The sequence below is a fragment of the Corvus cornix genome, chromosome 4, assembly GCF_000738735.6.
Source record: "Corvus cornix cornix isolate S_Up_H32 chromosome 4, ASM73873v5, whole genome shotgun sequence".
Classification (NCBI taxonomy): Eukaryota; Metazoa; Chordata; class Aves; order Passeriformes; family Corvidae; genus Corvus; species Corvus cornix.
This window is the reverse complement of record NC_046334.1, coordinates 70870135-70992030: the sequence shown is the minus strand read 5'-3', so window position 1 is coordinate 70992030 and position 121896 is coordinate 70870135. Positions and strand designations below refer to the sequence as shown.

General features: G+C 48.3%; 2 protein-coding genes across 6 annotated transcripts; both read left to right on the top strand.

Moving 5' to 3' along the window:
- The first annotated feature begins 809 nt into the window (after positions 1-809).
- Positions 810-94719, top strand: SLC4A11 (solute carrier family 4 member 11). 5 transcript variants are annotated; one of them, XM_019287298.3, is made up of 22 exons: positions 5461-6881; positions 7486-7654; positions 18324-18374; positions 29267-29410; positions 38336-38382; positions 43493-43724; positions 44358-44420; positions 44964-45045; positions 53577-53700; positions 56938-57144; positions 61824-61908; positions 69034-69159; positions 69907-70020; positions 71075-71207; positions 71502-71575; positions 76277-76511; positions 77231-77337; positions 78448-78616; positions 81658-81831; positions 86321-86516; positions 88021-88190; positions 91214-94719. In XM_019287298.3, exons 3-22 carry the CDS (start codon positions 18341-18343, stop codon positions 91275-91277), a joined length of 2580 nt encoding a protein of 859 aa, XP_019142843.1. In that variant the 5' UTR covers positions 5461-6881; positions 7486-7654; positions 18324-18340; the 3' UTR covers positions 91278-94719. The 5 variants fall into 5 exon arrangements, with proteins under 5 accessions (XP_039406948.1, XP_019142842.1, XP_010400425.1 ...); XM_039551014.1 differs by lacking the exons at positions 5461-6881; positions 7486-7654 and adding an exon at positions 810-979; XM_019287297.3 differs by lacking the exons at positions 5461-6881; positions 7486-7654 and adding an exon at positions 4980-5423.
- Positions 94720-104654: 9935 nt separating this feature from the next.
- On the top strand, positions 104655-115918 carry LOC104690837 (5-hydroxytryptamine receptor 7-like). The gene is given in 7 exon segments (XM_010402122.3): positions 104655-105857; positions 106784-106897; positions 106899-106944; positions 106947-107018; positions 107021-107133; positions 107136-107332; positions 114157-115918. Coding segments are annotated over 6 exon segments (1275 nt in total). The 5' UTR covers positions 104655-105857; positions 106784-106822; the 3' UTR covers positions 114929-115918.
- The last annotated feature ends 5978 nt before the right edge of the window (positions 115919-121896 follow it).

Below are 121896 nucleotides of genomic sequence, written 5' to 3'. Positions count from 1 at the left end.
TTGGACTCAAAAGTGCCTGTGCCAGCTTATTTCAGAGGAATTTTGAAGTGGCAGAGAAAAAAAATCCCAGTCTGGTGATGGGACCCCATGGTGTCCATGAGCACACTTGATGGAAGAAGCAAGATTTGTCAGTGCTGTGGTTTTCCCCTGCTTTGAAGTTATGAACATCACCTCACCTCCTAGTGCTTCCAGCAGCCTGGGTCCCTGAAAAAGTGAAAACAGGTTTAATTTTTCATTGAAGGGAAGAGCCTCAATCCAGGGCCTTTTGTGCTGGAACAAGGGGGGATGGTTTTAACCTTAAGGATACATGTCCATATAGATAGAAATTAGTATTAGGAAGAGTTTCTTATGATAAAAAAGAGGGTGCTGAGGCCCTGGCACAGATTCCCAGAGCAGCTGTGGCTGCCCCTGGATCCCTGGAAGTGTACAAGGCCAGGCTGGATGGGGCTTGGAGCAACGGGGGATAATGGAAGGTGTCCCTGCCATGGCAGGGGCTGGAATGAGATGATCTTTCAGGTCCCTTCCAACACAATATATTATATAAAAAATTCTGTAGACTCCCCCAGGAGGGGTCTGGGGGGGAAGAAATGACTTTAATGTGTCGCTGTCCCCGCCGGGGCCGCGGGCGGGCTTTAGGACCCGACCGGGTGTGACACCGCCTGTCCCTTCCCCTTCCAGCCGCGCTCCTCGCTCGGGACTTTCTCCAGCTTTTTTTATTATTATTTATTTAATTTTTTTCTTTAATTGGCGCGTGTGCGGGGGCGAGGAGGGGGGCGAAACCCGAGTAGTCTCTTTTTTTTTTTTTTTTTCCCCCTCCAGTTTTTATTTATTTATTTTCGGCGGGGGTAAATAAATAAAGAAATCCCCCCCTCCCCCGTCGGTGGCAGGCGCGGGGAAGGCGAAGGCGCGGCGATGGTGCGGACGGGATGAGCGGCGCGGCCATGGCAGCCCGGCGGCCTCTTCCACCTCCAGCCCTGCGGTGAGGGACAGGGCTCGGGGGGCTCGGGGGGACCGGGGTGTCCCCGTGTCACCCCGCCATGCACCCCAGCTGTTGTCTGTTGCATCAGCGCAGGGGTCGCGGCGGGATGCGGTGGGGAAGGTGGGCTGGAGGGGATGTGTCCTGATTTCCCCTCTTGGGATCGGGGGGAAGAAGAATCTTGGCTTTGCATCGCTGCTGAAGGTTTTGTTTTTTTTTTCCCTGTTGGTATCTGCGGGGAGGTGGTGACACCCCCAAAGCGGGGCTGCTTGGGCAGAGGGGGGTGTTCCAGCCCCGGGGATGCGGTGGGACAGGAGGACCGGGGGGAAAAGGAGCGATGGAAACTTCGGGTCTGGCTGTTCTGGGGGTGTTTTATCCCCCACTTTTACTTGTTTGCACCACCCAGCGTGGGGCGGAGGGCACGGTGCAGTGCTCAGCTCCGCTCTGCTGCTTGCGGATGAGGTTGCCTGTCTCCGCGTCGGTGTAAAAACCGCAATAAAAAGGCGAAAAAAAAGCAGAAAAAGTGAAACTCTAATGCGAAGAGTTTGGGCAGTTGTGCGTGCTGGGAAAGACCCCCAGCAAGGAGTTTATTTGAAATGCGGGGGGGAGGGGTTTAGATGCACTTGGGAATTCTCTTTCTGATTCACAGTGAACTTTGAAAGTTATTTTGTGCGCTGTGTCCCCCCTGCCTTGCAGAGGAAGCGCTTCCTTCAGCGGCATGGCCGCGGCAGCGCTGGGTGACACTCGCTGAAGGGACGGGGACCGCGCTTGGTGCAGGGGAGGTTTTGTGTTGGAGCAGAAGTGACTGTAGGTGGCACAGCAGCTTTGTCACCCGTGCTGTCCCCGAAGCTCTCGTGAGGATCGGTGCTGGGGGAGGATTTGTGTCTCTGGAGCTTTTCCCGCTCCAGTTTAATGGAAAGGTTTTCATTTAGAGCTGATGTTCTGCCTTAGAGCTTTGCTCTGCTGCTTTTTCGTGTCCGTGTTGTCATTCTTGAGACCTGGCTGTGCCACGGGCTGTCCTGCAGGAATAGAAAATCATGGAAGGACCTTCAAGACCATCTTATCCCACTCCTTTCCGTGGGCAGGGACACTTTCCACCATCCCAGGCTGCTCCAAGCCCCATCCAACCTGGCCTTGGACACTTCCAGGGATCCAGGGGCAGCCACAGCTTCTCTGGGCAGATATGCACGTGGAGAATCCACAGGGAATTTTCCTCTTTCCCCCCCAGGTTGTCTCAGTGTTTGCAGGATTTCTCCTGGGGATTGTCTCTAGGTGTGAGCTCAGCCTTGACCCTCCTCTGCCAAGTTCCTGCCCCTTGAGTGGGATAAACCGCTTGACCCAGGGTTGAGTAAATCCAGCTGTGTCTCACCTGGGTTGCTGTTGTTGGGTTTGTGGCTGCTTTTTGGGGTTTTTTGTGAGGCTGGAACAGCGAGGCAACACTTGAGTCCTGTCTGCACAGCAACCTCAGTCATTGCTACCCCCCCTGTGAGCCGTGCGTCGCTGCTTCCCGGCTATAATCGGGATTTGTTGTCTAATCCATCTCAGCCAGAGCCCTCCAGTTTTGAAATATCTGTGGCTTTTGTACACTTGGTGCTCCGTAAGAATGATGGACCGCAGAGGAAGTTCCCCTCCGGCTCTCCTGTTGTTCCTTGGCAATTTGAATGCTTCAGCTTGTTTAAATAAATGCAGATAAAAAGAGTGGTTGGGGTTTTAACTGGAGCCCTCGCTTGACCCACCCGGTGGCAAAAGATAGCTGTGTGTAAGCTCCGAGTGGCTTGACTTCTAGTAAAGCTGTAGTAAATCATTTGAGGCTGTAAACATTTATTAAAACAAGCTTTAATTTTGTGTTGAGTCAGTGTGAAAACAAAGATGTCTTGGGTTTCAAAGGGAAAGGATCTGCAATGGAAGCTTTCTGCGTTGGCTTAAAGGAAAGTGTCAGTGAGAAATTGGATATTTCAGCAGAAGGGAGCTGAGGTAAGAGTTAGGGTCCGATTTTAGCTGCAAAAGTTCGAATTTAATCCAGAATTATCAGACTTAGCCTGGTGCTGTTCAATTTGCCTGTTTGTTGTTTGGTTTGATCCTCCTTGCAGGAGGCAGCTGAGGTAAGAGTTAGGCTCAAGGTCAGGTTTTAGTTGCAAAGTTGGATTTCAGTCCAGAGTTACCCAGCTTAACCTGGTGCTGTTTTATTTGCCTGTGTAAGACCAAAACCTCCAATTCTGTCCTCACAGAACTGCACTGATGCTCTGTGTAGGTACTTTATGCCTAAGGACAAGTGGTAAATCGCATTATCTGGGGAAAGCTGCTTGTTTGGGGTTTTTTTAAGTAATTCTCATACTGTGCTATGATTCAGGCGTCTCTGGGAAGCCACAGGGTTCCCAGAACCTTTCTGTTGTGGTAGGTTGGGTGACACTTGAGTTATCTCCTCCTTATCTGAACCCACTTCTGGAGAAGTCCTGGTTCCTTGTGTAGGATTTCCCTGGGAGTAAACAAAGCTCAGGACGCTTTAATGACTCCTGATCATCATGAAGCTGTTATCTGCCCTCTAAATATGCAAATCCCTGCCAAGACTTCCAGCACAGGTTAAGTCCCAGCTACCCTTGCTGTTACCATCCAAGCTGGGTGGGGAGTCTGCTGGGAAGGATTCGGTGTGGTTAAAAACTGGGAATGCCCAGGCAATTCCTCAAAGTTCATCCTTACTTGAGTCTGAGCAGTGTTTTGGGATCGGGAAGTTTGCAGAGCAGCTCCTTCAGGAGTTTGTGCTGGGACCTGGCGATGCTGAAAGTCTTTTAGATTTTTTTCCTCTTTTTTACTGGAAATACAACTTTCTGACTCTGATCTGGGCTGAGTTCCCCACAAAGGCTCTCTGCAGAGCACGGTGACATGCTGGCCCAGAGCAGAGCACTGCGGGCTCCTGCATCTGTCAGTGCTGGCTTTGGTATCAAAGGGCTTTGCTGTCACTCATAACTCCATGGGTTTTTCTACTCCCTCTTTCTAAATTCATCCCTGGCTCTGTCTCGCAATTAAAACCAGCAGGACTGAGGGCTTCACTCTACCTCTGCTGCTGAAGGAGGTTCTGCGAACTCTGATGAGCCAGTGGGGCTGTGATTTGGGTAGGGAACAGAGGCAAGAGCAGTTTCAATCCTCAGAGATTTGCTGAGAGAATGTGGGGAGAAAAGCAGGAAAACCCAGCCACAGGAGTGGGTAACACTTTATGCTGGTGTTGGGTGAGGACTTTTCTTCCCCACACGTGCTTTTGGGTTCTTCAGGTTTGAAGGACCTGATGGAAGTGGCAGGAGAAACACTGGTGGGGCTGTGGCTGCCCTGCAGCTGTGCCATGGTGGGATGGATGCCAGCAGTGCTGATGGGGGCTGTGGTGAGATTTGAAGCTGGTGGAGAGAAGATCTCAGCTGGTCCACGCTCAGAACTGGGCAACCTTTGTCTCAAGGTGTTCAGGTGGGCGAAGAGCGCAGGTGGAGTGAGTTGTTGCTGGGTGCTGCCTACTGAGGGGAACTCAGGAGTGGAAATTAGGAGGACAGGGCAACTTGGGAGGAGGATGAGATGACCTTCGTCTCCTCCTGGTGTTGGCACAGGTGCTGGCACCCTGCGGCAGCCACCTGGGCTCACCCCCTGGGACAAGCCACCCCACGGGATGCGGTGTGAGGCACCAGGTTTATTCTCCTTTTCCTCTTGCCCGCTGCCATCTCCTTTTCCAGGAGTTAAATGCCTCTTCCCCCTGCTCGGAGCCTAATTGCGTCCCTAGGGTTTAACACGCGTGTGTTTGTTTTATTCAACGTGTTGGCTGTTCCCACCGGAACAGGCTGATTTTTTTGATTTTTTTTTTTTTTTTTTTAGGGATTGGGCTTTTTTTTTTTTTTTTTTTGCTTATTGTGCACAACAAGCTCCTGCACAAGATATTCGTTGCGGGAGGACGTGGGGGGGAGGAACTGTAGTAATGCCAATACTTCTTGAATATTATAAACCTGGCTTATCAGCCCGACGCAGAGCTGGAATTTGTCTCTTCCTGTGCTGCATCTCTGCTTTCTGAGAGGGGCGTTTAAATACAGGCTGGAGACGCTGCCTTGCCAGTGTGCTCTGCTGGGCTCTGACAGCAGCAGCAGGGCTGCTCTGGCGCCCTTGGGGTTTCTTTTATTACTCTTTTTTTTTTTGCACTCAATCCTTTGGGGGAAAAGGAACTTCTTTGGGAGAAGGCTCTGAGACTGCATGTCCCAACAGTACGCGCTGCAGGAGGCGAAGGGAGACGCGGTTTGCTTCGTACCTGGCTCTCCTCTCTTCTCCGTCCTGATGGAGCCGGCATCCTTCTGCTACCCCCAGCTCACCTTCCTCCGCTCGCCCTATGGCCAGTTTGGGGCCAGTGCCGGCTCTTCCCAGGATTTGGCCCCGTGGCCGCAGCGTTTGGTGCCGCAGAGGTGGAGCAGGCCAGTGGACGGTGCGTGACCAGGGCTGGAAGGGTTGGGACAGGGCAGCAGAGAATCCCAGTGGGGTTTGAGGAGGTTTTGGAGATGGTGGTAAAGAGGGAGGTGGCGCAGGTGGGACTTGGAGGTGGTTGTGGTGATGCTGTTGGACCTCTCCTGGTCCCACAGCTTGGCCACTGGCATCTCCACCAAGGAGCAGCTCTGGTCCCTGCTGCACCCAGGGAGAGCTGATAAACAGCCTCAGCGTGGAAAAAAATTAAAAATAGAAACTGATCTGAGCCAGTCTTTTGTTTGCTAAGCTTGTTCACTTGCTGAAATGAATCCGGCACTGTGTGAAACCTGAAATACCTGCTGGAGGCTCAGCGGGCTCGGGTCAGCTTTAGGGTTGTGATGCTGTCAGGTGTCCTCTAAACTGTTAGTGAAGGTATCAGGTGTGGGGATAGAGAAAGGTTTGAAGATGTTCTAATACAGGTTTGTCTCACTACAAGGAATTACCTTGAAAATCCAGCTTGGTTCAAATCTTGCTTTAATGTAATGTGGGGAGCTTGGGGAATCCCGCTGGTTTAGGAGCCGAGCTCTCTAAGCGCTGATCCTAAGGATGGGAGTCTCAACTTCCTATAAAACTTTTTTTGGGGAAGATGAGGTGCTGTCTTGATTTCTCTTTAAAGGTGGTCCTGCCTGGAGCAAGGAGTGGGGCTGGAGACCTCCAGGGGTCTCTTCCACCCTCAAACACTTTCTGAACCATGCTCTACTTCCTTGGCATCTTATTGCCAGTCTGTGATGTGCCTTACCTGGAAAAGCTCGTCAGGTGGCATGGGAGAAAAAAAAAAAAACAACAAAACATGGAGGAGACTGGCTGAGCAGTCTCGGCAGAGAAAACGCGTGGGAGGTGTTTAATAACACGCATCGCCTGTGGGTCTGTGCAGCGGAAACGCGTCCGTGGCAGGGACTGGGGATGGGGGCACGAGGCTCCCTCTGCTAAAGGGATGCCCCTTCCCCAGCCGTGTGCTGCCTCCCTTTGCCTTGCTCTGGGAAGCGTTTGCTGCCTCCTGGTAAATATCATCACTGGGAGTTTTTTTAACTGAAGTCACAGCAATTGTCAGAGTTACTGTAGGGGAGTGACCCAGCCTTGCCAGCATTTGGATAATTCGCTGTTTATTGCTGTCTTATTCTTTTAGGGTTCTGCCTTTTCTAAGGCTGAGTTGATGTTGCTGTGGGGAGTTTGTTTTTTTCTTTTTCTTGTTTCCCTTCGTTTTCTTTTTTTTTTGGCCAGTGTAGACCATTCCTCTGGGCTTTAAATATCCAGCTGGGGGAGACTTGGCTTATTGTGATGAAAATCTTGAATTGTAAGGAAAGTGAAGCAGTAGAATAGGATGGAGCAGAGAATGTGGCATCTTCCCTCCAAAGCTTCTTAGGCACCGCATGGTCCAGCTCTGGGCTCACGGGCTCGGATTTAAGTCCCCTCGGATGAGGTGAGGTCTTTCAGCTCTAAATTCTGCAACTTGCTGCTGGAGCACAGACTTGCTGCCCTGTTTCTCATTCCACTGCATGCATGCATTAACCCTTGCACTGCTGCTGCTGTGCAGCTGAGCTGGATGAAACACCAGAGCCCGGCAGGCACGGCAGCTGTGTCTTTAAGGAATTTGCTCTATCTCCCTCTCAGCAGCAGGTTTTTTTCCCTCCCTTCTTTTTTTCATCCTCTGGCTTTCCCTGTACTTCTCTCTGTAAGGTACAGCATCTTCTCACTTCAGTTGAGCCTGGCTGCCACAGAGCTTTTTTTCTTTTTTAAGGAGGCACAGGAGCTTTCTCCATCTGGCATCCAGCAAAACTCTCCGGCTCCGGAGCGCTGGGTCGCTTTAACTACTCTGTTTTTGCTCTTAGAGGCAAACAGCTCGAGAGGTGGTGGGATCTGGGTGGCTGGAGGAGGAGGCAGCCCAAATCCTTGGCTGGGGCAGTGGTGTCATGTGCAGAGGTGCTGCCCAGGTGTGGGGTTGGCAGAGCTGGGCTGGAGGTGTCCATCTGGGAGCTAATGGGTCGCACTCTCACTCCACCCATCCGCCGCTCGCCAATTGGAAGTGAGGGACAAAGATGCTCTGGATGGATTAATATTGGAGCCAGTGAAAAAGCAGGAGCCGGCGCTGCCTTGGCCACCTGAGCGAGTGGCCTTTGGGGACAAGTGCTGGTGGCTCGGGGGAAGCAGCCCTGAGGGGAGCAGTGGCATCTCTCTCTTGAAGAAGTAGTGCAGGTAAGTTGTGGTCTTAAACCCCCCCCCCCCCAAACTGAAGCAGTGCTGTTGCTGGGTGATGCATTTGGTCAGGAAATCTAAAAAAGCAGCTCTGCCAGCTCTTGAATTATTTAATTCACTAAAGTAAGGCAGGGCTTGATGTATTTTCTATGGGCTTTGCTCTGCTTAGTGATGATATCTATTGCCTGTGCTGGATGTCTCTGTGTTTAAGGATGGAGAATGCCTTTTGAATTCCATTTAAATTAACCAGAGTGCTGCTGGCTGCCGGGGCTTGAATTTAGTTTCAAGGTATGCATGGGGAGATGAGCACAGAAGAGCTTCCCTGTTCTGGTTTTTCTCTTAATTAATGGCAAAACATCCTCCCAGCCTGTCAGTGAGCTTTACATAGAGCTGTTTCACTTGGGGGAAGTGCAGTGCTGAGTGAAGACAAAATCATGGATGTAGTGTGTCTGAAATGCTCCCAAACATCATCCCTGGTGCTGTAGCCATGGAAGCCTTGTAGATGAACCATAAACATCATCCTAATGAATAACATTATCTCATGGAGTGTCAGTCTGCAATTATTTCATCACTGGACTGGGGCATTTTAATTTTGGATTGATGATGGACAGCAAAATGGGATCTGGTGCTGCTGCCTCTCCCCCCACCTGTGTTGTTGTTGTTGTTGTCACTGGTGTTGTTTTATGGCTCCTAAACATGGGAAACTGCATGGGGTGATTTGTGTTATCCTGCTGAGCCTGGTGGGAATTGCGGACCCTGTTTGTAGGGGGATGGATGAGGCTGCAGAGTGCAGCTCTGTGGCCATTTGGGTACCCTTTGGGCTGCTCTTGCTTTTCGTGGCAGAGGGAGGTTTTTCTTTCTGAGTCTTGATTAGAAGCACAACTGAAAACGTGTTTGGTGATCAGGTGGCTGGGTTCACTGCTCTGCTTCTGTTTCCAGTATAGACCTTGGGTTTGGCCTGACTTCTGCTTTTCTGTGGGTTAGATCTGTTCCATCCAGTGCTTTTTTTTTGGGGGGGGGGGGGGGGGGGTGGTGGGAAGGGGTGCAGAACAACTTTGCTGTAAAAGCTTGGCTCAGCCACTGCTGCCTTCTCAGCAGCTGTTTTCATTTCTGGTGGTGATAAGATAGAGGGGGAAAAAACTTTCTAGAAATTCACTTTGTTCCAAAACATGACCCTGGTACCCTGGAGGAGGGAGGGATGTTCCAGTGTGAGACTGGTGGTGCTGCAGCATCTCTTCTAAACCCCCAAGAAGGGCTTATACCCACCCTGCTGCTTAATTTTTACAGTATTTGCACATTTAAACCCCTGCAGGGAGCAGCTCCCACCCTCTGAGCAGCCCCAAGTCAGTGAAGTGTTGTCAGACTGTCTCTTAACCATTTTTGAACGGTTTACACAGTGCCACTGCAGATGAGTGGCAGGTGATGGCCCCTGGAAGACCTGCCTCTACAAGGAAGGCATTTCAGCAGAGAAAAATCTCTCAGGCATCTTTTAAAATCCATCTTCAACCCTGACCAAGGTTTGGGGCTGTTGCAGTATCTCTTTTTCTTTTGGATTAAGAGTGATGAGGCTTCTGATAGGGCCCTGCAAGGGAAAGAGCTGCCTGAGAAGCTGTCAGTAAGAGTTAATGCTTTCTAAATTATTTAAATGTTTCAGGAAGAGTCTACTGAAGAGCCTCAACTGGCCTGATCTTGGGCCTTTGCCAGCTTGTGGGATCTCTGGAGGTATTTGCTGTCTCTCCTCCCCATGTAGCACTTACGCAAGAAACCCTTGCAAGTCTTAAATCACTTTTTTAGAGGGTCCAACAAAACAAAACCTCTCCCTTCAACCTGTAAAAAAAAAGGGAAAATAGCCCAAATAGTCCAACAGCCAAATCCCAAAGTGTTGTTTTTCCCTTGCTGCTGAAATTGTCCTGCTCACCTGCGAAATGCTGGCCAAGAAATCCAGTGGATGAGGAGTGGAGATCCCGTTGGGAAAGCATCTGCCTGACTCTGGGTGTGCAGGGTCGCTTCCTCTTGCAGCTCACCTCTGGGAGGCAGCCTCGGATATTAATTGCTTGGGTGGGCTCAATTGTGATGAGTCAACCTGGGTAATGTGGTGCTCCTGCTAAATCCAGACACCTTTCTTTTTTGGGGTGGGGGGGAAGTCTCTGGGAGCTGTCACTGCTCAGTGACTCTTTATTAGCTGGTTTTATTGCAGTGGGTGTTCAGGAGGAAGCTGAGGAGGGGAATTGTTCAAGGCAGTGAGGAAAAGGCTTTGAAAACAGCCACGTCTGATCCCTGAGCCTGTGTGTGGGTGTGTGTTTGCCTGGGAGGGAGCAGGCAGGAGGATGCTTCCTGCTTTATCCCTTCAATATGATGCTTTATTTTCCCAGCCAGCCACCGGGAAAATTAGTTCTGGGGTTTCATTTACCACAGTGACCCGTGGCATAACTTGAGACCTCCCCACACCATTTCCATCCTCAGAAGAATATCCAGCTCCTTGCATACAGTCCATGATTTGAGCCTTGAGCGCCTGATGAGCCTCAAAGACATAAAGTTGTGTTTTCCTGCCTGGACCAGAACTGGGATGTCATCCCACAGTGATGGAGGACACTGTTTAGAAAGACCCATGGAGTGAAGCTTACATCCAAGTGAGTTGGGATAGCTCTAGAAATGACAGAGAGCTGGTTTGTGTTCTCCAAAAATCACAGGAATGGGACACTTCCAAGGGGTGTGATGTTTAGTTTGGATAATCCAGACCTCTGAGTCCTAAAAATGGGGATTTGGGGGAGTGAAACCCTTGTGGGAAGCAAAGGGTGAAAATCCTTTGGGGATACTTCTGGTAGGGGCATAGGGGAATAAGCAACACATCAATGCAGTTCTGTGGCAAGAGGGGCGTGTTAAACATAAAGGCAGTTTTAATGAATTACTTCACAGAAACATTCTCTCCCGTAAGGTTTGCTAGAGGAGGTGTTTATACATAGGGCAAAGCCTGTGTCCCTGCAGGTCTGAGTCTCTGGACTAGAGCAATAATTTGCCATCAAATTGGGTTGCTTAAAAGCACCTTCCTCCTCGATGTCTGCTCTGAGCAACACTTCATCTTCTAAAAGTTTCCTGAGGTGAAGAGCTTCAGAGTAGATGTAAATCTTTCTGGGGCATGGCTATCTCCTAAACTGTTTTCAAGACCTCCTAAGTTGATTTCTTGTAGATATTTGCATGCAGACGATGTTTTAATCAACCCATTTAGGTAAAAGCCTGCAGTAAATATCCCTGGTTTATTGCCCAGTGATGATGCCAGCCCCTGCTGGTGCACCCTTGTGCTGCCTGTGTTAACTCTCCAGGTGTGCTGTGCTTTTTTCCTTCAGGGGCTGTGTTTTTCAGGCTCATCAGGAGGAGGATGAGGTGAGGAAGGTGAGGGGCAGCAGGTGCAGGCAGAGGGGAGCTGCCCTCGCTGTGGGTACCAGCTGCAGCATGCCCTGAGCTGGCACTGTGGGGCACTGCCCACTCTCTCCTGGTGTAGGGAACAGTATTGGGAAGATATTTTGACATCTGTGGTGGCTGGAACCAGGGGGAGCAGGACCTCAGCTGGTGCCTGTCTGTCCTTCCAGAGCCCTTCCCTGCAGCCTTGGCACTGAGCTGGAGAAGGGATGAGCTGGGGAGGGATAGGGCTCTGCTGTGCCTTGGGAAGGGAGGGATGATCCCCCTCAGGCTCTCCTGGGGATGGATGTGTCTGCGCTGACAAAGGGAAAGGCTGTAAAGCTGTGCCCAAGAAGAGTCCTTTCGTTGATCTTGACTCAGCCCTTCAAGAAAAAACTCCCTGGGACTTCCAGTGATGATATTCTTCATTTAATGACTTACAAAATGTCTTTTGCCCCTCTTGAATTTTGTCTTTGATGTTTTCCTTTGCCTTTATGGATGCTTTTTTGGGAGAGGTCTGTGTTTGGGCTTGGCAGCATCAGACACCATTTACCAGGCACTTTCCTGCCCAGGTATTAACAAGTATCCCTTACTCATCTTACACCTCCTCGAATTACAGTGATCAGTTTGGAAACCCTGACTTCTGTGGTTATTTTCTTTCTTTTTTTTTTTTTTTTGTCACATCTCTCTAGGCATGGAGAAAAACAAGTCAAATCTCCAGCTCTTGTCCTGTCTGTCAATTGTGATTGCCCAGAACAGCAGCACGGGGGCATATTCCAATCTCTGTGCCAGCAGGAGCTGGGCTTTCACCAGGCTTTTCCAGCTGAATTAGGTGAAGCTGCGGGAAGGAATCAGCTGCTGGAAGTGTAGATAGAAATGAGAAGTGGCAACTTGATGCAGAATAGCTTTTTGCTTGCTGCTGTCTGTTAATTCTTGCTGACTTGGGTGGTTTTAAACGATTTGCAGGGAATGTCTCCACCAACAGCCTGCACTGCTTGGTTCTTCTTGAAAACTCCCAGAATCTCTTGTTTTAAGGGCACAGGAGAGGCTCTGTGGGAGAAAAACTGTAATACTGGCATATTTGGAGCTGATTGTCTCGTCTGTGATCAGATTTGCTGCCTGTCAAGCTCCTGTCCTATTCTGCTGTGATGCTGTTGTATTATCAAAGGAGTTGGAGGCTTCCTTGTCCTCCTACAGTTGAGCTCTTGCTGCACACTGAGATTTTTAAACCCAATTTCAATCAATGCTCCATATAATTAAAAAATTCCTCCTCTCCTACAGGTTTCCCCTGAGGTATTGTTTCTTGTGTATGGGATTTTCTCTTAAGTCTCTGTTTCTGCTGACTTTGGGTGGAGAAGGGGAGCAGCACCATTTAGCTGTGGGGTATTTAAAGCACATAAATTGTGACTCTGCCATTGCCCCAAACTGCAGGAACCTGAGTGCAGCTTCCAGATCCCTTGTGCAGGAATCCCTTTGTCCTGGGATGTTAATTCATGCTGGGGTGGAGAGAGCAGAGAATAAGAAGAGATCTGGGTTTTGTATTTAACACCAGGTCTGGTGCAGCCTTGGATAGGGGAAGCTGCATCATCTTCCCCCAGTTTGAAGCCTTGAATGAGGCCATAAATTTGTCCAAGCTGGAACTGTCCCTGGATCTGTTTGAGGGGATGCAACTTGAGTGTAACATTCCCCATTTTACATTTAATGGTGGTGGTGGTGGACATTGACTGGCAAACTCCTGGAGCCAGCTGGAAGTGGCCAAGTCCTTGCTGCAAAGCTAAAGCCCTGCATGTCTTCTGGGAGGTGGATTTTTTTCCAGTTACCCATCCCATTTCTGCCCAGTTGTCTGACTGGGCAGTTCAGTCTGTTGCAGTAATTACTAATTCTTCCTGGAAGGAAATGGGGAAAGTCTAAAGGCTTTCTCAGCACAAACAAGTGATTTTTGTGGTAACTTCCTGCTTGGAGTCTGACGTGTTTTGTTTTATCAGCTTCGAGGCAAGACATTGCATGTGCTGATGAGTCTGAGAAATGTCCTCAGAGCTCCAGCAAAAAATGGTGGAAATTGAGGTTGTTGAAGAAGCTGTGGCTGTCCCATCCCTGGAGGTTGGATGGGGCTTGGAGCAACCTGGGATAGTGGAAGGTGTTGGTATAATATGGGGTTGGAACTAGATGGGGTTGGAACAAGATGGTCTAAGTCCCTGCTGACCCAAAGTGTTCTATGAAATTGGGATATTGAAGCACACCGTGAGTAAAAGATAATGAAAATGCTGATGTTTTTCTCACCAGAACTTCTGGGGCAACTGAATTCTCCAGATGTATGAGCTGCTCATGTTCAGAGACAACCCAGGAACTGCCAATATGAAAGGGCCTGTAAATAAAAAAGTGCTTCCCCAGTACCTCTTTCAAACTGGTGTTGTCTCAAAGTAAACTCCAATTAAATATCAAGGCACCAGATCTGTTAAGAGATTTACCAGAGAGGAATCATAGAAGCTGAAGGCTGTGGTAGTACTTGTAGAAAGCTTTTGCAGAGCTGTGTTTCACTTCAATATAAGGCTTGTGCTGCAAAGGGCTGTTTACTTGGAAGATGCCAGCACAGAACATTTGTAATTGAGTTACCAAAGTATCCCGAGAATGTGTTTTTATTCATAATCCTCCAGTATTGCAAGGCTCAAGAGAACTTATTGCTAACTTTAAAGCAAGGGAGTCAAAATGGGTTATTAGATCGGAGACATGGTGCCCACAGGAATTTAATAATGGAGGATGGCATGGCAGGGCTTTGTTGTTCAATGTAAATGTAAAAATGATAAGAATGTAAGAAATCAGGAAATATACCCACTTCTTATCTGGTGCTTCCCGTGGCGGATCAGCTGTTTTCATCCCAGTCCTAAAACCAAGCACTTTAGACAAGAACAGCAAACTTGACTCTGCTACCACTTAAAAAATAAATGTCATATCTAGGTCTGGTGGAAGGTGTCCCTGGCCATGGCAGAGCGTTGAACTGGATGGTCTTTGAGCTCCCAGCTCAAACCATTCTGTGATTCTCTGATATTCCTCTGCCTTTGTGGCTCTTGGGGTCACTGCATTTGCCTCAGCTCGGCTTAGCCATGAAATCTTCAGTTGTATCCTTGAGTCTAGAAAAAGCAGCTTTGTTTTCTCTCTTGCAGCACTTCAGCTCTTCACCTCTGAATTCAGCTCTCAGAAAGCTCAGACATTTTCCTTTTGAGAAAGGAAGGAAGTGGTAACACCATGTGCCTCTCCAATTTAGTCTCATCGAACAGACATCCCTGCAGGGAATAAGGTGGGGTGGCAGTAGGAGGTTACTTTCTGGAGTCAATTAACTTTTAGAAAAGAAGAGTGCTGCTTAAGAGCTGTACCATGTGCTTTTGGGCACGTAGTGGAAAGTGTCACCTTGTTCTGCCTTTGGATAGGGAGAGCAATTGGAGAGTCTGGTTGTCCTTGTAGATGATGGGTGAGAAAGTGTCTGGAGAGTGAGGGTAGGACCTCTCTGAGAGATACCAGAGGCACAGGAATGAGTTGTTGCACTGTGCATCTTTGCTCCTTGGGGTAGTGCTTTCCAGCTTTGTCTCTAGAAGACTTTGTCTTGCTAAAATTTCTTTGCTTGGATTTTTTCTTTAATTGTTGAAGTCTTTGTAAGAAAACCTGGGTGAAAGAACGGGCAGCATGGGTTTGGTGGATCCGAGGCTGTGGAGAGGGGGAACCCCTGAGCCCCTGCACTTTGCAGGCTGGAGGAAGATTTATCCTTCATGGAAACACTTCTGCAACTTCAGGCAAACCCTGGAGCATTATCATGTTGATACCTAATGAATTTGGAGACTTGTACTCCTGCCCAGGCTTCCCTAAGCCCAACAATTGCATTGATCACTGCGGTGTTTCATAACTGGCCCTTGGTTGAACTCTTTTTAATTTCAGGAGTGGAGGTGAGGTGGGGAGAGGAAATGCAAGGTTGGTGTGTGCGTCAGGCAGTGGCTGCTGGAGCAGACAGGGCTCAGCCTTGCTGTCAGTTCTGCACAACCCGAACCCATCGCTCCCGTCCGCAGCAAAACCCGGCCGAGGAGCCGAGACCTTGCATGTGAAATCCCGTAAGCGCTGGGAGAGGGGAGCAGGTGGAGCCTGCTGATGTGTTTGTGTTGCTGGCTGCTCCTGAGCCTGCACTTCCACACGAGCCAGCTGGCCTTGTCCTTAGGTAGCATCCCTCAGCGTAAGGAATGCTTGCTCCTGACTGGGGGAATGCAGGGAGAAAGGGACTGGGGTGTAAGGAGGGAAGAGATTAATTGGACTGCCCCTGAGATCTGTCTGGTTTGTTCTGCACAGTTAAAAACTTGGGGTTGTTCAGCCTGGAGAAGAGGAGGTTCTAGGGTGACCTCCCTGTGACATTTTATGCTTAAAGGTGGCCTTTAAGAAAGATGAGGACCGACTTTTTAGAAGGGCTTGTTGGGATAAGACAAGGGGTGATGGTTTTAAATGAAAAGAGGTTTAAATTAGACACAAGGAAGAAATTCTTTGCAATGATGGTGGTGAAATACTGGACCAAGTTACCCAGAGATTTGGTGGACACCCCATGGCAGGAAATACTCAAGATCAGGCTGGATGGGGTGCTGAGCAGCCTGATCTAGTTACAGATATCCCTGCCCATGGCAGGGAATGTGGAGAAGACCTTCAGAAATCCCTTTCAACCCAAATTATTGTATGAAAAATCAGGTGAATATTGTATTCTTTAGTGCCTCAGAGGTGCAGATGCCGTAGCTCCCAACTTACCCTTCCTACCTCCACTTGTGCTGCTGATCCCTGACCTTTCAGCTTCTCCCATGGCTCCCTGCCTGTGTCTGGGCCTGTGTAAACACCCATCACCTTTTACCTCCTGGGCACGCCACACACAGGTTCCTGACGTCAATGTGCCCCTTCCGTGGGGGATGTAACAGCTTTTCCAAAGGCGCCAACAAGGCTGTTTGGAAGTCTGAATTGGGTTGGTGCTGTGGGACAGCATTATGTTGGGAGAAGACAAATTACCAGGGCTGGATTTTCGCCAGGACATAGTAGGGTGAACGCCTGACTTTTTTTTCCCCCCCAAACGTGCCATTGCATCTTTAATTACAAGGTTAAGACCTCTGGTTTATGACTCATCTGAAAAAAACAGCACCTTCACCATAATTACCCGAGCATGTTGCCGGGGGGATTGTGGCTCATTAGTGACTCAGAGGAACCACTAGCACCTAATGAAATGGCACTGCCTGCTGTAACACCCCAGCCTTGCCCTTTTCATGCCTGGTCCAAGCAGGGACCAAACCAGTCTCCCATAAAGAGGTGATGCCAACCCAGGCAATGGTGCAGTTGGAAGAAACCAACCAATTCCCCATCATTAGACAGCATCAACCCACAGAAGTAGCTGTGTTCAGTTGAAGGAAAAGCAAAGTGTCTCATTTAGCCCAGTGAAGGATGAACATGTTGCTGCAGGCTCCCTCAGAAAGCCATAAGAGGAGTGAGAAATGGATAAACCATCCTGGTGGGAATGTGGGTTCCTTGGGTAATCCGCCTGCTGAGGCGTATTTTGTTTGTTTCCCTGAAATACGTAAATGCAATCATTGCACAATAAGAGCCTCTTTAAAAACTTTCCTTTGATCATTAACATGCTAATCAGTCGGGATGGATCTTCTCCTTCCCTTCCAGGTGGAGGGAAACAATTGACTCGTGTAATGGGTGCCCCTTGGCCACAGTTCGGTGCCGTTTGTTCCTCCGGCCCATTGTTCTGGGATGAACTTTGGAACATTGTGTTTCTCCCTTGGACCAGACACTTGGATTGCCCTCTGGTTTATGTGCTGGCTCCTTTTTTTTTAATGGCCATCAGGGTATCCCTTCAGGAACCTGTCTGCACTGGAAGGTCTGGGTGGTGACAAGTGACAGGGCTGGGAGGTGCTGCTGTCAGTGGCGTGACTTTGCATCCGTCATGTGCACAAAAGGCTCCCGGGGGAGCAGGAGGAATTGCGAGGCCTGCAAACATGGCACACTGTACAAGGGAATAAAGAGCCTGCAACCTGGAAGCCGAAAGTTAGGGGGCAGAGAAAGGGTCTTTGGGAAACAGTGTCATACCTCAAAGGAAAAGCAGGAAGCCTAATCTGTAGAACAATAAGGCAGGCAAAACCTCTTTCCTTGTTGGCCCAAATTCATCCCAGGCTTGCGTAGGTAATGTTTGATTAGCCTAATGAAGTGGGGAAAGACAGAGCAAACCTATTCCTCTTTCTGATTGCATTTTGGCTGGGAAGAAGTGTGTAAAGAGGCAGCAGCATTGAGCACCAGGTTTCCAAAGGGCTGCTTGGGTGACTCCTGCTCAGGGCTTGAAGTCAAGAGCTCTGTTACTCACTGTAAAATGGGCCATGCACCTGCACAGGGGAGCTGCTGCCTGTGTCCATGCAGGCTGAGCTGTCACCTTTTGTCAGTGTTCAGAACAGCCAGGCTGGGTTTGGGCACCAGGCCTTGATCGCACCTGAGAGCAGGTGCTGCTGTGCTCTGTTATCCCACAAAGAAATGTTCCAATACCCGCTTTGCCAGCAGTGAATTGCAGAACTGACTCGCTACCAAACCCCTTGTTCCCTGATAAATGATGGGGATACATCCCTGCTGCTGTTGTGTTGGTGGATTCGCTCTTGCTCAGCATCATTTCCCATTTGTGGCTTCCTCACCAGCCCCTGTTGGTGCAGATGGTGCTGGCTGCAGGACCCCAGCTCAGGAAGTGGGCCAAGGAAGGCTGGAGTGTTCTGGGGCTTATCTTCAAGTGCCAAGCACTGTTTGCGGGTTATCCTAATGATTAGGAGGAGCAGGATGAGCAGTGAATCCCCATTTTCATTGAAATTGAGTTGTTTTTTCTACATCAAACTGGTTCTTTTTATCTGAGCACAAGGTACAATTGGGCTTCATTATGGCTTGTATTTTTACAAAAAACCTTTCAGATGCTCAGCATGTATTATTGCTGACATACTTGTTCAAGTTTGGTAAATCCCTGAAATGATCAGACTCATCCTGATCTTTAGTCTTGTTCTTTTGTGGTCCCAGCCCAGGATGTCTGAGGCTTTTATTCAAGTACTGCCTGTGGCTGTAAAGGAAAGTTCTGGTAAATATTATGACATCAATAAGCAAAAGGTTACATTTACCACATTCAGGAGAATCTGATGCCTGCAGTATTTTGGGCCTGGTTTTCTGCTGGAAAGTGAAGACATTCAGCATCTTGATGATTCTCATGTTTCGTTTTTTCTGTCTTCTCCAGAGTCTCCACCAGCAGCGATGTCAAGAAATGGATACTTCTTTGAAGAGAGTGGCAAGTATCGTTTGACTTTTTTGTGCACACACCTTATTGGAGGGAGAGCTGCACTGCAGGGGTGGCTGAAAACCTGACATGGGTGATACAAAATCCATGTAGCTGAAGTGTGATGTAAAAACAATCTGGTGTGGTGGTTGTGTAATCTTGTCCTGGGAGCAGGCTCCGTGTTTTTAAATCCTGTAGATGTTTGAGATAGTCAGGCAGTAAATAATCAACTCCACATTGTCATCAGTGACTGTTCTGGGTGGCTCCTTGTTTTTCAAGTTCTTTCATGATGTTTTCCTGTCATACAGCCTGGCAGGTATATTTGCTTGTCTTTTTCTGGAGTGGGGATCGTGCGTGGGTGTTGGATCCCTTTGGAGACATCCAGCCAAGGAGCATCAGGCAAATGTTGGATGGCTCTGGCAGACACATCTTTTAGTGCAAAGATTGGGTTTTTTTTCCTTTGAAGCAAGATTAAATGGTGGCATTTGGAAGCTTGGATCATCTGCCTCAACTTGGATCATCTGCCTCAAAGGTGACCGAGATCTTGGAGATACTGCACTGACAAAGGGACAGTTGAAGGGCAGTGAAGTCCCAGCTTCTCTGCTGATTTGGGAGAAATAGAAAAATGGAATAATTTTAGTTGGAAAATACTTTAAAGATAATCTAGTTCCAACTCCCTGCCCTGTGTTTTCCCCTAAAATAGCATGTGTGTAGGGTATTAGGGAGGGACCTTCTGGAGAGTTCCAGCCTCTTCAGGAAGTAGTCCCTGAGGGCTTGGGGCTTCCTGCCCTTGGGAGTGCTGGGAGTATTCAGGACTTCCAAAAGGTGTGAGGAAAAGACTAAAATTCTCTGCTTATTTAGGCCCTTAGATGCTTGCAGCTGCCACAAGGCTCATCTTTCTTGTTCCAGGGGGTCAAGCCTTAGGTTGACATCTGGAAGGGGAAGCTGAATGTCTGCCAGGTGTCAGCTGATCCAGCACCGCTGGTGGCAGCACTTCCTTTGGCACTGGCTCTCCTCTTCTCGTACAAAGAACCAATTTTGGGGAGTCAAAGGATGAAACTGGGAGCCAGTCCTCTCATCTCTAGTCAGAGGTGTTTTCTGGAGGCTGGGTCGAGTTGCAGAGGGGCAAAAAGTAATGCCTGACCTCAGGGAGGTTTTCTGAGGGTATGTGGGGCACGAGGTCTGGGTAGCCCTGCTCCTTCCTTCCTTCCCACCTCACTTGTGGGCTCTTGGGATGTGGTCGGTGCTTTTCTGAGGACTGGGAATGTGAGAAGATGACCCAGATTGGGACCTGGAGAGGTGACTGAGCCTCCAGCTTCTGGTTGAGAGCAGTGTAAGGGCTTGGGGAGAAACACTGCTGGTTTTGGAGGCAGGACAGAGCCCTACTTCATCCCAAACATTTCTGCCACAGGGAACACAAGCCCAGCTGTCTGTCCTAACATCTTAGGCGGCTCTACATGTCCCCTTCCAGGACTCACCGTCTTGCCTTCCTCAAACTATCCCCACAAACAACAAAAAAACCCCCAAAGCAGATCTCTGAATTTTTTTTTTTTTTGTAGTTGTGGCATCCTCTGTGCAAATCTCTGAGAGAGGCTTCTTTTTTTGTCGACTTGGTGCCATGGCAATGGGCATTTCTGCCCTATATTTGTGTTATTACTCATCTTCCTCCTTTGTCTTAAGGAGACAGCACCTTGGAGCTGCCTCTGAGGGCTTCAAGAAGCTGTTTGGTGCTTTCCTGTTGTGCTTCTGTGTGGTTTGGGGAAGGAGAGGATGTTGCTTGTGAGTTCCTCCTCAGCCCGCACGCAGCGCTGAGCGTTGTGTTATTCACGATTGGAAATACAGTGGATTTCTTGGTTATGTCACGCTTAAATCTGCTGTCACTCTTACTCCTCATTACAAACTGACCTTTTGGAAGAGTTCAGCTGCTGTGGAGTCATGAGTCACCTTCTGCTGCTTGATTGAGCCGAGGCCTTGGAGCGTATGGACAGCACATCTTGGAGGCTGCTGGTGTGAATGTTCCCACCCTGCTGCGAGGCGCTGCTTTGGTGATCTCTCTGCAGGAGTTTCGTGCTCTCAGATTCTCAAATCCTTCACCCCAAAACATCATCGGGGCTGGAGGAAACCACAGACAAAGACGTTACCTTTTCACAGGGTTTCAAAACAGCTTGTTTTGAAACGGAGCTACAAAATCACCGAGCTGCTTTGTGGCACCACTTGTGGGGATCTGCCAGGCAAGAGATGCCCTTGCCCCACCTCTGAAATAATAAAAATCCCCAATCTCCTAATGCTGTGTTGGGAGAGAGCAAAGAAAAAAATAAACCTCTTTAATTCTGGTTTTTTTGGACACTTCCCTCCCCTCCTCCTTTCTCAGCAGAGGAACATCTTTTGATACTCCTGCTCTGCGTAGAGTAGCGCTTTTCCCTTATCTCCTCCTGGGATCTTGCATATACATATGGTTTTCTGTATTCTTAGTAATTAGGATGTTTTTGTTTCTGAGCATATCTGAGGCTCTGTTCAGAGCCTGGGTCTGTCTTTTGCCAGCTAACTTTTCTTTACCCTCCTTGTGTTCTCAACAGCAGCTGCAGCGATGTTAAAATTTAAAAGCTGAAACCTCATTTTTAGTTGAAAGGGTTGTGGTGAGGGTGATCTTGGCTGCGGCACTGAAGCAGAGCTTTGGAAGAACCTCCTGGATGTTTACATCCATAAAAACTTCAAGTGTTTAATAATTTGTAGCTCTGTTAATTACTGAGGAGCTGGGGAAAGCCCTGGAAGGATTTTCTAGTGAATTAATATGTGGCTGTTTGGGAAGTTCAGTGGGTTGTTGTAGTCCAAACTATCTCCCAGCCTAACTAGCTAAACATCTGGAAAGTTTATCAAGGAGACCATGTCTTCAGCTTTAAGTTCAAATTTCTCCCTTTTTCTGGAAGAACTTGAAAGCCACTTTTGTGGCTTTTAGTGCCTTGCATGAGGTAAAGACTTAAAATGTAGCTGGGAAAAAAATGTGGTGAGTAGTTTGTTCTGTACAGGCAATATTAAGAGGAAAAAGAAGGAATTATGTTTGTGCCTGCCCAGTTGGAGATTTCTGATTTGAGTGTGGTGGCAGCAGATTTGATGGCAGCTGTTGGCCATGCTGTTTCCAACCCATGTTTATTGTCATTTTTTATAGTCCTCTGCCACCTTGCTGATGAAAATCCATGGTTTTACTCATTTTTTGAGCCTGTGGAAGAAGCCTCTTGCACAAACAAACCTGGCAGGGCCTGATGATAATTGGTGTCCCCCTCCCTGTGTCTTAAAGTCACTTAAATCTTCTGTTAAGGTTGTTTTGACAAATGAGTTTTCTTTCTGGTGAATTTAAGTGAGCAGTGAGATGATTGTGTAGCCCCAGTCCAAACCCGGGGATAATTGGAGTCCTGATGAAATGCAGCTCGGCAATCAGGGCTCAGAATTGACTCATCAAGCCCCCCATTGTCTCTTGTGAGCATCCTGCACTCTCCTTGTGGAGGTGGATGAGCTCTAAAGGCCCCGGAATTACCTGCAAGTGATTAAATTCTGCCTAAATTATGATGAGGTTTTTATCTGAGCCAAGGATTTTCCCTGATAAGACACAAACCCAGAAGTTTTCGGGTTCCTCTTGCAACATCCAAGGGAAGGAATCCCAGTGCAGTGCTGGGGATATCTGAATTGTTGCATTGTTTTAAAGCTGGCTCAACATCCTGCAGCTTAAATTTATTTTTTTTTTCTAGTCTTCCAGAGCAAATCCCTCACTGCTTGGTCTCCTCTGACTTATTAATTGGTTTTGCTGGCACAATAAATCACAGTTGTGTTGAAGGGCCCCAAGGCCCCTGTCTGGCTTGGGATGTTTGGATATATTTTATCTGCTTGTTTTTGTTTTTCAGTTTGCAGTTCAGCTTGGTATGTGTGGTGGGGGGGGAGTGGATTTTCTTTCTTTTCTCTTTTTTTTTTTTCTTTTTTTATATTTGACTTTGTTTATCTTGGAATTGTTTGCTTAACTAGGAGATTAATTTAAATGTTTTTGTGAAACAAATCCTTTCACAGTGGCTTTTTCCTCCGTGTGATGCCCAGTTTGCCAGCAGGAGGTGAACTGCTGCTACCTGTGGGAGAGCACCAGGGGGTGGCTCACAGGTCTCTTGCAGATTTTTGTTTCTGGAATTATCAGGAGGTCTCTAATAAAATGATAGAAGGAACACCCCTGCTTTCTGAGGGTTCTGCTGCAAAACTGAAACTCCACGTGCTCCCGTGTTCTGTAAAAACAAAACAAAAAACCCAAACAACACTCCACTGAATTACTTGGATTATTCACAACATTTCCTAGAAATCTGGCTGCAAAATACAATACTGGAATTAATTCAAAAGTGCCTGGGTGTTGTTTGGTTTTGTTTTTTTTTTTTTTTTGGTTTTGTTTTGGAGTTGGTTTTGGGTTTTTTTTTTTTTTTTGCAGCAGATCAGCTCTTGCAGTTCTGTTATGAATTATCACTGAAGTGGCAGGGGAAGCTTGATGTTTTCATCTGGCTCTTCATGACAAAAGACTCAAGTAGGGTTGGGAAGATGCAGCTGAGGTTATGGTCGGCCAGCAGTGCAGGGATCTGGGAGAGGTTGCAGCTCTGCTCTTGGTGACTCACCTGCTCTGCACTTTCTACCTCTGGTTTGGTTTTTTTTTTCCTTTCCAAGAGGAGGTTGTGGTTTTATCTGTGCTCTTGAGCTTAGGTAGTGGATTGACATCATCGTAGCAGGTGGTCATTGCTCTAGAAAATCTCTATCTGATGGGCTCCCAGGGACTGCTGGAGAGCCAGGAAGCATCACCCAACACTTCTGGCTCTTAAGGTACCCGTGGAAGGTCTGGCATTAGGGGACACTTCTTTAAATCCCGTTTACATGATCTGAAGATCTGCCTGTGCCAACCCAAATTATTTGGCTTAATCATAAAGTGATTTATTTGAACTGGGACCCTAAAGACCATCTGTTCCACCCCTTGCCATGGAAAAGGACACCTTCCACTTGACCAGGTTGCTCCAAGCCCTGTCCAGCCTGGCCTTAGAGACTTCCAGGGAGGAGGCAACCACAGCTTCCCCGGGAATCAATAAAGGAGTTTTTCTAACCAAGGCATGCAAGATAATTTCTGTGTCCTCTTGTCAGCAGCAGACCCTCAGCAGTCCAACCATGAGGTCTGGTCTGGGGACACTCCCAGCCCCCCAGCTGTCTCTTGGGCTGGCACAGTGTCCCTGTGGCTGCCAGGGCTAAATCTCCTCGGGACAAAACCAGTGAGCCTTGCCAGGGATTCTTTCAGCTGTGAACCAAAGGAAAACCTTAAAATCCTAGCAAGCATCCAGCTTTATTTAATCATTGTGGCTTACAGTTTTCATTGGGTGGGAGACAGCTTTGGGTGCTGCTGGCTGGCTGCAGCCCTGCAGTTGTTCTTGTCTCTGAAATGCAGTAATTTGTTAGGAGGGAAGGGATTTTTCGTGATTCTTATCATTCAGAACCAGAAGTGAGCCCCAAACTCTGCAGTTTAACCTCAGTAGAGATGTGTAAAATTTAGGCGCACGTTTACCTAAAAAGTGTTGTTACATCAATGTAATTGCTCTCATTTGATCTGGGGGAAAAAAAAAAAAGAGAATTATTTTGGTGAGTAGGTGATTATGCTGGAATCAGCCTATGAGATGTGCCCACAAACTTGCTTTGGTTCATGTGTGAGTAGGGTGCTGATTAAACCCTGTTTTTCTAGAATGATCTGGAGACTGGAGAACTGATAACACTTGTATAAAGTTCTTCCAGGTCTCTCCTGAATCCTCCAATTGCTCTCTCCCTGCCAGAGTTAACTGGCTGGAAGGTTACCTAACCTACGGAGGCACCAGGAATCTGTGCTTTCTGTGCAGAGTGTAAAGGTCAGGATGGAGGTGGAGGCTCCATTATTAATTGAGTTTCCTTTCTCACCCAAAGTTGGGGATTTGGGTGTTTTCCGAGTGGCGCAGTGAATCGGAGCCTGCAGGGAGAGAAGCAAACCCTCTGAGAGCTGAGAGCTCAGGTTAATTAAAACTTCACGCCTTTCTTGAAAATTAGTGTCTGTTCTTGGCTAGAGCAAGTTAAAAATCCACGAGGAGAAAGCTTAGGTGAAGGTGACTTTTTTTAACCTAATGCCAGTATTATTGCCAGTTTTTAGGCAGATATAGGGCTTAAATCTCTCTTGAGTTCCCTAATACTCCATTACAGCTGAGCATTTGGGATGCTCAAAAGAACCAGGCTGGATTTTAGGGTAATGCCCATGTCCCAGTTGATGCTCCTTTACCTTTAAAAGCTATTGAATATATATTATTATCATTGATTCCGTTGACCTTCTGTACTTGACCTGTAATTCGTCTGAGAAAATGGATGCAGAAATGGGTTTTGGGCTCTTTCAAAACAATTTGCTGCCTTTTGGGCCTAAACACTCACCTGAGAAATCCAAAAGGGCTTTTAACATGACAAGCTGGTAGTGTGGGATTGCCAATCATAGCTCAAAAAGCCTCTTTTAATGTAGTTTGAGGTTCCTGGCTTTCTGAGGAGATTTTTTTGGAGGGGTTAACTACCACTCATGAAGAGGAGGCGATGCAATTCCATGATCCTGGAAGCTGGGGCTTGGATTTGAAGGAGGGAATAGGCACTGCTATAAATGAGAACAGTTTTCCAGGCTTGGAGAGGAGATTGCCTTGGTAATTGAGGGTAAAAACCAGTTGCTTCCAGAAAACTGCTCTGAGTCAGTGAGTGGCTCGTGCCCGCAGATGTTGGTTAAAGCTCCACAATTGGCTTTGTCACCTGAGACACCCCGAGAGGTCGTGCAGGGGCTGTGGCTGGAATAATTCCCATCCCCTGGGGTGTGAGAGGATGTTTTTAGTAATAAAACTGCTTTTCTCCCAGGAAATTGAGCTTGATTAAGATTTTTGGCTTTCCTGGAGAAGCCTGCAGCCCTTGGGCTGGGAGTGCCGCTCCCACTTCAGCTTTTCCAGGGAATATATCTGAAGTGGCTGAGCACTTCTGTGCTCAGATATATTCAGTGAGCTTCCTGCTCACTGCAACTCTGCTGATTTTATTGCCCACACTGCCAGGTGCCACCAGAGCAGCGGTGGGACACATAATGCCACCTCTGATGGCAGCAGGTGCAGTCACTGCTGCTCCCTACAGAGCCCTGGGTGCTAAAACTCAGCTCCAAAGCAAAACAGCTGCAGGGCAGGCACCTTGTCAGAGCTGTGAGGAGGATGAGAGCAGCAGGAGCCAGGAGATGGAGCTGCAAATGTGAGGAGAGTGAAGAGAGAAGGCTGGGGATGGAATCCTAGAATCCTGGAATGGTTTGAGTTGGAAGGAACCTTAAAGATCATCCAGTTCTACCCTCTTGCCATGGGCAGAACAGCATCCATTAGACCAGGTTGCTCCAAGCCTCATCCAGCCTGCTCTTGGGTGGATATAGGGATATTAGAGCACAGTGGGTCTGGGCCAGGGATGAGTTACAGAAGAAAGGGTGATTCTTTCCTCTGTAATTCATGCTTTGGAGGGGAATCACCAGAGAAATCGTAAGTATTCCTTTTTTTTTTTTCTTCCCAGCACCTGCATAAAATGGGTGGCTGGTTTATTTTCATGTGGCATAGGATGGGCTGAGGAAAGCCCTTAAGGCAGAAGAGGATTTAAGGTGAAAGCATCTGCTGCTTCTGGCTGCAGAGGGTGAGGAGGGGGTTTTGTTCCTGCAGCACTGAAGGATGCTGCTTGCTCTCCTTGGCCTCATGCACTTCCCATATTCTCCATTTCTTTGTCATAAAATGAATCCTGCAGGGTGGGCTGAGAGGGATTATCCCGACCACAATGTGTTCTTCATGGTGCAGGAGGGCTGCACTGATCTCTGCCAGCTTTAACTGTATTCCCAGCTCCTCCTCAGCCAAACCTCTTTCCTCCAGTGCCTTCAGACCATATTTCAGGCTGAAGTGGCACTCCTGTGCTCAGAGCTCTGACTGGCCGTCTTGTGGCTCGTGGCACTTCAGCAAATGCTGCCTTCATCTGAAGGTGCCAACTTGCGGTGATAAAAATGGGGGGAACACCAATTTGGAGATCTTAAACTCTCCCCCAGGAAATCTGATGCCAATGGAAAGGTATTTAACTCTGCCCTCTGCCTCCGAAGCAGCTGCGCCTGACAAAGCCTGTGAAGAGTTACTGGGACTTCCATATGGAAACGTGATTGGTATCTGCACAAATTCTGCAACAGCCACATGAGATCCTGCTCTGAACTTCTGCAAAACACTCATCAAACTTCCAGAGGAGCTGAACAGCTTCTGCTGTCGCTTGTGGCATCTGCTGCCCTTCAAGCAGCGGGGGTGGCACTCGGTGAGCATCAGGGAATGGGGAAGGAAACAGCTGCCAGGGCTGGAGGCAGGGCTGGAGCTCAGAGGGAAGGTGCATCTGCCACGCACACAGCCCGTGTCACCTCGAGGTCACCCTGCCTTTGACAGCCGTAAACTGCTCGTGGTTTCAAACTCCGGGCAGACTAAATAGGCTGAGGGATTCCAAACAGGAGCGGTCTGAAGCCTGGAGGTGGTTCAGTGACAAAGCAGACACCTGTCTGGGAGTGCAGTTCCTCTCCAGCCCAGGTTGGGGATTATTTGCAACCCGAGTGTTTTGTCCGTCCCTTGCCCAAGGGACTCGAGGCTCAGCTGCCTTTTGTTCTGCTCTTTCCTCCCCTAAAGAGGGAGGAACAGAGGATGCTTTCCTTGCCAGAGTCCTCGCTGACCTCTGCCCAACCCTCTGATCCTACTCCACCCTTGCCCTTCTTCCAGCTCCTGGGCTGCTTCTGTCCTGTCTCCAGGCCTCTGTTTTCAGGGGCCACCACTGCCACCCTCTTATCAAACAAGTTTCAGTGGGTGGGGAGGGGAATAAATACTTTTCCCTGCTTGGCTTTTCCTTGTTTATCCATCTAATTCCATTAGGACAGGAAGGAAAAGCTCACCCATGTTCTCAGAGCTGGGTGCTCAAACCATCTTATGTGTGTCCCATCTGACCCAGTGAGTGGGAAGGTTGGAGAAGAAGCTCAAAACTTCCCTGAGGCTGCAATTCTGGAGGTGGTTGAGGTGGAAAAAGATGTCCCCAGGCTGATTCTTTTCCTTTGCAGGGTTGCCCAGACTCTCCTGGCACGGGGGGGAATGTCAGCACTGTGGGTGCTCAGCTTTGAGGAGAGATTACGGTGTCCGTCATGCATTTTGGAGGAGCCAAACCCCAACTTTGGGACTTAGTTTGGGATCGAGATGCTTGTGTGGGACTTTGTAGTACTTCTGATGGCAGCAGGCACCTTGTCTGGCTGCTGTCCATCCCTCCAGGACACAGGCTACCCCTCAACCTGCCACACCTGCCAGCAGAGGTTTCGTATCTGATGGTGCCCACAGTGTTCAGGTGTTTCCTGTACTTTCCTCACCTCACTTTTTTCTGTCTGGACAAGTTTCCATCGTGCAGGGATGCAAACACCCTAAACTGTGCCAGCAGCAGAGGGTGATACCCTCGGTGTGCTTTGCTGGATGGGGACAGCAGCACCTTGGATGCTTTTTGAAGTCTTCAGAGCAGTTTTGAAAGGGCTCATTCACATTTATTCCTGTCAAGCTGTAAGGTGAAGGAGGCAAAGATCAGGAGGGGGTTTAATCTGAGGGGCTTTATCAGGTTTTCCACACCTTTCATAAGCAATTAGAAGTCTCATCTGGAGGCTTGAAGCTCCTGCAGCCCCACTGCACCCTCTGAGCCCTCTGGGGAGATGCTGAGCTCCATCAGCTCGTGGCAGGAAATGCTGCAGCCCCTGTCCTGTGTCACTGAGTTCCTGTTTGTGGCCTCACTCCTCTGGGTTTGTGTTTTGTGGTGGAGAACTGTCGGCTCGATCTCTCAGAGGCAGCATGTGCTGCTTTCAGCTGCTGCCTCCACATTTGCTTATATGAGGCTTTAAAAAAAGGCATCAATATTTTAGTTTCCATTCGAGCCTCTGCCTTGAAGCTCCCCCTTTTCATTTCACTGTAGTGCCTAGAGCCAGCTAATGAAATATCTCCCTCCTGCTTCAAATTAGGCATAAAAGACTTGTCAGAAGATGAGAAGAAGCTGCTGAATAATCCTGGTAATGTAAAAATCGACATTCTGTAATGTCCCTAATTCTCCCAATTAAACATGATACATGAGTGTGCTACAAGAGTCCTCCAGCTGCTCCATAACGAGATGTTGCAGGGGCCAGTTTGCTGTTGGAGGAGGCTGGGTTAAACTCTAATTAAAGCCTTGCAAAAGGCTAAGGAGTTGTTTGGTGTAATTAAGAAACTTGTCTCACATTCTCTGTGGTGCCACCCGCAGTGACCTTCTACTCTGCCCCGTGGGGAGCTGTGGGTCTCTCTGTCCATATCAGGTGTCTTCTTGGAAACTTCTTTTTTTTTTAAAATTTTTTTTTTTTCAATTTTTCCACCTGTAGTTTCAAGTTGCTGCGTTGCAAGACAGCAGCGTGGCCTTGGGCCGGTGGAGGTGTTTGATTCAGGGTGGGCTGGGGCACAGCTCTTGCTTTTGGTGGTGTTTTTATGGTTCCCGGTCAACATTTTCATCCTTATGGTGTTTTTTACCTGAGGGGCACGAGGTGTTGGGGCTGGGCCTTGCTGCCCACACCGTTGGTGTGAGGCCAGAGGGACGAGCCCCTGAGGCCACCCCAAAACATACTGGGGTCATTTCTTGAACCCTCCGGCCCTCACGGGCCCTCAGAGCGGCCTCTCCCCAGGCCCCAGCGGCGGCAGAGGCCTTGCCAGCCATGGACTTGGACTCGGAGTCGGACTCGGACTCTTCGTCCCCCCCGGTGTCCAAGGATGGGCCCAAGGACAGCCTGCGGCCCTCTCATGGCACCCCCATCTCGTTGTCAGGGTACCTCAAGTGCGACACGGATGATGCGAAGGAGGAAGGGGCGGGCGAGGAGCTCTTTGACGGCGTCAACTCCACCATTGTGTCCGGGGACAGCATCCGCTTCTTCGTCAACGTCAACCTCGAGGGCACTCCCAGCGCCACCGGTGAGTGACCCCCAAAAACGGGGATGGGAGGGAGGTTGTTCCTGGTCGTGGGATTTCATGGGATCAGGGCAGTTTGCGTTGGAAGGGACCTTAAAACTTATCTCTTTAAGGGTAGGGACACCTTCCACTAGGCCAGGTTGCTCCAGGCCCCATCCAACCCATCCTTGAACTTTGCTTGTGGCTCAGTGTTTTCATATCTTCAGTATTGCCTGTGGTAAATGGTGAGGGAGGAAGACAGCCAAGCCCTTCACCAAAAACTCCTGTCATTTTGTTTCAGTTCATATGCAACTCTGAACTTCTTTTTCTGCAGAAAATCAAACAAAATCCTGCTCACTTAATTTCCCGTAAAAGCCAGTGCTGATATTTAGTGAATCCTTTGAAAAGTGAAGCTGGAAGAGATAGGGAATCCAGATCTGAACTGACATCCCATAAGGTGCCAGGCCAAGTCTGAGAAACAGAGGGGTTTTTTTAGGAGAGAACAGAAATCAAGTCATACAGCTGAAGTGTTTTCTTCTGGGGCTGGTGGCTGTGACAATCTTGCTTAGAGGTAGCAACCATTTTGTTTTTCTAGAAAATGTTTTCAATTATAAGATAAATAGTTCTGAAATTAGACATAACTTAGCCTTCTTTATTCCCTGGAAGTGTTCAAGGCCAGGTAGGATGAGGCTTGGAGCAACCTGGTCTGGTGGAAGGTGTCCCTGCCCATGGAAAGGGGGTGGAACTGGATGATCTTTAAGGTCCTTTCCCACCCATTTTGTGGAAGCTGGATTTTGTGGGATGTGCCTGGGAAAACGCAGCTCTTGGACACAGCAGCAGCCTGGGTTTGTCCCAGCAGCTGGCACCTGCCTGTGTGGGCACTGGCTATTTTAGAGGTTAAATGCACGTGCTCTGGATTATTGTCGGTGTCACAGTGTCAGACAGTCCTTGAAGTTTGTTAGAAGTTATTTTTAGATTACATGCAAATCCCAATTGATCTGCAGCGGGCAGTTATTGGGAATGGTGATGCAGATTAGGCACGGCCTGGAGCCCTGTTTGACCATCTCGGAGTCTGCTTTTTGGCTATGAGTGATGACTTGAACTTAGGAATAATATCCAGCAATTTCCAAGCCTGCAATTTTACAAATGTCATCTTAATTGAAAGATTTAAGGGAGCTGTGCTCTGCTATGACAAGTGTGGACTTAATGCCGTGGGGTGCATTGTTTGGGGATGAGGAATGTGAATGCTGTGGATTCTTCTGCATCTGAAGAAGTTCACTTTCCTTGTGTGTCCTCCTGGGCTTTTTGTGTTTTCCCTTCCATTCAAAACAGGACAAAAAAGGCTTCCTTATTTCCCTGAAGCACTGCTGTTTGTGCTGGTGCTATTAGTCGTATCCTTTTTTTTTTTCAGCTGAGATGTTTAGGATTTTTAAGGAAAAATGGGCTTCTGGTATGCTGGGGTCCTGTTTGAAATGGAAGGATGATGATTTTTAAAATGAGCTTCAGGCAGAGCAAAAGTCCAGACTTTCAATATGGACATGTGTGAAAAGAGGTATTTTTTTCTTTTCTTTTTTCCTTCATTACAACATCAAAGTGATCCAGGTAGCCAAAATCCAGCTTTTTCACTGTTAGGCATAGAATTCATCAGAGTCCAGGCATTGGAGTCATCTGGGCTATCAGTTCCTTTTTCAGAGGTGGTTTTACTGAAGTTTCTTCCAGGGTGGATTTTATACAAATAAATCAGTCTGTGGCTGCTGAGGGTGCAGCTGATCCTCCTGGAGGGGTGACTTTTTGGGTGGCTGAAGGTGGCTGAGATGAGCCCCTTAAGCTCTTCTAAGAAAAATAACCCTGAACTTCTGAGAAAAACCACCCAATTCCCAAACTGAGGTTTAATTATGCCCGAGCTGAGGTGTGTCTGGGTGTGAATTGTTCCCTGTTCAGAAATTCCCTTCCATTGCTGCCATTCTTGGGAAGCTTTGGGAGGTTTTTTGTAATACTCAGGCTTTGATTTCCTGGAACAAAACTGTGGAGATGATCCTTTGCATGGATTGTCCAGAGCAAGACAAGCTGGGAAGGAGGGAGGAAGTAAAAGTAGGGTTTCTCCAGGCAATGCCAGATGCCCCAAACACTTCATTTCCTACCCCAAGGGAGCTGCTGCACCAGGATCCTACAAAATCCTCTGCTGCTCTGTAAACACAGAGGAAAACCAAGTGTGGGAATGACATCTTTGCATCCTCATCTCATTTTCCTGCATTCTGGGTGAAATGTTTGAGCCAAAATGTGGTCTCTTGGCTGAATGTGCTCCCCAGACTCTCTCTTGCTGGAGACTTTTTTTTGGGTCAGCTGCTGTGAGGTTGCTGCCCACCTTAATACGGGGCTAAAAGATCCAAAATTCCCATTTGGAGAGGGGCTGAGTTGGAACCCTGGGGTCCAGGTGCTGGCAGGCAATGAAGGTGGAATTACAGATGCAGTGACAGCTCTGCATCATCCTGTCGAGCTGTTGGTCTCTGTGATGTGTGTGCAGCTCTCCATGAGCATAACTGGATGCTCTCCACTATAATTCTGGTTTTAAAAGATCACCGTGTTGGACTCAGCTTTGAACCAACACAGCACGAGCCATAAAACTCCAACAATTGACCATTGGCCTAAAATGCTGGGTTTTGTGCGCAGGTGTGTGAAAAACAGGATGGCTTGAAGAAATCTGGGGTTTAAGGTATGGCCTGTCTTATTTTTAATGAATACTGGCTGCCTTTGCAGGGAATAATGAGCCCAAAGCAGTGCAGATGCCTGAGCACTAAAAGGCTGCTCAGCAGTGACATTTGGGTCATTTCTCCTGGGTGTTTCAGTGCTTCCTTGCGTTAACTGATGAAAGGTTTTTTAATTCTCTTCTGCTTTTCATGCTTGTAACTCAGATTTTGGTGGTAACATTTGTTTCCAGCAAATGTTAGGAGCTCTAACAGGAAGGTGGGTATGTATCTGAAGCTGGAGGCTTTTGGACGTGGGATCTGCATTTTTGGGGGAAGATCGGGGTGGTTTTTAGGCTGCGGCTTTTTCTGAAGTCATAACAAATGTTGGCAAGTAAAATCACAGAATTGTTTGGGTGGGAAGTGACCTTTAAAGGTCATCAAGCCCAACCCCCCTGCAGTGAGCAGGAATGTTTTCCACTAAACCAGGGTGCTCCAAGCCCTGTCCAGCCTGGCCTTGGACACTTCCAGGGATCCAGGGGCAGCCACAGCTTCTCTGAGCAACCTGGGTCAGGGCCACACCACTCTCATTGTAAAAAAACTTCTTTTTCAGGTAATCTAAATGTCCCCCTTGTCCTGGCACTCCAGGCCCTTGTCCAGGAAAGCTTTACCTGCAGCACGCCTGGAATTAAATCCCTGCAAATAAATACAGCAGCTTGGTTTAGGCTGGGCCTTAAATTTAATGGACAGGTGATGCAAGTGAGTCTTTGGAATACGTGGGGACACATCTTTGCCATCAGTCACAGCGTTCTGATCTCCTTGGCAGCTCCCTTAAATTAGCCAGGCACATACTTTCATCATTTGGACCTTGGCTTTTTCTCAGTGTTAGGTTTTAAAACAATGATTTGGATCTTGTTCTTGTAGTTTGGGGTTTTAAAACAGCTCTTCGGATGTCGTTTTTGTAGTTTGAGGTTCTGAAATAATTCACCTTCTCCTTACCCACATTACAAGGGGGGTTTGCACAGGGTTTGCTTCAATTTAGGCACAATTTATCAAGGGCTTGTGGAGCTGTAGCTGCTTAACTTTTCCCAGTTGCAGCTGATGCTCAGACCGGTGATTTTAGAGGTGCTTGCAGCAGTTTTGGGGAGAACAAAGCAAACTCCTGACGGCAGCAAAAAGCCAATTGGAGAGCAGGATGTGGCTCTGCCGGGGTGGGGGGGGAAGGAGCGGAACATGAATTACGCTTCAGGAGAAATTAAAGGCTGTTCCACCCTGCGGACAATTGATCATTCCTAGATACAGAGAATCAACAGTTTCCTGTATCCCGCTCCAGAGGCACACACGTGCACGCCCGCCGCCGCTGCTCCTGGCAAAACACTGGATCCAAGTCCTGGCCCAGGCCCTGCCCAGATGACTTTTTTCTTCAAGGGGACGAGGAGAAAAGCTGGATGCTGGCGCCAAGGATATTCCAGGGAGAGTAGCGTCCAGAGACAAGTGGTCTGGGCTTGAATGGGTATCACTCTGCACACAATAGTCACATTTCCTCACATTAATACCAAGGTCCTTTTTATGTCTCGAGGCACAATGCTGACCCACGCGTTCCATCTGATAACTCCTGTTTTAGCAGTTTGATGTCAGAGTGGGATGTTGGGCTCCCGAGGCTTCCTACCCTCTAATGGAAAGTGGATATACCAATTGTGTGCCGGGGGGGGGACGGCCTCCCTCCGAATTTCCTGATGAGGGTGTTTTCAAAGCGCTGCTTAGGAAGCCGAGGGAGGTGTGGGGGGAGCGCGGGTGGTTCTGCACGGAGGCAGCGGCCTCCCTTCTCCCTGCTTCACCTTGGTCCTTTGGAGCAGCTTCCCGTGGGATTTAGAGTGCATGAAAAAAATGCACATGTTCCCCCTGCCCCAAATTGATCAACAAAACCTACTACAGGTGGGGTTTTTAATGAAATATTTGGCTTTTATAGCATGTGGGTGTGACAAGTGACACCACACTTGATACGCTTACCTTGTCCCTGCTCAGTCTCTGTGCTGTCCCCTCTCTTCCCCATTCCCCACCCAGGAGTATGAGGGATGGGCCTTCACATGCCCAGCTGGTTTTGCTGTTCCAGAATCCTTATTCTCACCTGCTTTTAACCTGGGAATTTGTGGGATGAACACTGACTTTAGGATGTCTCCTGAGCTCAGCCCATCACCTGTTGTGGGAATATGGGATAATAAAGGCACAGTTATTTATCTAACAGTATTTAACCAAAATTACTCAAATCTGATGGTGATTAGCCCAGGCTGAGCACAGCGAAGCAAAGAATCCCTCTGAGATCCTGCTTGTGCAATCCCTCACTGCCAGTGGTGTGTTAGAGGTGTCACCACTGCTCCTCACAAACTCCTGTCATGCCATGCGGTGATGTGGTTGTATTTATGTATTTTTAAGGCAGATTTGAAAAGCAGAACAAATGCTTGCAGTGTGGTTCAGCACAAATGGCTGAGTCTTAGATTTGGGCAGACCCCTGATAAAAAACAAAGATAAAATAGGGTTTTTTTTCAAATTATAAGCCCTCCAAACCTTAAATACTTCCACTCACACCAGATCCTTGATATTTTTCAGAGAAAAAGGTGGAAGTGCTAATGTAGTATTCTGCTCTGATTTATTTTACTGTGCATATATATTTACCATGAAGATGCACCAGGGAGTGTTTGTAGATCTAAAGAAATGTGCACAGCCAAAAAGCTCTTTTACTCTAATTTCCACTCCTTTTATCTCAAAATAAAATACAGTCTTAAGATGCTGCAGGCATCCAGTGGTGGCTCTGCTCCAAAGGCTTTTGGATCTTCTCAGGTGTTAAGGGCAGCACTGGACACCTGGATAAGGGAAGGGGATCTTGGGTGAAAGGAGATCTCTCAAGACAAAAGGTGAAAAGCCTTAAACTTTGGTATTTGACTTTCAGGGGTTTGTTTTCAGGCTTGCATGGCAGATGTTGTTACCTAAGGAGGGGGTGGAGGGGAAGCAAGGAGGGGATTTTGTTTCTCTGGCTTGTTCTCAGGGATATTATTAGGGCAGCTGGGATGAAACTGAGCAAATAAACTTCCAAGTATTAAATCTCCTCGTTTGTGTTGAAGTTGGATGGGGCCTGTTTGCAGAATGGTGGGAAATAAAAAGGAGAGGCAGGGCCCTGAGTGTGCCACGAGTTCTGATGTTGACAATTCCTCGGCGTTGTCAGAACTGAACTCCCCGGGAGTCACTTGTGGCATTCCCAGTCAGGCTCCGTGCCTGCATGCACGCATCCCAGAAATTCGGGATGCGCGTGGCGCCTTGATGTGGCTGCCAGGGGATGTCGGAGATGCGTTGCTGACTTTTTGGCTTTCCCCTGGGCAGGACCTGGCACAGAGCCCAACAGATAAGCTCAGCCACCCCTGGCAGCTCTCCCTCAGCTGTGAGGACACACAATAATGCCCCTCGCTCGCTCTCTTGCCTAAAATAGGCTTTTGCTGCCTGCTCTGTCCGGCAAGGAGGGCTGCAAAAATCGACATGAAAATTTCATGTGGTCCTGACCTCCTCGTGGTGTTTCATTGTGCTTAATTGTGGCGTTCAGGTGTGAAATCTCAAATATTGAGATTTTCAAGTTACTGCTCTTGACAGTGAGACATTGCCGAGGAGATTGATGGGGAGTTTCTTGTAAGATGGATCCAGGGTTTTCTGTATCCATGTCATTCCCGTGAAGGGCTCCTCTGTGGAGGTGCAAGGGCCAAGGGTGTTGGATCTTTTTACCCCCTCCTTGGCTGGAGGGATGGTGCTGTGGAAGAGGAGGAAATGGGTGGTAGGCTGGTGGTGGTTGGACTTGAGCTTTGGATGTGTCATGGGCAACCTCCTGCAGGGTTTGATCCCGCATTGCCCAGCAGGAAATAAATGGATATTTAATGTGAGCAAGGCAGGAGAGCACTTGAGAAGTCTCTGTGTATTTTTCCCTCCCCTTTGTCATGTTCCAGTGGATTTGCTGCTGTCCCTGAGTGATGTTGTAGCACTCCAGTGAGCATTTAAGATACCAGCCCAGAACTGGGATCACCGTATCCATCCGTCTTCCTGCCTGGATTAAATCCGAGCGGTGTTGTTGGGATGAATGATGAATGAGGCTCTGGGCTTTCCAAAGTGCCACCTCCATACCCAGAACAGCTTTTTTGAGAGGTTTGAAAGATCCTGCTCCAACAGATGTAATTAGATGTTTTTGCTTGTGTTGATAAAGCAGCACTTGGTGCTCCTCCAGCTGGGTACGTGAGAGAGCTGTCAGCAAAGATTGATACGCCTCAAAAATGATAAGAAGAACCAAGAGCTGCTGCCTGATAAAAGCACAACCTGAATTTCTGTTGCATTTCCATGTATCCATGAGGACAGGCTGCAGCTCTCTCTTCAGCATGTGCCTGCTATTGTTCGGGCTTGTGGGGTTTTTTTGTCTTTCCCGAACTATGCCTTGCAAAAGCAGATAAACCAAAACATGTTTTCTCCTCAATGAATATTTATGGACTTCCAAATCTCCCCACATACTTCTGCATGTGTAATTAGGCTGGAAGTTGGGTAAGTGAGCGTTGGAGAACTACAAATGTGAGAGCCTGGGGAAAATGCTTGATGTTTCTGGTTTATTTGGGTGCTTGCTTTTTAATAATAAATAGCACTTTTTTAGATGAAACAGCTTATGTTTTCCAAAAGGCGTGTCAAAAGCAGGGATAATTGGGGCTGTTGTAGCAGCAGACTTGTCTGGTTAAGTGATGCTTTTAGTCACATGTGCAGCATCCAAGTGAAATTTGGGAGAAGCTGGGTGATGTAACCAAAGCCTCTGAACCACCTCATTTTGTTTAGGGGAAGATGAAGTCAGTCCTTTCCCTCTTCTCCACTGCTCTGCTCCCATTTTGAGCTGGAGCCTTTGAACCCCATCGAGGGCAAGACTCAAATCTCTGTTTGATCAGCGATGATTTTGATTAAAGCAGCTTTCTGCTTGCAAAAAACAATTGCTTTTTTTCTGGAGTTTCAACGTGAGTTGCACCCTCAGCTTAGTTTTTGGAGAGTAGCAGGGCTTGGCTTGAAGGTGTGTGGCCAAGTCATGGGATTGCAGCAGCTCTTACAGGGTAGGAAGTAGAGATCTACAAAAGAAGCAAAGCACTCATCTGAGTAGCTGTAACTCCGTGTTACATCTCTGTAGTTTTCCACAGCTTGGCCTCTGGAAAGGTTTTGGTCTTCAGTGGGTTTTTTCCATGCTGCTGCTGCGCTTGTTCAAATTAAAGCTGTTCATGTGTTTCATTTTGGTAGCAGCTCAGGCTTGGGGGTATTTTGGAGAACTTAAGGAGAAGGATGCCAGGCTGGAAGTGTTCAAGGCCAGGTTGGATGGGGCTTGGAGCAACCTGGTCAAGTGGAAGATGACCTCGATGGTCTTTAAGGTCCCTTCCAACCCAACCCAAACCATTCCATGATTCTCTGCACAAAAAGTGCCTGTGGGACAAATAATGCCACAGAGAGGCTGCCTTGGATGCAAGGAGTGGGCTTTTGGCAAGTACATCTTGGTTTGGTTTTGTTTTGTAGCTGATACCCAAAAAGGGCTTCGTAGATACTCTTAAGAAAATGTTATTGTTGGCGCTTGGAAGTTTGAAGTGGGAATTTCCCGGGTTCCCCCATCCTGTGTATTAAATGACATTTACTAGTCTCTAAACAGCAGTTTTCTTTCCCAAGAGCTGTGTTGCTTTCTCCTCAGATTTATGGAGGCAGCATGGTGAGTTGACAGGACATTAATGTGCTCATCTTGGAGTCACTGCCTGCAATCCCTTGGAAGTGCCTGGCTGTTATTGTTGACTCTTTTAACGAGGACAAGGAGGGTTTCCAAACGAGGGTGACTCATGAAATCATAGCCTCAATCTATCAAACAATGATGCATTGGATTAAATGATTACTTAAAGGATTAGGAGTTAGATTTTTGGGGAGTGGAGCAGGGGGGAGAGAAAGAAAGAGTAAAAATACATCAGAGTTATAAAAATCCAGCCAAAAAAATCTGCAAGACACAATCCCCAAGTGACCAGATAATGCCAATCCTGTGCTTGGTTCACGCTTCCAAAATGGGAGATGTTGTAAAAGTTGAATCTCTGCTTTTCTCTAGAGATCATCCCCTGCCAAGAGAGTGATGCTTCACCTCCTCCTGAGCCTCCTGCTTGGCTCCTGCTGCCTGTCAGGTACCTCTGATAGTAACACTCTTCTGATGTGGTTTTTTTTTTTCCCATCTTTGCAGCTGAAAGTGAAGGTGCTGGCTGCGTGTTACTGCACACATCGAGGAAGGTAAGTAGAGGTGCTGTGTGACCAATTTGGTTTTTTCATTGCCCAGAAGTACAGAAAAGGATCACACTGAGGGGCTGTTTGTCACTGGCTTAAGCAAAAGGCATTTAAAATGCTTCTTCTCTTGAATTCCTCTCCCTTTCTTTAAACCTAAAAAGCCACATGCTGCTCATTCTCCAAACAATCTCTCTGTAATTCTGATTGTTCCACTGCTTTTTGTCCCAGACAATTCCTTGACATGTTAATTCATCGTTCTCTCTTCTGCAGCTGCCTCCACAGGGATCCAAGTGTGCGCTGTGGAGCTGGGAGCAGAGACACCCAGTAGACATGGCTGGGATTTGGTTCCTTGTTTATTCCAGCTAATCAGTCGTCCTTCACGAGGTTCAGCAGGAGTGAAATGCCTGGAAACAAGCAGGCTAGGAGGAGGATTAGGAGCCCACTCTTAGTTTACACTTGCTTCTGAGACTGTAACTCACTAATGATAAGGTGAAAGTGCAAAAAAACTTTGTATAGGCTGTGTTATTCCAAGCCTTTGGCTGTGGAAATGCACAGAAAATACTCAGGGAGGAATAGAGTTGGTATTTTGATAAGTTCCCTGTGAGGGTGGTGAGGCCCTGGCACAGGGTGCCCAGAGAAGCTGTGGCTGTCCCTGGATCCCTGGAAGTGTCCAAGGCCAGGCTGGACGGGGCTTGGAGCAGTGTGGGATAGTGGAATGTGTCCCTGCCCACAGCAGGGGGTGGGACTGGGTGATCTTTAAGGTCCCTTCCAACCCAACCCATTCTTTAATTCTCTGATTCTGTATTTAATACCATGTGAAGTTTTCTCTTTCGGGTTGTGAGGCTCAGGGTGCTTTAAGTTGTCTTGACTTCTTGCCTGATGGTTGGAGGGAGGGGTTGTTGTCATGGGAGCTTGGAGCATCACTGATCCTGGTAAATCACAGAATCATTTAGATTGGAAAAACCCTCTAAGATCACCAAATCCACCCATTCCCCCAGCACTGCCCAGGCCACCACTGACCCATGTCCCCAAGTGCCACATCCACACAGCTTTTAAATCCCTCCAGGGATGGGGACTCCACCACTGCCCTGGGCAGCTGGGCCAGTGCCTGAGGTCTTGTATTTCAGCCTTCATTGCAGGTTGTAACTTGAGGTTTTAGTCTGTGTAGCCTTGTAAGCTTTGGGGGCTTTTTAGGGAATCCCAGAGAGCTCTTTAATTCTGCTTTGCTTTAGGCCTCTAAGACAGCCCAAATCCTGAAAAGATATTCCAGAAGGCTGAATTAGTAGTGGGAGAAAAATGTGTGATAGCTTTAGAAACCTTTTCCCCAAGTTAACAAAAAAACCCCAAAGCAAATAAATACCAAAGAAAACACTACCCAAAACAAAGCCACCAGCACCAGAGAAATATTAAAACATTGTTTGGTATAGAATAATGGAAGTTAAAAGAAGCTATTCCATGCTCAGGAATGAAAATGTCTTCCTCCCTAATTTGTCTTGTCTAATCCCAGTGCCAAGGTTCTCAGTCACACACACTTGACTGAAAGTAACCCGAGAACTTAATCGCTTAAAAGTGCAAATTCTAAGCCCAAATGCAGGATCTGCCTCTGATAAGAAATAGTTGGAAACTGCTAACTCGTAAGTGTCTCTTCTATTTTGTTTTTCCTTTTCAGAGCTGTAGGATTCCTGCTTTTTCTGGCCTACAGTTCATGCTTGAGTGTTTTAGTGTGCTGTGGAGCCACAAATACCAGAGCGCTTTAGCAGGGCTTGAGAAAAAGATTCTTTTGCCAGTTTTTCCCTTCAGGGAGGATCAGTGGAAATTTTGTGCTTCAAATGCAAAGGAAATTGGGACCTGACTCATGGAGATGATGGCTCCAAGTGTCTGGGAAGGGGGAATCACCAGCAGAGAAGTGAGAAGCTTTGTCTGGAGAAGTTTCCCTGTAGGTTGTCTCTGTCTCTGGTGGTAGCCTGTGGTTCTGGAAGGGCAGTTTGTGTCTCAGGAAAGTTGCTATCTAACAGGGCACTCGGTGGGCAGAAATAAGGGCTTCTTCACACAGATTGAACTATTTAATCACCATCACAGAGTGGTTCTGAGGGAATTGGCCCAAGGCACAGCTCTGCTCAGGAGAATGGGATTTTTTGGACACCATAAAAAAATTGCCAGTGGCTCTAAGTGAAGGTGTCTCCAGAGCAGCCAACCAGGAGAGATCTTGCATTTTGAGCCTAGTTGATGAGTTAAAATGTGTGATTTTGGCCTGCCTGGAGTCAGGAGAGGCTGTTTCAGTATTTCCCCCGTTTTTGGCACAACAGCCTCTGTTCCTGTCACGGTGCAACGTGGAGCTTTGCAATCAAGGATACCCAGAGCTGTTCAAATGACTGTTGGGCAGCTGGCTTGGGTTTCTTCCTGAGCAGTTTCCAGCATCGAGTTTCCAGCATCAAATTTCCTGGTGTGACTTGACTATCCAGCTAAAAATATTAGTGAGGGAGCATTCATTAATCTCCCCTGAACCCAGCAGGGGTCCTGGCTGCAACAGTTGTGCCTGAGCTGTTGCTGAGGCTTTGCTGTGCCAGTGCTTCCAGTAATTTGATTTTAGTGTGTCTCAGGGAGTGATGGATTTTTCTCCTTTCATGGTGGCTGGTTGCCTTGTGATGTTTAATGTGCATAAAGCCTCTTTAAGCTCAGAGAGTAGATTCAGGTTGGGTGTTACAAAGAGATGCTTCCCTGTGAGGCTGGGGAGGCCCTGGCACAGGGTGCCCAGAGAAGCTGTGGCTGCCCCTGGATCCCTGGAAGTGTCCAAGGCCAGGCTGGATGGGGCTTGGAGCACCTGGGATAGTGAAAGGTGTCCCTGCCCGTGAAAGGGATGGAACTGGATGAGCTTTGAGGTTCCTTCCAACCCAGCCCATTCCATGACTCTATAATATCTTCCCTAATGTCAGGGGAGTGATAAATGGGTGATAAACGTGGATCTTTCCCCTGTTTCCTCTAAAGGACCAGCAGCAGGGAAATCAAACAGCACTGAGGCATGGAAAGTAATTTTCCCAAGGCATTGCTTGAAGCTTGTGGCTCAGCTGGAGCTGAATCCTTCTGCCTTGCAGTGAGCTGCTGCTGGTGCTGTCATGCACAACCCACTGCAGGATCAGTGTTGATTGAGATGGATTGGGGCCTTCCAGTACCTGAAGGGAGCTCCAAGAAGGATGGGGAGAGATTATTTACAATAGTCTGGAGTGACAGGACAAGGGGAAATGGCTTCAGACTGAAAAAGAGTAGGTTTAGGTTGGATATTAGGAAAAAAATCTTTATTGTGAAGATGGTGAGGCAGGCCTTGGCCCAGAGAAGCTGTGGCTGCCCCTGCATCCCTGGAAGTGTCCAAGGCTAGGCTGAACAGGACTTGGAGCCAGCTGGGATAGTAGAAGGTGTCCCTGCCCATGGCAGGGGGTTGGAATTGGATGATCTTTAAGGTCCCTTCAACCCAAACCGTTCCATCATTCTGTGATCTGGGCTAATAACCCACATGAACGCTTTTGATTAAATTTTTGCTGTCCCTTAACTTTCTCCTTCTGTTGTTCTGCTTCTGGTTGCTTCTCTCAGGCGGGGGAGAAGTTGGTGACACAAAGCCACCTCTGCTATTTTGAAAACTCCTGTTACAGGTGTGTGATAATCTGCCCTCAATGTGAGGCAGACTCACTGCTTGCACTTCTGAGGTGGAGCTGTAGCTCTGTCACCGTCTCCTCTCCTACGAGCAGATGGTTCCAAAGCCTTCTGGGTGGGAGCTGAAATGCTTCAGAGAATCCTCCCTCTCAAGGATGCTGTGGAAAAAGTGATTGATGCAAAGTAAAACAGTGCTAATTGCAATGGATGTGTACTGACAACTTGATAGTTGCTGTGATAATTACAGTAATTAGGGAGATGTTAGCATTTTTTCGCCTGTGTCTATAAATGGAAAAGGTAAGAGAGAGTGTGCATGGAAGGAGGGCACCCATGAGTCAGGCTCTGGGATGGCCCTGTACCCTGGGGGGAACGTGGCATGGTCCTGGCTGTGGAGACAGCTGGGGATCAGATTTGTGAAAGCAATTCAGAGCTTGGTTCTTATTGAGCTTGAGGGGAACTGAGGGTTTAAATACCTCCTGACAATCTGGTTCTCAGCACCATGAATTCCAGCCTGGCAGCCTTCCCACCGGAAGGAAGATCCACATAACAGCACAGTTCCATTTCCTCACTCAGTCTTAGGCTGTTGGAGGAGAGGGACAGGACTGCCAGCCCTCCTTGTCCAGTGCTCTGTGTGTGGATTTCCAAGGACTGTGCAATGGGAACGAGGCGCTTGTAGTTTGATCACTCGATTAATCACCTTCACAGATGACAGGTACAGAAAGGAGTTGAGGTTCTGGAATACACCGGGGCCAGTAGGTGTGGGACAGCAGAAGGAACCAGCAGAGAGCTGGGATAGTTTCAGCCTCTGCTGTCTTTTTTTCATTATAGCTTGAAAGCTAAATCCACAAAGGAAGAAAACTTCCATGGAAGTGGAAAGAAGTAAAATTCAGCAAGTGTCAGAAAAGGTGATGGGCTGGATGGCATTCCCCACCTTCCACTTTAGAATCCCTAACTGGGAGCACTGGGGACAGCTGGTTTCCAGTTTGAGGACAGCTGAGTTGACTTGGCACTGAGATTCATACTGGTAATTTTTCATGCTGCTGAGCTCAGGGTCCCTTTCTCCCAAATAACTTTCCCACATTTTTTCAAACTTCTTGAATTACTTGAACCTAAAGAGGATTTTAAATGCTACCTTAAACATTTTTGCTTTTAGGCTAACTTATTCTACTTTATTCTAGGCTAAAAAAAAAATCCTTTTTTTTTTTTTTTTTTTTTTTTTAAATTCTGCTTTCTTTGTAAGTGTATAAAAGGTACCTGGGAATTCACCTATGGGCACACTACTAGGATAAGCCTTGAAAATGCAAACCTTCAATGCATTAATGCATAAAATTCCTTTTCTCCTGTGATCTGGATGGCCAATAGAATCTTTGGTTAGGTGGTAACCTCAGCAAAACTCCTTGTGAAGGACCCAGATTCTACTTTGCTGTTACCGTGTACAGCTGTCTCATGCTCTGACCTTTTCTCAACACAGTACCTGAAATTAAAGAACTTTGAGGAGGAGGTCAGAGCCCAACGAGACTTGGATGGGTTCTTGGCCAGAGCCAGCATCATCCTGGATGAAACAGCCACGTCCTTGGACGATGTTCTTCGGGAGATGCTGAAACACTTCGCGGAGGATCCTGAGAACATGGAGCCGAGCTGCAACTTTGAAAAAATCATGAACACTTTATTCACAGATTCAGGGACGCCACGGGAAGGGAACGGTAATCAGCTCTTGGTTTGCTTTGGCTGGTGGGCTGCTGTTCATTTGCCATCCCTGCCATGGTGGGGTGCTGGACACGCACTGTGTGGTCCCCAGGCTTGCACGTTGCATGTGACACCTTGGGTTGATTTTTTCCATGTCATTCAGACTGAAGGATCTCATTTCTCCACGGTTTTTGTGTTTTGGTGGAGTCTTGCCCCTGTTTCGTTAAGATCACCCATTGTGGTGCTCTCTGGGGTGAGGAGTCCACAGCACTGGGGTGTCTTGTCTGCGTGGACCCTTTTGGTTTGCTTGTCCTCCGACAACACTGTTCAGCCAAGAGACTCTTGCTGGTGTCTTGTCAGCAATGGCTCCTTTGCCTTGTGATTCTCCACCTGAATTCACACAGGCTGGGGAATTTTGCCTGCTTTGGATAAGTAATTGGGGAGGGTTGAGCCTTTGTGTCACTCCCAGCCCACTGGAGGAGATGGGAGTCACTTGATTTTCCTCCAGAAGCTCAACCAGGGCAGCCCTAGCCAAGGTTGTTGGCTCTGATGTCACCTTAAGCTATCAACAAATGTCGTAGTGTAGTCTAAAAACGCCGCCTTTTAGCCCAAGATGCAAAGAAGCTTAACTGAGCATTGTTTCTCTGTAGGCACCCCTGATGTTTCAGAGTCAACAGGAATGAATAGACAAACATGTCCATCGCACCTCAAATGTAACTGTCACAGCCTGAGTGAATTTGTTTAACAGATATGTCAAGTCCTGAGCATGTAGTAAGCATGTTCATGCTTTGGTTACTTCTTGCTACCTGTCTTAGAGCTTCGCATTTATAACCCCTTTAATTTAGGCTTTCTGCCAATAAGGAACGAAAAGTAAGTAGTGCCATAAAATAGTGTGAGAGCAGTAGCTGGGAAGAGGGGGAGAGAGGGCAGGGGATTGGGAAGGTGACACCCCTCCCAGTCCTGTCTGTGTGTGTGTGGTGGATAATGCTAATCTAATAACCCAGTAGTGCAGTAGGATGATGTTGGGAGGAGAAAGCAGCTGCCTTTCTAAGCTGTGAATAGTTTAAGGACACAAGTCAAAAGCAGCAGGACAAATGTTTCCATCTCTCCCTGTCAGCCCCCACCCCTGCATCAGTCCACTGGGCAGATGGGAATGCTTGGGATTAGTAGTCAGCTTCCATTTAGAAGGAAACGCTATTTACAGCTGCAGAATAAACGAGGACAGCCTGTGATGTTTCCCTCTCTTCTTTTCCCAGTTCACCTCTTATCAGACACAATTCAAGGGGTCACAGCCACAGTCACGGGGGTGCAGTATCAGCAGTCCTGGCTCTGTATCATGTAAGTACCTGGGCTGGATGAGCAAAATCCACTGCCTTCCAAAGCTTTTCCTGCTGCTGGGAAGAGCAGAGGTTCAGAATGTGTCCTTTTGGGTTGAGATCATGGTGCCTGTTCCATCCATCCTCAGTCTCTCTCTGGGCTTCTCCTCTTTGCAAACACATGCAGTAGGTGACCACAGTCCCTGCAGGGCATTCAGCTCTTGGATGTTATAGAAATCTGCTGTTAATGAGCTAAGAATGCTGAAAAAAATGAGCCAGAAAATGCTAATTACTGAGAAATGCTAATAAACGAACTTCTCAAAGGGACAAGCAAACTGGTTCATGGACTGCTTTGCCTGCCAAAGTCTGGGAGCCTGTACCAAAAGATTTCTTAGGTCCTTTGATGGAAACATCCAAACTTTGTAGCTGAAAATTGAAGTCAGACATTCCACACTATTTAGACACTGATTACTTGGACAGTTAATTTGGATGCTGATTAATTGTCAACACTGTTAAACATTGGAGCAGGCCCTTAAGACAGTAAGGACTCTGTCACCTGGGATTTATGAGACGTGGTGGCTTCACCCCAGCCTGCACTTGACCAGAACTGGGGTTTGAAGTTATTGTCTCCAAGTCAGGCCTGTGGGGTGAGCCAGGCTGTCCCTTCACAGGGGACAGGCCAGAGCCTGAGTTCCTGAGCCAACCAAAGCAGTGCCTTTTTGACTCTGTTGCTTTATTCCTGTGCAGTCTTGAAGTCAAGTTGTCAAGAAATATGTTAATTCCCAGAGAGATTACTGGGATATGTGGGATAGGTGCCTAAAGGCATGCACATATTTTAGCCTTCACAGCCAGTTTGCTGGGACAACTGTCACAATAGCTTTCCTTCTGCTGGCACTTCTTCTCCTGCCCTCTGCTTATGGCTGGGGAAAATGGAGAGAAATAGAGGATTTTTAAAAAAATTCAAAAAGGAGACAACACCATCAACAAACAAGGAAAAATCTCCCGCTTGTTTTTGGTCTCTTACGAAAGAGAAGGATGTGATCTCAGTGTGAAAAAGAAGCGATTGCATATCAGGGCTGTGTCCTGAGAAAGAAGTGAGCTGGATGATACTTTGTGCTTCGTGTGCTGCTTGTTTTTACACCTGGCACGTACAAAGCAGGAACACGAAGAAGAAAATGAGTTTATGAAGTAAAATGGTCTCAACCAAGAGGACTTTTGGGCAGTTTTTTTTCCACTTTGGATGCCATAGGAAGTGTAACAGCAGTAAGGATATGTAGGTCCTGCTGATGCAGAGGATGGAAGTTTCTCCTGTGGGATGAGACATCTCTGTGGAGGGGTTTTGGGGAGTGTTGCCTTAACGCCAAAGCATTTGAAAGGTTATGATACAAATGCTGTGATTACATACATGAGACTGAAAAGGGTGGGTTCAGCCTCTTAGGAAAGTGAGCCAGAGCTTTAAGTGCATCCATGTGAGTAATCCTGGCTTCTATGACAAGAGATGATTTGAAAAATAAGCTCACAGCCTGAAGGTGTCTTGTGCAAAACTTTCCTTGTTTCTTCCTTTTGTTGCTCTGAAGAAGGAGAAGAAAGTGGTGGGAAAGCAATGATGAGTTATTAACTATAATTATCTAATTATTGCACTGTATTTCTGCTGGAGTTATTGTGCAACAGATTGTGAGCCATATTTTTAGATCTTACATTTTTCTTGAAGTCAGATTGCAAAACAGCTTCCAAACCTCTGAAGTAAAAGGAATTTGTTGATGAAAAAATTTTCCATATGAGTGGGAAGAACCTTTAAGATATCTGCTATTCTTTATCCTTGTATTTGGTCTATACTCTTTGCTAAATTTTAAATTAGTGCTGCTGGGTTGGTGCATCTTAACCAACTTTTAATTCCTGGTGGATGAGATAGAATTGAGCATCATGATAAGATTATATTAATGAGGAAGAGGAGCTCAGAGATAAGGTTTTGGTGGTGTTGCTTCTGCATATGAGGAGAAATATTAACAGCTGAAGTTAGTTTGGGGTGAGAAAGGAAGGGTTTTTGTAGGATTTTCACTGAGTTGTGCAGAGCCTGGCTGCAGAAGAACATTCCTAATAGAGACAAAAATGTGTTTCCCTCTCTTTTGGGCTCTTGTTTCGTATCTGACTTATGCTCAGTGGGAAGAGCAGTGGAGAGGACCTGGGGTTGAAACAGCTCTTCTGCTTCTGTTGGATTTGGTGCTTTCCTGATGGTTTCAGGTCTAGGGAAGCTCCAGCAAAGTCAGACATTCCATATGGATCTGGGCTTCAGCCACAGGGCAGAAGAAGCCCTTGAGGAACTGAAGATCTCAAGGTCTGAATGTTCCAGTGAAGTCCAGGAAAACAGCTGAATTCTGATTCACAACAGGCTTTAGGGCTGGGTTTGTCAAGAATGACCAAAACCTGATCTTGCTGAAGCCATCACAGGATACATCAGTTTATGGAAAACTTGGGATTCTTCCATTAAAATGAGAGCTGAGAGCAGCAAAACCTTGCATGCCCCAGTGACCAGCAGGATCCAGCTCTGGAAGAACGAAGATTTCTATTTGTGTACCTGGTCATTTCCTAACTAGAAGGCAAATCTTGAGAGTTTCAGATGAATTTCACCAGTCCAGACTATGATCTCATACCTTTGAAACTATGGGCACAACTCTTTTTTCCTCCTATTCCAGCATTTGCCAGAACAGGAGGACGCAAAGTGGCACAGAGATCTCTTGCTGCTTCCCTGGGAAGCTGCTGGTGGTTGTTCCCTTGGAGAACCTGGGACAAGGGATAATCCTGTCCCAGAATGGGGAGTTTTCCTCAGTTATTTAAGTGGGGAAGCTCAGCTGCTGGTGGGACCTCAGGAGGTGTTTTGGGGCTCCTCCAGCATGGAATGACTGAAGCAGGCAGAGGTGCTGCCAGGAGGGTGTTTGGAACAGCTCATGGACCACCCAGACCTGCCATGATGCCAGCACAGAGGGGTAAACTGGATGCTTTGCATGTCTGGACTGGGAAAAATGGGCAAGAAGCTCCAGTGGGAGCTGCTGGGTTTGGTGTTGCAGTTTTGTGCCTCAGCCCAAGAAACCCCTCCTAATCCAGTGAAGGACATGTGAAGAAGTGACTCTATTACAAGCCAAGTCCTATCACACTCCATTCCTTCTTTCACTGGCTGAAAAATGAAGATGAAAATACCTGATTTTTAATTTTTTCCTCTTGGAGTGAAGGATATATGATTTAAAAATAGCTTAACTGGGTGCTGGTGAATTTTTCTCTCTGCTGTCCTGCTAGGAGAAACACCAGCTGGGTGGGTTATGGAACAAATGTCCCTGAGCTGATGGAGCTCCCCAGGCATCCCAGCTTCCAGGCTGTATTCTCCTTGCCAGCAGAGAGGTGTAACTGCTGATTTCCAGAGCTGAATCCTTGGAAAAAACATGAAATCGAGCTGCTCCATAGTCTGGATGGAGCAGTTGTAGAGCCTTTTCTTCTGGCTGGATTGCTAAGGCACATGGACTGTGCATTAAACTGATTTCCTAAAGCTGTTTTAACAGGCAGAGCAGAGGGGAAAAAAGCCTCTCTGCAAGCAAAGAGTGGTTCAGTGGTTTGTGTGCTCGGTGTTGCTATAGAATTTCTGGCTTTGATGTAGCCTGTCGTGGCAGTGACTCCTGGGGAGGAGTTTAACTCAGGACAACCCAGGTAGCCTTTCAAAAATAGGTATTGTGAGATTATGCTGGATAAGCAGCAAGGCTGCTGTTCAGATAATCAAATTTGAGGAGTAAGATCTCAAATTTAATGTGTAACTGTGTGAAGGATGTGACTGGTGTCTCTCTCAACAGAAGTGGTGCAAAGTCCATTTTGCATGTTGAAGGATTTTTCCTGACCCAGAGGTCTGTGGGTCTCCAGAAAAGTCCCATTGTCTCTGATTCAGCTGTTGAACAGATTTCAGATAGAGAAGCTTCATTGCTGTCTCTTCCTCAGATTATTCTTTTAAAGGGCAAAATGGGAAATTAAAACAGTTGGACTGCTTAAAACAAATATTTTCATTTAGAGGAATGATTACAAGATTTGGAGCCTTGTAAGCAAGAGCCTCTTCTCCAGGATTTACAACCCTCATCTCTCAAGTGTTCTTTGGCCTCAGAGAACCATATAATTTTTTTAAGGGCTTCTCCACCCTTTTTTGGTTTTCCCAGATTATGCTGGAGACCTAAAGCTCTTGCAGGTGCTGTTTCATGAAAAGAAAATCTCAGATTCAAAGTCTGCAGTAGGAATTTGGGTTCTGAAGAAGAAAAATGGCTTGTTTTGGTACCTGAAGGGTCTGAGATGTCTCCTTACAGAATCATGGAGGCTGGAAAAGTCCAACCATTAACCCAGCACCGTGTTCACCTCTAAACCATGTCCCAAATGCCACAGCCAGCATCTGGCAAATGTTCTTTGAGTTCAGAGAACCAATAAATTTTCTTTTAAGGGCCGCTCCCCCTCGTGCTGGCCCATCCTAGGTGGTGCTGGAGAGCTCCTGTAGGTGCTGTGTGATGGAAAGGAGTTCTCAATACGCATTGACCTGGAGGAAATCCTTCCCCCTGGACAGGATGAGTCTTCCTGGAGCCCAGCAAGGTGTATTTCCCAGGCCAAAAACACTTCCAGCCTGGAGTGAGGACGTTGTGGCTGAGCCCAGCCCGTGCCAAGCTGTGGGTGAGCTGCCTGGCCTGGCCACAGCTTCGTTGCTCACTTGCAGATCCTGGTTTCCCAAAGCTTGTGCCTGGAGCTGCTCGGCAGAGGAAGATTTATTGGCAGTGGATGAGAACAAGAAGTGTCATTGTTGTTCTGTGTGGGGACAGGAAAAGGCTGGCTGGCTGATTACCTCTGCTGGGCACTTTTTCTTACTGCAAGGGATAATTTGTTTCTGAATTAACTTCCTTTCTTGCCCTTTTAAATGAGGGTTTCTGTTTCTCTTAGGTCTCCATAGTTTGACCCTTTTTATGATTTGGTTGAGCAATGTGTTATTACTCTGATAACATCTTGGGTGTGGGGCAGACCTGGGGCACGTGGGACTCTGTGGATGTGGGATTTTGGTGGAGCACTGCCAGTTCTCACCATGCCAGTGCCACCCTCAGCACCACCAGAGGCAGAGAGGAGGACAGGGAAGCAGAATTTGTGCTATAATTTAAATGCCCTTTTTATGAGCTCAGTTATAGGGGGATCAAGATAAAACTGCTGAGAACACAACCTGGCATCTCATTAAATCATAGTCCAGCATTTCCTGGTGTGACTGATACTGGGTGAAAATAGATTTTTCAGCTTTCTGGCCAAGCCAAGGGAGAATCAAATGTAGCTCAACTCAAACCAAAAAGGAACTTGGAGGCTTTGGCCAAACCAGACTTGATTTAGAGTCAGCTGAAAATGTCTTGCTAGTTCTCAGTTTTTTGGGGCTTTGGCTATTTACCCTCCAGCTTTTTTTTCTTTGTGGGAATTTATTTAAGTGCTACTTTTAAAAAAGTTGTTTCATTTTGAAAGTGACTCTTCTTGGCCTGAGCTGTGCTGATTTTTACCTGCAGTCTTGCTTGACTTGGGATTTCTCCGTGTGAACCGAGGAACTTATTTTCTGTATCCTTTACAAATATTTGCACAAATCTAGTTGGCACTGCAGTTTTGGTTTGTATTGTATTTGTATCTGGATTCTGGAATTAAAACAAAAGTGGGAGCTGTAAGTGCTACACTAGGGAATAGGATTTGAGTCAGCTAAATAATGGTTTAAATTTGAAGAAAAGCTCGAGCTGCTGAATGATGCATGAGCAGGAGTGACTTGGCCTTGCACTGGAAGTATTGAGACACCATTTTTCCCCCAAATAAATGGATATAACAGAGGGAGAGCAGACTCAGATGAGGCTGCATTCTGCACTGTTCCTCCCCTCCATGCAGCCAGGCTCAGGTATATCCCACCTTCTCTGTGGCACCTGTTTAAATCTGCTTTTAATCAGCTTTGTCCTCACTAAATCAACTCCAGCCTGATTTGGAAAGGTGTCATTGATCTAAATTATTTGTACATTGACCTAAGTGTTGGAAATTTGCAGTTTTACTGTTGGGATTTAGATCCATGTGTCAGTGTCCATAGAGCTCAGAAGAGTTAGAGGAAGCTCTCAAACTCCAGCACTGTGGATAAAACTATTTCAGATAAAAATGGTTAATAATGGTGAGTTTCTTGGTATCTTGTAAATGTGCTCAGTGTGAAATCATTCAGTGCTGTGAGATCCTCTTCTTGCCCAGTCCCTCAGCTTAAGGAGACAGTGAACTCCTGACTAAGAGAAACACAAAGTTTTGGTGGCTGCCAGGAAAATGACCTTGTTTGTGGAAGAGACCCAGTAGCAAAGCTCAGGTTTTTACAGTCCAGTTTTCCCCTCCGTACCCAAAAAGCTCTTGAGCTGAAGTGGGATTGTGGCACTGTTGTCTCTGGAAAACACAGCCCTGGAGACAATTCCTGGAGCTGAAACATAACCCTGTCACTTCAGGGAGAAAGAAAACTCCAGAACATGTGGCTTGCTTAATTATTGCACTTTGTAATAGGCTCTTCCAAATCATTTTGTACTTCAGTGGTTTCTTGCTTGGTCAGGTCCTGCCTGGTACACGTGGTAGGGAAGGGGTGATGTCTGGGGAGTGCTGGTGAGCCACAGGTAGTTGATGCCTGCTTCTGGCCATGCCTGGAGTAGAAATGATGTTCAAAATGCCCAGCAAACCTTCCTTTTCAAAACAGATTAAATGATGAGCTCAGCAGCTGAGGTATGGAAATGCTGAGAACCGAGCTCAGAATTATTGCTAGTGGTGCAGTAATCATTCACTGCTGGTAACCAGGTGGGTGAAGGTGAGAGAACTGAAGGTGTTGGGCCACTTGAAGGTTCTCCAGCTGGTCCAAAGCCCAGAGTTCGTGTCCCCACTGGTTTGTTGAGCTGTAACACAAGGAGACTTGTCTGCTGTCCAGCCACAGCTGGATTGCAACCAGGGGCTTGGCTTTGGTTGTGAAAACAAGTGTAGCTTGCACTCTATTTTCAGTTACTTCAAAAGATATTTATTCCTCACCTTAGGACCTGCCTTGATCTTTCTTTCTTCCAAAGCTGATTCAAGTACAAAAAGCACAAGAGGCTGTGGTGGAGGGGAATTAGGAAATAAATTAAATAGTGTCATCTTTCTCATGCCCTGTATTGTTCTAATTAAGCTGTTTGGTTGCTCTCAAACAAGTGCCTCTGTGAGATTAATTTACAGAAGCAGGCTGCTTCCAGTCTGGGATCAGGAAGTCAAACTCAGTAAGAAAATACTTGATGGTGTGATTTTAAAATTTTTTTTAATGCAAATTGTGAGGAACTTGATAGAAAATACAACGTGCTCCTGACTAGGACACCTCCAGCCAAAGATCTTGTTAAGGAAGCAGCCTTCAGGGTGCTTGGGGATGAGAATACATCTTAAAAGGAAAGAAGCGGGCTGGGATTATGGAAGAGAAGTTGGAGAAATAAATCCTCCTGTTGGAGGACTGTGATAGGTGCTTGTTAGATGAATAAAAGGGAGCAAGCAGCTGAAATAACTTTGAACCAGGTAAAAGGAGGGGAAAAACCACTCTGAGGTAGGAAAACACTTCCACACCTCTTCCAGGTGTCTGTAAGCAAACCCTGTGTGCATTTTTCAGCAGTGATTTACAGAAGGGTTGGAAAGTGCTTGGTGGCTTTAAAGGGAACAGGAGAGCTGCATTCCAGGCTGGCATTACCCACCTGCTGCCACTGCACCAAGCCCCAGAGTTTCCCAGCAGTAAAAGGGACAGCTAACCAGGTCCCAGCTCTGTTTAAATACCCCAGGGTGGAGACAGACCTGGTCTTCCACAGCCTCTGGAGATGATCCCTTTGTTTATTTCACGCAACTTTTTTTGCTACTCTTGGATCTGGGAGTCAAACATCCATCCCATCCCCTGGATCACAGCCAAGGAGTTCCCTCCCAGCACTAATCCTGCCTCTGTGGATCTCGAGCAGGGAGATCAGCCTGGTTTCTGTAACGCTCATGAGCCAGAAAAGGGAAAACAGCAGCTGGGAGCAAATGGGGAAAGCCATTACAACAGAGAGGTCTGCCTGAGGCAGGAGTGGGGATGTACTGGCTTGGCACTTTGCCTTAATGTTTCCAGAAGCACTTTGGGAGATCAGGTGAAATGAAGTGTAATCTGCTTTCCAATAATGCAGGTGGTTTTTAATAAGAGACTTTTTTTTTTTTTTTTTTGTGGAAGCTTCTGTAGCTCTGCAAGCACTCAGTGTGTTGGGCTCTCTATCATTTGTTTTCTTGGCTGTTCAGAAGCAGCGAAATCTTGAAAGGTATTTCCCATAAAAACTTGGGTGTCCCATTGTACAAAAGAGAGCAGATTTGGGCTAATAGTAACTAAAAGTCACTATTTAAGGCTTCAGAAGTCATAGACCAACAACATCATGTGTTTCCCAAAGCTGAAATGTGTTTTTATACCTTGTGCACCAGGGGAGATCATGCCTTGTGTTGTGGGGCCCAGCCTAACGATCCCGTTTTCCCTGACAGTTGCACTATCAAGTCCCTTCAGCGACGTCACGTTTGCATCAGCCGCCTGGAGAGGCCTCAGAACTGGGGGGAGAACTCCTGTGAGGTCAGATTTGTGATATTGGTCCTGGCTCCTCCCAAGATGGTGAGTTTTGTCTTCTTACTCCAGAACTTCGGGGGTTTCTCCTGAGTTTACTTTGCCTTGGTCTCCTCCTAAGTTTAATCAATGTTATTTTTAAAACACAAGGGGATGTGAAAAGGCCTGAGGTCTTCTCAGCAGCTGTCGAGATGATTTATCCTGTTGGTGAGGGGTGGATTAGTGGGCTCTGTCCTTGTCTCATGGCCTGATGGGGAGGAGAGCACTGTGTAGTCCCCATACACACCTGGGATGCACCTAACACTCCATGGATTCCCCTCTCCAGCTTTAGCTGCCATTTTTAGAGGTAAGAAGTGCAGTTCCTTGCTAAAGCCAAGCTTTTGAGAGGCCCTTGTGAGTCTACAGCAAAGGGGTCTGGGTTGCTTCCCAACAGACTTCCTTGATGGGGCTGACATTTACCCTGCACGTGTGGCTGCAGCAGCTGGAGGCGATGTAGCCAAGAGGAAGATGATTCTTTTTTAAGCTCTGTGGCAGTAAGGGTGAGACTTGCTGGGAGCTGCGGTGCTTTTAAGGTCAGGCTGTCCCTGAGGCCCTTTGGGATGTGTTTTCAGAGCTTTTAGCACTTGAAACAGCAAGGTTAAAGCTTGCTCAGCTTCTGGTTCTTTGGTGTGGACAAGAATGGCACAGTAGAACACATTTACTGCAATCAGAATATCCTGAGCTGGAAGGGACCCACAAGGATCATCCAAGTCCGACTCCGATATCATGGGGTGCATCAAGGTTAATTGGGGATCACCATCCTGTCTTCCTAGAAAGCACTGGCCTGACCAAGGTGGTTCTTCCAGCTGATGGCTGAATGGTTCAAAGCTCAAGACCTTTTCACACTCCAGCTGGCTGTTTACACCTTGGGGCTGCTGGGTCTGTGCTCCTGGGAGGTGCTGGAGAGGCTGAGGACCTTTTCTGGGACAGGATATGTCCTGATTCAATTTCCTGCTCTTCAATGCTATCTGTGTGACCTTGGGACCTGCTGGTCTGGCCTGTCTCCCTTCCCCCTTCCCCACCACCCTCGTTCAAATGGGAATACTGGTGTTTCCTTCTTTCCCAGAATTTCTGGCAGGTCTTTCCCAACTGATGCTTTTGGCATCGACCTTGAAGCCAACAGGCTGAAAACATATTGATGTTCCTTGTGAAAAGCAGGAGGGAGAACAGCTGGAGCTGTGTGCAGTTCCATGGATCTCTCCCTCATTGTTATCTTGGGCCAGCTACGTGCAAAGCACCCGGCAAACGGCTCCGCATCCGCTCTGATTCCGAGGGTTTGCAATTCCAATGGTCAGCATCAAATTAAGGGAAGGGAGCGGAGGCCAACAGAGCTTGCACTTGCCAATGTGCTGTTTTATTTTAAATGGGTTGGTGGAGCCAGCCCTGAGTGCGCATTTCTGGTGCAGCAGTTAAAATAATTAACCTGCTGACAGCAACACATTAAACGGGCCTGGCTGGGGAGGGGAAAAAAAGTCCACAAAACGGGCATTTGTTGTGCAGGGAATCCAGATCCTTGACCTTGCTAATATGGAGGATGGAAAAAAAACTTGAGTTTTCTTGCAAATATCTGTCTTCTCTAAATTGTTCATCTCCCTGGGAAAGGGAGAATGGGAAGAGTGTTGGGAATGTTGAAGCAATCCTTGCAGCATCCAGCCCAAGGATTGTTGCTGCTTAGAGGTGAAAGGTGAAGCCTCTCCTGTGGTGGCAAATCCAGGCTGGTTCACAAGCTCTAAAAGCAAGTCCCAGGGAAAATCCTTCACTTAAATCCAAACTTCTCCCTAGAAACTTCGACTGAATGTGCCCTAGTAAGTGTTTGAAGGGACATTCCTGGTGATGGAATCCCAGAATGGTTTGGGTTGGGAGGGACGTTTAAGATTATCTCATTCCAACTCCCTGCCATGTGCAGGGACACCTTCCACTATCCCAGGTTGCTCCAAGCCCCGTCCAACCTGACCTTGGACACTTCCAGGGATGGGGCAGCCACAGCTGCTCTGAGCAAACGAGAGAGAGGAGGGTGATGTGAGTGATGGAGGAAGCACAGTGTTAGCAATGACTCTGGGACCAGCTCAGTGCCACCCACGGCTGCCCCTCTGCGTCACCCACGTTGAATTATTTGGTTGTGTTCATGGAGAAATTGTTCAGCTGTTCAGTTGTGAATCATGAGAAGCAATTGGGATCAATCACAGATGCTCACTCTTCTCTTCCTGGCAGTGTGAGGAGCTTGGAGGCTCTCCAGGGCTGGGAGGGGAGTGTTTGGGTGTCTCTGATAGTTGCTGCATGATGAGTGTGGAGTGTAGGAGAGGTGGGTGGGTTAAAACTTGGCATTAGAAGGAGCTTTTAATGAGCTGTGGTTCTGTGTAACTTGGCAGGTATTTTACCTGTCCTGGCCACAGCAGGAGCAGGTGAGCAGGTCAGGCCTGGAGAGCTTGGATTTGGTGGGTTTGTGTAGGGATGGGGAGCTCAGCCTCCTTTACTCTTCCCTTTGTATCCAATTTCCATGCTGCCAGGAGCACTAGAAAAGCAGGCTTGGATTCTGCTGGAAGCAAAGATCAGGCCTGTGTCTCACAGAAATATTAAATCCTGAAAATAAGCACTTTTTTCATGTCTGCAAGTCTCCTGTCCCTTCCAAACATTTAGTGAAGACAAACAAGAGCTGCTTGCTGTGTGCTCAGCTGTTTTTTCCCATCCTTTCCCCTCTGTGCCAGTGGTTACTTGAGCTGAGAGCTCCCAACCTCCACTTGTGCTGCCAGAATTGCCCCAGAGTGGCCAAGGGAATTGAGTTTTAATGCCCAGAAAATAGGAATCAGATGAGCACAACAATCTCAGTCTGTCAGATAAGACATCAATACCTGCAGGGACCATGACAGCAGCATCTTTCCACCCCAGGAGCAGCAATGCTGAGGTGCTGGAAGGTAGCAAAGATTTTGTTTGTCTAGTCTTGAAGGGAAACCAGGGATAAAATGCATGCTCAGCATGATTCAACTTTGGATTGACTTCTGGGAAGTTGATAAGTAAAGATCAATCAGGGCTTCAGAACCTGTGTTGGTGCCTCCACAGGATCTGCTGTGCTTGTGTGTTCATCTGCAACAGCTTCCAGATGTGCCCTCCTCCCTCAGGTCTCTCTGGGATCCCGGGAGCCAGGCAGGTTCCTCTTCAGAGGGGTAAATTATGGGGTTTACCTTTCAGAAGTGAAGTAAAATCGGTTTAAAAGCGCTTTTTCTGTCTTTTTTTTTTTTTTCTGCTCAGAAAAGCACCAAAACAGCCACAGAAGTGGGCAGGACCTTTGCCACGATGTTTTCAGACATAACCTTCCGGCAGAAACTCCTGGAAACCAAAACTGAGGAGGAGTTCAAGGAGGCCTTAGTGCACCAACGCCACTTGCTGACGGTGGCGAATCAGAGACCCTCAGGGAAGAGCGATGGGCACAAGTCACACGGTAACAAACCACTCAAGGTAAGGCTTGGCCAGTGCCTCTGCCTCCCTGGTGTTCAAATGCATCAATCCAAGGGGATTTGGGGTGAGGAGGTGAACACTTGAGGCCAGTGGATGCAGCAGCATTCCCAGCAAGCTCCCAGCACCGAGGTTTCCCCGAATGGCTGCTGTGTGCACATCCACCTTCCTCAGATTCTGCTGTAAATCTCCAAAAAACCACTTCAAAGAGGCAGGTGCTGAAGGGATGCAGAGCAGTTGGGGGTTGAAATGGTTACAGGACTTTGATTCCAGATGCTTAGTCGAGGGTGGGATTAATGGATCACTGCTCCTTGTCAGTCCAAGGTACTTAATCCTTACAATCAGAAGGTTCTGAAGGAAGCTGCTGCTTGTCTTTCCTGCAGCCAAAAGACTTCTTGGCCATCTCTGCACGGTAATTTCATTTAAAAGTTGCCTGTCAGTATTTGGCCTGAATTCTCTCCCTGTTTGATCTGTAGCTCTGTAAAACATTACTTGCTTTGTACTTTAAAGTTCGAGGGAAATGCTGTAACTCAGCTTTCTTTTCTGGAATTTCCTGTGTGTTGGTCATTGCTTTGTTTTTCCGTTCAGAAATCCATTCTTTAACCAGACAGCTTACCTGAAAAACAAACTGCCGTCTCCAGCATGCTGCTCCAGTCCCTGCATTACAAATAACCCCAAAGCTTTGGGTTGCCTATAGTGCAGGAGCTGCTTCACTTACCACTTTTATTTTTTTCCCCCCCTGGAATAGATTTAAGGGGTTTGATCTGCACATCTGGAAATGAGCAAAGCTCATGTTTTTCCTGCAGAATCCCCTTGCTTATAGGTAGTGCTTTGAACTTTGCTAGATCCCATACCTGCTCTTAACTTTGCAGAACAAGTCCTGAAACCCTCTTTAGACCCAGGTCATGCAAGGCAGGGATATTTGGAGTAGTAATTTAGGTAAAGTAGGTTTAACCCTTTACACCTTGCCTTTCAGAGGGGTTTTTGTTACAGCACTTGAAGTGTCTGGCTCTGTCTTTTGCTAAAAATAGCAAAAAAAAAGTCTCCAGAGGGTTTTCTGCTGTGTGGTTTGGTGAGGAGGGCTGGATGAGACACTGAGCTGTTGGCCCTGAGACTGGTGATTCCTGCTGGCCTGCTTGGAAAAGCAGCTTTGGCCAGGCAGAATCCTGATTTCTCCAAGCCAGTGCTGTAGAGAGTGACACTTCTTCCTTCAGCTCTTGCTTTTGGCATTGACAGTTGTGGGCCTGGATTTGCTGAACTCTTGTTTTTAAACTGTTTTATCCTTGAGCTCTTGGGAGATGCAGCCTCTCTATCCTCACCTCACCCTGCCAGCACAAAGAGCTGGGAAGGAGATTTCCTGGCAAGCCAAGCTTTGCCTGGAGAAGTGAGGTTGATTTGAGCCCCTAGGCTGGATTCCTCAGCTCCTGAGAGCCGTCTCCAGCATCTCCTCCCCTTGTGGAGAGGAAGCATTTAATACAAGCACAAACCCATGTGAGACCAGGAGTGCAATTTCAACCTTTCAGCCACCCCCAGAGAAATAAATACCCTCAGTGGAGCCCCTGGACTATGACAAGTGAGCTCTCAGGAAGGTGTAAAATCTCTGGGTGACATGAAAATCTGGCCTCCTGGGTCCTGCAGTAATGGGAGAGGAAATGGGCCTTAAATTCTGTGTGAGTGGGATTTTTTTCAAGTGCTTGTTTTTACCTCTGCTGAAATACTGAGGGGGATGTGACAGTCACATTCCCTGCTGTGCCTACAGCACCGTCACTTCGCCTTGGCTCATCTCAGGGGATTATTTAGGCAAGGCTACGTACTCAATCATAATTAAGTCAGCCTGAAATCCTCTTGTTTACTGAGGCATCTAATTGTGATTTTGTTCGTGGAGGAGCCCCTAACAGCTGTGATGCTTTTCTGGCTGTGATTTTGTGTCCTGTGTGGACTTGCTGAGGGAGCTGTGTGTGCTCAGCATCAGCAGGAGGGAGGATACAGAGGATATAGTATTTTTGCACAGACTCGTGTCTCTGATCTCTGTAAAATACTCATGCAGCCCCCCCAGCACTTTTGGGGAGGGCTGAGGAAGGGTCAGAGTTGTTGGAGCAGATATTTTCTGTTTGCCTTTGTAGCTGCTAAGTGCTTGCTTAGCCTCTTCCTCTAACCCAAATAATGGCAAGAAGCTTGGAGGGATTTGTAGAATGGGAAGTGGGAAAACTCATGAACTTCATCTATTTGGATAAGTTGGGGGATAAAAGCAGAACCAAAAAGGGCTGTAACTTTGGAGGCCAGTAAACTTAGTCTTTTATATTTTTAATTTTTTAATCTTCTGTAACTCAGTCTTAAGCAGCCTTCCAGTACTGACAGGAGGGCTGGGGAGGGACTTTTTGCAAGGGCGTGGAGTGGCAGGAGAAGGCGGAATGGCATTAAGCTGAAGGAGGTAGATTTAGATACTGGGAACAAGTTCTTCCTGTGAGGGAGGTGAGGCCCTGGCACAGGACGCCCAGAGAAGCTGTGGCTGCCCCTGGATCCCTGGAAGTGTCCAAGGCCAGGTTGGACAGGGCTTGGAGCCACCTGGGCTAGTGGAAGGTGTCCCTGACTGTGGCAGGGGGTGGCACTGGATGAGCTTTAAGGTCCCTTCCAAACCAAACCATTCTGGGATTCTGTGGTATCTCTGGTGCAGCTCAGGCTGAGTCTGAGGGTAGGAGAGCAGAGAGGAAAGCTCAGAGGAGGATCAGCCCTACAGAAGGAGCAACTTTCCCCACAGTTGCCCACTGATGAGGTTTCACTGACATCTCCATACCTTTACCCTCTTTTTAACACTCACACACACAAGAAAGAAGTGCATGAAGGAATCAGGGGGGTCTCAAACATAACCCTCGTGCCTTGTGGGACGAGTTAGGCAGTGCTTTCCTCCTCTGCACACTTCCAGCTGCTTGGAACAGCCTTTGTGCCCCAGAGTCCCCTCCCTCCTGCCCCGGGCCAGGAGCTGCCGTGCTCCTCCTTCCCTGGAAGATGAGACACCCCGAGCATCCTTCTCCCCTGCTCACTGCAGCATGATAAGTAAACATCCCAGTCTGAGGCTATTGTGATTCTCTGGCTGACTCATGCCTTCAGGAATCTCTTTCTGGGGGGAAAAACTAAATTGCTTTTTGAGTGCATCTGGCTTTGATGTCCAACTCTGCCACCAAATATGGTTGAAGCGCAGAGATTTTTCATAAATGCTTAAAATGCAGATGTTTTGCTGGTGTCTGCTGGCAAAACATCTGTCTGCTCATCCTGATTGTTCAGGTTGGAGTTGAAACTGTCCTAAAGTTCAAAAAGTCCTACAGGTGTATTGACAAATTGCAACAGAATTGACTTAAATAGCTGAAATATGAGATGATGCAGTCACTGATAAAGGAGCTGATCCTCTTTTGCACCCCAAGCCCCAGTGCTTGCTGTGCCCAGTGTATTCCTTCTAAAGGAAAAGATTCCCTTCATTATTTTGTTTGTGGTTCTGATCTTCCAGGTGCTGCAAACAGGTGAGTCCCAGGAGAGAAGGCAAAACTGTGTGTAGTCTATTAAATGAGCCCTGTAGTGTCAAGTCCTTTCTAAAGCAAGCATTTTTATCAGTTTCCACATAAACCAGCTGAAGGAAGAGCTCCCTGCTGCTTTGAGATGATCTGTTGGTGTAAATTTTGTGTCTCTGATTTTTATTTCCCCCCTCACACTCCCTAGCAGAGGTTGTAAGTCTTCTGTGTCTGATTCTGCAACAAATACATGAAATGTTTTAGTGGAGGCAGCTGGGGTTGTTATCACTGCATAAAGGTGCATTTGATTTTCAGAGTGGCTTGTGTACTCTGAGAATAATAGGGAAAAAGCTGGCAGGTGCCTCATTTGTAAGTGTTGCCTACCCTGACGCTGTCCATGTGCTTTCCATAAGGAAGGAGTTGCGAGGAATGGGAGGCTGAGAGGCAATAGCAGCTGTCACATATTCCTGACAAGCTCCTCATTGCCTGTGGTGAGCAGCAGATCCTATCAGCAATTCCACTGCACCTTGCAGGCCCCTGAACTAGGAATAAAAGGCAAAATGTTGGATTTTTGGAACCCTTTCCCAGAGTTTTTATTGTCTTTTAACGGGCAGAAATATGGCTGGGTTATGTGGATTTATTGAAGCTTTTTCCATGTTGATGGAGCTTGAGATGCAGACAGCCTGAATTCCCTCAGTCTCTTTGAGGTCTCCCTTTGCCGTGGCAATGCCAAGGAAGAAGCACTTGCTGGGGATCTTTTTTCAGAGGCTTTATGTGGATTCATGGGAATTTTTGGGCTGGCATCTAAAGGAGAAGTTGTGTGGAGGGGTGGGAAAGGCACCTCTGATGTGTTTAACCCCAGGGCACCCAAGGTCTGATCCTTCCCAGTGGATCTTCAGCTCCCTCACCTGCAAAACCAGGGATGCAGATAGGAATGGGAGGGGGAAAAGGGAAGGAAGGGAGGAAAACAGGGTGGTCTGGGGGATTTTCTCTTTTACAATGCTGTGAGGATATAAACTGAATCACGGTGAGTTTATTTTTATTATCATGACAAGATGGGATTTGAATGCCCTATTCAAAACGAGCCCTCTCGCTCCTATCAGGGTTGAATAAGGAGCTTAATCTCTTTAACAATGCATGAGCCTTTACACTGACACAGCACTTCCTTCCTTTCTTCAGCTGCACGACTTTCTCAGTATTGGCAAGGGGATTTCTGATGACATTGCACGAAGATTCCCAGTGTACGCGCTGGACTTCACCGATGGTACGTTGGCCAGTGTTTATGGAAGCACTGCCCCGATTTGGGATTTTTTTTTTGTGATGTGATGTCCTGTTTACAGTGTGCATTCGGTGTGTGCTTTGATATGTGTAACAGCTCTCCTGTCCCTTGTTTAAAAAGCCTTTGGACAAAAGCCTGTGAATGGGCATCGTGGAGCACTAGAGATGAGGCTCCTGCAGCGTTTCCTTAATGAAGGTGCTGGCTGTGCGTGGGTGAGGGTTTTAATTTTTATTAAGCAGTGATTAAATGGATCGATTATTGCCGTGCGTAGACTCAGATCAACTCCTTGCAATCTAATTAGTCAGCACTGGCCTGATAGACCCTTTCTGCTGCCTCTGCAAGCCGGCTCAACACTAATTATAGTGATGCTGTGGGAGTTGGGAATGCTTAAACAAAATGTGAGCTGCAGTAACTTCAGCCCGGTGTTGTGAAAAACAGGATACGGCTCGTCCGCTGCCGCCAGATCACAGGAGCAGCACACAGTGTTTATAGTGAGCCTCAGCTTTCGGGCTCGATGCAGCTCCCACGGTGGCCTTGGGGGGTTTTAAGAGTTGTTTTCTCCCTTTTTCACTTGCAGACTTTCACTTTCACGAAGGCTGGGAGGAATCTTCAGGGCAAAGCAGGATTACAGAGCCCCAGGCTGACATCAAAATGTGTTTCTCGCAGCTTGTTGGGGAGCTGGTTAATGTATTCAATATAATACGCAGGAAGTTTGGATAAAATAGAGAATTAAAGTGTAGGCAGGGAGAATCTTGGAGATTTATCAGATAAGTCAGGAGTTTATCCCTTCCTGCTGTTAAATCCACCTTAGCTCAAGCCTATGTCCCAGCCTTCCTCAGTGCATGAGTGCTGTGAGGGCTCATGAGATGAGGGTGATCTTCCTTGGATGAGGCATTAAAAAACCAAGATTCCCACCCAAACCCCCAATTTTCAGAGTCTCCTGTTGCAAAGCCACCTTTCACAGGCAGCTTAAGCTCCAGAGAAGCATGGCCAAGGCTGTGGATGTGTGTCCTCACTCCCTTCCCACGAGCGTGGTCACCAGCAGCAGAGGAACGTGGATGAGATGCTGGCTTAGCACAGGTGCTGAGTGCTGGCTGCTTTCTCCAGGTGCTTTGTCACTGCAGGGATGAAACTATTTTCAGGAGCCTCAGTGTGATGGGAGGGCTAATGCTGATTTCTCTGGGGATTTGAGGGTGTGTTGAGGAGGAGGGGGGATATAAAATGATTTTCAGGGGAGCAGCAAGGAATCTGATAAAACAGAAACATTAATTTTTGGCATGTGCATCGCTGGCATCAGCTCTGGCAGGGGATTTCAGCTCGAAATCTGGACACTTCATCCCTTTGGCTGTTGCTTTCTGGAGCTGTCAAGGGCTCATTTTCATGATAAAGGGATATTGAAGCCCTTGGGAGCTGCTGCAGTAGCACCTTGTGGGGACCCGTTCGCCTCAAGACAGAGCAGTGTCTGCTGTGCCTGTCTGAGCACAGCAGGCACAAAACCATCAGATTTTGGTCCTGCAGCCAATTCCAGCCATCAGCAGATTTGGGAACCCACTTCAGGGGCCATGTTGTGGCTCTGACTGCATCCAGATGACCCCGTGGGTGCTGCTTCAGCCCTAGGCTCAGGGCTGTAAGCTCTGCAAACTTTGCATACAATGATGTAGAGAATGGGCATAAAATTGGGATAAAATGCACCTAAAGATTAAAAAGTGTCAGTGTTTTGTTACACGTCTTCTGGAGAGTGAAAAAGAGCAGAAAAGAGCCCAGTGAAACTCCAGAACTACTTCAGCCCAAATGGGAGGTTCTCACCTTAGGAGCAGTTGAGCCCTTTCAATAGGATATGGGGAAAAGGGGTTTTTCCAAAAAACGCTGTGAATTTGTATGGCCATTTCTTCCCAGAAACCAGAAATGAGGATGAATTCTTTAAGGAGCTGCTTGAAATGAAAAGCAGATGGAGCATGAAGCATCTGCCATAAACCACTGAGACCAAAGGTGATCAGGAATGTGGAATTCCTGGAGCATCTCAGAGCAGTGGTGCATCAGAGCATGAGGGATTTGAACTATCCAAGTATCTGTGCTCCAGACAGCCACATGGGCACCATCAAAGAGCTCTGAATTACAAAGATTCTGGGTTTTGAGTGGTTGGAGTCTCTAAATCCTCAATCTGAGAAGCATCCCAGGGTTTGGGGTTAGACAGATAAACCCATCAAGGGCAGGGTGATAAATAATGAGGTTTTTGTAGGACCAGCAAATCTTGGGCCAGTTGGAGTTTTGTGGGATTGGTGTTCTTCACACACTGCACAAATTATCCTTAAAGGAATAGTCTTTCTCTGTTACTTTTTTTTCCCCCTTTTACTCCAGATTAGGAACTCGTCGACTTTGTTTTGTGGCAAAGTCTTGTGCATTTTACTGAATGTCCAAGGATCAAGGAAGAGTTTTCTGAACTTTTGCTTCAGGATTTTAGTGATAAAGATGGCTTGTAATAGATGTCTTCCAGCAGGAGCATCTGAAGATGAATAACTGGGTTATGCTGAGCCTGAGAACACCTGTAGTTTTCCTTTAAACTGGAATTTACTCCATTTGGCATGTGACTGTCACCTTTGTGTGTAGGACTCTATCTTAAAAAACAGAGTGACTCAACTTCATCCTGATCCTGTCAAATAGGCTCAAAGCACTTGTGTGTCATTTTTATTACCCTTTAAGACTCAAACTGTAGGAGCTTCGAGAAATTTCTTTATGTTGAGGCTGGTTTGAATGAAGGAGGGGATTCTGCCTGGACTCAGATACAAGATTTCTGAAGCTCCTAAAATTGCTGTCCTCATTCTTCAGCATTATTTTCTGGTACAACCCAGAGAACAAACACAAATGCAGTGCCTGAAGTGCCCAGTGGGAAATTTGAGGTGCCTGAGATTTTTATGGTGAGCTTTGATGCTGTGTTCTTACATAATCCATATCCCTTCACCTCCTGGGGAGGGAAAACAAAGGCAAAAGCAGAGGACTGAGGCTTATTCTCTTTCTCCCTGTTTTTCTGGGCCTTTGTCTTTGGTACATGGCTGTGGTAGGTGGGTAGTTCAGCTGGAAGTGTGGATTTCTCCCTGTCCTTGGTCCTGCAGAGGGTCCCTAACCAGCTCCTGAGGTCTGCTGGCAGCATCCTTGGGATTTACTGTGGTGTTTTGCAGGAGGGAGATCCCCAAAGCTCCCTGCAGTGTGGGCATGCTTGGATGGAAGGCTTGAAAACATTGGAAAAATGGGATTTGAAAGAGAGCTTCTGTCTCACTGGCTGTCTAAGGGAGCTCAGAGCTTAAACCTTGATCTGAACCCAGAGCTGAAACGTTGACCATGGATTGGCTTTGACATGTGCCAAATCCTCATCAGCTTTCCTGCCTTGGCCACCTTGTCTGGCAGGATTGCATTCCTGAGGAAGGAGGGGGAATACAGGGGTTGCAGAGAGGCTTTTCCCGTTCTTTTCCATGTCTCTCCCTCCCTAGATCAGATATGAGGGAGCTTCTGCATCACTCTGCAGCCTTCATCCCTAAATATCACCTGGGTACCAAAGTTTAACATCCTGAACTTGTCATGATTCCCCGAAACATCCAGCCTGGGTTGCTTTGGGGTCTCTTTGTGTCAGTGGTGGATGGGAATGTTCTAAAAATGCAGAAAAGCATCGTGTTTTGTCTGTGGATATTTCCTTCCAAGAGACCCAGGATTTCCTGGGAAGTGGGCTGAAGGAAGCAGGATGGGAAGGGAAAGGCCTGAGCCTTGATCTGATTTTTCATGCCTCTCAGCTCTCTGCATATGCTTGGCTTCTGCTCCAAACTCCTGGAGTGGATTTCCTTTTCCAGTTAAGTTCTTAGTCCCACTCGTTCCATGATTTGCTCTTCACAGGACTTCAAGGAAGCTTCATCTCCACAACATTGGGCAGAGTCCAGCAGCCATCCCATAAAGGAAAGCCCAGCTTGAGGGCATTAGGAGAAGCTTGTAATTCTGGGTTTTACAGTGTTTTTAGTATTAAAAAGCAATTTTTTTTTTTAAATTAGGGCTTTCATAGACTCATCCTTGCTGCTGAGCTCCAGGTCAGTGTAATTAAACTTTCTTTGCGTGGGATATTTCAGAGAATTGGGAAGGAACATTAACAGCCAGTTCAGAGAATGTCCATCATTTGTGATTTTGATTTAGTAAATGTACAATTAGTGCACTTAAGGAGCTGTAAACCCAGTTTGTGGCGCTGCTGGTCGTTAGCTTACTGCTGTGGAATCCCAAGCAAAGTGAGGCCAGAATTGCTGCTGTTTCCCCTGAAACTGTAACCTTGTCTGTACAAACTGTGCCTTCTCAGAAATCCAGACAGGTAAAATGGAACTGTCACGCTGATGAACATAATTGCTTCCCATTCCAGCGGGTGGCTGTGCCTCAATTTCAGGGGATTGCTCCTGTAACAGTCAGCTACTCACATTCCACAGCTGGACCGAGAGTTGATTTGCTGCTATGAATTTACATGGTGCAGGTGGAGTGACACCTTTGTCAGTGGCTTTATGAGCCTGTCACAGATGAAATGCCATCATAAAGCAGCCCACCTTCTTCTGAATGAAGCCATGGGCTGCAAAACATCCTGAAAATGCTCGCCAGATGTTGGCTTTAAAAAGGCAGAAAGGTAAATTGTGGTTAATGCTGGATTTCAGTGTCTGTGGCAGGCGGATCTGTACAAGGAGAGGCAGTGTTTGGTCATGACTGCAATTAAAGAGTGAGCAATCAGCTTGGGGAAGGAGTGTGTTTCATCTGGTGTAATTATTGTCTCCATTACAAAGTGAATTTTGCTGCCCACCAGAAGGATTCTTGATCCTAGAATCTTACCTGGATGATTATGAATTAAAGAAAGTGCTGGAAGTCTTGGACCCAGCCATTATGAATCACAGAATCATTGAAGCTGGAAAAAACCTCCAAGATTGAGTCCAAGCTGTGCCCAATCCCCACCTTGTCACCCAGCCCAGAGCACTGAGTGCCACCTCCAGTCCTTCCTTGGACACCTCCAGAGATGGGCACTCACTGCCTCCCTGGGCAGCCCATTCCAGTGTTTAACAACCCTTTCCATGAGGAAATTCCTCCTGATGTCCTACTGAACCTCCCCTGGTACAGCTTGAGGCCAAGTCTTTACGTGGCATAAGGAGCTCCATGACCAGCAAGGGCTCCTTTGCCAGGACTGAGACTGAAAATGAGCTTTTGTGATGCCCTTCAAGGCTTCCTCCTTCTGCCCTCTCATCCTACTGTTTAACTACCTGAACCAAACAGGTATTATTTGCTTCTCTTGACCTGGTTGAACTTTCAGAAATTATTTCAGAGCTTCCAGGCATTTTTGCCCGTGACCTTTCATATTGGAAGGACTCCCTTGCCCAAAAAGCAGTATTTTGGAGTGACAGAGAATCCTCTGAACCAGGGTGTGGCTGTGTCTATTTATGGAACCACCCCTCAGTCCTGTTTGTCCTGCCAAATCCTTCCTTTTCTCTAAAGGTCTCAGGCAGTTTGGAGTGTGAGGTAGGAGCCTGCAGCTATTGGACTCGGGATCATGGGAAGTCTTCATCTGTGAGAATTAAATTCCAGGCCCTTTGGGTTGCCAGGAGTGGTCAGGAATGTGACCTGTGGTTTCTGAATCTTCCCAATAAATTGAAAGGAATTTGCCTGGGAACAGCTGGTCCGATGACTCCCGAAAGGTCAAGCTCATATTTGCATGCTTGAGATGTCTCTTGTCGGGTTTTAGCCTGGAGTTTGAGGATGCTGAGCCTCAGAAGTGCTGTTTGTGTCTGTTCCTCTCCTGTCTGCAAGCAGGCAGCTCACAAGGTGTCCTTTATTCGGTGGCTGCCTGTCCATTACACATCACCTTTGATTTCTGGGTTTTTACATCCTCCTCCCATCCTTATCTCTGCCCTGCAAATGGTGCAGAAAGCAGATGTTAGATAAGATCCCAAAGTCATTGAGAGATTTTTGTTCTTTTCATTGCAGTGATAGAGATTTTCAGTGTGGCACCAATAACCTCTAAAGCCAAGCCCTCCCTTATCTGATCCAACTCATTGGATTTTACCTCTCTCAGCAAGGGACTGATGCTGCAAAAGCTTAGGTCGGTGTTTGGGAACTCGGGGCAGGTGGCTGTGTGGGAATTCTCCGCTCTGGAGCCTTCCAGAAGGGGAATTGGGCAGCTCCAAGCTCTTCCAGCTGTCTGAGAGGAAGAGCACCATCAAGGATGGTGGCACAGGCAGGCTGAAGGCTGAGGAGACTTTCTCCAGTGCGTCCTTTCTGTTCTGTGGAAAAACTTGTGTTCTCCTGGAGCAATATCAGCTGTTGTCATCTCATCCTTTCTCCTGTGCATCCCCAGTGAGCTCATATCACACATCAGCCTGAAAACAGGAAAGGGAAGGGAAGCTACTTCAGAGGCTCTTAAATTCATATTCTGACACTTTAATTCTCTTTCTGGCTGCTTTGTGTTTTGGCCTGGTGTGTTTTTTCCGATGGAGACAAGAGGGGTGAGTGGATGGAAAGAGAGAGGCTGTTCTTCCAGCAGGGCCTGTTAAAGCAAATCTCAGTGTAGCCATTCCTGACCTCTGGGGCTGTTTGTTTTTGTGTCCTGCTGCCACTTTTTGGCTCAGGGTGGCATATTATTGATTCAAACCTACAGCCTTAGGCTTCTGTCTAGGGAAAAATGAAGTGCTTCACCTTTTCCTGCCCAAGACAAGAGATCATCATGAAGCTCATTCGGGGGACAGTGCAGAATATCTGAAGTTGATATGGAAAAGGCAGGGGGTGGGCATTTGTGAACCCTAAGCTTACAGTTTCTGCCTTGATCCTCTTCCAAGCTTTGGGGAATGGCAAAACTGAGCAAAAGGCTTCTTGTGTTTCCTGTTTTGATGATGTCAGAAATGTCTGGGGGCAGTTTTGGTGCTACTTCTGGTCCCAGGTGAACAAAAGCGTGGCTGTGAGAAATCAGATGTTAACAATTCCGTTACATGTTCGAAGTGGGGACTGAATTTCTACTTTTTCTCAACGTGAAAAGAACTGATGGTGCCTGTGGCTGATGTGAGGAGGCTTTCAGTGCTTTACCAACATGATTTGTGTTGTGGTTTGCCCCAGGTATTATTGGGAACAACAAAGCGATAGGAAAATACATCACAACTATGATCTTTCTGTACTTTGCCTGCCTCCTTCCATCCATTGCCTTCGGGTCCCTCAATGATGAAAATACCCGAGGAGCTATTGGTGAGTTCATCTCTTCTGTGCTTCTTAAATTTACTTTGTGCATCTGATTTTGTGCATTTGATTCCACGTATTCCAAATGTAGTTCTGGGCACAGAAAATTCTGATAGTTTTTATTTATGGGGGGAAAACAAACCCAAAACCACGACTGAAAGATACTTTTTCTAATTAAGTTCATGACTTTTATAGAAAACCAGAAAAAATGAACACTGCTTTGGGTTGTGTCATCTGACTTGGACTGATACTGATGTATGCTACTGTATTTTTGAATTATGCTGACTTAATGTAATTATTTGCACATTTTTCCTGGTACAAACTCCTGTGCTTTTGACCTGGATTTGATTGCCTATATTCAAACCCCCAGGACAGAGAGCTAAACATCATCCTTTCTCCCAGCTGTAGAAGTAGTTCATGCTGCTGTCACTGTTCAAATCCTGCCCTGAAGGCCTCCACAAACACTGGTTATGTCTTATAGCTGTTTAAAATAAAATAAATATATTTAAAATGTATATATAAAACATAACAATACACAGAAAAAATCCCAGAGTCCACCAATTAGCTGAACATCTGGAAGCCTAAACTGTGGGTACAAATAAAGGCTCACTTTTTGATTTCACAGTGTTACCTCTGTACCCTTGAAAACATTTCTCTTACTCCTAAGTGGTTGGTTTCTCTGCCCTGTGAATGCTCCTGGAGCAGGGAGGGATTGACCCAAATCCCTGGTTTTGTTTCCATCCTCCCCAATTCCAGATGTGCGGAAGACAATCTTCGGGCAGTGCATTGGAGGGCTGCTCTACGCCCTCTTCTCGGGGCAGCCCCTCGTTGTGCTCCTGACCACAGCTCCCTTGGCCCTCTACATCAATGGTGAGTCTGCTACAGGTTTGCACCAGGGGATTGAGGGGTTGCAACTTCCTGTGAGAGCTTTGCAGTCCTGGCAGAGCTTGAGTTGTATTTGTTAGATAAATGGATATTTCAGGGCTGCTATCAGGGAAAGGTTCTCCCCCCAGAGAGTGGTGGGGTGCTGGAACAGGCTCCCCAGGGAAGTGACAGGGCACAAAGCCAAGGAACGCTTGGACAAGGCTCTCAGACACATCGTGAGGTTGTTGGGGTGTCCTGTGCAGGGCCAGGAGTTGGATCGATGATCCTGGTGGGGCCCTTCCAGTTCGGGATGTTCTGGGATTCTCCAAAACCTGAATCAAATTCCTCCCCTTTCCATCACCATCAGAATCAAAATATCTTGAGTTAGAAGGGACCCACAGGGATCATCGAGACCAACCCCTGGTTTACTTCAAGTTGTTTTTCTAAAGAAATCATTTTGCAGTGAAAAAACTTCATGAAAATAAGCATTTCTTCAGCTTCAGTGAGAAAATCTTGGTTTTCTCATGTGGCTGCACTTAACCAGCTTGTGACTAAGTTTTTTTTTGGGTTAGTTTGTTGAGGGTTTTTTTTTAAATTGATGTTTTAAAGTGTGATCAGCAGCTTTTCAGGTACTACAAGCTGGTCTTAGTGAAAGAGAGTCAAGCAAGGGAACAAGCTCAGTGTAGGGATAATCAGAGGATGGGCTATGACCAGCTGGAAAGAGCAGCTAGGAGACCCCTTGCTCAACAGCATCTCAAAGTATCAGCAAGAGCAAATTCCAACAGTTTTTGTGACCTCAATCCATAGGAAAAATGCTTTGAGCAGGGGGGGAGAATATTTTTCCAAGTGTCTCTCCCCATTTCTAGTGATGGAAGGGGAGAACAGTTTGTGTTGATCCTGTGTCCCTCTGGAAGTGCAGGAATATGGATTTAATGGTATCTGTAATAAATGTGTTGGGGTGAAGTCTTGAAATGGGTTCTTTTTGGCACGGAGCAGATGGGAATCACTGGGTGGCAGTGACAGGAGTTGATTGTGACACGTGAATGCTTCACTTTTGCAGTCATCCGAGGAATCTGTGACGACTACAACTTGGATTTCAGCGCTTTCTATGCCTGGATTGGGCTGTGGAACAGCTTTTTCCTTGTGATCTACTCCCTCTTTAATTTCAGCCTTCTGATGAAGCTCTTTAAAAGGTAGCTATTTGCAAGAAGTCGTATTTTGATCTGATTGTTCTTCAAATGAAAAAATTACACATTCCACAAGCTCCTTAATTACAAACTTGCTGCAAAATGTGTTTTGTGAGATGAGGCAAGTATCATTTTGGTTTATTGTTCCAGCTTGAAAGAAGTTCTCTGATTGGCTGGGTTTTGTTTCTAAGTTGGAGCCTAACTCAAATTGGTATATTTTCATGTAAATTGATGAACATGCTGCTTTTTCTTTGAACAGAGTTGAATGCAGCGCTGTTAATTCCTGGGCTTTTTCCACAGGTCAACAGAAGAAATAATTGCACTTTTTATATCCATCACATTTGTGCTCGATGCCATCAAAGGCATTATTAAAGGTAAGTCTTGCAACAGTGTTTTTCAGAGCAGATCTCTGCTTTGCTGCCTTGTCAAAAGCAAGCACAGGGCTGCAAAAACGTGTGATGTTTGCTTGTTCGGTGTTCGTTCAAAGTCCCCAGGGGAAAAAAGAAAATCAGTGTGTGAGATGGAAGCAGCTCTTTGTCAGCAGTTTACCTGGGTGTGCAGAATTTTCAGCAGCTCTAATTTCAGTTGGTTGAGACAGAATTGGTTTCTAAATTTTCACCAGATGGGCAAAGCATGACGTTACTGATGTGAGAGCCTTCTCCTGATACCAGGCTGCTTTTCATGGTCCTGGCAAAAAAAAGAGTCCAATTTAAATGCAGTGTATGTAGTCCTTTTTCCTTGACATGTTGTCCAAACTCTGTGGAGGGGAGTTGAAAGGTGGGTTGAGATTTCCTGGTTTTCCCTGAGCTCTGAGACATTTCTTTAATGGCAGTACAAGGACTGCAGTGCCTCCAACACGTTCCTGAAGCTCCTCTGCCCTTTCCAGCCACTTGGTTTTCCTATTTCTGGGTTAAACTCTAAATCTCAGTGAAGAGCCTTGGGGTTTACAAATTCCTCTGACACTTCTCTCCCTCCCCACCAGGACTGGTAGGAGGTGTTTGAGAAGGTGAATCATGGTAGCAGAAATACCTTGTGAGTGGCAGCCTTTCTGTTCATCCCAGTGAGGAATTGGCCAATACCCCATTCCTTGATTTTTATGACCTGTTGTCCAACATCCCAAAGTTTGGGCCATCCTTTGAAATCCTTCAGGATATACCCAAGCACACTCCTTGTTTTTCAGACACTCAAGCTTGCAGGGGAATGCTTTCCAAGAGATTTGACACTGCAGAGCAATTTGAAGTGAGACACTTTCTCACTTCACTGGGAATCCTTGATTTGCCTTGTGTGCTTTGATTGTGCAATCAGAGGGGTTTTTCCCTCTGCAGATCACCTGCATCTTTTAAATATCCTGCTTAGAGCTTGGTGAGGGAGAAGCTGTTCTGGGATAGTCATTGACTCTGTGGCTGTGAGCTTTGCTCAGTGGCCCTGTCCTGGGGGCGTGGGACAGTCTCCTTGTGGCACTCAGGTGGTCCTCAACAGAACATTCAGCTGCTCTGTAAAAATCAGCAAATACTCACAAAGTTTTTGTAGCTCAGAGCTGATCTCCCATAGCAGGGGTGTGGGGTGCAGGTCAAAAGTGCAGGAAGCATCCATGTCTGCCAGAGTTTCAGGAATATGGCAGTAAATCCTTGGAGTATTGCAGTGGGAGCAGGAGAAGATCCTGTAAGACAAGGGGCAGTGGCCTTACTGACAGAAACCAGGTTACAATTGGATATTAGGGAGAAATTCTTCCCTCAGAGGGTGGGGAGGCCCTGGCACAGGGTGCCCAGAGAAGCTGTGGCTGCCCCTGGATCCCTGGAAGTGTCCAAGGCCAGGTTGGACAGAGCTTGGATCCACCTGGGCTAGTGGAAGGTGTCCCTGCCCATGGCAGGGGCTGGAATGAGATGATCTTTAAGGTCCCTTCAACCCAAACCATTCTGTGATTTTAGGTGTGATGAGAGAACCAGTTGAGTTCTCTTTGTACTGTGAAGGGATGAATTTATAGGAATGATGGTAATAAAGTCACACCAACACTCCTTTGCCAGCTCATGTTGGTTCAGCTGCATTTGGGAGCATTCAGGGCATCCACAGATGGGACCAAAGCTGTTTCCAGATGCAGGAGGGCACCGGTGCTGGCAGGCACAGCCTTTATCCTAAACTCTCTTAGAGCCCATATTTAAAAACACAACACCAGTGCAACTCATGGCCACAGGCTCATCTTTGTTCCTCCCCTCCTGTTTTCGAGGAGGTGATGGTTTGCTGCTGCCACCTCCTCCTCCCACTCAAAATTTCGGTTGAGCAGTTCAGGAGGAAGTGAAAGCTGTTTTTTCCTCCATGCTGTTTAAAAGCCTCCTGGTAATGCCTTATCCAGCTGGCAGCAACTCTGGGCTTCCTGAGTGCCAGGGGACAATGCCACCGCTGCCCAGATGTTTTCCCAGCCTGTTCATAGCCGTGATTTTTTGCAAGGTACACATGCAGGAAAGGAGGGGGAGGGACCTGCCCTGCAGAGGAACCAAAACCCTGAGCGTTCGCGCTGTCCCGGTGACACTTTGTTTTTGCTGCCTGGCCTGGCCACCGAGGCTGTGTTTGTTTGATCTTGACATCTGCACTGGGCAGGAAATGGTGGTGAGCCAGGCAGAGGAAAACAAAGCCAGCTCGTGTTGTTGGAGGCTGGAGAAGGGCTCAGCCTCAGCCAGGGCACCGCCAGTTCCACTGCTCTCTCTGAATGTTGGCAGTGAGGTTCACTGAGCTCTGGGGTGAAAACAAACTCTAAATGCTCAGGAATCAAATCCTTCCCAGCAAGGTGGTATGGGATAAAGGTCTCCACTGTCCATCTTGGTGTATTCTCATTACTTTAATTAAAATACAAGAGTAAAGCAAGGTTTTTTCCTCTATCCAGGAGGGGCTGGAGCAATCCTGCCTGGTTTGGTGCATATAAATTGAATTGCAGCCTCAGAGATGGAGCGTGCAGCGATGTAGTCAAGCTGAGCACAGGGCACCAAAGATCAGCCCTAAATACATTATTGCAATATAACCCAGCCCTAAATATGTTACTGTGATACAGCCATGTGTGGGAGCTTGAGAAAATCTGCGAGACACAAAACAAAGTCACTTGTTTCTTACTCATTGCAGTCCAGATCTTAATCCAGAGGAATGCAAATACATTCTGCACAGTTCCCAGGTGGTTTGTGCTGCTGGTTTCACAGCTGTGTCTCTAGGACTCAGTAGCACTTAAGGTGAGCAGGCTTTTCCCCCTGGCCAGCTGTGGATTCCCAGGAAATGCTGCCAGAATCATTTTTGTCAGGACAAAAGCGTCCTTTGGCATTCAGAGCTGGAAAGTGCAAATCCTCCCACAGCCTGTTCTATGCCAGGCTGTGGGTCCTGGCAGTGCCCTGGGCCCCATTTACCTGTTTGCAGAGCAGGTGTGTGTGCCCTGCCAGGGCTGAGGCAGCTGGAGCACGGAGGGAGGAAATAAAGGAGAGCAGAGCCTCTTCCGTAGCATGCCATAGGGAACACGTGGCGCTAACCGGGGTCAGGGTGGGATTGCTCCTCGCTGGGGGAACCTTTCTGCTGCTTTAAGGGGATCTCCTCACTCCTGGCTGCTCTTGGTGCAGTTTGAGAGGTTAAATTTTGAGCTGTAAACCTTCTGTGCTGTCTGAATTTATGTACAGATGTGCTGAATGTGAGGCAGTCTTGTCTCTTGTGGCCTACGTGCCACGCTGCCCTCATCCACTTGTGGAATGCCCAGACTCCTTTTAAATCACCTTTAAATCCTTTTAAAGATGATATAAGAAAGATCATTACTGCATTTAAAATGGCTTCATGGCTGAACTCAGGACATTTTACACTGAGGTGAGCTCCAAACCAGCAGTAACACAACCTGGGCTTCGGCCACTCAAGGTGGTTGCAAATACCAGTTGGGCTGCACAAGGATGTACAAAGTTTGTTTTCAAATATTTAGAATTAATTTGTCTTCCCTGCTTTCCCTGTGGCCGCTGCAGATGGAAAAGCTGAAATGTTTGAGGCTTTCAGAACCTGGATTATTATTTGAGGGTGGGGGAAATGTTAGGAGGTGCATCAGAACCTAAGCTGCAGGTGGCTGTGTTTCTGTCTAGAGAGGGTGGTCTTGCCCTGAAGTTCTCTGTGTAAAGTTTGAAGGGGTATTTGGACTGAAATGAAGGAAGGTAGAGGGACTGCAAAGCTCTGGCGCGGTGGTTTCCATCCTCCTGTATTTCCCAGGGAAATTGTGGATGCTGCATGTTGCCATCTGAGCAGATACTGTGGGAAAGCCCAATTCCCATCTCCTGGTTTTACTTCCTCCTTGTGACTCCTCAGGCTGTTGTTCCCCAAAGAGGTTAAATGATCCCAAAACCGTATTTATACACTTGGAGCCAGCCAGTGCCATAGAAATGGGAACACAGTAAATGCTCAAGAGCAAGAGGGTCTTTACAGCTGTCCATTCCTTGTATCGATGCCTTTAAGCTGATCTAAAACATTTATGGACAGTCCCAGGGGCTTCACGGGGTGTTTTGCTCGTGCAGGTTTACTTCTGGTGCTCTGTAACTCTAATTTGCATTGTAAATTCAAATGTTCTGCCAGGTTTTGCACATCAGCAACACTTATCTCTAAAATCTGGACTAGCCTTGGAAGAAAAGTAATTACTGTACACTGTGTAATCCACTTAAGGATCTGTGCAGCCTGGCTGCTCTCAGTGTTTCCAGAGAACCCTGATGGAATTTGTTTGCCAGGCTGCTGAAAGCAGGTGTCTATATAGAAATATTTATATGTATATCTAAGAGCAGTGCTTCCAGTGTTGGGAACAAAACCACATAATTAGCCCTGGAAGTCCTTACAGTGTTGCTTTATGGATTCATTTAACTCTTAGCTGTTAAAATAAGTGAAAAAATCAATTTATGAAGCGCTGGCTTCCTGAGAGCGACAGCTCTGATTTCTTTCTGCTGGGTTGAGAAGCAGAGCTAGAAACCAGGTGAAGCAGAACATTAATGCTGCATGATCAAGCAAAAAACCCACTTTGTTTTACTTGCTTTGATTGTCACACTCCTCTGCTAACGCTTGCCTGTTGGTTGTTTGTGCAGTTTTTAAGAAATATTACCACCACGGGCACACAGGAGACAGTTACTCGGGAAAAACACGGGCTGATGCTATCCCAGGCCTCAGCATCAACACCACCTTCTTGATGAACTCCTCAGTGAGCGAGAACCAGACCTGCCCTCATGATGGGCACTATGGGCGTGAGACCGCTGTCCTCAGCCTCATGCTGATGTTGGGAACCCTTTGGCTCGGCCACACGCTCTATCAGTTTAAGAAAAGGTGAGTTCTTTGGAGCTCAGACTGCTGATTATTTCATGTTCCCTGTGAGGGAATCATTAACAGCTCAGATCTTAATTCTGCAACCCAGGAAAATCAGATGGAAGCCAAAGGCAGAGATGAACTTGGCAGAGCCACCTGGAAATATTCCCAGCAGGACAAAATGTTCGCTCAGTGGATGATGCCCTTCCCTCTTGTGAGGTTTGGCCTCACAAATGACTTCCCAAAAAAGCTTTGGGCTCCCAATTCACGTTGGGACCCCTGTAACTCCCTCCAAACAGGCATTGAACCGCTTTGCTGGGCAGAAATTCCTGATGGTGCAGGAAGGTCTAAGGGGAATGTACCTTCAGTGTGCTCTTGGGAGTCAAACACCAGCTCTAATTTGGGGTTTGCTCCTATTGCTCTTAAAACTCTTCCTTTGAAATGCAGGAAGCAATTAAAGTGGAAATGAGAACAAATTGGTGCTTGAAGGCCTTTTTTTTTTCTAGTTTGCATCTTATTTTCTTGTTTCTTTGTGTTTTGCTTATGCATTCATCGCCCTTCAAAGGCCATAGGTTCCAGAAGATTTAAAGCTGAATGAAAGACTAATTCTTCACTCCAAGTATCTCCTTAGCAGTGCAAGATGGGACTGAATTTTCACTTGTTCAAGCATTAATGTTGTCTGGATTGAGTGGTTGTCCTGACAGTGGGGTGTTGATGGGAATTTTTTGTCTTTTTTGCAGCCCATATTTGCATGCGAGGGTACGCGAAATCCTGTCCGACTGTGCCTTACCCATTTCAGTCCTGACCTTCTCTGTTGTGGGTTCCTATATCTTCAAGGAAATTGAAAGTAAGTTCTGTTTTTTTTCTCTGGAGTACTAGGGCTTATGAAAGAGAGAAGTGAAATCCTAGAAGGGTTTTGCTAAAAAATGAAGTTCTTCCGTATAATTTCACAAATACTGCATGTGCCTCCCACCAAGAGCTCAGATTTCCTCACCATTAGACTTGTGTCATTCAAAACCCTGATCAAATGAGGCTGGGGCAAGAAAAATTATCCAGATGTGCCTTTTCAATGAGTTTGAGGTGTGTGTCACAATAGGGGAGATGAACAATTCCTGGCGATGAACAAAGGGCAGAGTAATCAGCAGGCAGGAAGGGTTGTTGCCAGTCATATCAACATGGAGTTGGTCATCCCAGTTTATCCTCTTTGTGTCCAGTTTGTTTTCCTAATTTAGGTGAAATGGTGCAGAGCATCTGGGCAACTCTAAGTTACACAAGGAAATCTAAAAACGAGACACCATTCATTGGCCAGATAGATCAACTTTTCCATATCAGGAAGCGATCATGGGGACAGGAATTGCATTGTCCTGCAGTGACGTGAGCGGGTGATGTGAGGAAATGTATGGAAACAAATAAGAAATGGCTTTTTTTTTTTTAATTGGGATGGCCATTCCATCCAGTTGGATTGCAAAATGATGCGTGGCCATGTGTGATTTATCCCTAGCCATGGATTGCTTCCAGTGGCAGCAGAGGTTTGATTTAGATTTTATACTAAAATGCCTTGCACAGCTTGTTGGACATGAGGAGGTTTTCAAATTCCTCTGTGGGTTGATGAACTGAGCATTATGGTGCTGGTTAGAAATAAGGTTTCCTCATCTAAAAACACCTCGCATCTGTGGAAAACAAGTTTCCCTCTTTTGTTTTCCTCAAATATCTGTAATGCCTTGCTAGGACTAGCAGTGATCTGTCCCATCAGGATGGCAGCCAAGTCCTAAGTGGATGGAGGAAAAAAATAAATCAAACCAGCCAGATGGACCCATCTTTCATGGCCTCCAGGCTCCCACATGCCAGAACATCACGCCTGCTTTCCTGCTTGCTTCCCAGTAGTTCGTGGTGTGGGTAAAATGTTGATGGTTGGACACGAAGGTGCCTCCTAACATCCTTCCCCTCCTCTTTGCAGTGTCCAAATTTAACTACAATGCCTCTGACAGCTTGTTTGTGCTGGCCCCCGTGCAGTCCCTGTCCATCGGGTCAGTGATGAGTGCCATGGGACTGGGATTTCTCCTCTCCATGCTCTTCTTCATCGAGCAGAACATTGTTGCGTCCCTCACCAACGCCCCGGAGAACAGGTAAGGCCTTTGGTGCTGCTTTTCCCCGTGTTGGAGGGATGTCCCTGGGTTTGTCACCATCACTGCTTGTCCAAAGCTCATCTGAGCATCAGAAAATGTATTCAGGATGTGTTTCTAGGAATTCCTGTTGCCACAGATGGATGTAACTCTGCTGCTTAACTCCTGTCAGTTTTGTGGCAGCGATCCACAACCACAAACCCTCAACGAACTCAATCACCTCAACCTGTTTCTTCTTTACCCTCTGTTCAACGCCATCATCTGTCCCCTAAAACTCCCAAAGCGTTTTTCAGGAAGAGTTTTGAGAGCCAAAAAGTGGTGTAGTGAATGTGAAGTGGATATTTTGTACGGTTTGAGGTCTTTGGATGCACCTCAAGATATTTAGGGAGTGTCTGAGACGTGTGGACACTTGCGCTGCGCTGGCAGTACAGAGAATTTGTTGAAAATGAGGAGTCAATGACCTACATAAATGTTGTAGCACGTTGTGCTGCAGCTGAGCATCAGGAGTGTTTGGAGTAAATTCCAACTGAAAAAAGGTGGAAGTGCAATAAACCAATATGTCCAACGTCTGATAAGGCTCACTTATGTGCAAACTTGAGATGTGGCACTATTAAAATATTCCCTCTGATGGTTTTGTGCCAACTGCAATCAGATGTGATGTCAAGAACAAACGTGGATGACTTTTTTCCAGGGAAACTACCACGTCTCCGAGGATTTTTTGCTAATGTGATGCGTGGGAGGGTTCTCTCCTTGCATAATATCCATTAGCATTCTCCATGTTGTAGCTGGAGTGACACAGCATTAGGAGAGAGGAGACAAGCTCAAATTCAGCTACACTAATTTAGTTTTCTTGACCACCTCTTATCTCTATTATATCCCTTTAAGTGTTGCATAAATCTGTATGTAAGTGGGTCATCTCTTGGCCAATATGAATTTCTTCTAAACTTTTGGTATTTTCCACTAGAATGTCTTTAAGGAATATAAAATATTCTTTGGAGTTTTTCAGGGTGTTTTTCACAGCACCTTGGTACAGGGCTGAGCTGATGCTGATCAGGTAGTGGGGCAGGGATTTTTAGAGGTGGAAAAACTAGGGCTTTACATCATCTGTTTGTGATGCCATCACAACACCTTCCACTATCCCAGGTGGCTCCAATCCCCGTCCAGGCTGGCCTTGGACACTTCCAGGGATCCAGAGGCAGCCACAGCTTCTCTGGGCACCCTGTGCCAGGGCCTCCCCACCCTCACAGGGAGGAATTATTTTCTAATATCCCATCTAAACCTACTCTGTCAGTTTGAGTCCATTCCCCCTTGTCCTGTCTCTCCAGGCCCTTGTAAAGTTTCTCTCTATCTTTCCTGTAGCTCCTTTCAGGTCCTGGAAGGCTGCAATTAGGTCACCCCAAAGCCTTCTCCTCTCCAGGCTGAACAATCTCGATTCTCTCAGCCTTTCCTCACAGCAGAGGTGCTCCATCCCTCTGATCATCTCGGTGCCTTCTCTGGATTCATTCCAACAGGTTGATGTCCTTTAAGCCTTCTGAAAAGAATGGGCAGGACAACAAACAATGACCCTGAGGGTGCTGAAGGTGCCTTTGCTCAGAGAAGGCGGCACGTGAGCAGGGGCCGTGTTTCCAAAGCGTGAGCCAATGCAGGAAACGCGTTTGCAATCCCACCCTTCCTGCCAGCACCTTCCAGAGGCTTTGTAGGGTAGACACCTACCTGACCCGGTCACCCCACGGCCTCCTCAGTCAGTGGAGGGGGGCACTCCCAGTGGGACCAGGCTTTTTGTCCCAAAACTGAGCCCCACCCACGGTTTCTGCTGCCCAAACAATGGCTTTGATCTTCATGTGCTTGGTCAACTCTCCCAGCTCCATGTGCCTCATGTCCATGAGCATCTTGGTTGGCTCCAGATCTGTACTGAGGTGTTGAATGGAGTCTGTTTGGGTGGCACTGACAAATCTAAATGGTGCTCCCTTTCAGCTGATGGTGCCCAGAGAGGATTCAGCTGTCAAGTGCTGCAGCGGCAGAAGTACAGCCTTAGACCTTTCAGTGAGGGTTTAAAGTCTGAGAGCTGAATCCTTCCCCAGCCTTTTTTCTAAACTTTACTCATGATATGTCAGCAGTTGATACCAGATGGGAATATTCAGGAAAGGGGCAGACCTTGCAAAAATTGGCAAGGTTAATGTAGATGTGAGTTCAGTCTCAGTGCTGCTTTCTGCACACTCCTGGCAGAGTGGGTGTGCTCAGCTTCCTCAGTGAAGGCTGTCACATTCCCCATCCTCTAAAAAATGAAACAGGGAGGCTCTGCAGCATTTAATGAACTTAGGAGCAAATCTCCTTGGCTGGCTACCAACCCTTTGGAATGGGTTCCCCAGAGAAGCTGTAGCTGTCCCATCCCTGGAAGTGTCCAAGGACAGGTAGGATGGGGTTTGGAGCAACCCGGGATAGTGGAAGGTGTTGGAACTGGATGATCTTCAAGGTCCCTTCCAACCCAAACCATTCTGTGATTCATTCCGTGATTCTGTGACTACCAAGGAGGAGCTGAAGTTTAATGAATTCCTGTCCCATTTTCTTATCATGCAGTAGCAATTACGTAATTAGGGGATTACTGCAGCATACCAAGCACGTGGTCTGCTCATGGGGAGGGAGAGACATCAGGGTTACAAACAAGAGAGATGAGAAACTTCAGTGTCAGTACTTTGACAACAAATGCTCAGGATTTTATCCGCTCTCTCTGTGGGCTCCGTGAGCAAACACACATGTGGATTTTGTGTAGACCCTGCAATAAATGTAGGAGAAAAATGCTGATGAAGTTTTTATGGGCTGTTATTTTAGTGGGCTGCCCTTCTGCTCAGAGTTGTTTTTTCCAGATGACAACAGCTTTGGGAGCAAACCATCACATTTCACTACCTTTAGTGTTCACACCGTGCCGACGGTAAATCCAGAGGTGTGAAATCTCTGTGTGTGAGTGAGAACACTTGAGTGTTCAACAAGGGCAGCCTGTAGGGTTTGCACCAGGTGTAACTGCTGTCCCCAACCCCTTGTTCCAGGCTGGTGAAGGGCACAGCCTATCACTGGGACCTGCTGCTCGTGGCGCTGATCAACACGGGGCTGTCGGTCTTCGGCCTGCCCTGGATCCACGCGGCCTTCCCGCATTCCCCCATGCACGTCCGGGCCCTGGCCTATGTGGAGGAGAGGGTGGAGAGTGGACACATCTATGAGACGTAAGTGATCTCTTTGGATTCATTTGTGGCTTCCCAATCCTTTGGGAGCAGTGGGTTGCAGGGTTGGGAAGCTGCTGTTGTCTCCAAGATGTGTGATAGGATGGTGGTGGAGAGATGCAGCCAATGAGCTTTGATTTGACTTCATCCCCTTCACTCAAGTGCTCAAATTCATGCATCCTACAGGGATCCCACCCAGTCCATTGCAAATTCTCCTCTGGAAAAGTCAGCCAAGGCCATTTTCAGTTTCATCCTTGTGGAAAGCTGAGGAGATGCTTTGGCTGGATCTCTCCGGATGCTTTCCCCAGAAGGAATCCAAAGCTGATTCACTGCCTGAAACCTGTCTGGTGGTTATTACGAAGGGGAGGAAAAATGCACCATTATTTCAGAGCTCCCATAACATCTCCCACCACATTTTGGGAAGGAGATGCTTAAATTCTCTGGGTTTTAAACAAAAACAAGTGTGAAGCCATGGCTGGGTCATGGGTTTCTATTTAAGACCAACTCTTCTGCTGTTCTGAGTTGAGCAACACATTCTTATCACAGACCTATTAAAAAAATTTAAAAACCTTTTTCTCATGAAACAATCTCTGCTCTGGAGCAGATCTGGCCTGTTTGATCTCAGTCTGTTGCAGTTGAGTGCTTTTACCACAGGAGTGGTAATTTCCACTCACGTACCACCATTAGTTTTAATTATCCTGCCTTGGTTTCCATTTTCTGAGTTGCCACTTAGCAGAAGTGAGGCTAAATGGTCATTGACTTTGGGGGATGGAGTGGGTCTGTCTTGCCTTCATGCTTGTTTTGGTGCCAAATGGCCCAGCCCAACCAGGTACAGCTGATTTTTGGGTCAGGAATGGACAGATTTCACCTTCCACATCTGGAAACTGCTGAGTCCTGCTGCTTCCTGTAACTCTTTTACAGGTCTTTTCCTGGGAAATCAGTCCCTTGGGTTGGTATTCCCATTAGGATATGTTGCTGTCAGTTGTTTCCACAACTATATCTCGCTTGAATAAAAGCTAAATCCTATTTAAAGAAAAAAATCTTTGACATTTGAGTTCTGTAGGGTTTTAATCCATGCCCTTGCTCCTCATGTGCATGATCTGCTCTGGGGTACCTCCACTCTCTGTTTCTTTGAGAGATGCAGAATTCACACATTGAAACCCTTGTGCCAAGCCTCCCTCCTGTGTCTCCTGTTGTCACTTTTAATATCCAAGTGCCTCTTTTTCCTGTTCTTCCACTGTCATGATTCTGTATTCTGGCTTCTCCTTGACAAAGTCAAGTCCCCTGCCTGAACTGAGGACTAACTCCTGCCCTTGTCCTCTTCTCCTTCACCCAGCTGCCCAAAAAGAAAAGCATCAGAGAGGCCTCTTTGGCCACTCTGACCTAGATACAGCTCCAGTGATTATCCTGGAAGGGCTGAGGGATGCCCTGATCTCCCTGAGTGTGTTCCCTCATGGCACAGCTCTGCTCTGCTGGAGGCAAATCAGTGCTGGGAACTGGATATTGGGAGTGAAAAAGGGAATGAGGGTTTCCTAGTGCTTTGAACTCCCTTTCAGACCAAAGCTTTTTGTTCTCTGCAAAGCACTGGGGCTATCACAGGAGGCTCCAAGCAATGTAGTCATCTTTTCTTTTCCATTTTCTTTTTTTTTTCCCCTCTTAGCCAGCTCTGCTGAAAAAGAAATGAAGCTCAATTAGAAAATCAGCTCTGTCTCCCTTGGCAGGCTCCTTCCCTGCACTCAAATCAAAGCTCCCACGGGATGATGATATAAACAAGGATAAAGATCTGTCACAGTGAAAGCAAAATTTCCTTCTCCCCTGTAAAGAAACGATTCAAGTTTCCTGTGGCAATCTGCTAACAGGCTCTTGTTGCTTACATGGAGAACTTCAGGAATAGCTAATCCCATGCTAGCCATATTTAGAGGATTTTGGGGAAATGAGCCTGGATTATGCTCTTGAATCTCCCTTAATTACTTTATTTCCATCACAGCACAGACTTTCTGGAGCTGTTTCCTCAAGGGCCAAACCAGATTCTGAACACATGGAAATCAAGGATTCCTCTGTTGACTTAATGTGACTGTGATGTTCTTACTCTGGAAATGAGGTGCTGGAATTCACAGAAGATCCATCTAAGGCTGGGAACATCAGTTTTAAAAATATCATGTTTGGCCAATTATGAGCCATTTTAGCTATGTTCTGATAAAATCTTCCAAACTAATAAGTGGCATTAGCAGGAGCTGGCAGTAATTGCAGCACATCTTCTCTGTGATCAAACACAGCTCTGTGATTGCTGCATCCCTAAGAGATGGCTGTAGAAAATTCCATGAACTTCAGAGATCTCTTAGCCCTGGGCTGCCACTCTGAACTTGTTCTTGCAGCCTTGCATCTGATGGAAATGTGGGTTTGTAGCTCGTTTTGTTCCTGAGCTCTCCCATTTGCATGACTTCCCTTGCAGGCTTGTGTGTGCTTGCAGGGCAGGAGCCTCCCCAGCAGGAGGTGAGATCTCTGTCTGAAACAGCAGAAATTCTTCCTCTGTGGCTGACCTGGTGCTGAAGGAACTCTTGCTGTACCTGGATGAGGCTAAATCAGTGCATCCTTCCACTCCTGCTTCTCTGAGCCACCACAGAGGCTCATTGTGGTGCTGGCAGCTCTGGAGTGGCCAGACTATGGAATTACCCTGGCACAGCACTTCCAGTTGTACTTCAGGCTGCTTGGCTGTGTTCATCTCCAAGAATTCTGTGGTGATCCAGACCTGGAGGCAGCGGGAAGGATGTCAAACTCTATCCATTTAGGTGATGTCCCAGTTCTTCCAGAGCTGGCAAGAGTGAAGTGCTCTCCCTCAGCTTCTCTAGGCACTGGCAGGGACCCCTTGGATGTAGGAGATTTGCAAGAGGATCCAACAAAATCTGTTTGGAAGGAGGAAAGCTGTGGTTTAAACCTGTTGGGAGGTTACTTAAACACCTTTGTGCACCCTGTCCTGGTAATCCTGGATGATGGGTATGCCCTGCCCCTCTACTCACAAAAGAATTCCAGTGCTGTCCTCAGGGCTTCGTGTGCTGTTTGTGGCACCTGTTGTTCCTTAGGTCTTATGACTGCTGCTGTTAATTCTGCCTTGTTGTCCAAATCCTCAGAGCAAGCTTTGGGCTGTCATCCTTTCCCTCCCTCTCCAAATACGGGTGTGGAAGGCTCCTCTATCCCCTCAGTTTCATTTTGCTCCGTGAAGGTATAAACAGATTCGAAGTTTAACCTGACCTTACTTCTAAGCAAACCTCTCCAACTTAATGTTGAAATAATTCAGTCTTCTTTAGGACAGAAGAGATTATCAAGTCCCAGCAGTGGATATGCAAAGGAGGGAAATGTGTTTTGATAGATCTTTGGTGTTAATCCCCAGAATAGTTTGTGTACAGGGTTAATTCAGAATTTGAGGGGTCTCATCTAGGGAATGAGGTCACTAAATGACACCAAAACACCCTATGGACAAAATGTTTCCCTCATAATAGAAGGTTTTATTCACTGGCTTATCCTCTGAATTGTTGTATTTACCTCCTAAAAAAAAAAATGGTAAGAATCCTATTTTTCTCTCTTTATAAGTAGTCTTGACAGATACGGGTTTTCTTTCCTCCTATTGTTTCTGGTGATTTTTTTTCAAACTGGGAGGAGATACTCACAGGTTTAGCTGAAGTGAAAAGAAAACAGAGCAGCCTCCCCTCAAGCAGGTTGCTAAAGCTGCTGCTTCCCTGTCAGTCTTCCCCTCAGAAAAGCTCAATCTGTGTCCTGTCAGCTCTGGAAAATTTGCATTAATTAATTACATGTTTTGCATGGTAATAGGCAATTGCCCACAGCAGGATTGAACCCCTGTGTGGTGCTGTCAGCGTTGCCTTCCATGTAAACAGGGAGATCCTCATATCCATCAAAAATGCTGACTCGCTGTCAGGAGACTGCTGACTTTCTGTTGTTTTTTTTTTTTTCCCCAAGACGTTCCTTAGTTCCTGGAGAAGTCAATGAGTTTTCTTTGGGACAGAAGCCAGTTGCATGTGCCCTGGGTAAATCAAGGGAAGGATTACTGCCCAGAAAGAGGATTCTTGCCTGGTTTGTTTTTTTGCCTTTTGGTTTTTTGCCTTTTTTTTTTTCCCTTTTTTTTTGCCTTTTTTTTTTGCCTTTTTTTTTTTCTTTGTGCATTGTGCTAAACAGAATCAGTTTCGAGGGCAATTTAGTTCAGGATAGGATCTGTGGAGCTTTGCAGAAGGGGAATTTGGCCCTTTTCCAGCTGCTCTGTTTGAGCTGTGGATTAAGTGCCTGGCCTGGCTCCAGGCAGGCTCTGCCTCCTCAGTGTCAGCACGAGGCCGCAAGTGCTGATTCCAGTGTGGTGGGGATGAGTTTCCCTTTCCCTGGTGGCACGTGTCCTGCTCCCCCATGGAGCAGCCAGCCCTGGGATAAACACTCATGGATCCTGGGGTGTTATCCTATCTCCTGACCCCTCTTTTTCTGCTTCCAGGATCGTGAGTGTGAAGGAGACCCGGCTGACGAGTCTGATGGCAAATTTCCTGGTGGGGCTCTCGCTGCTGCTCCTCCCTTTCCCTCTCCAGTGGATCCCAAAGCCCGTCCTTTTTGGCCTTTTCCTCTACATCGCCCTGACCTCCATTGATGGGAACCAGCTCTTTGAAAGGGTGGCTCTGCTGCTCAAGGAACAGGTACCTGGAGTTGTGTTGAAACTGTTGCTCTCTCAATATGGGATTTTTTTGTGAGGTGGGATGTTTTTTTGTGTGAGGGGTTTTTTTGGGGAGATTTAGCGCCTCTCCTCCATGATGTGTCATCTGCAGAGTACATGCATTTAAAAAGCCATTAATATAAAATATTCAAAAGCACAACATCATGAAATTATGATTTTTGATTTCCCCAGCAAAGCTTCAGGCAGGTAATTTTTTTGTGCAGTTTTACACTTTCATTTTGTGTGAAATACCACAAGATGGGATTTTAAACTCTAAATGAAATTACTTGCATTATTGAAACCTCTGTGATGTGGGTTGAAAACAAACCTGGGAGATGTATTTTCAATCTGTCTCTGTTCCAGGTACTAAAAAGGTGTTAGTTTGCAGTGTAGGTGGTACCTGGAGCAATCTCCAGCTCACCTTCTCTTGTGTAACAAGGGTCAAGGGCTTAATAAGCCCAACATTTGGCTCTGCATCTCTGCTAATCTATCTTGATCTCCAGTATTACATCCCAGAGGTTAAAACTGTGAAATTCAGGTAAAGATTACATTTGTCATGTCAATTTTTGAACAAGGGTTGAGCAGCTACTGATGTATGTGACTTATTCTGGTTTTAGTACGAATTATGTGTGGAATTTTCCAGACTTTGGCGTGGATAATTAAAAAGTATTCTCAAATACGGAAAACTCCCTTTTGTGGAGACCTTCTAATGAGTCATGGCACAATCTGAAACCCACTGAGGCTGTACTGGTGCCAGCAGACAGTCGCTCATCCTCTTCATTGATGTATAGACAGTGAGTCAAAGCCTGTGCTCAGACGTGAGCAAGGAGCTGTCAAAAGAAACCACCATATGTAGCCCATTAATGTCATCTTCCCCCCCCTTATTTCTCAAAAATGGGTGGCTTATAGGAGCTGAGAAAATCCCTGCAGTCTGAGCACAGCCTCTTCCTGCACCTCCCTGATCTCCTGGGCTTCCCCTAACGGGGTTCAGCCAAAAGATGGGAGCACCAGGGGCAAGCTTGGAGCCTTAGAAGGTGATAAAATAACGAGGAGCTGGGTTTCAGGTGGAGGAAGCACCCACAGTGACACCACCTGGATGCATCTGCTCTCCTTCTCCCTGCACACCCGCTCTGGCTGGGGAGCCCTGACGAACCCAATCCTCCTCAGGGAATCTCATTAGTGCACTTCCCAAGATATCACATTGCACTGCAGATGCTCCCAGAGGCAATCCTGGCCCTAAAGTGTGTCCTGTCTTCTCTCCAGGCTCCCAGTGCCCAGTCATCCTTGCTGCCAATACTGGGTTGTCAGGCACTGGAATTAACCCTACAAATCCCATGTTCAGCTGCTGAACCTGTTAAGGACCCTGATGTTGATGCATTGCTTGTACAAATTGATGACTTCCCTCAAACCCTGGTGTTCCAAAGCCCCATTCTGCTGCCACAAGAGCAGATCCCTGCATGTCTAACATGTGGCTCTTCTCTTCCCAGACTGCTTATCCTCCGACCCACTACATCCGCAGAGTTCCCCAGAGGAAGATCCACTACTTCACAGGCCTGCAGGTCCTGCAGCTCCTCATCCTCTGTGGGTTTGGAATGTCACCTCTGCCCTACATGAAGATGATCTTCCCCCTCATCATGATAGGGATGATCCCCATCAGGTAGGAAGCTTGGCTGTCTTTTTTGCTTGTCTCCCATGCCTTGTGTCTTCAGGCTTGGATGGAAGTGTGAGGAGAGGAGAGACTACGGGAGCTGGGCTGGTTTAGTCTGGAGAAGAGAAGAGTGAGAGGGGATCTCATCAATCCATATAAATATCTCCAGGATGGTGTCACAGGATGGTGCCAGACTCTTTCCAGTGGTGCCCAGTGACAGGACGAGGACTAATGGCCATAAACTAAACCACAAAAAGTTCCACCTCAACATGAGGAAGAACTTCTTTGAGTTGAGGGTGAGCACTGGAACAGCTGCCCAGGGACACCATGGAGTCTCCCTCTTTGGAGACATTTCCAAACCTACTTGGACACATTCTTGAGAGTCATCTGCTCCAGGGGGATTGGACTGGGTGATCTGCAGAGGTCCCTTCCAATCCCAACTATTCCATGAAATGTGAGTGGTTCCTGCATTTTCCAGACTAACCAGCTCCTGGAAGTGGGTAATGATGAGGGTTTTTTCACCAGCTGCTCAGGCCTGAGGAGGAATTGGGATTTCACTGCTGCTGGAGTTGTGCAAAGGGTTCTGGGCTGGCAGGCTCTCTTCTTCCAACTTCCCAGGAGGCAAAACCTCTCCTTTTTAGTGCCTGTGAGATGCCTGATCTTCCTGAGAAGCCGTAGTCCGGAGCCTCTAGCTGGTACTTGATAATGTTCCTTATCATTTTGCGATTTGATTTCCTCAGGCCAGTGCTCACAGCAGAGCTGGAAACTTTTCCTAAGAGGAATCCTTATCTCCTACCCGGTGCTGTGGTGACCTCACAGACCTCCTGCACTGCTGAGTGCCACTGTCAGTGATCAGTTGGGTGAAACTGGCAACATTTCGTCTTAAAATAGATATTTAAAACTGGGAGAACCCCACAATGTCCTACAGTCTTAAGAGAGAATTGTTGAGAAATTGAACTCATTTCTTCCTTGGGGTTCATTAGCAGTCACTGCCCATCATTCTCCAGTTAAATCATCCATGCTCTCAATCCTTTGGATATAATGGGAGGCCATAATAAGATCTTGGAAGGAATAGATCAAGTTTCCAGTCCACTTGATTATTTTTAGACCAGCATAGTACCAAGTGATATCTGCTTGACTCTGAGCTTGCAGTCCCAGAGATCTTCCCTCTGATCCCAAAGTTCAGGCTGCCAATGTGCTGATCTGCAGAGGCACCTGCTGTGGTGTTTTCCTTGGCTGATAAAGATGGGTCCAGTCCTTTCTGAAACAAAAGCAAATGTCAGAGCTACCGTGGCTTTCAACAGGATCATGGCAGAGCCACTTGGGCTGGGTTTTAAAAGATAAACAGGCTTGGAAAACACTGAAATTATTGTTCCTCTGGTAGTAATGTCTCACCTGCCCTTCACACTGGTGGCACTTGGAGTGCCTGGGTAAGTGGCTGGTGAATATTCCCACTGTGAGCAGTGCTGGATGAGCAGCTCTTGTGGGAATTGCAGCTTTTCACACAGGGCAGCTCAGTGCAGAACAGAAAACGTGGGACACAGCCAAATTCAGGTATTGGACATGGTATAAAAACCTAAATTAGTGTGGAGAGAATGCAGTCAAAAAACCTGATTTTGTACTAAGAGTTAGATACTAATATGCAAATGTATCTTCTTTTCAGTAAATAAGATGCTGTCAGTTTATACCCTCTGTGTTGCTAACTCATTTCTCTTTCCAGGGCAGTTTTTTCCCAGCAGCTGGATAATCAGCCCTGCTGCCAAGAGGAAGATGCTGCTGCCTGGCACAGCACAAGAATTTGCCCTTGGCTTTCCTTCCTCTGATTTCTTTTGCCTTCATGTAGTTTCTGTGGCCTCCAGCCAAGAAGGCAGCACCATGATCCATGAGCTCTGTAGTTAATGACTTTTTCCCAAAGATTTGGCACTCTAAATAGATGAGGCAGTAGAAAAAATTTAATATCTTTTCTCTTTTTTTCTTTTTAAGAAGTGAAGGGGGAAGGAGGAGATGGGACAGCAGCCAGGGGGTAAAATCAAGAATTGAACACAAATGAGTGAGGCATGGCTTGGTGTCCCATCCAGAGCACCAGCCACGTCCCAAAGCCACATTTCCATCTGTCCAACAGCTTTAGAAACATGATTTGTGCTGTCATTAGTGAGGGATCACTGGTGTGGTCTTAGCTAGATGCTGAGAAGCCACTGAAATCCATTATTGCAGTGGAAAAGAGCCTGTTGGAAGAAAACCTGATCTCCTTGGGTATCCCCAGTTCCTGGTTTGGATTCAGAACTTTGGGATGATGAGGTTTTGGTGGCTCAGAGAAGAATGTTCTCTTCAAGTTGTCTCTTACTGGGCTCCCGTGGCTCTCAAGCATTTTATTCTACGATGGGGCTGTTTAAGGAGATCCTGGTACTTCTCACTGATAAGTGATGTTTGGGATCTCTTGCACAGCTGTTGAAATCTGAAACTGTTTGGTGTTTTATGAGTTACTTTAACAGCTGCAGAGTTGCTTCCTTGTTAAACAAGGGAAAATGCCACATAAATATGCAAAAGCAACTTCATAGTGCCTTTCTCACCTAAATATATTAATTTATGAGGATGTTCTTGCAAAAAAATCAAATTAAAAAATTTTTAAAAAGTAAGGGAATCACTGTGGAGAATCTCCATGTGGAGAAGCCAGACACCAGGTAGGGATGGAGTCTTGGTTGGAGTCATGGCTCTGTATTTTTGTCACCCTGAGTGAGGACTTGGTGGTGACAGAGCTCAAGGAAAGCGACTTTCCTCCTCTGAGGATGAGGATTGTTCTCTTTCCTTCCCAGCTGAAAGGAGGGGGCTCCTTCCAGCAGGACCTTGGCACTGCTGTTCCTATAAACGCTGTGTTTGCTTGCAGGATTGGTTGGTTTTGCTGTGCCCCACTTTGTGTCCTCCCTCAGCTGGGTGAATGTCAGGGACAAACTCACCTGGGAGCCTTGGGACAGAGAGGAAAGTGCTGCCTGGCATAAACAAGGACTGACTGCATCTCTCTGGCTCTGCCTTAGGTATAACCTGCTCCCAAGGATCATCGAGGCCAAGTACTTGGATGCCATGGATGCAGAGTACTGAAGGGTCCCTGGCACGCAGAGCAGCAAAGACAACTCCTTTGGGGCTGGAAAAGGCGTGGGACCATCTCCTGCAGTTTTCTTTCACCACTTCCTTCGTGCTCTGACATTGGCAATGCCCTCCTGTCACAGCTCCACGGGGCCTGTGCCAGACCAAGGGAGCCTTGGACTTGGGAGGACGATGCTCTCTGGAGCTGTGAGGCGAACAAGCTTTATGGAAAATGCAACTTTCCTCATCCCCAACCCCACAAACCCCAAAGACCAGCCTGGCTGCACGGTTGGAGCATCCAGAGTTGTCCTGTGTTCCCTTGTTTGGGGGTGGAGGGGGCTTTTTTAATGCACCACATCCTTTTCTTCCCCAACACTAAGAACAGCAACTGACCCTTGTTTTGTAGAATGACAGCCTTGTCCTGGCCTTTTAATTCAATTCCCAAACTGGTGTTCTGGGTGGGATGGCCTCGTACTAAACCACTGATGTCAGGAGAGATGGTGGCTGTTTTCTCAGATTAGTGGGTTTGGAAGCAGTTGCAATGTGTACTGCTACAATCCACAGCTTTGGATGAATTGTTAATTCCTACAAACGAGCTGGGAACATCCAGAGGCTGGGCTCGCACGGCCCTGTGGATGAAACCCCATCTGGGTTTTGAGCTGATTGGGAATTAGTTTGGCTCTTTCTCCCATTTCTCCTGGGTAATCAAACACAGAATTGTAGTTTTTGCACAACTGCAGCAGTTTTTGCTTGCACCCAGAGGGCAGTTGTGTCCAGGTTGCATATACATATGTACAGTAGTGCCTATGTGTACATATATACATATGGAGTTGTGTATATATTTTGCATAGATATACAAATAGGCCTGGTTCTTTCCAAATATCACAAGTGTTTTGTGCAGTCAGTGTTACCCACCATGTCCTGACCATATTACTTGTTCTCTGCTTCAGTGCTGCTTTTTCTCAGTTGAGATAGGGTCACTTTTATTCCTTTGGAAGCTGCTCAGTTACTGGTTTTGTTCACGTGTTGCTTTATTCAAGGTGTTTCTTTGCTTTCTTCTTCCTGTGGCTTGAGACCTTCATCATTCTGTCTCGAGGCTCCAACGTGTGAACTTTCCATTTAATTTTGATGTACAGAATGCAATGAAAGTTTTCCTCTTTTCACCTAATCAGTCCTCGTTGGTCATTTCATTGTTTCTGTTGTGTGGCTGATTCCCAGTTTTCCCCCGCTCCCGGACGTTATATTATATTTCTGGATGAATCTTAACTTCTGCTGTCTTTTATATTTCAGTTTATTTAATTTTGCTTGTACTATGGTCAGTTTTCTTATTTGGAGTACTGTGAAACAAGCTGCCCTTTAGTTTCAGTGCTTGGCCCTTGCTGCACATCACAGGTCACAACGAAAAGTGTTCAGAAAATTGTGGATCTCAGTGATGAACTTTCAAACGAGTAGAAATGAGGGAAGAAGAGGAATGTAAAATATGAATTTATCAGCACAGAGAAGTGTTTCTTACCAGTTGTTTGCCCAGTAAATGGTGCAGAGTTGTTTTCCTCCCACCCCATCCTCTGCATGGTGAGGGAGACCAACCCAGTCGTGAGGGAGGAAGGCTTTGGGTGCAAAGCTCCTCTGCTGATGCTAAGCCAGGCTCAAGCTGCCACAGATTTGGTGTATTTGCACTAAAGATCAGAAGGTATTTAATCTCTGTGGAGCTGCCTACGGCGCTCAAACACGTGTGCAGAACTCATTTTTTCATTTTCTTACGAAACCCTTTGTACTGAGACTTGAGGGAGGAGTGAGAGTTTGTAATATCCATGGGTTTGTATATCCCTGAGGGAATTGTAGGGGAAACCCCTCAGCTTAGCAAGCAAAACAATGTCATAGATAGTAAAAACACAACCTTCATGTGGCACCAAGCTGATCTGAGAGGTCCCAGGGCCAGGGTGACCCCCCCAGCGCATCAAGGCAGGGAATTTGGCTTTCAGCAGCCTTGGGGACAGCTCCTGCCACGTTTGGTAAGAGCAGGTACAAACCTCTGTGTGGTTTCTGACCACTTTCCCCAAGATTCCCTGGCGTTTGAGTCATTTCTGTGCCGAGATCACTCAGAGCTGTTAGCAAGGGCTGCGTGTAGGAACAGGGGCAGACAGGATTTCAGGGGTGGCACAACTCTGTCTGATCTTCAGTCAACAGCAAAAGGGCAGGTGACAGCCAACAGTTCAGGACCTGCTGGAAGCCAGGGAGGGCAGAAGCCTGCTGAGGCTGAAATAACATGTTCTTCCCACAGATGTCAAAAGATTGAAGCCAAGCTGCAATCAGAGGTGTCATCCTCTGGCTGGGTAAAGGTGTAACACACACGTGGCCTGTGGGTGAATTCCTGGTGTCTCCGCAGGAAAAAGTCACCTTGTGGGGTGGTTTTCGTGGTGTTTTGGGTGCTGTGGCTGGAGGAAGGAGAGGATGTGCCCAAGGGAACGTGGCCTTGGTCCGCTTTGGGGCTCTGGGTGGGATTTCCTTGGGCACAGAGCCGTAGTGGGGTGGACTGGCCTGTGGGTCTTGCCAGAGGAAATAGGTTTGAGATGCACCCTCCATCCCCCACTTAAGGACCAAAAATGTCCCCATGTAAAGCCCTTTTGAAAGATCAAGTTCAGATAGTGTCAAACGTTGCAGAGAGAATTTAAAATCCAGGCAGCACGGAGGGTTAAATATCCACCACAACTTTGTTCATATCTTTTCTTTTCCTTCACCAGTGTGACTTCAGTGTTTGCATTTTCTCTGTAGCGTCAGTAGGATTCTGTTCTGCGGGGTTTTTGTTCTTACAGAAGTCAGGGGCCAAAGAATCAACTGATGGGAAATCAGCACAGCTTGGGGGGTGGGGGGGAAAGCTGTGCTGGCTTGGACTGGTTGAACATTTGGGCCTATGTCTCAATATTTGGGTAGAAGGGAGATGTGAGACTCGAGGCCTCTTGTCTCAAAAGGGGTTTTCATGATCCTGCAGAGGATTTATTTTATTTTTCCATGCCTTTTCTCTTCTTGTTTGCTTCTGGTTTTGCTGACTTAAGTGCAGGCGTTTCCAGGAAGTAGCTGAGTAGGGAAGAAGGGTTTGTTCGGAGTTGATTGAGCACTTTAATACTTCTGTGAAGGTTTAAGACAATTAGAATGTAAAAGAAGTTTTATTATAAGCTCTTTATATACGCACAATGCTCTGTATAACTGTTGCCAAAGAACTGAGTCTGAAAGGTGTCAAGAGCTGTTGGGAGAGTCCGTGGGGTTCACCTGGCACTGCAAGGTAGGGAGAAGCTTCTGGAACGAGTGGATTTTGGAAGTTGCTGTTTTGACAGCTGCCAAAACGATCAGAAACTGGAGATAGAATAAAGTTCTACTCTCAAACTTGTAGTTTTTGATCCTTGCGTTGAATGTAGGAGCTAGAAGTGAGCTTGACAATTAAAATTGGATTTGTACCTGACTGGTTTCGTTGGTCTGAGACTTTATTTTTTGAAGACGTTCTTGACATGCTGTGTGTGGAAATTGATGTGTTCGTCCATGTAAATGAAGGGAAGGTGGTGAAAAGGTGGAACTTGCTGAACAAGCAGTGCAGCACTTTGGGGATTGCTTAGGAAGCAAAGCTGACAACACCACTGCAACAACCCCAGACTCCCTGGCATCAACATTTAAAATTATTTAATAAATGTCAAGCTCCACTTGGATGTGCATCAGTGCTGCAAAAGGATGGGGATGGAGTAAAGGAATTCAGCTGGTTTGGCTCAGAGCTGTTCCAAGATGAGCCCCAGAACTGTGGGACACAACACGAGCTTCCTGATGATCCAGGGAGCTGGGAGGCTCTGGAAAGAAACAGGGTAGATGGTCACACTCATGTACAGTGTAGGTTCTTCCCCAAAACTCCACATATCCGGCTGCACCCAAAGACCAAGACTTTGCAAACTTGTGCTTCTGATGTTTGGCTGCTTTAGGAGCTGCTGTTGGACTGTGCTCTGTGGACACTCTTGGGAGGAACAGGAAGTTCCCCCAAAGCTGGAGGATGTTCGGCAGTGGGAGGGAAGGGATTTGGGGGTTTTTTGTGGAGTTCTCAGCAACAAGAAAGGGACCTGAGATGTCACATCACCAAAAGCACCTCCTGTTTTCCAGTATGTCCCACCAGGCATCTCCACCATCGTTGTCACACCTTCATGTTACTCCTTTTCAAGCTTTTTTTATTGTTTGTTGCATTCTGCATCTGCCCTTTGCAGGGTTTTTACCTGCCCAGGAGGTTGATGGGCAGAGCCAGGGGTGGCTCATGCACCTCTGTTGTGTCTGTTCCCCCAAAACTCAGTGCAAGCTGGTTTCTGCCATCTCCTGACCCAGCTCCCGCTTCCCCAGCCCATTCTGGAAGTTGGCTTTGGAATTTCCACTGTGGAAATGCTGCCCAGGTGCCAAGTGGGAATTTTTCCCTGGAGAACCTAAACCTGTGTCTGGCAGTGGCTGCTTCTTGGGGCTCCCTTTGCCAGATAAGCAGTGATGAAGGATTCGTAACTGTCCAACACCTGCACTTCCCCATCTCTTCAGAAATCTCCTTTATGGCCCCACTGCAGCTGGGACATCCTCCCTTCATCTGCCAAGCCTCCCAAACAACCTAAATAGGCTTAATGGGATGGGGTTGGGCCGTTTTCTGTATTGAGGCCTGTGGATGTTAGAAGAGAATCATCTTCCCTAATTGTTTTCCTGTCTAATTAAGGCATTGAAGGACCAAACCCCGGGCATTCCCCTCCTGGCTGCAGCGCTGCTTGCAAGGAGCAAACCATCGATGTTGTGGGAAGGGAGTTGTTGGGAGTACAAGCTTTGGAATCACAAATTAGAGCTTTCCTCTTTTGCTTTTTGGGTGTTTTCCTTTCACATTTCCCTGGCTGTGTCTTTTCTCTTTTCTCTTTTCTCTTTTCTCTTTTCTCTTTTCCCCTTCCCCCTTCCCTTCCCTTCCCTTCCCTTCCCTTCCCTTCCCTTCCCTTCCCTTCCCTTCCCTTCTCTTCCCTTCCCTTTCCCTTTCCCTTTCCCTTTCCCTTTCCCTTTCCCTTTCCCTTTCCTTCCCTTTCCCTTTCCCTTTCCCTTTCCCTTTCCCTTTCCCTTTCCCTTTCCCTTTCCCTTTCCCTTTCCCTTTCCCTTTCCCTTTCCCTTTCCCCCTCCCTTCCCTTCCCTTTCTCTTTCCCTTCCCTTTCTCTTTCTCTTTCTCTTTCCCTTTCCCTTTCCCTTTCCCTTTCCCTTTCCCTTTCCCTTTCCCCTTCCCTTCCCTTCCCTTTCTCTTTCCCTTCCCTTTCTCTTTCCCTTCCCTTTCTCTTTCCCTTTCTCTTTTCCTTTCTTTTCATTTCCTTGCAAAGCTGCATGAGCTTGGATCGCTGGGCTCTGCTCTGATGTCACATTCAATATTGAGGAGCCTGTCCTGGGGGAGCTGCTGCCTTCTGCTCCCCATCTGCATCTCCTGCAGGAGCTGCTCGCTTGGCGAGTCTGCGCCTCGCCCATGTGACAAAGTCCTGCTGCTGCAGGAGCAGTGCCCCTTACTCAGCCACAGAAGGGGAGCAGGATGCAGAGAGTTGGGGGAAACAGCTTGCAAATAAAGCCTCTCCCTCCTGATCTGAGTGACTTCTGAGCACGTGGGGAGAACGGGGAACTCTGTGCAGTGAGGTGTTTGTGGTGTGATCAGCCTGTCCCTGGCTGCAGGAAGTCCTCCTATCAAATTCAGCGCGTGGGGGATTGATTTCAGTGCTGGGGAGGCTTTTGGGAGGGCTGGGATCAGTTCTCATCTGCCCAGCAGCAACAGTTGGGTGTCTTAGAAGGCTTTTTTGGGTAAGTTTTTCATGCCTGGATGGCTTTGGGTGGTTCTGCAGAGTCCATGGGAGTGAGGCCAGAGGTGGCTGGAGCAGAAGGTGCAGCCCTGGGTGCCCTGAGCATCCCCAGTGCTGGGGGAGAGCTCTCTGATGGGAGCGACACAGCTCAGGCTGTGTCCCCTCCTGTCTGGAGCTGCTTGCCTGGCAGCTCTGCTGGCACCTCTCTGGTGTTTAAAGCGTCACATTTCTCAGATTTGGGACCAGTGCCACTGATTTCAAGTGGCACCTCCAGGGCAGTGCCAGCCTGCTCGAGCAGGATTTTATGGGATTCACCTCTTCAGGGAATCATGGAATGGTTTGCATTGGAAGGGACCTTAAAGCTCATCTCATCCCACCCCCTGCCATGGCAGGGACACCTTCCACTGTCCCAGGCTGCTCCAAGCCCCAATGTCCAGCCTGGCCTTGGACACTTCCAGGGATCCAGGGGCAGCCACAGCTTCTCTGGACACCCTGTGCCAGGGCCTGCCCACCCTCCTAGGGAACAATTCCTTCCCAATATCCCATCCATCCCTGCCCTCTGGCAGTGGGAAGCCATTCCCTGTGTCCTGTCCCTCCAGGCCCTTCACTGCAGAGCTTCCCTTGCCTGCCCAGGTGTTGGCAGCTCCCTCCCACCTCCACCACTTCTGATGCCAAAGTGTACTCAGGATTAGGTGCCCAGGTCTGGAAGCTGCAGCCACTGGGATGTGTTGGATGTGTCCATCTTGGAGCTGGGCTGTGCTCCGGCGTGCCGAGCAGATCCACGTGGATCTATTCCCATGGGAGAAGGAATGATCCAGCTGCAAAGCACAGCAGCCCCTGGGGAGTGAGGAGCTGATGATTGACCCTGGGAGGGTTTAGCCTGTGGTGTCTGGTGGGGCCGTGCTGATTTAATCAGTGACTCAGGGCTCTGCTATTTTTGGAGGCGTTTATCCCCTCCTTTCCCTGTCCTCTCTGTTGGTGTGAGTTTGTACCTTGTCCCAAAACAGGAAAGACTGGACTCAATGATCCTTGTGGGTCCCTTCAAGCTCAGGATATTCCGTGATTCCATGAGATGTTACCCCAGAAAACAGAAATTCTCTTACTAAAAACTGCAACAGTTCAGCTGCTAAAACCCCCCAAACTTTATCCAAAGCACGAGTTAATGCAAACCAACCCCTTCCCCATGATCCCACCTGAGAAAGGTGTATCCCAAATACTTAAACATCTGAAATATTCCCTCGTTTTCCCCTCCTGCTTTCCCTGGAGGGGGTGTAAGTGCAGGATAAGCCCTGCTTAAGAGGAGAAACCTTCCAGGGGCAGATCCAGCTCATCTCCAACCCTGCATCCCCCAGGGTGGATTTTCCAGTGATGTGTAGCAGTGCTGGGTTTATTTTCCCCCAGGACTTGTAACTGCTTAAATCCTTCTCCATTGGGAGACCAGGAGGTTTGTCCCTGGATGCTGGGAAAGGATTTTCAGTGAGGAAAAAGCTCCTGTTCAGGGATTTCAGGCCCATGGATATTGCACTTGCTAAAGAGCCTCTCCCAGCGCCTGTCCCTGATCTGGTGTTGGTTTTCCAGTGAAGGATTCCTTTTGATAAGAGTTGCTTGGGGTTGGGGGGAAGGGAGAGAGAATTCCTTGCTTGTATAAGGAAGCTCTGTATTTGAAATGGAATAAAAAAGAAATATGCTGTTTATATATTTCTACTTTTTTGCCCAATCCGTGTCTTTTCTTTAATCCAAAATTCCCAGGATTTAATCCAAAGCCCAGGTTTCTCTCCCAGTGCTGAGGGTGTTTTTTGGGGACTGGGGATATTTGTGGAGTCCCCAGCACTTGGAGCATTCGAGCATCTCAGCTGTGACTGTGAGAACATGTGTCTGACTCCTGGGGGTCTGGGGAGCCAAAAATTGGATTATTTCAGCATTTAATGGGGAAGCCTAAGGAATAACTGCACCTTTGACCTGGTTTGGTGCGCTGGGAGCATCTGGAGCTGGCTCTGACTTCCTCGGCATCACCCAAGCCAGAGATGAGCCCAAATCCTGGTGAATATTGTCCTAGGGGAGCCTGGGGATGACCCATTTCTCCAAGGAGTGAATTTGTTACCTACCACAGGATCCAGGCTTGGATCCAGCATCCAGTTGCCCTCCAACCTCCTTTAACTGCAGGATCCTGGAGCAGCTCACGAGGACAGAAGGTGAGGTTGAGGTGAGGCTGGGAAGGGCTGTGTGGGGCTCAGAGCAGGACCTGGGACAGTCCAGAGCCTGCAGACCTGACCCTGGTCTGCAGCCACTGCATCTCCCCGGGTTCTGTGGGATTCCTCCTCCAGCTCTGGCCTTCGTCAGCATGAGCTGCCCTAAAGCAGCGCTGGTGACCCTCATATAAATCTATATATTAAAAAACCAAACCATAAATGGACAGAATCCCCGGAAAAGGGGGAGTGGTCTGGGTGGTGGTAATTTGGGGAGCTGTAGAATGTGGGGGTTGCCTCTGATTTTTGGGCTGGGAGCTGCTCCCTGCTCTGCCACGGGGACTGTTGGGATGTGCCACCAGGAACCTGTCCCTATCCAGGGCTGTTCCCTCCTGCACAGGCTGGAGAGCCCCAAAACAGGACAGAAAAAGGGGTAAGAAGTGGTTGTGCCCAAACAGAGCCCTCTGGGAGGGGTGGGGCCACCAGCAGATCCCTGGGGGTGGATGCTGAGCAGCAGGGAGGGGGTGGGAAGGACACGTTTGGCACCTCCTGGATGTCCCTGCATGGATTTCTTTGGGATGAGCCTCTCCGAGGGCGTGCCAAGTGCCCCTGCTCAGAGCAGATTTTGTAAGGATTTTGGTTTAGATGTTGGTGGCATTTGGTGCAGAGCTGGGGAGGGTTAGGGTCAGGTGGGGAGGTGTTTCCCTCACATTGTCCTTCCTTCCCCACCAGGACACCGTGCTGCTCTGCCAGGAGGGTTGAAATGTGAGTTGGCCAAAACTTTTCACGGATAAACTGTCCAAAGAAGAGCCAGGCCTGGGGGATGCGATGTGTGGGTTTGCCCTGTGCCATGGCTTGGCGTGGAGGGCTCAGAAAAAGGGATTATTTAGGGTGGCTGCATCTTCAAACCGATGATTTTGTCAGTACTTTTCCCTCCTCAACCTCCTGCTTCGGTTTAAATTAAACAGGGAGTTGGAATATTCCTCCCTGCACTTCCCAGCCCTATAAAGGACTGAAATGTCTGCCTGGAGTGAGCCAGGGGTCTGTCCCAGCCCCCAGATATCCACGGGCCACTGCAGCAAAGCTGGGGAGGAGGAAGGAGTTATTCCCTGTCCCCTGGATTTTGGGGGGATGCAGGACCCAGAGATGGACCAGAAGAGAGAGAGCAGCAGAAACGCCGCAGCCAGCCAAGCGTCAGGAATCTGAATTTTTCAGTGTAGGAGCCAAAACCCCAATTAATTGTAGCTTTATTTTTTCTTCCTTTTAAACGGTCGGGGTGGATTTCGTGTTCGTTTCTGGCCCTGAGCCTTCCCAGGCACCGAAACCTGCTGGTTTCCATCGGGGATTTGATGTGCTGAGAGCCGGTGCCATCTAGGGGACAGAGAGGAGAACAGGGACAGGGAGCAGAACACCGGCACGGCTTTCACTTCCAAACCTCCAACATCTGCTCCAGCCTCCGGAGAGCCTCAGCCCCACCCCCCCCCATCACTTGGGCACCGAGCCACGGAGAACCCCGGGCTCAGAATGGGAAATTGGTGGGTGCAGGGCTCGATTCAAGCTCAGCCAGCCCCAAACCCTGCGTGGAAAGGGGAAATCATGGAATGGTTTGGGTTGGAAGGGACCTTAAAGCGCCTCTCATTCATTCCATGGGCAGGGACACTTTCCACTATCCCAGGTTGCTCCAAGCCCCGTCCAGCCTGGCCTTGGACACTTCCAGGGGCGTTGCCTTCAAGCAGCACCTTCTGCCCAAAGCCAGGGACCAAAAAAAGTTGGCAGAAAAGGTTTTCCTTGAGTGGTTTGCTCCAGGTGGGACAGAGCCCTGTGAGCTCCCTCCCGCAGGCGCAGCTCCCTCTCCCAGCTCCAGGTTGGCCCTGATGTCCTGCAGTGACATCCCCTGCTCCTGCTGCTCTCTGCAGGGACCTGTCCTGCTGTCTGGTGGAAAAGGTTTGGCCAGGAGGGTTTGCTCTGCATCCCTGCTTGTCTCTCTCTGGAATCCGGATGGTCCAGAGGTGTAACAGGATCACAGAATCATTTATGGTGGAAAAACTCTCCAAGATCATCCAGTCCAACCATTCCCCCAGCACTGCCCAGGCCACCACTGATCCATGTCCCCAAGTGCCACAGCCACATGGATTTTAAATCCTTCCAGGGATGGGGACTCCAACAGTGCCCTGGGCAGCTGTGCCAGGGCTGGACAGACCTTTCCATGAAGAAATTTTCCCTCATATCCAACCTGAGCTTCCCCTGGCCCAGCCTGAGGCCGTTCCCTCTCCTCCTGTCCCTGTTCCCTGGGAGCAGAGCCCGACCCCCCCGGCTGCCCCCTCCTGTCAGGGAGTTGTGCAGAGCCACAAGGTCCCCCCTGAGCCTCCTTTGCTCCAGGTTTTTCACCAGGACCAAAAGGAGGGTGTTTCCATGCTCCAAAACTCTAGCTGAGCCTCCAAAACGCAATCTGTCATCTTACTGCCTATTCCTAAACTCAGGCTCTTCCCAAACCTTTGGAAAAGGTGGATGGGAGAGCAGTGGCTGGAAAATTGCACTTCCATCCCTTTGAATAAATAACCAGCACTAAGGATAATAAATCAGCAATAAAATCTGGCAAATGGGTGAGTACAGCCTCAAGTCAGAGCTGCAGGGCTGAGGGCTTTGTGTTGAAACTTCACCTAAATCCCTTTTTTCCCCACTCTTTCCTATTCCAGGTTTTTGGGTTTTTCCCTAACTTCATCAGCCCCCATGGAAATCCTTCTGGCACCCAACGTGGGCAGCTTCAGAGTGGACAGGAGGGGCTGCAGCCAAAGTTTGCTGTCAGGGGCTTCTCTCCCTCCAGCTCATCCCCAAATATCCCCTCCAGCTCATCCCCGTCCTCCTCGGGGCAGTCCCAGCTGTGCAGGACATCGGCATGAGGCTGTGGGCACGTCCTGCCCCGACTGAGAACAGGGACAACTCCTTGAGAGCCCTCCCAGGTAACCAAAATTTGTAAATCTTGGTGATTTTAGCACTAAAAGCTGCCTGTTGTGTGAGCAGACTCCAGCAGAGGGAGCGTGGCTGCACGGAACGGGATTAAAACCCTTTTCTCTTCAGCAAATCCACCTTTTGGAGATGAATTATTAGGATGTCTCCTCTGGATGGCGTTTTCCCGTGACATTTCCAGTTGTTCCCCACCTGCTCAAACAGCGAAATGCATTGGGAGCCTTTAACAGCAACCGAAAAGGTTAATTTTATTACTTTTTTTTCTATTTTAGGCAGGTCCACTAAGAAAAAAACGACCCAAAATTCTATCTCAGAGTTTTAAATCACAGGTAAATCGTCAAATTACCCCTCAAGGGTTTGGGATTGGACCCCGAGTCAAGGGATTCATGTCTGGGAGCTCCAACCCCTCTCTCGGGTACCACATTCCCACCACTTTCTTTTTGTTTGCTGGGAGATGCTGGGGAGATGCTCCTTGATGCTCATCAGGGGCTGCTTTTGGAAGTGGGGGAGCCTCAGAGGGAAAGCAGGAGATGCCGATGGAGAGAAGGTGATGGAATCTGGGATCATTGTAGTGGCCACACCTCAGTTTTTGTTATTCCTGACCACAGCCACGCGAGAGGCACCTGCAGAGAAGGTTTGGATACCCCAGACCAGCTCGTCCCGAATTTCCCATGGAGGTAAAATCCGCCCTGAAAGCTGAGAGTCCCAAGGGATTCCTTTTATCCATCTGGGCAGGCTCTGCCTGCTGGGAGGGAGAAATGTCAACATCTGTGCTGCGGGGAGGATTGCCTCGGGATGCTGCTCCGGGCAACACCGGGAGGTTGAGGACCTTGGCGTTAATGAGATGTCTCCAAATTTGCATATTAATAACCGCGCCTATTACCTCGCCATTAGACTTAATAGGGCGTAATATTGACAATTAATTGTTAATAAAATAGCCCCTTCACGGCCATTTGTACACGGAAATGGGATAATAGATCTGGGCACTGCCTTGCAGAAGTGCTGGGAGGACTTTGGTCACCTCTCCCGTGCTGCAGGTGGAGTGGGAAACTTTGGGATATTTTGTGTTTTCCCCTTCCCAGCTTTGTTTTGCACGGATAATTTTCCTTGGGGTTCATCCACCTCGCTTCAGCAACATCCCTGCTCCTCCAAACCTGTGCTGTCCTCTCGGCAAAGGCAGAGAGCTCCAGTGAGTGCTGAGCTGAGGCACGCTGGCCATTTCCTCCCCTAATTGCCATTAAATGCAATTAATGCTTCCCAGCTCGCCCCAGGAGCGGTGTCTCAGCAAGGTCAGCGTGGCCTGGGGCTGGAGAAACGCTGCACCAGGAGTTTAAGGCAGAAGAATAACAATTATTTTAATTATTGCTTCACATGAAAATTGGCATTTTCCCTTCTGTCCTCCCCAAAATCAGCCCACGCAGAGAATGAGTCCTCTGGCTTGGTGAGTGCCCCACGAGCTGGGAGTGACTTTCTGCCCCTGTTTTTGCAGGAATTTCGTTGCTCCCCAGGTTATGAGAGCAGCTTATTCCCCTGGAAAAGTGGGGGAAATCTCTCCTCTGGAGTGCCCAGACCTGCAGGAGGTCGGAAAGGGAAAAGCTGCAGGTTGTGTCCTGCAGAAACAGGGCTGGGATGAGACAGAGGTGGGGGGGAAATTCTGCTCCCTGGAGCTCTTGCTGGACTTTGAGGCTCTGTCAAAAGTCCCGGAAGGCCACAGCAAAGGGTCCAGGAATTTCCTCACCTCTAAAATCACCTTTTCACCTTCCTTCCTCTCTGCCAGGACATGAACTCGACCTCTGTGCATGAACCGGCTGCTTCCCTTGCCTTGAGAGGAAAAAATCCATCCCTGTCTCTCCTTCATGCACAGGACCTCCTTGCCGTGTTGTTCTCCCCAAGGCAGCCTCCAGGGAAGCTGGAAAAACCCCTCCAGCCTGGAAAAACCCCTCCAGCCTGTCCCCCACCCCGTATCCTTCCTCTACCCCCTCTCCCAGGGGTGGGAGCAGATCTGTGCCTCGGGCACAGATTGATTCCCTGGAATTCTCCAGGCATCTGGCCACAGACTGCCTGAGCCGGTCCTTAGGGGGTGTTTTTCTCCTCGGCTGAATTTGTCTGGCTTTGGAGACTGCAGAATCCGGCGGTTCCCGCAGCAGGGAGTTCTGCAGATCCCCTTTTTCTCCTTGGAAATTCCGGGTGTATTTGGCAAATCTCGGCGAGTCCAGCCTGGTCCCCGAGGCAGCTCCCACTCCCCAGGTCGTGCAGGGTTTGTGCATCAGCCCCATCCCACCCTGGCTCGTCACTGCTCTGGAGGGGCCGGGAAAAAACCCCACCTGTCATGGAAAAAACAAGGAAAAAATTCCCGGAGCTCCTCCAGCACGTCCTGGCCTGGAGAGGAAGCTATTTTCACCAGCCTCCCACACACGCTGCGATGCTCGAGCAGCAAAGGAGGAACCCCAGCGCTAAGCACAGCTTTACCAGCTCTGGTTTAGCCCACCCGCGCTTTCCTTGTAGATACACCCTTTTTCCCCCCCCGGGAATATCTGCCCCAAAAATCCCCGGGGGTCGGTGCCGGCTCTGACCGGAGGTAATGCAGAGCTTGGCATGGCTGAGATTTAAAAGTGTTCTTCCCGGACTCCCAGGGTGCTGTCACCTGGGTGCTCGCGCAGTGCTGGGATGAGATTCCCACCTCGCTCCCGAGGCGCTGAGCACGGGGCAGAGCGTCGGGAATCGCTTCCCGAGCCGGCAAACAGCTCCACAGCCACACCCCCGCACCTCTCCCCTCTGAACTCCCCCACCCCGAGGGATGCGGGATGGGCCCCGCACTGTCCATCCCCCCGGGAAGGCAGCGGAGGGGCTGAATTCCCGAGGGAAGCGCCCTTGGGAACAACCAGTGTAGGAGATGGCTCTGCTCCGCATCTTCCACCCCAGGAGCAGCAAACTGTGACTGCCGTCTGATGCCCGGGGCTGAAATATCAGTGATCCCAGCTCCAAAGTCCCCGTGGAACATTTGGTGGAGAGGGAATTGGATGTGGATCTCTCCATGTTCTTTCCAGTTCTTTTTATAGTCTCTATCTCAGTTTTCCTAGGATTAGGGAAGGCTCATCTTCAGGGATCTGCCTCTCCCTGGCTGTTTACTGGTCCTCGGCGCGGAGCTGAAGGAATACGAGACCCGCGACAAGCAGGAAGGCTGGAAAAATGCACGGAACGAGGAGAGAAACCCTCTCCTGTAAAATAATCTTTAAAAATAACCATGGGGAAGGGCGCCTTTCCCTGTGCCCTGCCCTGAGCCTGCCCTGGGTTCCAGGCTGCTTCTCCTCCCTCTCAGCGCTCCAAGGCATCTCCTCAACTTCCAGCCTTTCCCTCCAGATCCTCACACGCTCCCCGCTCCCTCCCACCGCTGCAGGATCCAGCCTGGACCCCCCCGCCCCGCTCTTTGCTCCTCCCTGGGGCTCCGAGGGAGCCGGGGACCATCTGGGTCCCTGCCCGGCAGAGGAGAGGGGAGGGCGGTAGGAGGGACCGGCGAGGCGGGGAGGGGAGAAGGATGCTCCGGGGGTGGCTCTTTGCTTCCTCGCCTGCCCGGAGCTCGCAGGGGCTCGCCTGGAGGATGTCTCACCCCCTCGGCACAGGTAACTCCGGGACCCCCATGGCCCCAGCCGGGGGATGCTGTAAAGGGGAGGAGGGGGCTGCAATCCGCCTTGGATTGAAACAAAACTTCAAGGGGAAAATGGGGTTTGAAACAAAACAACAACAACAACAAACAAGAGGATGCAGGTTGTGCCTGATGCTCGGAGCACCCAGGGGTGAGCCCTGCCCTGAAGTTTCCGTGCGGATGGCCGGGAAATACTTGCAGGGGTGGAATCCCGGGGGTGGGAGCGCGGCCGCGGCTCTCCGAGCCTCTCTGCTGTGCGTGGTGGGAATGCTCAGGCTCCGGGAACGAGCTGGGATGCCTGGGCTGTGCGTGGTACCCTGGGGGTGCTGCATGCGATGGATGCGCTCCCGCTGCCATCCCGTGGCTACTGACAGCCCGTGCGTGGCCACTGCATGCCGGGAGCAGGGTTTGCAGTCCCGGCTTTGAAGTTTGTGCGTGCCACGGGCAGGGGACGCAGCCGGCGGGGGCTGTGCCCGCACTGGTGCTGGTGGCTCGTGTTGTCGCATCCGCTCCCGTATCCACAGCGGAGGCTCCGCATGGGATTAAATGTATGGATGCAGAGGAGAAGTGCAAACCCAGCAGGCACAGCTCGGCAGGAAAACACAGTCCACAACCCGTTCCCTCTCCTGGAAAAGCACATGGATGATCAGGGAGATGCTGCAGGCGGTCCCTGCTCCTTCCCAAGTGGAGAGCGGCTTCCTCCAAGCATCCCCCGGCAAAATGCGTGTCCTTAAGGAGACTTGGGAAGCGGCTTCCTGCCGAGCACGTGAGATCCAGCCGCAGCTTCGGGGAGGCAAGAGCTGAGAGGGGTGGAGGGGGGTGGTGACGGTGGGGGAGAGGATGAGAGGATATTTGATTTTCTTCGCCCTGTTTGTGACAAGATGCTCTGGTTTGTCGCTGGAGGTGTCACTGCTGGGGGAGCGCTCGTGCCGAGCTCGGAGCATGCTGCTGAGGGCCAGCCCCAGGAGGTTTCTGGAGCAGCACCTTCTCTTGGTGGAGAGCGCGGAGCAGCAGCGGGCCGGCTCGGGAACCGCTCCCGAATCCATTCATGACTGAGGAACCCCCCGCCCCAGCGAGCCCGAGCTGCCGCCCTCCAACCTCACCAACGCCACGGACTGCGGCGAGGAGATCCTGCTCTATGGGACACCGAGAAGGTCGTCATCGGGGCCGTGCTCTCCATCATCATCCTCATGACCATCGCCGGCAACGGGCTGGTCATCATCTCCGTGTGCATCGTCAAGAAGCTCCGGCAGCCCCTCCAACTACCCTGGTGGTGTCCCTGGCCGCCGCCGACCTGTCGGTGGCCTTCGCCGTCATGCCCTTTGTCACCATCACGGACCTGGTGGGGGGCGAGTGGCTCTTTGGGAAGGTGTTTTGCAACGTGTTCATCGCCATGGACGTGATGTGCTGCACCGCCTCCATCATGACCTTGTGCATCATCAGCGTGGACAGGTAAGGCAGGGCTGGGCTGCTGCCCTGCGCTCGGGTGGGCTCTGGTATCAGGGTGTGTCGGGAGGTTGGCAGCCGCTGGAATCGTGTTCCTGGTTGGATCAGTGCTTCTGCGTGTGCTTTTTCCCAGGGGATGAGGGTTTTCTGTGGGAATTCAGTGCCTTTGGAAGAGCTGGGCTCAGGGTGCTTTCTCAAGTAACTTCCCCAAGTTACTTCCTCAGTCTTCCCCCTTTTGGCAGCTGCTTCACATTGTTCTTGAGGAACAGCACCTGGCCTCCTCCGTGGAAGGTGCCTGGGCCATGTCCAAGAAAGCAAAAAAAAACCCCAGCTGCACTTTGGAAATCCAGGTTCCAGGGCTTCTGGAGCCAGTCCTGCGGGATTCTCTGCTGCTGCCTGGACTCATGCCTTGGCTAAGGATGTCAGCAGCTCCCCACACCCCATCCCAAGATCCCAACTCCCCTGGTTTAGCCCCGTGAGCGCATTTGTGAGAATTCGCTGGCTTCACCTCCCACACCTGGGGCTGGGAGGGAAAGGCTAAGCCTGCCTGGCAAAGTGGCCAGGCTTGGACAAGTCAGCACCTTGGTGGCTCTAATTTTTAAGCAGTCGGTCATCGGGCCATCGCGCTGACGAGCCGGTGGCCGGGGCTGACGTGTGGCTGCTTCTCGGGGGGTCCGTTGGGCTGAGTGGCACTGCTGGGCTGGGCTGCTTCGGGAGCAGCAGCTCAGGGAAAGGACACATCCCACATGTGACATGTGCCCTTTCAGCTGTGCCACCTCCCTGGTCACCTCCGCAGGTGTGACAGCAGGTGACAGAGAAGCAGAAAGGACAGAGAAAACCGTGCTGCTGCTTGACATCCCCCCCAGGGCACGCCAGCAGCGAGTCCTGCTCCGAAGCCTTCATCCCCACCAGCCAGTGCTCCCCTGGGAGCTGCAGATCCACAGCACCGGGCAGCTCAGAGCTGCTGTTAGAGAGAGTCCAGCTCTTCTGCTGAACTTGCTTTATTTTAATAATTTTCCTGTTGGAAAAAAAGAGCAGGTGTGCTCAGAGCTGGCAGGAGGCTGACTCTGTGAGAGGGAAGGGATGAAATGCAGGAATGAAATGTGTCAGTGCTTCTTCCCGGTGGGTGAGGAGCAGGGAAGTGGCTACACACTGACCAGACTGGCTCTGCTTTAAAATTTCCTTCTCCTCCTTCTCCTTCTCCTTCTCCTTCTTCTCCTTCTCCTTCTCCTTCTCCTTCTCCTTCTCCTTCTCCTTCTCCTCCTCCTCCTCCTTTTCTTTCTTTTTTCCTTTCTTTTCCTTTTTCCTTGCCTTGCCTTCCCTTTCCCTCTTTCCCTTTTTGCCTTTCCCCTTCCCCCTTTCCCCTTTCCCATTTCATTTTTCCTTAGCCAAGAATGTCAACAACCCCTCCCACCCCATCCCAAGTCCCCAAAGCCCTAATACATGCAATTCCTTTCCCTTTCTTTTTCCTTTCCTTTTCCTTTCCTCCTTCTTCCCTTCCCCTTTCCTTCCTCTTCCCTTTCTCTTCCCATTTCCTTCCCCTCCTTTCCCAACCAACCAACCCCATCCCATCTCATCCCACCCCTTGGAGCAAGGCTTTTCCAAACACAGAGAAAAATAGGACAGACCTTTCCCCAGAAATCCTTGCCATTGATTCCACTCATCCATCACGTCCCTCCGGGGGGCAGATCCATATCCAAGAACACAGTGCAGGCAGATCCCGAGTTTGTCTTTCCTGGGAAGGTAGGAGGGAGGGAAAAGCTGTGTCCCAAGGGGCTGCCACAGAGCCTGAATTTTCTGGCATGGGCTTGTCCCTCATGTGCTGGCACAGGAACTGCACCATGATCAGTTTGACCCCAGAACTTCATCCTCCCCTCACCAAAGGCCTGGTGGGGAAGTTGAGTGGTTGCGGGGCAGTTTCCTGGAATGTATTTCCAGCTGGGAAAGGAGAAAACAGCAAGGATTGAGCAGAGGGAAGGGACTGGACAGCTGTGCGCACCTGGCTCTGGGTGGGAGGAAGGACAACCTGACAGTGCAGAGGGCTTGTGGGGTCAGTCTGTGCTGAGGCTTGAGGAGAAAACGGGAATTATTGAGATGTCCTCTGGTGCACATTAGAGGAAGAGGTGACCCGGGCACTGTCCTGCTGCTTTCCCCCTCAAGGATCCCTGGGAATGGGCTGGGAGTCGTGTGAGTCGTCCCAGGGCAGTGTCTCAAGCATCCCGTGCAGCATCACTGCTCCACATCCACCCAGCACCCTCAGGCAGTGCATGGAGGCGGACTGAGGATCCAGGATCATGCCTGGATCTCCACTTCCCCCCTGAGCCTGGCACGAGCAGGATTTTTGGTTGAACTCTTGACAGGAACATCTCCAAAAGCACAATTCTCAATTTCTGTGCTGACACAGCCACAAAGCGAAAGCACAGGGAGAGCTGAGCTCGCAGAGTCCCTGAAAAACCTGCTCTGAAAGAGATAAATTGTTATCTCAGTGAGGCATCAACCCAAACCTCCCCCAGTGGTGGGGACCAGCTCTTCCTCCTGTCCTGCAAGGAAGAAGAGGAAGAGCCCTGGTGCTTCTCGGAAATAGAAATATTTCCTCCGCTTCTGTCCTGGATCCAACTTGGTCAGCACTGTCAGGCCTGCTCCTGCCAAGGAGGAGGCTCTGTTTTTATTGATGGCTGAAGTGTCCTCATATTTTTGCTTAGCTTAGATGGAAAAGCAACTTGGTTTGCCCAGGATGATGAGGACTATTAAAATGTAGGCTGTTGTTATTGATTATTAATGCAGAGCGCTTCCTAAAAGCCTCTCGATTGAAGCTGGTAGAAGTAATCTTGTCTGAAGCGAGATTTGATTGATTTCCTTTGAAATCAGAAAAGAAAAATGCTGGAAACATCCATCATCCTCTTATATTTTCCTTATGTAAAAGCCTGCCAATGTTGCAGATTTTTTAATGTCACAAGCCAAAAACAAACCAACAACAACAACAAAAAAATCCCCTCCTTTGGCTGCTCAGCTTTGATGAATCTCTCCCTAAAAATGCCAAGGAGCTGACAAAAGGAGCTCCCCAAAGCCCACACATCATTTCTGGCTTTCCTCGCAGAGAAAAAACTCTCCATCCATTACCCAGGCAGCTCTGCTGGGGCTCTCCCATCTCCCTGGCAAGTATTTTCCACCCAAAATCAGATTACATGCTCCAAACTGGGGTCATCCTCAGTAAAAGGACGCCTCCCGAAAGTCAGGGGGATGAAACCTGCACAGCATTTTGCTGGATTGCCTTTCCCATGTTCTTCATCCAAATGTTTCCCAGGCCAGGTGGATCCCTGCTCTGTATCTGGGATGGAGCCCTGGGATGCTCCACCAGCTCTGACTGAGGGGCATGGGCAGGTGTGGCAGCCTCCAGCTGCCTTTTGCATCCCCCTCTCCTTCAGTGGGATGGGGAAGGAAAAGCATCAGCTTGGAAATCAGAGAAGGAGCTTAACTGGGCTGCAGAGGAGGCATAGAATTGTGGTAGAACTGTGGGGTCAAGGAAACCCTAATTGTGGGCTCATTTGTCCTCCTGTGTGAGTGGAGATCCATCTTTTCCCAGTTCACCAGCTGCAGGGTGGAGAAAGGGACACCTCAGAGAGGTTTGGGTTGTTTTTACTATTGAATCCCTGAGATAATGATCCAGCAATTGATGGGGGCCTACAGGGAAGCCACAGAGGGACCTTTCATCAGGAAGTGTAAAGACAGGACAAGGGCAGGGTTAGATGGGATACTGGGAAGGAATTCTTCCCTGTGAGGGTGGTGAGGCCCTGGCAGGGCTGTAGCTGCCCCTGGATCCCTGGAAGTGCCCACGGCCAGGTTTGATGGGATTGGAGCAACCTGGGATAGTGGAAGGTGTCCTGGCCCCGGGGGTGGAACTGGATGGGATTTCAGTTCCCTCCCAACCCAACCCATTCCACGCTTCCCGTTGAGTGTAGAATAAACGCTCTGAATTGTCTCACCCATGGGATTGGAGGTGCAGCCCCGCCTGGGGCAGATCTCCCACCCCCCAACCAAGGGCTGGGATCTGCAGGATCAGGGATGTGGCAGGAATTTATTGCACCTGGGATGAGTGGCTGCACCATCAGCTCAGCACAGCGGGGTCCCTACAAATCCACACCAAGTGCCCGTAAATCGCTGCTCTGGGAATTGCCTTTTGTTACCCGATTACCCCTAAACTTGATCAGCAGCATGACACGCACAGAGAAAAAGTAAAAAAAAATTCAAAGGGAGAGAATTCCACTCAAATTCCACCGCCTGTCAGTGCTACCTCGCCTCCTGCAAACGCTGCCCTATTTTGAGGGCTTCCTGCTCGTATCAAAATTATTACAAAGACCTCAAAACGGCCCCATTTCCTCCAGCAGCAGCTTCACGAGGCACCCGCAGATGAAATGTGTCAGCTTTGCCTGCTTTGCCTGCTTGTTAAGCCTCGTTTTCCTTGGCTAGCGCATAAATTCCTTGAAGTTTCAGCAAATCCTGGGCGGATCGGCTTCCAAAGAAACCCAGTAACAGCATAAGAGAGGATAGCACACCACACAGCATGGATTTATTGGCAAAGTTCTTGGCTTGGATCTACAGAGGGGTGATTTTGGGGTGTTCATTTGGGAATTGCAGCAGCAGAACAGGGTTTTCTCCCAGTCTAGTTGCATCAAGGACCATCAGGAAGGAATGGGTTGCCCAGAGAAGCTGTGAATGCTCCATCCCTGAAGTGTCCAAGGCCAGGTTGGACGGGGTTTGGAGCAGCCTGGGATAGTGGAAGGTGTCCCTGCCCATGGCAGGGGGTTGGAATTGGGTGATCTTTAAGGTCCCATCCAACCCAAACCATCCTGGGATTCTCTGGACATAAATGGTCCCAGAGAGTTTTGGTTGGGTTTTGTGACTAACGCCAGCTCGAAAAAAACACAGAGGAAAACCAGGAAAGAATAACTCAGTGAATGAATTCAAAATCATTTTATCAGGGAGGCAGGGGAGAAGACTTTAGTCTCTCAATTGATTTAGCAGTCAGGAGGGGAGGAGAAATTAGATTTTTTTTTATATTTTATTTCCATCTTCTAATCTTGGGGGAGGATCTGGAAAAGGGAAATAATCAGGGAAAAGAAAATCTCCTAACACTTACAATGAGGCTGACTGCCAGAAAAAAATGATGCAGCAGAGGTAAAATTCTCCACAGATATTTTCTCTTTTTTGTTCAGCTTTCAGCAGAAAATACTCACAGAGCTGCTGCTCTCACTGCCCCTCTGGTGTGACACCATTTATCCAAGAACAATTAAGAGGTGAGGTGTTCCTGCCTAAAAATTCCTGGCAGCAGGAGATTGGAATCCAAAAGGCTGTAACATAACAGAAATCCATATTGAGTGGCTTGAGGTTTTTGCTGGATTGGTTGGAGCCGAGGAGCGGGCAGATGTTTTCCAGGGGGAACACTGGCTGACAGCGGCCAGCTCCCCCCTGATTTATTGCTCTACAATTCCAATTTACCAACAGTTGGCACAATTTCTTAATCACACAAACCCTCCCAATAAAAGACTGAGGATGGTTCACGTTTACACCCCATGGCACAACCAGGAGCTGATCGTTGGTGCAGCCTCCAGCTCCTTTCAGGCAAAATAAGGTAACTCCAAACCCCACGTGTCAGGATTGGGGAATCTGTGGGTCACCACGTGTTTTGGGGATCTCTTACTCCGAACCCCACTCATTTTCCTCTTGATGGAGGGCTGGACTCCATCACTTTGGCAGCTACAGGCTGTGCAAGCGAGCAGATGGCTCCAGCTGCTTGGGTCATTCCTATTTTAGTTTCCAGAGGTCAACAACTCTCAGGGAGTTGTGCAGAGCCACAAGGTCCCCCCTGAGCCTCCTTTGCTCCAGGCTGAGCCCCTTTCCCAGCTCCCTCAGCCACTCCTGGTGCCCCAGCCCCTTCCCCAGCTCCATTCCCTTCCCTTCAGCCCCTCAGTGTCTTTCTTGTCATGAGGGGCCCAAAAACTGTCCCCAGACAGCTTCATCCAATCGCTTCATCCAATCTCCAGCTTTGCTTGCAGGGCTCATCCAGACACATCTTTAAGTCTTCCCAAAAGCAAGATTACTTCTTGCTCTCTCAGGGCCATCTCAGCTACAGGCTGTATTTCTTCACCAACAAATAAGAGAAGGGTGTTGGGCTTCCTACTTCCCATTAAACACTGCTAGGAGTTACTCCTTTCATCTGGAGTCAGTCCTGTGGCACATCCTTCTGTGCATCACCCACCCCACTGCTGGGTGTTTCCTTGGGAAGGGCAACACTGGAGTGAGTTATGTGCCATGGCTGGAAGCTGTTGCATGTTTTCTGTACAGAATAGTTCTGGTGGAAATATCAGCTTCTTAAAGCGTTTTTTATTCCTGAAAATGAAGCTTTTAAAAGCATTTTTATTCCCCAGGAGACCATGCAGAGTTCAGGCTGCACTCAGCAGTTTGATGACACCTCGTGTCATGAACTCCCCAACCCTGGAAGTGTCCAAGGCCAGGCTGGATGGGGCTTGCAGCAACCTGGGATAGTGGAAGGTGTCCCTGCCCATGGAATGAGAGGGGCTTTCAGGTCCCTTCCAACCCAAACCATTTTGTGATTCCATGCATGGCGTGGTCGCAAGAAAGCGGTGGGAAATAGTTAAATTGGGGTGTTCAGCCAAGTGAGCACATCCCTGGGGAGATCTTCATTTGGTGAATTAATTCCTTATCCCCTCTGAGGGCCAAAATTTTCCCGCGAGGATCAAAAGCTGATGAGGAGCGAAAACCACCCCCAACAGCACCCACTCCTAACCCCTGACAACTCCTCCTTCCCGCAGGTACCTGGGCATCACGCGGCCGCTGACCTACCCGGTGCGGCAGAACGGGAAGCTGATGGCCAAGATGGTCTTCATCGTGTGGCTGCTGTCGGCCTCCATCACCCTCCCTCCGCTGTTCGGCTGGGCCCAGAACGTGACGGTGGAGCGGGTGTGCCTCATCAGCCAGGACTTCGGCTACACCGTGTACTCCACGGGGGTGGCCTTCTACATCCCCATGGCCGTCATGCTGGTGATGTACAGCCGCATCTACAAGGCGGCCAAGGTCAGTGCCGAGAAGCACCGCTTCATGAACTTCCCCAAGCACTACGAGGAGGAGGGCGTCTACTGCCTCGAGGCCTCCAGCCGTGCCCACCACAGCTCCCGGCGCACCAAAGCCGTGGAGGAATGCGCCACGCTCTCCAAGCTGCTCCGGCAAGACCGCAAGAACATTTCCATCTTCAAGCGGGAGCAAAAAGCCGCCAGGACCCTCGGCATCATCGTGGGGGCCTTCACGTTTTGCTGGCTGCCCTTCTTCCTGATGTCCACGGCGCGGCCGTTCATCTGCGGCATCCGCTGCAGCTGCATCCCGCTGCGGCTGGAGAGGACTCTGCTCTGGCTGGGCTACACCAACTCCCTCATCAACCCCCTCATCTATGCCTTCTTCAACCGGGATTTGAGGACTACTTTCTGGAACCTGCTGCGCTGCAGGTACAGGAACATCAACAGGAGGCTCTCAGCCGCCAGCATGCACGAGGCCCTGAAAGCCACGGAGAGGCACGAGTGCATCCTGTAGTGCCTGACCCACCGGCTCCTGCCTCTCCATGCCGGGTTCCTCGCTTCCCTGGCCTCCCAGGGGTTGGCAGGAACCGTTCCCGCCCCACCAGACATCGCCGCTGAGAGTGACGGCCCTTCCCCTCGCCCTGTGAGGAGACATGGTTTTCCTCACCCTGGGAACAAGTGGAGGGAGCTTTGGGAACAGCCCTTCCTTCTCGCTCTGTCCCAGATGGGAGCAAGATCTGGGGGGTTCAAAGTCTACCAACGACTGTGGGCAAGTCACACCACCTTTCTGTGCCTCAGTTTACCCATCTGTTATTAAAATCTTTAAAAAAAAAAAAGGAAAAGAAACCTTCCCAGCCAACCAACCAAACAAAAATAAACCCTAAAAACTTGAGAAGACTGTGGCTCTCCACCTTCAAAAAGGGCTCTAAGGTCTGTGGAGGGCACACAAAACCCTGTGTAAAGATGACATTGGCTGCACTTCTCTGTGGAATCTGACAGCAGCTCCGTTGTACATCCAGGCCCCCGTGCCATCCCAGCTTAGCCGAACCCTTTGCCCCGATGTAATTGCATTTCACACCCCGGGCTCATGTCCAGGTTTGCACGTCAGAGCAGAAATACCAATGACCCCATTTCCCCCCTACACTGTAGCACTGCAGCACTTGAAGGAGATGAATTTGCAGGATGAAACACAAACGAACATGGAGTTTCCTTTCTGGTTGGATAGGGAAGTTTGACGCCTCCTCCTCATCGGGGCAATGATGAGCAGAGCGCGAAGCCGGTTGTGTTTATTGGGTTGTACTGTAATTCATTCCCAGACAAGTGACGTGTGTTCATCATTTGTGGCTAATTGACTCCATAAAAGCACGCTTTGGTTGACAACAGAAAAAAAGCATATAATTTCTCTGACAGCTTTACAGTGGTTCAGTATGATGTCCAGCAAGATTGAAAAAATACACTGAGTGATGTTATCTTTTTCTAAAAAAAAAAAAAAAAAAAAGAAAAAGAAAGGTTGGTTTCCTTATTTTGGTGCAGAGTCTTTGGTCTCTCTGACTTCAAAGCGTCTCTTCACATTTTTGTGGTGGTGGGACTCGTTTTCCTGCAGCTGTCTTTCCTCATGATCAGCATTTTTGTGTCAAACTTGCAGCCCCACGAACCTTTGCCTGTTTGATCAGAGAATCGTAAAATCCCAGCATGGTTTGGGTCGGAAGGAACCTTAAAAACCATCTTAAAAACCGTGAGCAGGGACACCTTCCACCATCCCAGGTTGCTCCAAGCCCCGTCCAACTTGGCCTTGGACACTTCCAGGGTAGTTGATGTCTGCTCCAGTTCTTGCTGAACATCTCTGGGTTTTTCAAAGGCAGACTGCTCAGAGGCCCAGGGAAAGTTGTTTGTAGCCCTCTTTTCACTCCAGATTTGCTTTATCCGGCATGAGTGGTGTAGTCCCACCTCTGCCACCATCAGGAAGTGGGATGCCTTCATCCATATCCGAGCTGGGTGTTGGATATCCTGGCTCACTTCTGGCATGGTTTGACTTAGCAACCAGTATTTGTCCTGTGATGTGTTTTGTGTTCTCATTTTGCCTCTTCTCAGCAGCCATTTCCATCCTGTCTCATTTTAGACCTGCCTTTTCTAAAGATGCCCAACGAGATTCCCAGTATGGACTGGTGGGTCACAGCAGGGAAAGCGACTCGAGCCCACTGGGAACATCCTGAGGGACTGAGAGGTTGGACAGAACAATGTGCCCCAATGTTCCCTGAGCTTGTGTCCTCATAGATGGAGTCAGAATTGCACAGAGAAGCAGGGGAAATGTAGCTGCTGTCTCCAGAGGGAGATGTTTTAAGACAGAGCAGAGATTTGAAGGAGAACCTAATCAGGAGTGATCCTAAAGGATTTAACTGCAGTCCCACACACCACAGCTGTAGGGCACAGACTGACTGCCCATCGCAGGACCTGCTTCACAAAACCAACTCCTTTCCTCCCAGAAAACACTCCAGGCCAGCATCTCCTCTGCCACAACATCTCAGCAGCAGCTGTCAGTGCTTCTGTCCTGCCGCAGGGACATGAAGCTCCTGCAGGGTCCAGTTTCCTCCCTGGGCTCCTCCAGCTCCTTGCCTGCCCTTCTGACAGAGCTGTCTGCATTAAAACTCACCAGCTGCTAATTCAGGCTGTCTTGGCAGGGTGGAGAGCCCCAAGACAGCCCGTTTCACATCCAGCACGTAACAGAATCTGGTTGTGCTGCTGCAGTGTATTATTTATTGCTGTGCCTGAGGTCATTGCTTTACTTATTTTCTGTGTTTGGGGTTTTTAAACTGCCTTTAAAAAGCATTATTTTGTTTAATTCCTCTTAATATCCCTATTCTGATGGCATTTCTAGCACTGCTTAAAAGTATTTTGCAGGAGAGCTACGAAACAGTGTTTGAGCTTTTTAAATGAAATCATACAAACACTGTTTTTTCTGACTTGATGGTTCTTCCAGAATTAACAGAGTAAGGGAAAGAAGAGGATTCTGGATGATCCAAACCCCAAACTTCTTCTAAACAAGGGATCAAGAAAAACAGTTTATTTGTCTTTAAAAAAACCCCATTGCCTTGACTTGGAACGGAATGTTTCGTGGCACTCAAGGCTTACCTGATAAATGCTTCTACTGCTTAAAAGGAAAATATAAGGGAAAAAATTTAAAAGAAAAGCTTTCTTCCCAGAAACAATTCCGGAAGTCTGCATCCCAAAATATTTAAAGATGACAGCTCCACTAGAACAAAATATTTTGCCCCAAAAAATAATGAGCTAGGCTGCTTTTCCCAGAAGTGATTGACTCAAGCTTGGAGACATCAGCCTAAACTCTGGCTTTTTAACTCCCCAGGATTAAATTGTGTTTGGGTTAAATAAAATAATGGGCATCCAAAGACACCAGGGCCTTTTCCACACACGAGTGAGCACCAACCATTTTAGTTAAGCCAGTCAAGATCCTTGTAGATGAGCTGCTAAATCATGCTGAAAATACTCCGTGGGTTTTATTTATTTATTTATTTATTAATCAGGCAGGAATCAATACGTTTGGCATCTGCAAAAAAAGCCGGCTTAAAAATAAATCTGAGCCATTTTGAAACTGATTTTAGCGCACACACACGTGCGCCTAAGCAAACTATGAAGAGAAATTAGCTCTGAAAGAGTCCATGTTTAGGCAAAAATCTGAGCTCAGGGAGAAAATCATCAATTTAAGAGGACGAGAGAAACTTTTGTGGACAATGAGAGATTCCCAGCAGGGCAACAGCAAGACAGTGGAAAAGAACGAGGAGCTTTGGGCAGAGAAAATTGAACTAATTCGGGCATTAAATGAGTAGGTCTCAAGCCAGCTTTTTATTCCACTCCCTGTGCAGGGGAAATACAGGAACGCAGGCAGGGAGATCTGGGGAGCAAAGGCAGTTTAGAGAAACCCCCCACGGGGGTTTGTAGGGTTTTGATAATGACTCTGAGCAAAGCCAGGCAAGATCAATTGGAGATGGAAAGCCTAAGCAGTAAAATCCTGTGTTTCTCCCCAAAAATCCTGCTTTTCACCACTCTGAGCTCAGCACTTCATGGACAGGTCTGACTGACAGGCAGAGCTGGAGATTTGCAGGGACAGCTCAGCAAACCCACCCTGTTCCTCATCTCCATGGGAGTCCTGCCACCTCCTCCATCTCTGGATGACCAAAGAATGTCAGCCACGTCAGACTGGAAGATGATCCAGCCTGGAGCACAGACCAGTGCTGGATTCTTACAGAGACAGACCAACAAAAATGTTGTGGAATCCTTCCCTGACCCACCAATTAAAGGTTCAACAACTTGTTGAGCCAGAAGTGGTCCTGGGATATTTCATAACCTCCAATCGATGCTCTCCTTCCCCTCTATTTAAGTTTTTCCCACTCTGCCATCCCGAGGTAACAAGTTCCACAATTTAATTACATTTTAGGAGAAGAAGTGCCTCCCTTCCCTCTTTTAAACCACCTGCTGAGCTCTTTAGGCTCTGGCTGATCCCTGCCTTAGGAAGGAGAATGAGGGATCCCCCCTGTTCACCCTCTCCAGGCCATTTATGATCTTGCAGCACTTTGCCGTGTTCTTCCTTTTGAAATAAAAATCTGCCCAACTCGTAATTCCTTTTCCAACACTGGGAGATACTTCGGGAAAAATATCAGGACAAGGACGGCCTGGATCAAGTGCCTTCCCACCCTTTGCTATGTTCAAGGCATCCAACCATCTTTAGTTCAGGAAGTTCCCTGTTTCTCCACGGTTTCTGTGCGAGGCTCAGCATGATCCCCTGGTTTTCCACAGGGAATCCCCAATCTTTTATCTGGGATTGGATAACCCCACGTCAGAGCCCTGGATGAGCAGGACCTGGTGCTCAGGCTGATGGTGGCAACTGAGGGGAATTTTGGGGGGAGTGGGGGAATCTCTTTCTTTGGCTAACCTCAAACCTCAGCTTCAGGAACCTGACCTGCTTCTGAATCTGGCTTTGCTCTGAGCATGACACAAGTTCAGAAGCTTCCAGGCTGCCCTTCCAACTTCAGTATTTTAGGATTGGGATGATTTGTCTAATTTCCCACTTGATTTATCATCCGTATTTTTTTTTTTTGGCAAGAAGATTTACAGATCTCCTGCCTGCCACGTGAAAAAAGCTCCTGCTATTTTGAGTCTCACGTCAATAAAACTGAAAGGCAGCCACAAGACACTTTCCACCTGTGTCTTTAGGTAAGAAATGGGTTGGTTTGGGGTTTTTTTTAATTGCCATTTTAATCTGGAAATGTTCCATGTTTACTCTGCAAGATCTTTAGTAGCCTGACTATTCCTTTTCTCTGTCTTGTGCATTACTCTGAGATGGAGCTTAAGCAAAACCCCAACACCACCAGATGAGTGGCCAGGTCACTGCTTTAAAATCGTTGTATTAAGGCAAAAAGTGGATATTTCATAGAATCACAGAATGATTTATATTGGAAGGACCTTGGGGGGACACCTTCCACTATCCCATGTTGCTCCAAGCCCTGTCCAGCCTGGCCTTGAGCACTTCCAAGGAATTTTTCCAGCCTTTCCTGGGCATTGGCACCCAGGGGAGGAAGCAGACTGCTCTGCTCTGGCAATTCCCCTTTTTTTTTAATGACAAAATTTTCCAGGTAGAACACACAGTTTCGGAAGAAAGCAGGAGTTGAAAGATGATATAATACAAACGCCTTAATCTGTGAAGACCTGAATGTCCCTTGCAAACAAGTGTGGAACTGGGTGAGCTTTAAGATCTCTTCCCACCCAAACCCTTCTGGGATTCTCTTCTTCATGGCTTGGTGTCCCAGCGAGGTGGGACAGGAGCTCTGAATGCGGCCTAAACTCCCACTAGGGCCTGACATCCAGCCTGAGGGAGGATGACACAAACACAGGTGAGCTCCACATCCTCTGACTGCCGGACCAAAACATCACCCGGGTGGGCAGGAAAAGCCATCCTGGAGATGGTCCCTGTCAGAGTCAGGAGATGTTCACAGCACCACACCCAGAGAAGCTCCCAGGATTTCTGTGCTCGCGCTGCTGTGTTCCAGCATCAAAGTGCTGAATCCAAACCCTGAGCCTGCCCCTCCAAGGCAGCCGCATCCCAGACTATTTCCAGGCTGGGATCCGGGCAGCCAAGACGCGCCGGGCGTTTTCCTGCTCCTCCCGCCGAGCGCACGGACCTTGGACAGCGGCAGCCGGACTCTGCTGCTGCACAACTCGGCAAAGAGCTGCTCTAGCAATTAAAAACAGCAAAATCTTTACAGGCTGCAGCGTGTGCTCTGCTAGGGGGTAGCTGGAAACTCCCAGCACTTGCTCAAGGTGGTGAAAATTAACTCTGGGCGATGAGGAAAGCTGCCTTATTTGGAGCCACTTTTCCAGCTTCTTTTCCACTCTCAGCTTCACATTTCCAACCCTTTGAGCATCATCAGCGGTCTGTTAACACAGGAGTCAGGAGAAGAGGGAGGCAGAGAGTGGCCGAGTGCCAGACACTTGGTGACAGTGTGTGACAACGCAGCCCTGAGCTCGTAAATCGTGAGCGTGGCTCCGGAGGGCTCTGCTCGGAGCCTGGGATTTGCCTGCTCACTGCAGACAGTCTGAATGCCTTTGTGCACTTCCAGACTGTGGAATGCCTCGGTCGTTCCACTGCCAGGACAAAGCTGTGGGCAGCAGCTGCTGCAGTGTGCTGGGGTGGACACGTCCAGACAAACTGCAGCCACCTCTCGGGGATTGGTGGCACAAAAAAAGGAGGATACAAAGCTGTCAGAGAGGGTCCAAAGGAGGGCTGTGAAGACGGTGAGAGGTTTAAAAGGGAAGCCATACAAGGTCCATTGGTTGGTTTAGCCTGGAGAAGAGAAGACTGAGGGGAGACTCATCGGGGTCTGCAGCTCCTCCCCAGGGGCAGCTCCGATCTCTGCTCCCCGTGACAGTGACAGGACCCAAAGGAAGGGCTGGAGCTATGCCAGAGGGATTTGTGTTGGACATCAGGGAAGGGTTCTTCCCCCAGAGGGTGCTGGGCACTGCCCAGGCTCCGCAGGGAATGGGCACAGCCCTGAGGCTGCCAGAGCTCCAGGAGTGTTTGGACAGCGCTGCCAGGGACAGAGTGGGGTTGTTGGGGTGTGTGTGCAGGGCCAGGAGCTGGCTCAATGATCCCTGCGGGTCCACTCCAGCTCCGGATATTCCGTGGTTCTGTGGTAAATGAGAAGCAATAAGAGGTCACGAGAGAGGTCCTAGGAAAGCTGCACGTGGATCACCTGTGGTTTCCACCAGTCTTTAACTTCACGTTTTCAAGCTCCTTCCCACCCCAAGGCTGTGTGCAGGTCTCCTAGATGAGAACCTAAACCCTCAGGCAGGGGTGGCGTGGGAGAGCATTGGACCTGTTAATTTGGAAATTAACATTCCAGGATCTTTTACAGAGAGCTTTGAGAGGTTTTTTTCCTCTCTCCTTAAAGGCTGAAGGGGAAATATTCCTGA

Excerpts from the sequence above, each read along its gene's own strand:
- SLC4A11 (XM_019287297.3), top strand. The coding sequence starts at position 5,198 with ATGTCCCAACAGTACGCGCTGCAGGAGGCGAAGGGAGACGCGGTTTGC. Across the intron at positions 57,145-61,823 it reads ACGGTAACAAACCACTCAAG|CTGCACGACTTTCTCAGTAT; the intron begins GTAAGGCTTGGC and ends TCCTTTCTTCAG. Across the intron at positions 61,909-69,033 it reads CGCGCTGGACTTCACCGATG|GTATTATTGGGAACAACAAA; the intron begins GTACGTTGGCCA and ends GGTTTGCCCCAG.